This window comes from Salvelinus fontinalis, chromosome 13 (assembly GCF_029448725.1).
Source record: "Salvelinus fontinalis isolate EN_2023a chromosome 13, ASM2944872v1, whole genome shotgun sequence".
Taxonomy (NCBI): domain Eukaryota; kingdom Metazoa; phylum Chordata; class Actinopteri; order Salmoniformes; family Salmonidae; genus Salvelinus; species Salvelinus fontinalis.
In genome coordinates this window covers 50936671-51078641 of record NC_074677.1, presented here as the reverse complement: position 1 = coordinate 51078641, position 141971 = coordinate 50936671, and the positions used below count along the sequence as shown (strand labels likewise).

Below are 141971 nucleotides of genomic sequence, written 5' to 3'. Positions count from 1 at the left end.
GCCAACTGGGTCAGTGTGTCAGCCGCAGCAGGCCCCACCTGGTGCATTTGTCGGAAGGTATGAATATGCATATGAATTAATCAGTGTTTAAGGGACATTCCCGTTAGTGATAACATCAGTTTGCATTTCATTCATTTGACCGGTCAGAGAGAGAGAGATGGCTGGTGGTCGGTCAGGGCAGAGAGGGGCAGGATGAAGATAATTGGTGTTATGGGTGGGGGTCAATGTAACATCACAGCCAAGCGACAGAGAGAGTAAGAAAGACAGGGGTCATCCCTCTCTCTCACTCTTTCTCTCTCAAATGAACCAGAAAGGAAGGGTTAGGAAAAAAGGGGACAGGGGGAAAGAGAGAGCAATAGAAGAGGGGGATTGTGCCAGAGGGGAGGGCGAGGTTAATGGAATTGCAGAAGTGTGTGTGTGTGTGTGTGTGTGTGTGTGTGGGGGGGGGGGGCGGGGTAAATGGCATGTGAATTCAAAATGCCTTTTTAGCCACTGAATCGATGCACAGCCTCTCTCTGTCTGAGAGCCTGTCACAGTAGGGGATGGGGGTAGATGGGTACTTATGACTCGTGGTATAGGGGTGAATGGGTGCAGGGTGAAGAGAAACTGCAGGAAACCGCTGTTAATATTCAAGGAATTAGAAACTAAAATGTCAACAATCGCATAAATGTATTTTAGGCCAGAAACCGATGCACTACTGTAGTTGCCTCGCTTTGCATTACACATCTCAGACAAATTAATGCTGAGTTTGGAATTAATTGGTTTTACAAGATGAGTTTTTACCAATAAACAAACAACGGATGAATCATTTACGATACATCTGTGAGAGTTTATGCAAAGACTATGCACGCTTCTAATCTCTTTCATTGGAATGCAATGAAAATCATATGCAGAGGACATAGGGGAGCCAACTAAAGAGGAATATGTCCTTATTATAGGAATGATTTGAATTTGTTTAAAAGGAAACAACAGCTTTTAATTAGCACAAAAAGACCCCCAACTGAGTGTTTCAAGCAATGACCTCCAACAATCACCAGTCACAAACCAAATCAACATTCTAATTACTGTAGAAAGAACACAGAGGATCCAGTATAGGCTAGGCCTGCTATAATTATGATATAAATAGTCAATACTGTTCAATAATCCAAGGCCCTCAACAACAAAGCTGTTCAAAGGAAACATCTATCAATGTTTAAAAAGTATCCACTTGAAACAATGCACGATCATTTTGTTATTTATCAAGCTATTTAACTGCCAGTGTCGAAGTGGACTCTCACTGCAGTGACAGGAAGATGCAAGCGAGCGAATGTGTGACTGTGTAATTGTGTGTGTGCCCACACGCTGTGGCTGCATTTACACAGACAGCCCAATTCTGATATGTTTTCCACTAATTGGTCTTTTGACCAATAACAGATCTTTTCCCGTCAGATATTTTTCCGAGCTGATCTGATTGGTCAAAATACCAATTAGTGAAAAAGAAAACAAATTGAATTGGGCAGCCTGTGTAAACTGCAGTCTCTGAGTCCGATGTCTCAGATCTACTCCGATTTTGACTGTTGCAATAATAGTGTATTGCGTAAATGTCATTGAGTGAGAGGCGGAGAGCGGTAAAGGGGTAGAGGGAGAGACACAGAGGATCACTCTTACCTCCTCGTGGCAGCTGGCTAATGCAGTATTCAGCAAGCCATCTCCCAAAGCAGAAGGACACTGACACTGCCACCCCGCACTTGCTGTATGGAGACACACACACATTCCTTGTTTCCCTTCTGCGCCAGCAACACATCAGTCAATGTGACTAGTGCTTGGAGTTACAAATGAGCACTCACCACCAGTGACCTTGCATGCGGACACCCTCTTCGCCTCTAGTCACATGATTTCTGGTTTGGCCCTTTCTACCCCCTACGACAGGAACTACTTGGGCTCCATATAGTACATGCTGGTGATGGAATGTTACCTCATCGAGTCCTATGGTGCGCAGAGGTCATCTTTAGTTTTAACAGGAGTTGTCAGAAAGCAAGTTACATTTTGACGGTACATCTGCCATGAAATCAACCTCACTGCATTGACTGACACGGGTAGAGCTGCCTTCTCTACTGTTCCTTATTTAAAAGCTTGGTGGAGGAATGCGAGACGAAGTCTGTATGTGGGGTCTGTTCGCAGGGCTTTCGGGTCTGCCAAGAGTTTGTGTGTATCTGTGTGAAAGGGCTGGTGTATCTGCTCACGTATACATTTCATCCATTCCAGTGTGTGTGTTCTCCACCGAAGGCAGGCTCAGGCCTCTTGGGGCACTTCCAAGGCTGCAGATTGTAATTGATGGAATGGTTTTGATTTAGCGTTCCATCTGTGTCATGCTCAATATATCACAATTTCCTATGCAAATGATCCACTCAAGGATCGTTTTGATTAATGGCACAATGAGTCACATTATAGCCATTGGTTTTCAATGGCTCATTGTGCCTGTTGGCCTGGTACTGGTAAGCAGCCTACTGTCCCCTGCTGGCAGCGTAATAATACTACAGTCCATCTGTCAACTCTCAATATTACAATTGATAATGTATGTCACACATATTTCCTGGATCCTCAAAATGAATACCAAGAAGACCGTTGAATTTAAAAAACATAAAATGGTCATCATACTAAATGCTAAATTGATGTCTGAGACTAGGAACACAGACTACGAGCAGATAGAGAAAAGTCATTTATTTTGCTCCAGACTGAAGTGTTCTTGACCCAAACCAAGCATCACAAGCTATCGTGACATAGGGAATCTCAACGTCATGATATACTTTGAAGAAAGAATTGAAAATGTTGGGCAAAATAGGACGGCAAAACATGAAATGGGTAGTAGCTCATTAAAAAGAGTCAAATGCATAACATTAAAAAAAAGACAACACACGACATCAACAGCCAAACAATAGCATTGTGACAAAAGCTCCCGCCAAAATAATGTTTAGGAGTAACTAATAAAAGATGTGATCAAAACAATTATTTACTACAGTAACTTGCAATAATACTTTACCTGAAGACTAATAAGGAAGAGAACATCCAATCCCCAGAACCAGTCACGCCGCACTTACACACACACACACGCACATGACAACCATTACCACAGCATTATAAAAACACATGACATGTAATAAATACTAAAATAAGCACTGTTTAAATCTGAAATAAGTATCGCTGATTAAAATGACTACATTTGTGTGATATTCAGGTACAAATCAAATCAACAGTCAATATATTCCGGTAAAAAAAGTGATTAGTAAATGATCAGTGTAACTGACATTCAATGATCAAACACCTAAACGTCTACAAAAACACTAACCTCTAAATCAGGGTGACAATATTTACTCACAGTAAAAAATTATTCATTTTTTTCATTTGGCCCTTCGCACAATATAATGAAAAGTTGCCCTGCTCAGAAATGTACATCATAAGCCTTAGGGCACTGTGTATGGGACTATGGTATCAAATCAGAATGTCTATCACCAAGTGTTCCATCTCCCGGTCTTCCCTGTCAGAATCATGATGGTTGTTAATGAAGCACACTTATGCATACAGAACAATGGATGCCGTTATTTGATTCTCAGGTGAACTTCAGCGAACCAGTTAACTATGCAGACAGACACCAACGTCGATAGAAGCCTGATATCTCAAGCCAAAGGAAATGATTCTAAGGGTCCTGTAAATTGGCAGTATGTGACTAGAACCATTGGGTTACAAAGACAGCGTCCCATGGACTGGGACCATCCCGCAAGGTCAAAGTTAATTTGAAGAGCTGTCCAACATTCTTAACCTCAACCACATCATTAAAAACAGCGAGACTTCCAACAGACTCCCAACCACTGCCTCTCCGTTTTGCCACGCGATGAGCACTGTGTATCGATCCATAAGTGCTCTGTTGTAGAGGCCATGACCTCCCTGTGTATATATGGCTTGTGCTCATCCATGGCTCTGCATTTCCCCCTTCAGGACTCTCTCACTCGTTCTACGACAGGGCTCCTCACCTCAGGTACTGACAACATGCAAAACGTCAGCATTATCTCCAACTGCGTGCGCATCGTCACCCTGCTAAAAAAGTGACTGAAAACTTCGTAAGTATGATCTTAAAGCCAACGAAAATGTCTTCCATAACTTACCATACTGATGTAAAGCCTCTGACCGGAATTTACAAAACAATAGTCTAAAGCTTTGTTCCATTCAAGAAATGACACGTTAGTTCATTTCTCGAGAAAAGATATGAGACGGGACAAGCTACTGCAGTGTACTGCAGCTGGTATAAATACATACAAAGTCCTTGCATCATTACGATAATGCAAAATGCCATTCAGCATATTCTTTCAAAGGAAACAGGGACGTGAACCCTTTCGTTTCATCTTAAGTATTGGACTAGTCTCTTAGTTTGTTCATAAATAAGATCTTAGAATTTGGAGATTCTATATGACTTTGGACTTAGAGGGGATATAACAAATCGAATCATCTCTGGTCTTTCAGAGCCAGTATTCCAATCTGTCATAGCTGAATTAATGTGCTTTATTCTCCTAACTCCATTCCTCCCACTCCTCTTGCTCCCCTCCTCGGCTGCTAGCTCTTTTCTAGCTTCGGGGGCAGAGTTTGGTGTGGTGGCTGTGTTTTAAGGTTTGTTGTAGCGGCAGAGGCAGCTGAGGAAGATGATGAGGAGGAGGAAGAGGAGCTCCGTCGAGTCTCCACACCTGTACTTGTCATCTTGAGCTTGCGTCGCTTTGCAAGGGGGGCGTTGTCGACACTCTTCAGAAAGAAGCCCTCCCTCTTCCCCTTGTTGAAGGCCTAATGGAGAGGATGTACATACAATAATATAGCCTACTTATTCTATTACATTGCACATACACCTCCATTATATACTCAGTGGACAGTCTATTAGGTACACCCCATTGTTCACGAAAACGCTTCGCTCCTACAGACAGTGAGTCACGTGGCCGTGGCATGCTATATAAAAATCAGGCAGACAGGCATCAAGGCATTCAGTTACTGATCGATTGAACGTTGGAATGGGCAAAAAGACTGACCTAAGCGACTGAGCGTGGTATGATCATCGATGCCATGTGCGCCAGTTCTAGTATATCAGAAACGGCCGGCCACCTGGGATTTTCACGCACGACAGTGTCTAGGGTTAATCGAGAGACTAACAAAAAACATTGAGTCAGCGGCAGTTCTGTGGGCGAAAACAGCTCGTTGATGAGAGGTGAAAAGAGAATGGCAAGAAGCTAACAGGTGGGCCACAAACAGGCAAATAACGGCCCAGTACAACAGTGGTGTGCCAAACGGCATCTTAGAGCGCACAACTCGTCAGTCCTTGTCATGGATGGGCTATTGCAGTAGACGAGGGAAAAAAAAGCATCTCCAGTGGGCACGCAATCATAAACTTTACAATTGAGTGAAAAAACACATTGCCTGGTCTGACGAATCCGGGTTCTTGTTGCGTCATGCTGATGGCAGAGTCAGGATTTTTACGTAAGCAGCATAAGTCCATGGCTCCATCATGCCTAGTGTCAACAGTACAGGCTGGTGGCGGTGGTGTAACGGTGGGGGGAATGTTTGGTCCCTTGATACCAATTGAGCAATGTTTCAATTCCCCTGAAGAATTCCGGATGTTCTGGAGGCAAAGGGGGCTCAGACCCAGTACTAGATGGGTGTACCTAATAAACTGGCCACTAAGTGTATTTCTCTATTGTCGTTACATTGCACATACCATTTATTATATTAATATATTATAGTCATATTGTGTTGTTAGGCCTGAGACTAAGTCAATATATCCTCCAAAAACCAGCTTCGAGGGAATGATCACTTTTACATGGGTTACCAACACATTCAAATAATGATTGACATACTTGTCATTAAAAATGTTATTTTGATGAATTTATTCATACTATTTCATCCTTCCATGAGTTATAGTTCCAACGCAAATCTAGGGTTGATACCCAAGTTGGCTGGTCGCTCATTCTATCGGTTAGGTTGCCAAGTCCTGAAGTTTCTACTCCACATCTATGGTCGTTCATTCTAAATGTTCCCAACTGGGGCAAACACAGTCACGTCAAACATTGCAGCCAGATTAATCGAACATTTTCTGCATTTGCGCTTCTTTAAGCTGCTTAATAGTGACATTTACTTGGATACATCCATACCAATGAGCTAATGATGCGCGATTTCGCCTGGCATAGAAAAAAAATGGCTCTTTTGCAAGGACACTGTTTAGTGGAGCTAGCCAACTACACAGCTAACACAATGATTCAAACTGTTGGAAAGACAGCAAAATAGCTGCATTTCATTTGACCTGTTTTTCTATTGACATTTCTCTGCATATACAGTACAAGTCAGAAGTTTGGACATCTACTCATTTAAGGAACTATGAAATATCACATTTGGAATCATGGAGTAACCAAAAAAGTGTTAAACAAATCAAAATCTATTTTATATTTGAGATTCTTCAAAGTAGCCACCCTTTGCCTTGATGACAGCTTTGCACACTCTTGGCATTCTCTCAACCAGCTTCATGAGGTAGTCACTTGGAATGCATTTCAATTAACAGGTGTGCCTTGTTAAAAGTCAATTTGTGGAATTTCTTTCCTTCTTAATGTGTTTGAGCCAATCAGTTGTGTTATGACATGGTAGGGGTGGGGTGGGGTGGGTATATAGAAGATAGCTCTATTTGGTAAAAGACCAAGTCCATATTATGGCAAGAACAGCTCAAATAAGCAAAGAGAAACAGTCCATCATTACTTTAAGACATGAAAGTCAGTCAATCTGGAAAAGTTCAAGATCTTTGAACGTTTTTTCAAGTGCAGTCGCAAAAACCATCAAGTGCTATAATGAAACTGGTTCTCATGATGTCCGCCACAGAAAAGGTAGACCCAGAGTTTCCTCTGCTGCAGAGGATACGTTCATTAGAGTTACCAGCCTCAGAAATTGCATCCCAAATAAATGCTTCACAGAGTTCAAGTAACAGACACATCTCAACATCAACTGTACAGAGGAGACTGCGTGAATCAGGACTTCATGGTCGAATTGCTGCAAAAAAAACACTACTGAAGAACACCAATAAGAAAGAAGAGGCTTGGGTCAAGAAACATGAGCAATGGACATTAGACCGGTGGAAATCTGTCCTTTGGTCTGATGAGTCCAAATATGCGATTTTTGGTTCCAACCTCCATGTCTTTGTGAGACACAGAATAGCTGAGCGGAGGATCTCTGCATGTATAGTTCCCACCGTGAAGCATGGAGGAGGAGGTGTTATGGCGCTTTGCTGGTGACACTGTCTGTGATTTATTTAGAATTCAAGGCACACTTAACCAGCATGGGTACCACTGTCATCAAGGCAAAGGGTGGCCACTTTGAAGAATCGCCAATATAAAATATATTTTGATTTGTTAAACACTTTTTTGGTTACTACATGATTCCATATGTGTTATTTCACAGTTTTGATGTCTTCACTATTATTCTACAATGAAGAAAATAGTAAAAATAAAGAAAAACCCTTGAGTGAGTAGGTGTGTCCAAACTTTTGACTGGTACTGTATCTATAAAAACAATATACCAATTCATGATTTCGACTGGCTGAGAGAAGCTGCCTGTCTGTCTGGTCCCTACACATTCATTACTGTGTGGGACAGCTGGAGATCGAATTTCAATATTGAAACATTGCTGCAAAAGTCAGAGACAGATGGCAAGGTTTATACACGTCTCTGCTGTTGAAAATCAATTGCTAGTCTAAAAGAAATGGAAGATAATGTCTAGATTATTTTTTACAGTGGAGATCTAGTTGATAAATTGCCTGGCTGGGCTGATGAGACAGTGGATTGATTGCACAGGGAGATTGAACAGTAGATAGGCATTCCAACATCATAGCCTTAGCCGGTGGTAACTTATGGAACAGCTGGGACACGGTTTTAACCAATCAGCATCCAGGATTAGACCCACCCGTTGTATAAATACTCATATTTTTTTCACTAGATTTTTTTATTGAATACTTTTTTATAAATGTTGCACTGTTTGAGAGAAGAGCTTGCGAGTAAACACTTCATTGTACACTACACAGTACTCTGCAAATGCCAAATTGACTTTGATTTGGTTAGGGAGAGTAGGAACAATTAAATCAAAAAGTTAAAAGGAACACAAGGAATGCAAACTACTTTTTCCGCACTGGATTTTAGTTTCAAAAAAAGAGATTAAGAGTTCCATTACCTTGTAGGTGGCGTTGACATAGGAGCGGACGATGGGGCCACTGGACTCGAGCACATCTGGGGTGCAGAGGGGGGTGGAGGATACGATGGCCCCGCCCTGCAGCCAGCTGTTCTCTCTCAGAGCAGACAGCTTGAGACGCCGCTCTGGATCCACAGTCAGCAGCCCTGAACACAAACAGGGAGGGGGGTTGGTTTAGAAGATTTAGGGAAGGAGAGCAAAAATGAGAGGTGGGACAGGGAGGGGTAAGGAGGGGTAGGGAGGGGCAGAGAAAACAAGACGGTAAGGGAGTGACGGATAAAGGGATTTCATTATTTTTAAATATACAGTCGTATGAAAAAGTTTGGGCACCCCTCTGAGGCTGCATAATAATTTACTCTGTCGTCACAGAAAATGATCACAGTGGCATGCCATTCATTTTCTAATAAAAGCTGAGTACTGGGGTATTGTCCAGAAAAAGATTTTTAGTGTAGCAATATTAAGTTGTATGAAATTAAATCAGATGTGAAAAATAGGCTATGCAAAAATGTGGGCACCCTTGTCATTCTGTTGATTTGAATACCTGTAACTACTTAGCACTGATTAATTGGAACACACAATTGGTTTGGTGAGCTCATTAAGCCTTGAACTTCATAGACAAGTGCATCCAATCATGAGAAAAGGTTAAGGTGGCCAATTGCAAGTCGTTGTTCTCTTTGACTCTCCTCTGAAGAGTGGCAACATGGGGGCCTCAAAACAACTCTCAAAAAACCTGAAAACAAAGATTGTTCAACATTATGGTTTAGAGGAAGGCTACAAAAAGCTATCGCAGAGATTTAAGCTGTCAGTGTCTGCCACTGTGAGGAACATAGTGAGGAAATGGAAGACCACAGGCACAGTTCTTGTTAAGGCCAGAAGTGGCAGGCCAAGTAAAATATCAGCGAGGCAAAGGCGAAGGATGGTGAAAACGGTCAAAAACAGCCCACAGACCACCTCCAAAGACCTACAACATCATCTTGCTGCAGATGGTGTCACTGTGCATCGTTCAACAATTCAGCGCACTTTGCACAAGGAGAAGCTGTATGGGAGAGTGATGCGGAAGAAGCCTTTTCTGCACACACGCCACAAACAGAGTCGCTTGAGGTATGCAAACGCACATTTGGATAAGCCAGCTTCATTTTGGAATAAGGTGCTGTGGACTGATGAAACAAAGATTGAGTTATTTGGTCATAACAAGGGACGTTATGCATGGCGGCAAAAGAACACAGCGTTCCAAGAAAAACACTTGCTACCCACAGTAAAATTTGGTGGGGGTTCCATCATGCTGTAGGGCTGTGTGGCCAGTGCCGGTACTGGGAATCTTGTTAAAGTTGAGGGTCGCATGGATTCCACTCAATATCAGCAGATTCCTGGGAATAATGTTGAAGAATCAGTCACAAAGTTGAAGATACGCCGGCGCTGGATATTTCAACAAGACAACGACCCAAAACACTGCTCAAAATCTACCCGGGCATTTATGCAGAGGAACAAGTACAATGTTCTGGAATGGCCATCCCAGTCCCCAGACCTGAATATCATTGAGAATCTGTGAGATGATTTGAAGCGAGCTGTCCATGCTCGGCAACCATCAAACCTAACTGAACTGGAGATGTTTTGTAAGGAGGAATGGTCCAAAATACCTTCATCCAAAATCCAGACACTCATTAGAGGCTATGGGAAGCGTCTAGAGGCTGTTATTTTAGCAAAAAGAGGCTCTACTAAATATTGATGTGATTTTTCTATTGGGGTACCCAAATGTATGCACCTGTCTAATTTTGTTTTGATGCATATTGCACATTCTGTTAATCCAATAAACCTCATTTCACTATTGAAATATTACTGTGTCCATCAGTTATTTGATAGATCAAAATGAAATTGCTGATCCAAACACCCAATTATTTATAAATGGAAATCATGGAAATTGTCTGGGGTGCCCAAACTTTTTCATACAACTGTATGTATGTATGTATATATATATATATATATATATATATATACACTGCTCAAAAAAATAAAGGGAACACTTAAACAACACAATGTAACTCCAAGTCAATCACACTTCTGTGAAATCAAACTGTCCACTTAGGAAGAAACACTGATTGACAATACATTTCACATGCTGTTGTGCAAATGGAATAGACAAAAGGTGGAAATTATAGGCAATTAGTAAGACACCCCCAAAAAAGGAATGGTTCTGCAGGTGGTGACCACAGACCACTTCTCAGTTCCTATGCTTCCTGGCTGATGTTTTGGTCACTTTTGAATGCTGGCGGTGCTCTCACTCTAGTGGTAGCATGACAGACATGCTACCACTATATATATATGTGCCTTCAGAAAGTATTTAGACTCCTTGACTTTTTCCACATTGTTAGGTTACAACCTTATTCTAAAATGTAATAAATAAATCTACACACAATACCCCCTAATGACAAAGCAAAAACAAGTAGAAATTTTTGCTAATTTATTCTAAATTGAAAACAGAAATATCACATTTACATTAGTATTTCAGACCCTTTACTCAGTACTTTGTTGAAGCACCTTTGGCAGCAATTACAGGCTCAAGTCTTCTTGGGTATGACACTACAAGCTTGGCACACCTGTATATTTGGGGAGTTTCTCCCATTCTTCTCTGCAGATCCTCTCAAGCTCTGTCAGGTTGGATGGGGAGCGTCACTGCACAGCTATTTACAGGTCTCTCCAAAGATGTTCAATCGGGTTCAAGTCCTGGCTCTGGCTGGGGCACTCAAGGACATTCAGAGACTTGTCCCGAAGCCACTCCTGCGTTGTCCCGTTGGAAGGTGAACCTTCACCCCAGTCTGAGGTCCTGAGCAGGTTTTTATCAAGGATCTCTGTACTTTGCTCCATTCGTCTTTGCTTCGATCCTGACTAGTCTCCCAGTCCCTGCCGCTGAAAAACACCCCCAGAGCATGATGCTGCCACCACCACGCTTCACCGTAGGGATGATGCCAGGTTTCCTCCAGATGTGACGCTTGGCATTCAGACCAAAGTGTTGAATCGTGGTTTCATCAGACCAGAGAATCTTGTTTCTCATGGTCAGAGTTCTTATGGTGCCTGAGGAGTGGCTTCCGTCTGGCCACTCTACCATAAAGGCCTGATTGGTGGAGTGCTGCAGAGATGGTTGTCCATCTGGAAGGTTCTCCCATCTCTCTGTCAGTGACCATCAGGTTCTTGTTCACCTCACTGACCAGGCCCTTCTCCCCCAATTGCGCAATTTGGCCAGGCGGCCAGCTCTAGGAAGAGTCTTGGTGGCTCCTAACTTCTTCCATTTAAGAATGATGGAGGCCACTGTTCTTGGGTACCTTCAATGCTGCAGAATTTTTTTGGTAACCTTACCCAGATCTGTGCCTCGTCACAATCCTGTCTAAGAGCTCTACGGACGACTCCTCATTTTTGCTCTGACATGCACTGTCAACTGTGGGACCTTATATAGACAGGTGTGTGCCTTTGCAAATCATGTCCAATCAAGTCCTATCAATTGAATTTACCACAGCTGGACTCCAATCAAGTTGTAGAAACATCTCAAGGATGATTTATGGAAACAGGACACACCTGAGCTCAATTTTGAGTCTCATAGCAAAAGGTCTGAATACTTCTGTAAAAATCTCTGAAACCCTAATTTCGCTTTGTCATTGTGTGTAGATTGCTGAGGATTTTATTAAATTATTTTTTTTTAAATCCATTTTAGAATAAGGATGTAACATAAAATGATGAAAAAGTCAAGGGGTCTGAACACTTTTCTGTATGTAGTGAACAGATGGAATTTTTTTTGAATTGCCTCAATGTCAATGAGTGAATAAGGAGGGATGCACAACACACCTTTCACAAGCTCTTTAGCCTCGTCTGATACACCCTTCCAAGCCTCTCCAGCCAATGAGAAGTCACCCTCTTTAATCTTATGCATGATGTCGGCAGCATAAGATGAGGTCATCCCCGCCCGCTGCTGCTGCTCACTCTGAAAGGGCACCTGTCCTGACAGCATGGTGTACTGCCAGAGAAAAACACAAACATCATCAATAACATAACGATAATTCGTTTTACTAATGACACATTACAGAGTCAGTTAGTAGTGTAAGTACCAGGATGACCCCAAGGCTCCAGAGGTCGCAGGCCTGGTCGTAACCGGTGCTGTGGAAGAGCTCAGGAGCCGCGTACTGCAGTGTAAAGCAGGGAGTCTGCAGGGGTGCGCTGCCCGCAGGGCACAGCCGGGCAAAACCAAAATCTATCACCTTGAGCACCGAGTCCTCCCCCTCGTCTGCAAACAGCACATTCTGCCAGGCGGAGAGAGAGCGAGAGCAGTGAGTGGGTAGTGCAGGAACAACGCCGTCAACAGAAGGTTACATTCATTGGCTGATGTAATGGAGCAACAAATGTCAATTTATTTCACCCTGAACCAACAAAATAAAATAGGCCATGCTTAGTGGTTTTTACAGCATTGCTAAACACCTTGATCTCATTACACTCACTGCCTGCAAAATGTGGTCGGTGTAATATTGCAGCTATTTCAATGTGTGACTTCTTCCTGGCCATATATTTCTATAGATTCTAGAATATATTCAGACTCCCTCTCTGTGAGTCAGTCTGTTGGCCCACCTCTGGTTTGAGGTCTCTATGCACCACTCCAGCCTCGTGCATGAAGCCGACAGCTGACACCAGGCTCCTGAGAAGCTGACTGGCCTCTGCCTCCCCAAACAATTTCTTCCTCTTGATCCTCTCCAGCAGCTCCCCCCCACGCAGCAGCTCCATCACCAGGTATGTATGGAACTGAGAGAGGGAGGAAGAGACAGGGGTGATTGAGAGGGAGATGGGTAAAGAGAGAGAGAGAAGATTAAGGTTATGTCTGTGATGAGAAAATTGTTTATTGCTGCATGATTGCTTAAGGTTCCCAATATATTCCCCAAATGTCAAACATTATTGTGATTCGAGTCCTGCCACCTTGTAAGTAAACACAGCCAATGAGAAGAGAAAGAACACCTGACAGTTTTGTCAGTGCTTGAGTGTGTGTCTGCTGATGGCATTTCTACCATCATTGTGTACCTGATCAGTGTAGACCTCGTGCAGTTTGACAATGTTGGGGTGAGCCTCACACTGCCTGAGGGCAGCGATCTCCCTTTGAGTGTTTACTTCCATTCTAACGAGACAGAGAGTGACACAGGAGACAGAGAGACAGACAGCCAGAAAGACAGACCGACAGAGTTCAAAGGCATTCATGCACTAAAGGTCAACAACACAAACCACCTCAGTGCACCAAACAGGTATGGTAATGCATTGGAATAGAATATATTAAAACACAGCAGCGTGAAGTGTGTAATTCATCATGCTGGTGTAACAATGACACATTGCATTAGTGCGTGACAGTCTCTCAGCCAGCGCCACGCCCGGCTCACCTGCGGCTGATGATCTTGACGGCGTACTCATGGCCGCTCTGGTGGTGTCGACACTTCCTGCACACAGAGAAGCTGCCCTCGCCCAGGGGCGCCCCCTGCAGGCACAGCTCATACAGCTGGAAGAACGTTGAGTCCTGCAGAGGACAAGAGAGAGGGAAGTCAAGTACAAACTACACAGGAAACTGTGAAATGTGTCAAAATGTGCTCCACTGCAGGAAATGTCCAAATCCTAACCTTGCTAAGTGTGAAAATGTTGCACATAGATTTTTTTTTACTAATGAAGCACAGGTTGAGCTCATGTCAAACAGTGTTGTACATAAGACCCTCTCTGGATACATTCCAGAGATAGTGATTTGTCAAACGCCTATTTTCCAGTGGCAATTGACGACACTAACTGACTGAATAGACCCAGAAAAAAACAAAATGTTTTTTTCCCCATTTCGGTTGATGAAAACGAGATGAAATTATCTCTGTGACTAAAATATGACTAGTAAGTGAACTGGAAAAAACATTTTTAAAGAGATTGAGAGCTTTTTAGTGTTATTTGTTTTGTTCAATCAAAAACATGACATTAGCAGAATTGTAAAGGCTTTCTCAATGCAATGTTGCAATTCGGTTATTGGTGGGAAATAAATACCATGCTCAGGTCATTCATGATTCACCTCTCTGCCCGGCAACCGTTATCCAATCTGGCAACACAAATCATTGCTGCAAATAAGGCACACGCCGTGGCTACTCTCCCGGTGGTACAAGCTCCCGGTAGAAAAAGGGGCGATGTTTGGAGCCATCTTGTCAATTCAAACAAGACCGAATGCAACGTTTCCACAGCGTTCGCACCCACAAGTCGACAGGGAATAAAATACTACCAACTTCAAGAGACATCTGATAACTCAGATAACAGATTGACAATCCTAGCTAGATAGGTTGAAGCAATCTGTCAGACCACTACTGATGACAGAACTTACATTACAGTATAGCTACAGTATGTCAAGGGGTGGGATTTTTATCTGCTGCAGAGTAATGTGTTCTTCTGCCAACTTGGCTGTTGGGTAGAGAATCATACGATAGGATGTTGTGCAGAAGAATATGTTGGTAGGACAAGGCTATGTATGTTTGTGCACATGGAAGTCAGTGATTTGTGTTTACTATAGGTTAATGAGGCACAAAAAAAAATGAATAAGAGACTAAAATGAAGGGATTTAGTTGACTAAAATGGCCCACTGTTTATCATTTTGACAATAACTAGACAAAATAATTATTCAAATGACAAAAATGTGACTAAGACAATCAAAATTTTATACAAAATGACTAAGACTAAATAAAAAATAAAAGTGCCAACATTAACACCGATACATTCACTGAACCTCTTGTCTATCCTGAGGCCATGAGAGGGCTAGTTCCATACCGCTAACATAGCACTGCGACGGACAGTGGCTGAGCCTGGCCGGTCTGCTCCCATCTGGCCCTCCATGAAGTCACCCATCACCACGTTCTTGTTGAACAGAATGGAGGGAGCAACGAAGGAGTAGCCCTGAAATGGAAGACAAGAGTCTTGTGTATGTAGGGTGTTTTTCTGTGACAGTGGAAGCACACAATGTGTATTTAACGTACCTGGAACAGGCGGTCAGTGCTTGGTGGGGTGCTGGCTGGAGAATAGACAGGATTCATGCCAGTGAACTCCTCAGCAAAGTTCCCTGTATCCAGCTCGCTCCTGATCTCTGGTTTGAATGGGCTGACTACCTTCTTCTCAGCAAGGTCTGACCAACTGAGACCCTATGAATATAGAGCAATTGGAGGAGAATGGTGAGCAGAGTGTGTGTGTGTGTGTGTGTGTGTGTGTGTGTGTGTGTGAGCATGTTGGGAGAGAGAGAGGGAGATGGGCCTAGAGACAGAGAGCGGCAGGAGAGAAGAGGAGCACCTTGAAGAAGGCATGACTCTTGATGTCCTCGGCCCCTCGTGGCCCCGAGCCTAGTCTCTTGTGGGGGTCTTTAACCAATAGCTTCCTCAGCAGGTCCTGAGCCACGACTCCGATCATAGAGGGGAATGGCGGCTCGCAGCGTAAGATACGCCTGAGAGGAGGGCAGGAGGGGGCGGGCCGAAGAAGAGAAACAGGGAAGAGCAATCACTTTGCCTTCAGTGCCTTCAGAAAGTATTCATAGCCCTTAACTTACTCCATATTTTGTTGTTACAGCCTGATTCAAAATGGATTCAATAACCATCTACACACAATAACGCACAATGACAAAGTGAAAATGAAATGCAGAAACATTAAAAAAATAATTATCCCTTTGCTCTGAGACTCCAAATTGATCTCAGGTACATCTCATTTCCTTTGAACATCTTTAAGATGTCACTACAACTTGATTGGAGTCCACCTGTGGCCAACTCAACTGTTTGGACATGATTTAGAAAGAAACACACCTGTCTATATAAAGTCCCACAGTTGACAGTGTATATCAGAGCAGAAACTATATCATGAAGTCCAAGGAACTGTCCGTAGATCCCCAATTGTGACGAGGCATATCTGGCGAAGGGTTTAAAACCATTTCTAGAGTGTTGAACATTTCCAAGAGCACAGTGATCTCCTTGGAGAACATACGGAACTACCCAGACTCTGCCTACAGCTGACCGTCCGACCAAACTGAGCATCAGGGCAAGAAGGACGTCGGTCAGGGAGGTGACCAAGAACCCAATGACAATTCTGACAGAACTACAGAGTCCCTTGGTTGAGATTGGAGAACTTACCAGGACAACAGTCTCTACAGCACTTCACAAAACTGGGCGTTAAGGGAGAGTTGCCAGACGGAAGCCACTCCTGAGAAAAAAGCCTGACGGCACGCCTGGAGTTTGCAAAAAGGCAAGTGAAAGACAGATCATAAGGCATAAGATTCTGCGGTCTAATGAGACAAAAATGTTACTCTTTGGACAGAATGCAAAGCGCCATGTCTGGAGAAAACTAGGCACAGCTCATCACCCATCTAACACCATCCCTACCGTGAAGCAAGACTGTTAAGGAGAGAAGGAACAATGAAAGAAGTCAAATACAGGCAAGTCCTTGATGAGAGCCTGCTTCAAAGTACAAATGACCTGTAGGAATGCTCAACCGGTGTCGCTCATTCAGCCGAAATAAACTTTCAATCAGTTCTCCCCATTAAGCAACGAGTCGGAGTCAGAGGCCGACTCCATTACCAGCAGTATTAGACTTCAAAATAATCATCCAGCGATCATACACTGTTTACCAGGGGGCAGGGCTACCGAAGTTAAGGCTAATCTGAAGATGGTGCTGGCTAAGGCTAAAACTGGTAAGTGTAGAGAGTACAGGGATATTGTTATCCACGTCAGGACCAACGATGTTAGGATAAAACAGTCAGAGGTCACCAAGCGCAACATAGCTTCAGCGTGTAAATCAGCTAGAAAGATGTGTCAGCATTGAGTAATTGTCTCTGGCCCCCTCCCAGTTAGGGGGAGTGATGAGCTCTACAACACAATCTCACAACTCAATCGCTGGTTGAAAACTGTTTTATGCCCCTCCCAAAAGATAGAATTTGTAGATAATTGGCCCTCTTTCTGGGACTCACCCGCAAACAGGACCAAGCCTGACCTGCTAAGGAGTGACGGACTCCATCCTAGCTGGAGGGGTGCTCTCATCTTATCTACGAACATAGACAGGGATCCAACTCCTCTAGCTCCACAATGAGATCAGGTGCAGGCCAGACAGCAGACTGTTAGCCAGCCTGCCAGCTTAGTGGAGTCTACCACTAGCACAGTCAGTGTAGTCAGCTCAGCAATCCCCATTGAGACCTTGTCTGTGCCTCAATCTAGGTTAGGCAAAACTAAACATGGCGGTGTTCGCCTTAACAATCTCACTGGAATAAAGACCTCCTCCAATCCAGTCATTATTGAAAGAGATTGTGATCTCACATCTCAAAATAGGGCAACTTAAATATTAGATCCCTCACTTCCAAGGCAGTTATAGTCAATGAATTTATCAATGATCATAATCTTGATGTGATTGGCCTGACTGAAACATGGCTTAAGCCTGATGAATTTGCTGTGTTAAATGAGGCCTCTCCTCCTGGTTACACTAGCGACCATATCCCCCACGCATCCCGCAAAGGCAAAGGGGTTGCTAACATTTACGAAACCAAATGTCATTTTTTTTTTTCAATAATTTAAAAAAAAACACTGCGTTTTCATCTTTTGAGCTTCTAGTCATGAAATCTATGCAGCCTACGCAATCACTTTTTATAGCTACTGTTTACAGGCGTCCTAGGCCGTACTATTGTTTGTACAGATAAACGTGGCACCTTCAGGCGTTTAGAAATTGCTCCCAAGGATGAACCAAACTTGTGGAGGTCTACAATTATTTTTCTGCTGATTTCTTTTGATTTTCCCATGATGTCAAGCAAAGAGGCACTGAGTTTGAAGGTAGGCCTTGAAATACATCCACAGGTACACCTACAATTGACTCAAATTATGTCAATTAGCCTATCAGAAGCTTATAAAGCCATGACATAATTTTCTGGAATTTTCCAAGCTGTTTAAAGGCACAGTCAACTTAGTGTATGTAAACTTCTGACCCACTGGAATTGTGATACAAAAAAAAAAAGGTACTAAGTGCATACTGTATATACAAACAAAACATTTATGATATCACATGCAGTGCACTCTATGGCATCTTACATTCAACAATGAATCCTGATCTAGGATAACTTTTAAAACATGAAATTCCCTTTCCATCGATGTTGCGTGTGGACGTCTGAGCTCGTCCAAGTTTGGATTTAGTTTTTTTTTTTTACTCATTAGAAGGCAAGTGACTTTATTTAATTTAAAAAAATTACTTAATTGTGATATATAAGTTAAATAATCTGTCTGTAAACAATTGTTGGGAAAATTACTTGTGTCGTGCACAAAGTAGATGCCCTAACCGACTTGACAAAACATTCGTTTGTTAACAAGAAATTTGTGGAGTGGTTGAAAAACGAGTTTTAATGACTCCAACCTAAGTGTATGTAAACTTCCGACTTCAACTGTACATAACTTTGCAAAAATCAGAAACTTTGTCTAAAAATGAATCCATGCTCTTGTCACTTCTAGATTAGACTACTGCAATGCTCTATTTTCCGGCTACCCGGATAAAGCACTAAATAAACTTCAGCTAGTGCTAAACATGGCTGCTAGAATCTTGACTAAAACCCCCCAAAATGATCATATTACTCCAGTGCTAGCCTCTCTACACTGGCTTCCTGTTAAGGCTAGGGCTGATGTTAGCAGTAAAACCTTGACTTACAAAGCATTACATGGGCTTGCTCATATCCATCTTCCCAATTTGGTCCTGCCGTACATACCTACACATACGCTATGGTCACAAGACGCAGGCCTCCTTATTGTCCCTAGAATTTCTAAGAAAACACCTGGAGGCAGGGCTTTCTTCTATTGAGCTCCATTTTTATGGAATGGCCTACCTATCCATTTGAGAGACGCCGATTCAGTCTCGACCTTTAAGTCTTTATTGAAGACTCATCTCTTCAGTAGGTCCTATGATTGAGTGTAGTCTGGCCCGGGGGTGTGAAGGTGAACGGAAAGGCACTGGAGCAATGAACCACCCTTGTTGTCTCTGCCTGGCCGGTTCCCCTCTCTCCACTGGGATTCTCTGCCTCTAACCTTTTTACGGGGCTGAGTCACTGGCTTACTGGGGGGTCACTTAAGTGGGTTGGTCAACTGGCAGCTTCATTAAATTGTACCCGCAAAACACCAGTTTCAACGTCAACAGTGAAGAGGAGTCTCCGGGATGCTGGCCTTCTAGGCAGAGTTGCAAAGAAAAAGCCATATCTCAGGCTGGCCAATAAAAAGAAAAGATTAAGATGGGCAAAAGAACAGACACTGGACAGAGGAACTCTGCCTAGAAAGCCAGCATCCCGGAGTCGCCTCTTCACTGATGACGTTGAGACTGGTGTTTTGCGGGTACTATTTAATAAAGCTGCCAGTTGAGGACTTGTGAGGCGTCTGTTTCTCAAACTAGACACTCTAATGTACTTGTCCTCTTGCTCAGTTGTGCACCGGGGCCTCCCACTCCTCTTTCTATTCTGGTTTTAGCCAGTTTGCGCTGTTCTGTGAAGGGAGTAGTACACAACATTGTACGAGATCTTCAGTTTCTTGGCAATTTCTCGCATGGAATATCCTTCATTTCTGAGAACAAGAATAGACTGACGAGTTTCAGAAGAAAGGTCTTTGTTTCTGGCCATTCTGAGCATGTAATCAAACCCAAAAATGCTGATGCTGCAGATACTCAACTAGTCTAAAGAAGGCCAGTTTTATTGCTTCTTTAAATCAGGACAACAGTTTTCAGCTATGCTAACATAATTGCAAAAGGGTTCTCCAATGATCAATTAGCCTTTTAAAATGATAAACTTGGATTAGCTAACACAATGTGCCATTGGAACACAGGAGTGATGGTTGCTGATAATGGGCCTCTGTACGCCTATGTAGATATTCCATTAAAAATCTGCCGTTTCCAGCTACAAGTCATTTACAACATTAACAATGTCTACATTGTATTTCTGATCAATTTTATGTCATTTTAAAAATAGGCAAACATTTTTTGCTTTTCTTTAAATAACAAAAGGACATTTCTAAGTGACCCCAAACTTTTGAACAATAGTGTATGTTGAAAACGTTTTTGGGAGATGCGATGGATCATTGGGATCATTCAATATTCCCTTTTGTTGTTCAGTGAAAAGCTCCCATGTGAAGAGTCAACTAATTTAATTAAAGTTCAATTCATAACTAAATTGTTTTCTTTATTTCTATTGGAAGGATTTAATAATTTGCAATTATGTCTACTTATAAGGTAAAAGGTTTATGTTTGGCTCCATATGATATGGTAAATATATTCAATGCAAAAAACATTAATTTGCATATACACTGCTCAAAAAAATAAAGGGAACACTTAAACAACACAATGTAACTCCAAGTCAATCACACTTCTGTGAAATCAAACTGTCCACTTAGGAAGCAACACTGATTGACAATACATTTCACATGCCGTTGTGCAAATGAAATAGACAAAAGGTGGAAATTATAGGCAATTAGCAAGACACCCCCAAAAAAGGAGTGCTTCTGCAGGTGGTGACCACAGACCACTTCTCAGTTCCTATGCTTCCTGGCTGATGTTTTGGTCACTTTTGAATGCTGGCGGTGCTCTCACTCTAGTGGTAGCATGAGACGGAGTCTACAACCCACACAAGTGGCTCAGGTAGTGCAGTTCATCCAGGGTGGCACATCAATGCGAGCTGTGGCAAAAAGGTTGGCTGTGTCTGTAAGCGTAGTGTCCAGAGCATGGAGGCGCTACCAGGAGACAGGCCAGTACATCAGGAGACGTGGAGGGGGCCGTAGGAGGGCAACAACCCAGCAGCAGGACCGCTACCTCCGCCTTTGTGCAAGGAGGTGCACTGCCAGAGCCCTGCAAAATGACCTCCAGCAGGCCACAAATGAGCAGTGTATTTCTGTAAATTCCCATATATTCCCATTAATTTCCAAGGAAAGTCTCCACCTCTGAATATTCTCCAAAATGTGCAACCCTACTTGAATCACATTGAAAATCTGAGGAAAGGCTTGAAGATTGCAGTTTACTGCCGCTCCCAATCTAACAACAGCGCTTGAGAAAATCTGCAAGGAAGAATGGAAGACAATCCCCAAATCCAGATGTGCAAAGCTGATACAGACAAACCCAAGACGTCCTTAAAGCTGTAATTGTCGCCAATGGTGCTTCTACAAAATATTACAGTACCAGTCTAAAGTTTGGACATACCTACTCACTCAAGGGTGTTTATTTTTACTATGTTCTACATTGTAGAATAATAGTGAAGACATAAAAACTATGAACACATATGGAATCATGTAGTAACCAAAAAAGTGTTAAACAAATCAAAATATATTTGAGATTCTTCAAAGTAGCCACCCTTTGCCTTGATGACAGCTTTGCACTCTCTTGGCATTTTCTCAACCAGCTTCATCTGGAATGCTTTCCAACAGTCTTGAAGGAGTTCCCACATATGCTGAGCACTCGTTGGCTGCTTTTCCTTCACTATGCGGTCCAACTCCTCACAATCTATCACAATTGGGTTGAGGTCGGGAGATTGTGGAGGCCAGGTCATCTGATGCAGTACTCCATCACTCTCGTTCTTGGTCAAATAGCCCTTACACAGCCTAGATGCGTGTTGGGTCATTGTCCTATTGAAAAACAAATTATAGTGGGACTAAGTACAAACCAGATGGGAAGGAGAATCACAGTAGAATGCTGTGGTGGACATGCTGGTTAAGTGTGCCTTGAATTAAAAAATTACAGACAGTGTTACCAGCAAAGCACCCTCACACCTCCTCCTTTATGCTTCACGGTGGGAACCACACATGCAGAGATCATCCGCTCACTTAGTCTACGTCTCACAAAGACACGGTGGTTGGAACTAAAAATCTCTAATTTGGACTCATTAGACCAAAGGACAGATTTCCACGGTCTAATGTCCATTGCTCGTGTTTCTTGGCCCAAGTCTCTTCTTCTTATTGGTGTACATTAGTAGTGGTTTCTTTGAAGCAATTCAACCATGAAGGACTGATTCACGCAGTCTCCTCTGAACAGTTGATGTTGAGATGTGTCTGTTACTTGAACTCTGAAGCATTTAATTGGGCTGCAATTTCTGAGGCTGGTAACTCTAATGAACGTATCCTCTGCAGCAGAGGTAACTCTGGGTCTTCCTTTCCTGTGGCAGTCATCATAGCGCTTGATTGGTTTTGCGACTGCACTTGAAGAAACATTCAAAGTTCTTGAAATGTTCTTGATTGACTGACCTTCATGTCTTAAAGTAATGATGGACTGTCGTTTCTCTGTGCTTATTTGAGCTGTTCTTGTCTTAATATGAACTTGGTCTTCTACCAAATACGTCTATCTTCTGTATACCACCCTTACCGTGTCACAACAAATGATTGGCTCAAACGCATTGAGGAAAGAAATTCCACAAATTAACTTTTAACAAGGCACAACTGTTAATTGAAATGCATTCTAGGTGACTACCGCATGAAGCTGGTTGAGAGAATGCCAAGAGTGTTCAAAGCTGTCATCAAGGCAAAGGGTCTACTTAGAAGAATCTGAAATATAAAATACATTTGGTTACTACATGATTCCATATGTGTTATTTCATAGTTTTGATGTCTTCACTAATATTCTACAATGTAGAAAATAGTAAAAGAAAGAAAAACCCTTCAATGAGTAAGTGTGTCAACTTTTGACTGGTACTGTATGTAAATTAGATATTTCTGAATTTCATTTTCAATAAAATGTGCAAAATTGTCTAAACATGCTTTGACTTGGTCATTATGGGGTAGTGTGTGTAGATGGGAGAGAAATCCATTTTGAATTCAGGCTGTAACACTACAAAATGTGGAATAAGGCGTATGAATACTTGCTGAAGGCACTGTGTGAACACAGCCCTCATTACAAGACAACCATTATGGCCATACAGAACATGATTGAAAAGAAACAGCTTACCAGAATGTCTAATTAGGCTGCAGGCTTTATGTTACACATAGGACGCAGCACAACCAATTTATTTGTTATTGTATTCAGACAGCGAGATAAAGAGAGGGAGAAAGAAGCCACCGTTGCAATAGATGTCATTATTTTGATAAGTAGCCAGGGGCCACGGGCAATGATGAAAGAGTTGGATGGAACCATGGTGTGTGTGTGAGAGGAGGGGTGGATGACACACAGCACTCACTTGGACACCTCACTCTGGGAGTTCCTCTCCCCCTCCAGTGTGAATGGGGACGCCCCCGTCAGCAATTCAAACATCAGGATACCCAAACTCCACCAATCTACCGACTGGGGTGGGCAGGAGAAAAGGGTCAAAAGGAAGAATGAAAAAAAAATACATTTGTGTTCTACAGTAATTGATGTCTAATGAACCGCCGTAGCTCATAGCCATGCTCCGAGTGATGGGTTAACTCTTACCTTTCCATGACCAGACTTCCCCCTGATGATCTCTGGAGCCATGTACTCTATGGTGCCACAGAAAGAATACGTCCTTTCCTTCTGTAGTGGGGGGAAATAAAACGCACGTTTCAGTCTGTAGTAACAACAATATATGCATGGATGGATGGTTGGCTGCATACATGCACAGATTGCATTCACACAAATAGAGGCATCAATGAAAAAGGTCTTCCTTTTTGTCGTACCTCCTCCTCCAGGAACTCTTTGCTGAGCCCAAAATCTGTCAGCACCAAATGTCCCTCGCTGTCCAATAGGATGTTCTCCAACTTTATGTCCCGGTACACGATGCCTAGCTGTACACATCATACCGAGCAAGAAGTTACATACACAGGATAACATAACATGAACAGATAAGAGCAAAGTATCCAGCCTAAATTTGATCATGTAAGAGGACCACAGATACAATTAAGGAATGGAATATCAGCAAGGTTACGTAAAAAACAGAAAGGCTCGATAACATACCTTGTGGAGGTGCTCCAGAGCCAGGATAATCTCCCCGATGTAGATACGCACCTCTTCCTCAGAGAAGTGATCCCGCTGGTACAAGTGTGTGAACATCTCCCCTCCGCTCACATAGTCTATACACAGACAGATACAGATAACACTTGAATAGACAAGCAAAACAAAAAAAACACACACACAGGCAGAAACACAGTATACACACACAGAGACACACTTCCAGCACTTCCAAGGTCATAGTCAGAGAGTTCCACGTATGGGTTTGTTTGATCCAGCGCTCACCCAGGATGAGATGGAGCTTGGTCTGGGTCTGGAAGGCGTAGTGCAGTGTGACCAGGAACGGGGACTGGCGGATGTGCTCCAGCACCTGTCTCTCTGTACGCGTGTGCTCCGCTGTCTTCGCCTTCTGAACAATGGCTGCTTTCTTCAGCACCTGAGACGTTATCATCAACAGGTAGGTCAACCCGTCCATGAATTCTACCCACATCAGACAATGTCAACGCTTTGGGTTGTCTTTGGACCAATGTCAAAGACAATACAGAGACTCACCTTCATGGCATACAGCTTCCCTTCATCGTGACCACTGTTCTTTCTGACCAGAAACACTTTCCCATAGGCTAGACAGAGGAAAGGTTGGAAACATTTATCACATTTGATTGGAGCCCCTACCACCCACCACATTTACAACCTTAACTTTTCATTCTAAATGTTCCACAAAAAAATAGACAGCAAAATTGAGTTATCCAGGTCTCCAGTAATACTATGGCGCTATCCCGATTGGTAAAGTGGTCTAAGGCACTGCATCTCAGTAAAAGAGGCGTCACTACAGTCCCTGGTTCAAATCCAGGCTGTATCACATCTGGCCGTGATTGGGGGTCCCAGAGGACGGTGCACAATTTGCCCAGCGTCGTCTGGGTTTGGCCGGGGTAGGCCGTCATTGTAAATAAGAATTTGAGCTTAACTGACTTGCCTAATTAAATAAAGGTTCAATTTAAAAAGTATAAATATATACACTGAGTATAAAAAAAACATTATGAACACCTGCTCTTCCCATGACAGACTGACCAGGTGAATCCAGGTTAAAGCTATGATCCCTTATTGATGTCACTTGTTAAATCCACTTCAATCAGTGTAGAGGAAGGGGAGGAGACAGGTTAAAGAAGGATGTTTAAGCTTTGAGACATGGATTGTGTATGTGAGCCATTCAGACGGTGAATGGGCAAGACAAAAGATTTAAGTGCCTTTGAATGGGGTATGGTTGTAGGTGCAGGCACACCGGTTTGTGTCAAGAACTACAACACAGCTGGGTTTTTCACACTCAACAGTTTCCTGTGTGCATCAAGAATGGTCCACCACCCAAAGGACATCTAGCCAACTTGACACAACTGTGGGAAGCATTAGAGTCAACATGGGCCAGCATCCCTTGTGGAACGCTTTCGGGGGGCTTGGAGTGCAACTCAATATTAGGAAGGCATTTCTAATGTTTGGTATAGTCAGTTTATAAGCAATCGACCCAAGATCGGAGCAGTGAGCCTCACCTCCTGTGCCCAAGACTTTGAGAAGCTCAAAGTTCTCCATGCCCACTCTCTCAGAATGGCCTGTGAGGTTCGCTGGCGGGGGGAGAGTACAGTATTAGTGTTTGCACGCACACAACACACGCTCGCGCAGGCAGGCACACACACATACATACATACACAATCAATCAAGTTTATTTTATATAGCCCTTCGTACATCAGCTAATATCTCAAAGTGGTGTACAGAAACCCAGCCTAAAACACCAAACAGCAAGCAATGCAGGTGTAGAAGCACGGTGGCTGGGAAAAACTCCCTAGAAAGGCCAAAACCTAGGAAGAAACCTAGAGAGGAAACAGGCTATGAGGGGTGGCCAGTCCTCTTCTGGCTGTGCCGGGTGGAGATTATAACAGAACATGGCCAAGATGTTCAAACATATACACACACACACACACACACACACACACACAGGAAACATAGCAGAGCACAGTAAACTCAATATTTTGTGACAACACAACAAACATGATTGACGGTCTGCTTCTATTCATCCATGGCTGTGTTCCCAGGTGTCATGGTTCCCTGAGACACCACCACTCACCAAAATATAGCACATCAATCTGCACCTGAAGACAACTGAACACAGCTTGAACATACACTACTACTTCTGCTATTGCAGTGTCGGTCAAGGTCAGGATGCAATTGTGTCAGGAAACAGATATTGATCCACACAGAATTACAGAAACTCCAAACAATCACTTTTAACTCCAAACAGCTTACATAGAGCCCTAGCACAATAGCTAAATTACAGAAGGCAATATTTACCCAAAGTGTACCACATCTTGAAATCCTTTGGCAGATTCAAATAATCAATTATGAAACAGTGCAGAGCTAGATTGCATGATTAATCAGACTGTCCTACACAACTGAATTGGTATACAGTCAAACAGGAGTGCAAAATCGTGGACATGTTCTTTACAAAGCTAGAATGTTTAATAAAATGACCTTTGAACTTACTCTACTGTTGGACTATCAACTGCTAGAAATGTAAGACAAAATATCCCCAGGAAAGTATTATTAAACTGACTTCGCAACCCAGGTCTGTGTGGTGATCAAGATGTGCCTTCGGTCATAAGCAAACACGTGCACAAGACAGAAGTGCGTGCATGCATCCTAACCAAAGTCTCACGGGTGTTTGTGGTTTTGTGCATGTGCCAGGTGATAGAAATTTAAACTACAGTACTGGTGCTCTAGTCTAAAAAGTTGCATAAACAATACTTTCCTGTGGATATAATCTCCACCCGGGAAACAGCCAGAAGAGGACTGGCCACCCCTCATAGCCTGGTTCCTCTCTAGGTTTCTTCCTAGGTTTTGGCCTTTCTAGGGAGTTTTCCCCAGCCACCGTGCTTCTACACCTGCATTGCTTGCTGTTTGGGGTTTTAGGCTGGGTTTCTGTACAGCACTTCGAGATATTAGCTGATGTAGGAAGGGCTATATAAAATAAACTTGATAAACTTGATTGATACTTTGTCTAAAATGTAGAGCAGCTGAAGGACCAACCTTACAGACAAGCAGTAGAGTAAGTTCAAATGTAATTGCACTAAACATTCTGGCTTGTAAGGGACATTCCACTATTTTGTATTCCTATGTTTCAGACTGTATACCAATTCCATTGTGTAGCACAGTCTGATTAATCAGGCAAAGCGCTAGTTACGTTGATGGTTACTTACCATTGGTAATCTCATGTTTGACAGTGCAGGCTTTTCTCCGGATCCCTGTATCGGAGTCATCGCTGCTACTACTACTATCCGAGCCGTCCCCAGACATATCAAATATTTATTTGGCTACTCTTCAAATTAAATAAACCGATTGAGCAATATTCGTATGTGTGTTCTATAACCTAAGACGCACCAGATGTGATGTATAGTCAGAGAAAAAGAAAAGTTGAGCCTTATACGATTTCATTTGGGGGCTTTTGTATGTATTGTGATCATGGTTGTGTTGTTGTGTTTTCTAAACAATATCATTGCTGGACTAAATCCCCTAGACATCCTGCTGTTCCGCCTAATCTTCAGGCACACATTGATTTCCACTACACGACAATGATGATCGTCTAAGTCAGAAATCACAAAGCAAGGCTTTACTTGTACTGAAGGGCAAATACTATCACCATCTACCAAATATAACTATCACTGTAATAATCAACCAGTTGTCGTCAATCTGTAGCTAGCTAACGAACTGTGCCAATAAAGAGGATGTTGTTGTTTCCTATTACGACAGACAGACTGCTGCTGATCGCTCTATCGCTGACCTGGTTACAATGTAGCCCCGATCTGACCAGACAGCGTTAAGCTGGCTACATAGTAGCCTATCTCTTGCTTGCTAGCTACCTTTTGCAACAATATATTTTGACAAACTGAAACTAGCTAGTCATTTGTAGCAAAGCAGTAAGAAACAATTACAACTAACTTCAGTAATACCACAACGCCAACGCTATGTAAATGCTCGCTAACTTCTCCACCTAGCTAGCTATCTTGTCAGAGATAGCTAGCCTGCCTGCTGACAATCGGTTCATTTTAATTTCATAGCAAGCTTACTGTTGATAGTATGTCGCGAATAGGTTTTTTATCCGGTTTCGTCCGGATAGGATGTGACTCGCGCTTAAGATATGCCCCTTATGTGTCCAATTCATTTGACAACAATGACTGAAAAAATAGCTACCGGTAGGTTAGCTATCTAGCTAGTTGATGTTATGGCTGGGATTCCGTAGTACGGAAGCCGCAATGTTACAGCTTTTATAACTTTTGGAGATACCTGTTAGACCTCTGAAGTTGGTTTCTGCAGCAGGTGACATTTTTGCTGATATTAATGAGGATGATTATTATTATTTTATATTGATGAATTATCAGCTATTATTTTGTATTTTTTATTTAACCTTTATTTAACTAGGCAAGTCAGTTAAAGAACAAATTCTTATTTACGATGACGGCCTACCCCGGCCAAACCCGGAGAACGCTGGGCCAATTGTGGCAGCCCTATGGTACTCCTAATCACGGCCTGGATCATAGTTAATTATAATTACTCAGTAATTTTATCTAGTAGGCCTACACCTAATTATTTCCACTTGTTTAATCTTATTCCATATAATGTTGGTTGTATTTCTGGTTTGCATAATAAACCACATATACTGTATGTGAACAGTACATTTACCCCTTCTCCACATACATTTTTGTCATTTAGCACAGGGTTTCCAGAACACTGTCCCCCCCGGGTGCACGTTTTGGATTTTGCCCCAGCACTACACAGCTGATTAAAATGAAGCTTTGCTTAGTGTAGTGCTAAGGCAAAAACCAAAACACTCTTATCCAGTGTTACATTTGCATACTTTTTAAAAGATATATAGATTATTTCTTATTATTTTGCACTGCTCCCCCTTGAGAATCAAGCCCACAACTCTGGCATTGCAAGTTGCATGCTCTACCAACTGAGCCACATGGGACTTCATGGCCTTCCTGTATGACGACTGCTGGGGCAGCAGTTGGAGTATTATCCCTGCGATTAGCAGAGTTGTGAAGGGTGTCAGGACAGAGGACACAGACTCACAGCTTTCATTGCATTACTGACATCAATCATCATCTTCGTAATCCTATTCCTCCCACTGACGGACACTTAGAGAGGTGAGGAGGGGTTTAGTGAAAGGCAGAGAAAGAATGAAATGGTAAAGAGAAGCTGGTCAACAACAAAAAAATGACAGACAAAATGACAGAACGCCACAAAGCAATTAAAAATGGTAAACTTTAATAGATTCTCTGTCATAATAGTTCTGTAATACAGTGCTGTGTATGTCATTTTGCTACGTGTTAAGTAGCAGAACATTGAGCAGTGTATTGTTCTACAGTCAGCTTTACATTGCAAGTATTCCTCAAAAAAAATATTTTTATTTGTGTCTTTATCAATTTGATATAGCTCTATCCCTCAGTAATTGGAAATATCTTTACATTGTAAGTGTCAACCATGATATTATTGTGGTATTGACTGTTGAACACTGAAATTGTGAAGTAATTGAACATATCCAACTAATTCATGTCATGACCATGTTACCGCTGGTTTTGTATCTTTTTCTATTTAATTATCTTTCAATGAACCACAACCAAATTTTCCATCAAGGTGGATTGTGGACCGGTAGAAATAATAGTACATGTCAATCCCCGGTTCTAAAAAAAGAAATGTGTTCTTTATTTCTCCTTTGGGGAGTACATGGAATTGACTGAACATCAAATAGCTTCATTAATCATGAAAGGATTATGGAGGGCTTGGGGTGACGTTAATGTGTTTAATGTGTATGTGGTGCGCGTGTGTGTGTGTGTGTGCACGCGTGTGTTTGTGGTTAGCGTGGCCATGGGTACCTAAAACTCAGACTGGGACAACTGATACAAAAATATATTTGCCCTCAAGTGACTGAAATAGATTGCAACATTCAAATCACTCATTTGGGGTAAAACATTACAAAAATATATCAGCATTGGAATGGATTGTGATATCAAAGAAATACCAAATGAATTGATCAGTGTCTAGTTAGATTATTTATCACCCAATAAAGTGTCATGTTTGCCCTGTACACCACCCGGTTTGAAACATTTTGATTTCTCCGCATTATTTGGCGGGGGTCTCCCCAGCTTCAGCGTCTTCACTTCCCACCTGGTTCAGCTGAAGAAAAACCAGCACAGGAGTCACGTACTCCATGATCGTCTCCTTCACCCCTTTTTCCAGCAGGTAGCCCTCGGTCTCAATCTCAGTGTTCTCCTGCCCTGCCACCGCCTCCATGGCTGTCTGCAGGTACCGCAGACTTACCAACACTGATGACTGGGGGGAAGGATAGGAGAAGGTAGAAAGGTTATACAGGAGGATGGGCATACTGTATTACTCAACAGCGAGTTACAAGTATAATTGTGGCCACTCACAGGAGTCTGTTCCGGGGACCCTCTGATTGCCACACAACATTATCTCACTTTTAGGTTTTTAGATTGATATATATATCTGCACAGTACCTGGACCAGGAAGATGGACAGCACCGCAGCACCAATAGTGTTCATCAGGCCCATGTAGTAATTGACCAGAGCCTCCCTGCAGCCGCGGATGTAGATGTTGAGCTCCTCGGTCTGATGCTCGTAGTTGTAGTGGGCTGAGTTGTTGGTGAGGCGGTCCTGGATGCAGGGTCTTGGGGAACTGGGGTTGCAGCAGCTGAAAGGGACCCCATCAAACAGGTAACGCCCGTCCACGTTGCTCTTAACACGGCTAAAGAAGAAGAGATGGGGAAGTATGTAGAGAATAAACAGTCTGCATCATGGCTTTGTTTCACCTCAACTGCATAATTTCCTATAACCTTAAGGATTTATTTAAATTATAATCTGACATGGGATTATTCCTTTACCAAAGACTGTCAGACTGCTCTCTAATAGTCTCTGCCAGTACTCACTCCTTCACTTCCTTAGAGCTAAAGTCTAGGTAGCGGTTGCTGATCCACTGGACCTCGAACCAGTCCTTGAAGTCGGTGTTTCCACAGCACTGGAACTCCATCTGCAGGTGGTCAATGGTCTGCTTCTGGAAGCAGCGGCCGGGTGTGTCTGTGTCCTTGTAGAAGCGGATGCCGTTCTTCAGGCCGATCTTCAGGGACCACTCCAGATTCCCCTTCATTGCGTAGCTCATGATCACAGTCGACAGCATGAGGAGTGTGAAAAAGAGGGAGACTCCCCAGTAGGGTTGTAGGAAGGTCTTCCAGCGGGGGAAGCGTCCGGCATCCAGGGCATCCTGGCACATACGGCCAGCAAAGTAGTTGATACCCAGAGAGGCCAGACCCACTATCATCAGGGTGTTGGGCACAGCATGGATCTCTGTGTTATCCATTACCTGTAGGCAGAAGAACCTCGTGCATCAGTGATACTGCAAACTATACAGTATGAACTGATATGTCAGGCTCTCAACCCATTGATCCCATATTTGAGTAATATTGAATGTGTAGAGGTTGGTGATTTATCTCATACTTTAAAGTGGGAAACATAATTATGTATTTGAGGAAATCAATTAGGTCGTTTTTACTTCTATGCCGAATTTGACATAAAAACTATATTTGCTGCAAAAAGGCTGCATTGAGGGAAGCCTTGACTTCCAGGCCTCGCTCTGAGGTGAAAGCCTTGTAGAGGCTACATTGAGGTTCATTTTGTTTCTATTTATGTATTCAACAAGTGCAATAGTTGATAGTATATTATTCCAAATTCTGAAATCTCAAGAGATAGATGGTAAAGTTGTATATGACAAGTAACATTTGATTTCACTCCGCGTTCTGTAGGTCAGTTAATCTTATCCCTATTCTCAGTTTATCACCCGTATGTTCAGACCAGGGACAATTGCCCCCTGTTGATAATGTCCACACCTAACCCCTTATCAAATATAAATACCTCATCACAATTTCACTCATAAGAGCATTATCAAAGGCTCCTGTATTCTGCATGAGATATTATCGTCAACCCTCCAATGCATTTTATTGTGTCATGTCTTGAAGCACTTAAAAATAAATCTTAATTTAAGCTCTAATACACTCGAAGAATGAATTTCCCCCGTTTTCACCCTAATGCTTTTCATGCAGTTTATGACCAGAAGTTCACTAGTATCATTCCATTCTACTGTAGAACTTCACTGAATACAACCCTAAACACCAGAGGACAAATTTGAGAAAGTGAGGCTTCTGGATAAGTAATATGTATTGTACTGCAATAATCATAGTGGTGTTGTGTACAGTGTAAAGCTGTAGAGCATTGTGGTACCTCTGCCCTCCTGCGGAGCTCGGTCTTGAGGAAGCAGCCCAGGGTGAAAGTCAACGCTCCGGCCAGTGTGGCCATCCAGGAGAGCAGCCACAGCCCCTGGGCCAGCTTCATTCTCTTCTCAAAAGGGAACTTCATCTTCATCAGCACCATGGTGTTAGTGGGAGCCCACGGAGGCTCCGAGGGTCACTGTGAGAATTGGATGAGGAATGTGGTGATGAAGGGATCCGAGGGGAAGAAGGAGAGTGCAGCAACAGACTGCTGGAGCGATCTGAGAAAGGCGGCCTTGAGAAAGGATCGGGTCAAAGGTGAAGAAGAGTAAGTCTGGAAAAACTTCAAACGGAACAGGTAGAATTCTGAACTGGAGATGGAGTATTCTGATGAGTGTTTCTCAAAGGAGAGACAGTAAGATAATTCTTGTTGAAGAAAGGTGGTTTTGTTATCCAAAAGTAAATAAGGAATAATACAACCAAATGGTTTGTGAAAAAAATCTGTGGGGAGAAATAAAAGCCACAAAAAACTTAATTGGTATCTTCTGGATTCATTAGTGGAGGTGTGTTAACGTTCACATGCTTGATCCCCCCCAAAAATCTATTAAAGGAAGTCCAGATGCCCCTTCAGTCCTGTTCTTGCACCTGTGTGCCCATGCTTAGGTAGGTGAGACACAATGGATTTGGACAATGTTGGACGTCTAGAGAGTCTTAGCACTAATCCTTCACCTATCCTATTAAACGGCCTTTCCAATTGGAATTCAGGCCTCTGTCTGGTCAGCAAAGGTAGCCTCCCTTGAAGCAGGGGAGGGGACATGGATGAGCTCTGACGAACCAAATTGAAGATGACAGGGCGATTGATATAAGCATGGGCACTGATACGTCGGCCACTCCTATAACTCTTCCTAACCTTTCTGAAATGTTAGCATGAAGCTTATGAGAATGTTTTTTTAAAACGGTGTATGGCCTTGCTCTCAAGCACTGCAGGTGAACATTCATTCGGGATTGATATCGAATTTGATTTTTTTTTTTAAATTGTTATTGTCACACTGGATAGGGGTGTTGTTTTACAGGGTCAGCCATAGTAGTACGGTGCCCCAGGAGCAAATTAGGCCTTGCTCAAGGGCACGTCGACAGATATTTCATCTTGTAGATTGATATAGTCAAATCTCAAGACCCCAAATCCATATCAGACAGATAATGCAAGGCCAGAAAAGGATTACAGTAAGAACTGGAGTGAAAATGATGTACAAGCATCCTGGTAATAAACTCATCGAGGATATACTGTAGTAGGCTACTCTTTAATTGAATTGAGAAGGCAAGAGATCCAGGGAGAGAGAGGGAAACGGAGGATTATCCTTTCTGTAGCTCCTAGAACAGGCTCAGCAGGGTGAGTTTAAACTATAACATGGAAAACCATTGATAGCCTAAAAACCTAAGATCCAGTACATAGAGCACATTGACTTCTCTGTTAACTGGGTTTTTTCTGTGACAGCAACACCCATGTTAAACTGCTATGAAGTGGCTTGCTCTTGACAACTCAGACTGAATCCACCTTGATTCATTGATGTGACACATAAAGGTGGACTGACATGACTTTATGGCAGTATATTAGTGTTAATGAAGCCTTAGAAACAGCATTTGACAAGACAAGCCAACCCTTAAATTAACAGGCCACTAAAATGACCTGAGAAGTGGGTAGAAATACATATACTCGTATACTACTCATATCTCAGTAAAACTGCTGCACGCCGAGGAGAACCAATAAATCAAAGAGTTTCTCCCCTTTGTGATAACTGACTGACTCTCCTCCCCTCAATCTAACACCGTCGCCGACGATCAAACACAACAGTGTAACGTGTTCAACTGAATTATTTATACTCGACTTTGTGTGTCATTATTTGTTTTAACTCATGTTAAATTAGTACATTATAGATGACTATATTTATTGAGAACATTCAGACACATGTGCAGTACACAACACAAGGATAACAAACACAGACAGTAGTAGTTCTACACAGCTCTGTAATATCGTGCATGGTTAATGAAGTTCAACCTAGGGATATAGAACAGGGAGACATATGGTGAAAGCAACAGCTATTTCTAAATAATAAATATGTAATATATACAAACATTATAGAACGTAATCTATATAGTGGAACTCTATCACAAACTACTGGTCCTGCAATACACCATTAAGGATAAAGGTATGGATTGGAGGGGGAGGCAGAAGGAGGCATGGCAGTACAGTCATCACAACACACTGTGCTTTCATTACGTTTTGACACGTGACACACTGACTATGATTTTGGTTCAAAATAGCAATATATATTCCCGACACACCCTCTCTCTATATGCCCCTCCGATCCATCTCAATACACTGAGTGTACAAAACATTATGAACACCTGCTCTTTCCTTGACTGACTAGGTGAATCCAGGTGAAAGCTATGATCCCTTGTTAATGCAACTTGTTAAATCCACTACAATCAGTGTAGATGACGGGGAGGAGACAGGTTAAAGAAGGATTTTAAGCCTTGAGACAATTGAGACATGGATTGTGTATGGGTGCCATTCAGAGGGTGAATGAGCAAGACAAAAGATTTAAGTGTCTTTGAACAGGGTATGGTAGTAGATGCCAGGCGCACCAGTTTGAGTGTGTCAAGAACTGCAACATTAGTGGGTTTTTCACGCTCAACAGTTTCCTGTGTGTATCAAGAATGATCCACCACCCAAAGAACATCCAGCTAACTTGACACAACTGTGGGAAGCATTGGAGGGCCTTGAGGCCGGTACGTGGACCTTATTAAAGAGCAGTGTGCGGGTTTCTTCATTTTTTCTCATTTTAGTCAACTGTTACCATGCACCTGCAAAAAAAGGTTGCTCAGATGTGCGAGTGCCTTCTGAATTTTGAACATTTGGAGTCAACATGGGCCAGCATCCCTGTGGAACGCTTTCACACCTTGTAAAGTCCATGCCCTGACGAATTGAGGCTGTTGTGAGGGCCAAAGGAGGTGAAACTCAATATTAGTATGGTTTCCTAATGTTTTGTACGCTCAGTGTTTTTTATTATGGTCACCAGAGGAAAATCCCCTACAGGACAAAACTGACATTTCATGTGGCATAACATTGCTTATATCATACATCTCTCAACTGACTGTTGCATGCCTGTGGTGACCACAATGAGAAATGGTGATTCAGATTTACATTTTGTCTTGTGGTTTTTGCCATAATATCAATATGGAGACTACAGCATGTACACAAACATCAATATTAAAATATAAAACATACTGTAGTTTGCATGTACATAAACATCAATATTTTCAAGATAAAACATAGTTTTCATGCAAGAAGAATAAATATGTTTCTTTTTTTTTGTTTTCCCCATGGAAGGAGAAAACTATCTAGCAGTTGGAACCATTCACACCAGACCACACAGATCCATCGGCAAAATTCATAAAAACGTATCAAATGGTTCTGTTTTCATTTTATCTCCATCAATTAAAACCTGACTTAAAATATATTGTTTCCCATCCCCAGTGACGGTCCAACGGGCACTATTTATACTGTATGTTATTAAATATTTGACTATACACTGTACAGATTAGACCTGGTATTATTTCTATATCTGCAGGTGAATTAACGTATGAGGATAAACAAAGTCTATCAGCATGTCTTACATCTTACCTAAGGACCTAAATTCTATGAAACACTCCTCTTCTTATCTAACATGCACTGAGGGAAAAACACAAACCATTATAATGAATTATGCACAAGAGGTTCTGAAAGGATCTATTATTATATAATCCAGAGACAAGGGTGGGATTCGGCTGTGGTCTGCTATGATGAGACAGGAGTGAAGCCTAGGACAGGGTTTCCCAGAGTGAGGGAACAGGGAAAATCAAAGCCACATGCTTTTTGTTTGATGTTACCTCTGGAGGACATCAAAGCCAAATCCCTGCATACTGGAAAAAAAGACCTCAGGACATGTCTTTGATTATGAATCGAGAAAAATATCACAAATATTAAAATGTGGAGCTGAGGATCTCCAACTTGGGCCGCTTGCCATTACAGCTCTTAGCAGGCGTTAATTACTTAATATCTTCAAAAAGAGGAAAACACTATGTTTGAAACAGTTTCTTTATCTTACTTGTTTTTAATGATGAATACTCTTTGGGGCCCTGTTATTTACCCCTGAAAACGTTTTAAATCAGATGAAAATTTAAATAATTATAATTAAAAGTATTATTATTCAAGTGGTCAATTCTGTTGCTTTATGTTCAAAATACAACATACTCAAAGGTGAATTATGAATATCAAATGTTATCAAAATCATGCTTACTTCAGTAACCACCAACCCAGTCGACACCTGTCCACATCTGTGTCTCTGTGAAGAGATCAGGTGTCACAGCTGTGTTCTCTCCCCATTTAGCACTTCATCCGGCACCCCTCCAGTCCAGCCCCGCCCCTCCTCCACACTGGGCTGCAGCTGGCAGATGAAGTGGTTGAGCATATTTTGGGCCGACTGCAGGTTGTCCAAACTGCTGCCAGGATCTACCTCCCTGACATCCACACCCATGTCCTCGCTCCTTGTCCTCCAGTTACGGATGATCTCATCTTCTGAGTCGTCCATGGTACCGTCCTCTGGTTGGTGGAGGTCCATCATGGCCTCTGTGCCCTTCAGCTGGCCATGGTGCTCCTCCTGCCTGTTCTTCTGTCTCCTGGAGGAGGGAATCTCATCCAGACTGGCTGACAGGATGCGGATGGGAGAGCCCAGTTTGCGGCTCGCAGTGACCCTGTACCCGTCCTCCTCTGTTGGGCCATAAGCTGAGTTCTTGAAGCTGGTGGTGAGGGTGACATCATCCATGGGGGCTGGTAAGGTCTCAGAGTGAATGGTGACATGGAGATGGGGGATCTGTAGGGAGGGGGGAGGGTGTTGTCTGACAATCTCCTCACCCCCTGACTCACTCTCTGTGTCTCCCTCTCCCTGTCCTGCCCAGCAAATACGCTCCTGTCTCCACGGTTGAAACGCTGTGCCACCATGATGACCTCCCGCTGACCTCAGAACGCATTTTGGAGCCTCATCCCCCATCTCTGACCAATCAGATTCCTCCTCTTCTGGCAATGTTCCCAGCGATAGGTCTTCCCCTTTGGTGGTGACCTTTCCATAATGATGACTATCCATGAATTGGACTGGAGGGGGGGCAACAGGGAGAAGGAATTGATTGACAGAATCATCTGGGTGGAAATGTTTGTCGAGGGCTTCCTGTAGCAAGGATGTTACCTAAGGAATGAAAATAGACGACACAGAACAGAATACGGTTATGTTGCTATGACAATGAATGATGAACAACAGTACATCAAGAAAAAAGCTGAGTCAAGACTAAAAGACAACTCACAGCTTTATAACAATGGGCTTCAGAAAGAATGGGCTATGTAAAACAGCATTTACTAACTACACACAGCTCAAAGCAAAAACAATGGTTTCTATTGGTGGTTTCACTCTGAACTAAAATGGGTTTGATGAATAAACAAAAGGTCAAACTAATGGGAGACGTGGGTGGTGGAAGGAAGGAGACATTCTATACAAAGAGGAACATACACTACATGACCAAAAGTATGTGGACACCTGCTTGTCTAACATCTCATTTCAAAATCATGGACATTAATGTGGAGTTGGTCCCCCGTTTGCTGCTATGACAGCCTCCACTCTTCTGGGAAGGCTTTCCACTAGATGTTGGAACATTGCTGTGGGGACCTGCTTCCATTCAGCCACAAGAGTATTAGTGAGGTTGGGTACTGATGTTCGGGGATTAGGCCTGGCTCGCAGTCGGCGTTCCAATTCATCCCAAAGGTGTTCAATTCGGTTGAGGTCAGGGCTCTGTGCATGCCAGTCAAGTTCTTCCACACCGATCTCGACAAACCATTTCTGTATGAACCTCGCTTTGTGCACGGGGGAATTGTCATGCTAAAACAGGAAAGGGCCTTACCCAAACTGTCGCCACAAAGTTGGAAGCACAGAATCGTCTAGAATGTCATTGTATGCTGTAGCTTTAAGATTTCCCTTTACTGGAATTCAGCACTTCGTCCGGCACCCCTCCAGTCCAGCCCTGCCCCTCCCCCACACTGGGCTGCAGCTGGCAGATGAAGTGGTTGAGCATATTTTGGGCCAACTGCAGGTTGTCCAACTTGCTGCCAGGATCTACCTCCCTGACATCCACACCCATGTCCTCGCTCCTTGTCCTTCAGTTACGGATTATCTCATCTTCTGAGTCGTCCATGGTACCGTCCTCTGGTTGGTGGAGGTCCATCATGGCGTCTGTGCCCTTCAGCTGGTCATGCTGCTCCTCCTGCCTATTCTTCTGTCTCCTGGAGGAGGGAATCTCATCCAGACTGGCTGACAGGATGCGGATGGGAGAGCCTAGTTTGATTAAGATTTACCTTCACTGGAAGTAAGGGGCCTAGATCAAACCATGAAAAACAGCCCCAGACCATTATTCCTTGTCCACCAAACTTTACAGTTGGCACTATATATTGTGGCAGGTAGCGTTCTCCTGGCATCCGCCAAACCCAGATCAGTCCGTTGGACTGCTAGATGGTGAAGCGTGATTCATCATTTCAGAGAACGCGTTTCCACTGCTCCAGAGTCCAATGGCAGCGAATTTTACACCACTTCAGCCGACGCTTGGCATTGAGCATGGTGATCTTAAGCTTGTGTGCGGCTGCTCGGTTATTATGCTGACGTTGCTTACAGAGGCAGTTTGGAACTCGGTAGTGAGTGTTGCAACCGAGGACAGAGGATTTGTATGCACTTCAGCACTCGGCAGTCCCATTCTGTGAGCTTGTGTAACCAACCACTTTGCGGCTGAGTCGTTGTTTCTCCTAGACGTTTCCACTTCACAATAACAGCACTTACAGTTGATCGGGGAAGCTCTAGCAGGGCAGAAATTTGATGAACTGAATTGTTGGAAACGTGGCATCCTATTACAGTGCCACGTTGAAAGTCACTGAACTCTTCAGTAAGGCCGTTCTACTTCCAATGTTTGTCTTTGGAGATTGTATGGCTGTGCGCTCGAATTTCTACACCGGGTGTGGCTGAATTAGTCGAATCCACTCATTTGAAGGGGTGTCCACATACTTTTGTATATATGGTGTAGTTACAATTCGTTAATCCTTTACACTCGTGGGAATTGGCCTATATGGTTAGGGCTAAATTTTAATTTCTTACAGAAGAAATATAAAAAGCATATACATAACCATGGTAGCAATTGAAAGGGAACAGTTTGGAGATAATGGAAAAATTATTAGATGAAAAGTGAGTGCACAACCGTTCATCTGACACGAGACTGAATCCAAAAATTACACTTTTGATTTGAGTGCATTTTACATATGCTTTTCCCCGCATTTGTTGATAATGAAATCTGAAAATACTCCGGATACATTCATCAACATGATAAGACTAATCCTGGAAAATGTGGAGTAGGTGCAACATAAGACAAAGAAATTACAAGGGTTTGAGTGAGAGGACTAACTGGTGTCGCCAAGTGGCCACACCTCACCAAACGGTGCACAGTTCCTAAGCAAATTCAATGTACCTTTATGACTCATAGAAGAGTCTTCAACTATAAGGTGCCTTTTAGAGCTCTCCTAGCTGTGCTTTCAAGGAACTAGAGCAAGCACACTTGTGGTTGTTTCGTTTGGAACACAACTGTTGTTGTTTACGCAATCCAAAATATGACCATTTTTAAATCGCAATCTGGGTCAGGTGGGCATGATTTAAAATCTTCTTCTATTGCCAACATAAGTTATAAAATACTATCTTGCAGTGTTAGGCATCATAAGGGAATTCAGAGAAGCAGATTGTATTTTTGCAGCAGATAGAAAGGAGTCCTGAGTGCATTCAGGTGCGTGTGCCGTGTCAAATCTCTTCAAAATAAACAAAGATAGGCTCATTCTGTTCGGAACAACCCAGGGTATGATGCCATGTCATCTTGTAACTGTACATCATACAGAGTGATCATAAATGTTGTCCTGCAGAAACAGGAAATGTGAATTATTATGGTGATTATAATGAATGGATTTTGTTTCAGGAGTTTATTAATTTGTCGTTGGGGCAAATCAAGTCTGACATTTTAAAGTGGAAATTACAAACGTCAGAAGCCTTTTTAAACTTTGAATGCACTACAAGTTTGCATTTCCTGCTGTGCATGAAAATGATGAGCGACAAAAGAGTGATCAAATTAAGATCCTACATCTGTATATGACATGCGTTTTAGGATTTGGAGATGTGAAGTGCACATTTGGACACATTTGCACATTTGGTGTTTGGCTTGCTTGTTTGACATCAAAGCGGGATTTATTATAATCCACAAAGTCTTATCTTTCAAAATACATCGAGTCATCTTAATTTACAGCATTTCCCTCGCTCAGACAATAAAAAAACGGTAAAAATTGCCCAATTACGGGGCGGTGTGGGGTGGGGTAACTTCTTGTCGCGCAGTGCTCAAGTTCAGATCGGCTGTCAGTCAAAACCCATACAGAGCTCTGACATAATGTAGAGCGTGTTACTGTACAGCCACTACGTTCCAATTTAAGAGCCATTTCCAACCAGTATACGGGTACGAATGTACAGGGATAACATTGTGTAAGTGCATGCCATGCACTACAGCTAATTCTTATTGCAACGCATTCCAAGGTTGGGGCTTGAGGGTCAGGGTATCATAAAGGTCAGGCGGGTTTGATTCAGGGCCTGTACTAGCAGTATTTCTCTGTACTTGGCCACTCTGATCTGGTTTTGCGCACGTTTTAGGTTGTCTTTTTGTCTCGGCTAGATCTGTTCATCAGGAGTTCTCACGTTAATAGTCTCCATGCTGTGGATGGTGGTCTTGGCTGAGGACAGCTGATCTGTCAGGGCTGTGATGCGCTGGTTCAGATGCTCACGCTCCCCGTCCATACTCTGAGCCTGTCAGATAACACATAACATAAAACACACATAAACATGACTAAAAATTGTAATACAATTTTCCAGATACGTAAACAATGTACTTCTATCGACTTCAAAAAGTCAAATGAGCCATCTGCTGGTGCCTCACCACTGAATGAAGCTTCCGCTCCAAGAGATTATTGGTCTGTTGAGTGTAGGAGTAGTTATCCCTAAGTCTGAAATGCGAGAGAGAGAGAGAGAGAGAGAGAGGATTGTCAGAGTTACAGTAATAACACTGTCTAAGCTTGTCAATGTCATGCATATCAACTCAAAATAAATGGCAAATAAAAGAACATTGTAACTGCCACACTAATTTTCCTCCCTGAACCCCCCTTTTAATTCTGAGGTACCCATCCCAATGACTTATAACTCCTCCCCCGACCTTTTGAATTTGTCCAGGAGGCTACTCAGCTCCACACGCGTGTTCTGTAGTTCTGACTCAAGGAGCTGGTGACTGCTCTTAAACTCCGTCCCCATGCACTCCATTCGCACGGCAGTCTGGAGCAAACTGTGGTGCAGATCCTCATTTTGCTCCTGAAGCGTCCTGAAGGGAGTAGGAGAGAGGAGGGCGGAGGGGTTAGTGCTCAGTTAGATCATCATTTGTATCTTAATGAAACATTTATTCATTTGTTAAACAACAATAATATGGAACACGTGACAAAAACTTTTATTTTACATTCCCAATTTTAATTATTCCCCCGATAAGCAACAAGACAGAGATCAAATGAAACATAAAATCAAACTCACATTATTTGATCAACCTCGGATCCTTCCTATATGGGAAGGACAAAACCAAAATTGATTTTTACAGTAGTCAACAACGTGCATTTCATAAATAGAAATGGATTTTGCAGCTTCCAGTTAATAGACATTGATAACCAATAGTGACACGTTGTGTGATAATTTTGATGTGTCATCCATGATTATGTAGGTAGGTGCCTGCATGTTTAATGCCACAATCAATGAAAAGCAAATTAATGCAACATTCTTACATAATTAAGAATGTAAAACACGTGCAACGGTACAAATTGGCTAATAAATATACATTGCACAGTAGATAATGCATGACATAACTAGCAATAGTAATAAACCCAACCCCAGGAGCAGCCATACTTTATGTAGAGAGGCAGTTGAGCCGATGAAGCCTGTCTGCTGCTCGTCCTGATTCGTGGGGCTGGTGGTATTCCTGGAAGACTTGCTGGAATGGGACAATGACTCCAGCTCTGCAGCTGATACACTGACAGGAGAGTTCTCCTTAGAATGGCTTGATGGGCTGTGGTGATCGTCATGGTGATGATGGTGGTGGTGTGTGTCTGCAGGTGAGGAGGGATGGTGGTGAGATACAGAATGGGAAGGTTGGTGGTGATGAGATTCATGGTGGGAAGGTTGGTGGTGATGATGAGGTTCTAGGTTGCTAGGACTGTGATGGGGTTCACAATGGGAGTGTGGATGGTGAGATTCTGAATGAGAGGGGTGGTGGTGATGGTGAGAATCTTGGTGGGAACTATGGTGGTGATGGAGAGATTCTGGATGGGAGCCATGGTGATGGAGATATTCTGGATGGGAGCCGTGGAGATGGAGAGAATCTGGATGGGAGCCATGGTGATGGAGAGATTCTGGATAGGAACCATGGTGATGGAGAGATTCTGGATGGGAGCCATGGTGATCATGAGATTCTGGATGGGAGCTGTGGTGATGGAGAGATTCTGGATGGGAGCCATGTTGGTTGCAAGATTCTGGATGGGAGCCATGGTGATGGAGAGATTCTGGAAGGGAGCCCTGGTGATGGAGAGATTCTGGAAGGGAGCCCTGGTGATGGAGAGTTTCTGGATGGGTGCCGTGGTGATGGAGAGATTCTGGATGGGAGCGGTGGTGATCGTGCGATTCAGGGTGGGACAGATGATGGTGGTGGTGCAATTCTGAATGGGAGCCATGGCGATGGTGAGAATCTGGGTGGAGAGGATGGTGGTGGTGTTCATGGTGATGGGGATGAGTTGGGCTGTGGTGGTCTCCATGGTGATGGGGATGAGTTGGGCTGTGGTGGTCTCCATGGTGATGGGGATGCGTTGGGCTGTGATGGTCTCCATGGTGACGGGGTTTGCTTGGGCTTTGGTGGTCTCCATGGTGATGGGAATGAGTTGGGCTGTGGTGGTCTCCATGGGTATGAGTTTGCGTGTGGCTGTCTCCATGGGGATGGTGATGGGTTGGGCCGTGTTGGTCTCCATGGTAATGGGGATGAGTTGGGCTGTGGTGGTGTCCATGGTGATGGGGATGACTGGGACTGTGGAGGTCTCCGTGGTGATGGAGGTGGCTTGGGCTGTGGTTGTCTCTATGGGGATGAGTTTTGCTGTGGTGGTCTCTATGGGGATGAGTTTGACTGTGGTGGCTTCCATGGTGATGGGTTGGGCTGTGGTGGTCTCCATGGTGGTGAGGATGAGTTGGGCTGTGGTGGTCTCCATGGTGATGGGAATGGCATGGGCTGTGGTGTTCTCCATGAGGAATAGTTTGGCTGTGGTGGTCTTCATGGGGATGGGGATGAGTTGGGCTGTGGTGGTCTCTATGGTGATGGGGGTTTCTTGGGCTGTGGTGTTCTCCATGAGGATGAGTTTGGCTGTGGTTGTCTTCATGGGGATGGGGATGAGTTGGGCTGTGGTGGTCTTCATGGGGATGGGGATGAGTTGGACTGTGGTGGTCTTCATGGTGATGGGTTGGGCTGTGATGTTCTCCATGACAATGGGGATGGCTTGGGTTGTGGTGGTCTCCATGGCGATGGGGATGGCTTGGGCTGTGGAGGTCTCCATGTTGATGGGGGTTTCTTGGGCTGTGGTGTTCTCCATGAGGATGAGTTTGGCTGTGGTGGTCTTCATGGGGATGGGGATGAGTTGGGCTGTGGTGGTCTCCATGGTGATGGGTTGGGCTGTGATGTTCTCCATGACGATGGGGATGGCTTGGGCTGTGGTGGTCTCCATGGTGATGAGATGGACTGTGAAGACCGTGATGGTGATGGTGGTGAAATGGAGAATGGGAGCGATGCTGGTGATGATGGTGGTGTGGTGTTGAATGACAGGAGGGATGTCTTGATGAGGAGAGGCTATTATCTGGGCTAGTGCTGTCATCGGTGTGGCTGCTGGGACTGTGGTGTATGTCTCTTGCAGGCTGATGGTGTTGGTGGTCCTGGTGTTTGCCGAGATGGGAGCGAGAGTGCTTGCTGGAGCGGAACTGCCTGCGGATATGGGAGTGGACACTGAAGGTTGTAGAGCTTGCACTGCCAGGCCGACTACTCTTTTGTCTTTGCCTCTCCTCCCCTCTGTGTTCCATCTTGGGGGACCTCAGGGAGGCTTGTCCGGGGCTGCTGGGCCTGTGCGCAGCTGTGACCCCAAGAGAGGTGAGTCTGTACGGGCTGAACACCTGTCTGGTGATCTCGTTCAAAAAGGCAGAGAACTTCAATTTTTCCTGCACTAAGTTCTTCTTAGCTACCTGCTCTCTTTTCTTCAACTCCTTGTCTACAATGGTATCTGCATCTCCATCCCTGTCCTTACAATGGGACAGTGCCTCCATTGACTTTGCCTTGCGAAATTTGCCAGCCATTCCTGCCCCTTCAGAACTCTCTTGCTTCTTCAGGATGACATTGGCAGGGGTCTGATGAGAGGACATTGCTTTCTTTTTCTTTTTTTCTTTCAGGCTCTTTTCCTGTCTTGGGAGGTGGCCTTCATCATCTATCAAAGGAGATGTGTCATCTTCCTCATCTTCCTCCTCGTCATAGGCCTTCCTCCCCCTGTAGATGTCAGTGCAGGACTGTGAGTACTTGGGCTTCTGCAGTGGATGTTTGTTATCCTTCACGGACTCATTAATACTAGTCTGAGAGGACCAGGTGGAGGAAGTGCCAGAGGATGACGAGGAGGAAGAGGATGATGCTGAGGAAGAGGAGGAAGAGGATGAAGATGATGATGAGGAACCAGAGGAGGAGCTGGATGAGGTGGCTGCAACCTGAGGGTGGGAGGTCACATCTGTAGCATGGTGATGCAGACAGTGATGGTGATGATGAGGATGGTCAGGGGAAGAGGGATGAGATTTCTCATTGTGGTGGTGAGGGTGATTGTTGTGGCCATGGTGATGGTGGTGGACAATGCTGCCCTCTGATGTTGAATGGTTGCTACTGCAAGAGGAGATAACAATGACAGAATTGATCAGTATTTCACTGAGGCAGAGACCATACTCTTAGGCTGAGTTACACACTTTACTATAATGCAGCGTTGGTAAATTAACTAGGACAAGATAATTTGGTCACATCTGCATAATATTGATCAAAATATGTACAATTTCCAAAATTTTAAATACCAAAACAAGAAATTACAGTTCCATCCAGACAAACTTTCAGAACTTAGTTAACTAATAAAGTAATGTAATCAAACATACCCATGATCATTCTGATCTTCTGACCAATCTGTCTTTTGCTGGTGAGGATGAGGATGGTGATGATGATCATGGTTGTGGTGGTGGCGGGAATGGTGTTTGTGGTGATACGTTTTTTGGTCAGCCGGCTTGCCATGCCTGTGGCCCCTGGTCCCCTGCTTAAGCTGCACAGGAGTGAAGTACCTCTCCATCACCTGCTGCTTCCCACTCCACTGCTTCCGTGTGGTAGTCCTGGGTGCAGAACCAATCTGTTCTTTTAGTTGCTGTGCAGTCTGCAACTGTCTTTTAACTATTCCTCTCCCTGTGTAATGGGTGTATTTTCTTGATTATTTCTGATGATTCAAAAATATTTTCTGGACCAGAACTCAACTGTTTGGAAAAATGCCATATAATTATAGCAAAGTTAGGACATTAGTACATGTGAGCTAATTCAAACTGAGCACATTCATAAGTGTGCAATAGTTATGCTGACTTAAAACAGGCCATTTACCACATTATCTTGCATCAAGTACAACTATTTTTATTACTAAACTAATAACATGTTGCGTTATTATTGAAATATTTTAAGAGGTCAACACAAATAGAAAAACATATCAGCAAATACAATCAATCTCAGATCCGTCAAATCAGTCAGACTTACCTAAAAAAATGGTTTGAAAATACTTCGATGTGCCATTAATTCAAGAATCCTTATCAGGATTAATGAACTTGATCTTATTAATGAATTCAGATATTATCCTAAACCACATAAGCAGTGAGTGCCAGCACACACTCTGTCAGAGAACCCACAAGAATGACACAGGCTGAGATGCTCATTGATGTTTTGTACTAGGATTCTGCTGGCACTCTCCATCTGATGAAACCATTTTCCAATTGCGCTGGAGCGTGCATGAAACACGCCACACAGAAACATCAATACATTCTCTGCACCCACCCATTAGCCCCAGGCTATTTCAGAACACATGTAGAAGCTACTTAATAGACAAAACACACAAACTTTTCCTATTTCTGTGATGCATAATAAAGTAAAACATTGGTCAGCTAGTCTATTCAAGTGACATGGTATGGGCAATGTTACATTTTAAAACGCATGTCATTTGTGCAACATGCTTGGGAGATGTAGTTTATATTATATTTAAGAACTCATTGTTTATGTTAAGCTTAACCTGACACCAAATATATCTCTGAATTTGATCAAATAATGTTGCCCTTTAAGTTTTCTATGAATACAATTAAGCTGTGTGGACTTCAGTGTTTAGGAGATTGCCTGGTTATTAATGCCCAGCTTGCTATTGACCTACCTGCACCTATTGTGTCACTGCAATATCCACCATGATATGGACCAATAAAATGTGATTTGATTTGCAATAGTCCATGATAACTAAAAGGAATGACATTGAGAATTCTATTTAATTCCAATGGCATGACACAAGCAACCACAACCCAAGAAACATGATTATTTGTCGTGAATGATCACATCTTAATCCCATATCACTACACCCTGACAGCTATGTACAGAGGTACACATAAAAATTGCTTCTGGGATGTTTGACACCAGTAATATAGACAATAATTTGTCTCCTGTCTCTCTGAGGTTATAGCCATACAATACTAGCGTCTGTAGTTGTCCATCGCCCGCAGCCCCTTTCCCTGAATTGATTATCAATTGTGTGATACAGCACAGCCCTCCACTCGCAATCAATGGCAGCACTGCACTGATGTGACCCTCCAGCAAAGAGAATGGAAGGTCAAAGCAGTGTGGGGCTGAAACCCAGCCCACAGGTTATATAATTCAGAAATCAAGTGTTTTCTCCTTCAATTCTAAAAGGACAATGTTATTTAGGAGACCTAGAACATTGATACTCAATATAAACAAAATTGACATTTTTAAAATCACTGGCCTGGTAAAAATGTTACTTCAAAAAGTATCTTTAAAAGATAAAAATGAATGACTATAATGAACGCATCATGTAGCACAGTTGTTATAACAAACGCATAGATCAAAGGGAGAAAAAAAATCTAACTTAGTTTGAATAATTACTGTATGAAACAAACTGGAAGAGTTACACAGAATAAACTATTTATTATATTCATGATAGCAGAACAATTCTAAAAAGCAACATTACTTCTTACAAAAAAACAAAACAAAGCAAAGAGACGTCTTCAACCATATGATAGACTTGAGTCAGTAACGGACATGGTCAGCCAATAAGAACGCGTTTCCAATTGATATGGAGTAGTGATCAGATAATAAAAGTCTTAATCACTAACGTCTAAACTATCATCTATGAGTGGAATAAAGAAACTAATTACATTTACACAAAAGAAAATAACAGTGATGGAAGAAACCACAATGAGAGGGTGAGCGCAACCTCTAGGGAACAAAATGTGATCGGTTAAAACACACCTGTAATCCAACAATGATTTAGCAAATAATTGTAAATATAAAGGGTGCTCATCAACACAAATGTATGTCCCAGTGACATAATGAAGTTGTAATTTCAAAAAACAAATAACTATCAACATTTCAAAGTGACAGGAACATCCTTGAAGCTAGAATTATTTCTTGAGATACACTGTTGATACCAATCTGACATTTCCAACTGGATTTAAAAAAAAATAAAAATCAACATTTCTGTCTTGTAAATTAATCCTGTTGGTTTCCCATAGGCGGCCTTTTCATGCAAATAAAACCTTAACTCTTCATCGTCTTTGTAAATCAATAATGAATTTAAAAACATTAACGTTCTCCAGTATTGGCAACAAGTCTTTCTAGTCACATGTCAAAGTCTTTGTCGATGACCCATGAGTTTATTCCACCAACAACTCAAATCCTTCTGCCTCTTCAAACTCTGCATTCATCTTTGCCGCAAGGTCATCCAGCTCTGCCAGCTGGTTAGGAAGGAAATTGAAAAGTAGATCAACAAAGGTACAAATGCGTGTAGTGTACGTGCTGGTAAGCGCTGGTTTTCATATCTTGTTAAGTGATAAAGTACACTGTAGTCTACTATAGTTTAGTTATCCATCAATGTTGTCAACAGTGACATCATTTGTCCTCACTTACTTTTATTTGAGGAACCTTCTTCCTCCTCTTCTTCTCCTTTACCACAGCGACACCAGGGATGTTGACATCTGGCTCTGGGTCGGGAGCAGCACTGTTGTCCCCTTCCAGCAGGGTGAAGGAGCTGACTCCACAGAGAGACCTAGAGGCTTCAGGGCCCACCCTGAACTGCTCCACCTTGCGGAGAACCTGAGGTGTCTGAAGCTTCTCAAATCCAAACAGGGTCTCCCGACGCTGAGGAGATGGGGAGTACACGGCGTGGTGACTTTCAAACGAAGGGTCCCCTAGGCTTAGGCGGGTATAGGACCTCCGCACCTTTTGTGACCATGCTGAGTCTTCTGGGTTTGCTGCAGCCTGTGGACAGGGTGGTGAGGGGGCCAAGATCGGGGAGAGCATGGTGGCTTTTAGCGGAGGGACCTGGGCAGGTCCTGGGGTATAGATTTTTGACTTCTTCCGACTGCCTTCAAGCAATCTTTGTTCATTTTCTGTGTGTTCCTCGGAGGGGACCTGAAACAAAATCAATTGTGCACATATGACTGGGCTGATATGAAATAGCAGAAGGACCAAACATTTTAAAACTGTGCAGCTTATTATGGAAACCGATTTGATGTGTTCTTTCAACTCACATTGACTTGTGTTTTCCTGGGTGCAATCTTCCTCACAGTGATGCGGCGTTTTACGGCATCTGTAGGAGCCTGTGGATTACAGTAACATAATTCGACAAAATACTGAAATGACTGCAGATGTTTGCAGGATGCAGTTTGACTATGTCAATTGGTAAATTGAAATGTTAGTAGTTCTGAAGGACTGGTGGTGTTCAGTTCTAGCTGCTGACAAAGGTACTACTCACAGAGTTGGGGACATTTTCATTTGGAGAGCTCAACCGCATTGACCTCCTTCGTGGCTGGCTGGTAGAATCTGGTATAAGACAAAGAATGGTCCAACCATCAACAATTTTACCTCAATGGCAGCTTACAACCGGCAGCTGCACATCTATCACTCCAGAGTTTAATTGCTATATTGTAAATATTTTGCCAATATGGCCTATTTATTGCCTTACCTCCCTTATCCCATCCCATTTTTCTATTGTATATGTTTGTTTATCCCATGCCTAACTCTGCATTGTTGTTTGTGTCGCACTGCTTTGCTTTATCTTGGCCAGGTCGCAGGTGTAAATGAGAACTTGTTCTCAACTAGCCTACCTGGTTAAATAAAGGTTAAATATATATATATATATATTTTTTAAAACAATTGTGTGCAATCTTTGTAGCCAGTAGCAACATGACTTGACTGGTAAAGACCTTTGACTGGTAAAGTTGAAGTGACAGTTGTTTTTAGTCTAATGTCAAGATGAGTCCATGTCCAAAGCCATCTGTTGTGAAGATCCAGCTGTATGCTTTAATATGTAAAGGCATGGGGAAGATAGGCAATAGTTTGTAAGTGCAGCCTGCAATTCAGGGCGTTCCCCTGCCTACCCTTACCACCTGGGGGAGGACCGTCAGGAAGTCCAGAATCCAGTTGCAGAGGGGTGTTCAGTCCCTGGTTCCTGCAGATGTAGTAATGCCCACATGCAGGGACGCCCTGAATTGCAGGCTGCAGTTGTACCCTTCTCAAGATAGACATCAAAATGATGGAAATAGATAGATGATCTTGCATTGATTTGAGATTGGGGCATATAGTTAGCTGTCTAACTAAGTCTAGAAAATAGATAACATTTGACACTCATCTCACCATAGAAATGTTAAAAAAAATAAGTTTGATTTAGTGAACCACACATTTGCTAGCTAAGAAGTTTAGGTATCAAAAAAATATATATATAAAATATTGACTTTGGCCTTACTACTAAAGCCCATAGAAACGCATTGAATAACACATTCATGGCAAAAAGGACAGTATACAGCATATATATACAGTACCAGTCAAAAGTTTGGACACACCTACTAATTCAAGGGTTTTTCTTTATTTTCCCATTGTAGCATAATAGTGAAGACATCAAAACTATTAAATAACACATATGGAATCATGTGTAACCAAACAGGTGTTTAAAAAAAAATCGAAATATATTTTAGATTCTTCAAAGTAGCCACCCTTTGCCTTGACAGCTTTGCACACTCTTGGCATTCGCTCAACCAGATTCACCTGGAATGCTTTTCCAACAGTCTTGAAGGAGTTCCCACATATGCTGAGCACTTGTTGGCTGCTTTTCCTTCACTCTGTGGTCCAAGTCATCCCAAACCATCTCAATTGGGTTGAGGGCAGGTGATTGTGGAGGCCAGGTCATCTGATGCCACACTCCATCACTCTCCTTCTTGGTCAAATAGCCCTTACACAGTCTGGAGGTGTGTTTTGGGTCATTGTCCTGTTGAAAAACAAATGATAGTCCCACAAAGCCCAAACCAGATGGGATAGCGTATCGATGCTGAATGCTGTGGTAGCCATGTTGTTTAAGTGTGCCTTGAATTCTAAATAAATCACAGACAGTGTCACCAGCAAAGCACCCCCACCTCCACCTCCATGCTTCACGGTGGGAACCACACATACGTAGATCATTCATTCACCTACTCTGCGTCTTCCAAAGAAACGGCAGTTGGAACCAAAAACCTCAAATTTTGACTCAACAGACCAAAGGACAGATTTCCACCGGTCTAATGTCCATTGCGCGTGTTTCTTGGCCCAAGCAAGTCTCTTCGGCCATGAAGGCCTGATTCACGCAGTCTCCTCTGAACAGTTGATGTTGAGATGTGTCGGTTACTTGAACTCTGAAGCATCTATTTGGGCTGCAATAACTCTAATGAACTTATCCTCTGCAGCAGAAGTAACTCTGGGTCTTCCTTTCCTGTGGAGGTCCTGATGAGAGCCAGTTTCATCATAGCACTTGATGGTTTCTGCGACTGCACTTGAAGAAACCTTTAAAGTTCTTGACATTTTCCACATTGACTGACCATGTCTTAACGTAATGATGGACTGTCGATTCTCTTTGCTTATTTGAATGGTAGCCTAGTGGTTAGAGCGTTGGACTAGTAACCGAAAGGTTGCAAGATTGAATCCTCGAGCTGACAAGGTAAAAATCTGTTGTTCTGCCCCTGAACAAGGCAGTTAACCCACTGTTCCTAGGCCATCATTGAAAATAAGAATTTGTTCTTAACTGACTTGCCTAGTTACAAAGAAAAGGGGCTTGGTCTTTTACCAAATAGGGCTATGTTCTGTATACCACCCCTACCATGTCACAACACAACTGATTAGCTCATACGCATTAAGGAAATAAATTCCACAAATGAACTTTTAACAAGGCACACCTGTTAATTGAAATGCATTCCACCTCATGAAGCCGGTTGAAAGAATTCCAAGAGTGTGCAGCGCTGTCGTCGAGACAAAGGGTGTGGCTACTTTAAAGAATCCCGAGGAACATTTTCGGATATAGCGGGTGTGAAATAATTTACAAAATAACAAAAAATACTGACCAGCCAAAACGGGTTGTGGTGTCTCGTTGCTCATCCTTGCCGCCTGTCAAGCTTGATTTACCAATATAAAATCAGTAGCTAACAAGCTAGCTTACGAAATGAGAACAAAGACAATTGTATAGTTAACAAATACATATAAAACGCTAACTAGGCACCTAATAACTAATGCAAAACCGATGTAATGCAATATTGCGAGTGGATAACTTGCTAGCTAGCTACTACTACTACTGTAGTGGTTCATTTTGCTTGAAGTCCTACATGTTTCAAAATTGCCCGCCTGGAAGTACCGGAAGTGTTAGATTGCCACTTCCTGTCCGTTGTATACGTCTTTCTCCACAACAATTTACTTAAGTACTGCATAGGTACTACATTAACGATAAATGTGCGATTGCAGCTAAACTATGATAAACTCCAGAATAGTAGGCGGAAACACAGGGCTAGATCAAATAAATAGATTAACACTCCAGTATACACCTTTCAGTTTGTTGCAATCCGACAAATACAAATTTAAAGAAGAAGAAAACCTACGATAAACATTTGCTAGATATTTCACCGGATGTATACGTTTGAAGCATCCGGTTGGCGTTTCCACTCACTACCGAATATGGTGATGACAGGAAGCTCAGTGGGAAAGGATGGCGCGAGATGGATTTGGCCGATATTATGCAAATGTTCTAATTATGCTAATAATACCGTTTTCTATTGTCAAAACAATAATTGTATATTCCCAAAACTAAAACCTGTTACGAACAGAGTGGACTAAGTTTTGTAGATTTTAGCCTGTGCCAAAGTTTTAAAAATTGCGTTGTTTAGGAGTGAAAGGGCGAAGTGAGTTACTACACACGAGCACGTCATAGAATAGGCGAAAATATGCAACTACGTGCTAGAACGCGCAAATATTAATATTATGAACAAAACAAATACAAAAACAGAAATATACAAACAAGAGTACATCAACCTAACAGACAGTATTACATATCGAGGTACATTTTCAATTTGTCAAAAGGTTTTATGGTACGTAACGTTATTGCTTTTTTGTTTTTACACTTACTGATCATTTCTTAATAATGTAGAATTCTATCTTAAACAATGTGAAGAATGGTTTGTTCTCCGCCCACTTCATTAAAAAAATATATTTTACGGTAATATCTGATCGTTGATCAGCTCTCGCCAAAACCAATTTTAACCTGACAACCTCACACTGTTTAGATTCTATATCACTGATAGAGTGAACATTATTCAGTGAGTTAAAAAACATATCTGTGGATTCCCGACAGTACGTAGAGCTATACAATTTTCTGTAAAAATTGCTACAGTATTTAGCGATTCATTTTTGGTCATCTGTAATAACACCATCAATGTTTAATTTATGGATAGTGTTATTTTTAGAGTGAAATTTCTCAAGTCTAAAGAAATAGGATGAATTCTGTTCTCCCTCCTCAATCCATTTTTTCCTAGATCTAGGCTCCTTCTGCTTTTAATATATATATATATATATATATATATATATATATATATATATATATATATATATATATATATATATATATATTATCCAGTTTATTTTGTAACTCAATTAGTTCCATCCTCCTCCTAATCTTGGACCAGCTGTGCCGTGCTCACGTGACATCATTATTCTGCGACTCTACCGGAAGGGACGTGGCAAATGTCAGCATCTGAAAACATTCGCATTTTCTAGATTTAGCTGACCAAGTTGGTAGGGCAGAACATCAGTATTTTTACAACCCCTTCCTTCATACGAAAAAGCATCGAGGAGAAAGCTTGCGTAACAGGTAAGTTTGAGATAACTTATTAAGGCCACCCGAAACACATCTGATGCTAGTGAACTAGCTATATCTATCAATACACGAAAGCAGTGTTTTACACACCCATATGTAATCATCAAACTTAATTTGATCCATGAGTAGATTTGACTGGGATATCAGAACATTGCTTAGATAATACCCATAACTATGATGTCGATGCTGAAGCTTGTTTTGGTGGTCACTTGTGTCTGAATCTGTGTGTACAGTACTACAGACAGACCATGGGTCTGTGCAAGTGTCCTAAGAGGAAGGTGACCAACCTGTTCTGCTTTGAACATCGGGTGAATGTTTGTGAGCATTGCCTGGTCTCCAACCACAACAAGGTCAGTGGATGGACAGCTCTAAATATTCATGTAATGTGAAATGAAATATAGATCATATAGGTCGTTAACAATAAAACGTCACAATATGGTGCAGAGCGTTCGATTTGGCTGCTGGAGGGAAAGGAGACTTCCAACTCCGCTAAAACCATTGAGAATTACGTCCCGTTTTCAAAGGATTGTTGAATAAACTATTTGGTTCATATCACCTCTTGAAGAGCATAGTCAGAACTACACATTTCCGATTATTCAAGTGTAACTATCATCAGAGTAATGCAGCAAGTAACTGCATGCGTTTCATGATCAGTAAACATCAATTATCATGTAATTTCAGATATGTGAGGGTAGCCAATCCGATTGGCATGTAGCTAGCTTGCCCTTGTAATGGAACGGCGAGTCATGATCATTACACATTGGACGAAGGTGTCTTCTGTACCGGGGAATGTTAAGATCCTCAACACTCGTTCTGAACATTACTAAGTATCGCTTGCGGTACAGTTTTGGAAGCGTAAGGAACTTTATCATATCAGCGAGAAATAATGTCAAAAAATATATTTATGTATAACATTGATACAGGGTTAGTGTTCCCACATGGCCATATCTCCATGTTACCGCGCATGTTTACGGAAGATGGTGGGACCACATGTGCTACCTAGCATGCTCCGAACACCTGTGTGTAACGGATGAATGCCACCAGAAACGTGTTGTCACTGAAACATATTGTTGGCTGCAACTCTGATAAGGCCTGTTAAAACAGTGTACAGTATGTGTATATTTTGCATTTGTGAAATTATTTTGATGTGACATGAAAGTAAAGGGCTTTATGTTTCTAGAACCTTATCGCAATTGAGAATCGATTCACTTGTAGATTGAGTTTGTGGCTGCCTGAGCCAGTCCACCTCTGGAAATAACATATACTATCCTTGGACCTTAAGGAGTAACGATAGGCTTCTTAAGAGTATATATTGGGCTAGTAGCTAGCTAGCTAAGCAATCAGCATGTGTCATTTAGCTTGCTTCATCAGAAATTATCCTTTTGGAAAGAGCTTGACATCGGCAAGTCCTCATCCTTTCAGACTTCTGTCATCACCACTATAGATGGCAAGAAAATCAAACAATATTTGGATATAGCTATCTAATTTATCCTCTGAAACTTAGGTTATATTGACGTGATATGTTATTAGCTAGCTAGTTAATTTGACGTGATCCATCAATCAATGTAGCCTATCATGTTTGTCAGCAGCAAAAAAAGTATATTAACTAGGTCTACTTACCACTAGCAATGTTTAGCCAACTGTACGAAGTTTATACTGGTAGCTTGCAAAGTAAACATTATCAGTTAACTGTACATCGGTAAATGCGCCCTTCTGCTGCTTGACAGGCAGAGCCCTCAAAGGATGGGAAATGAACCTAAAAAAAACATTCATACTTGTCAGGTATAGTTCACTTTTATTTTATATCACTCAAATTTCCAATTCATGGTGGCCAATATTGAGAGATCTTGAGGCTACTCTCACATATTTGAAATTGCATGATAAAATTGTTTACTGAAAAGCATGCAGTTACCTGCTGTATAACTCGGATAGAGCTAAATGTGCGCAATTGTTTTGCATGTAATAATCTGACATTTGTAGTTCTGATTATGCTCTTCAAGAGGTGATGATATTATGACCAAAATGTTAAGATTTATTTATCAATCCCTTGAAAATTGCATTGCGTCGGTGTTGGAGGTACGGGCCAGAGGTGCCAGCCGACAGAACCATGTGCAAATCGGCGTACTGAGGGCGGGACTGGTAGCAGTTCTTTGTGGATATATTGTCTCAGATTACCTCCGACATAAGGACAACATTATTGCCAACAGGTAAAGTAAGTCTAGATGAAGTGTGTTAAACATTCTGACTTGTAATGGGACTATTCGGAAATGTTGAGCTTACATGTTAGAGACGAGAATATGTCTTCCACTCTCGATTCTAAAAGGGACTAATTGTAGCTGTGTTTGCCACTAAACTATGAAGTATTTTCTCTCCATTCTGATTACCAGTGTATAGTGCAGTCCTACCTCCAGTGGCTTCAGGATAGTGACTACAGCCCTAATTGTCAACTGTGTAATAACCCACTGATCTCCCAGGATACTGTCAGATTGGTCTGCTATGGTAAGATTGTCAACATCTTGGATTTGTTATCCTTTGTGCTCTTATTGAATTTGGTATAGTCGTGTTCTTTTTTGAGAGGAACTCTCCATATTATTGTTGTTGCTTGATATTACTGCTCTGTGGAATTTGCACAAACCCACCTGGATCATTGCCCTGTCTCTCTATCCAAGATGTATTCCACTGGGCCTGTCTTCATGACCTGGCAGCCCGGTTGCCCCTACACACTGCTCCTGCGGGATACCAGTGCCCCAGCTGTCAAGGTCCAGTGTTTCCCCCCTCCAACCTGGCCAGCCCAATAGCTGACATGCTGAGGGAACAGCTCTCCTTAGTCAACTGGGCAAGAGCTGGACTAGGCCTACCTCTGGTGAGGAATAGGGTTGGGCTGGGTCACACTAGCGGTTAGAGAAATTGAATAGTGATGGTGACAGGGATATACTGGTTGAGATGCTGGGTACCGACATGAAATTGTGTATGATATTAGTGTAAAATATTTTTAAGGCTTAAATTATGTTTTAGGACCCAGAAATCAAGTGTTTCTTTCAGCGAGATGGCAAGTATTCTGTGACAATTCAAATCTAACATGCACATACTCTCTCCACTGCAAGATTGAAGAACCTGTAGAAGCTATTCAAGACAGCACACAGGATGTCACTGATTATGCTGACTGGTCCACATTTGATGGTGAGTCATTGTCTCTGGTCTGTTACTGCCTTGTTGGTCTACAATAACGGGAGACTGTATTGCAGCCAAAGGCATTATGACATAATGCTAAGCTAAATGTTTTTTGTTTTTTTTTTGAATCAGAAAGGTTACTGTAACATTTACCTTCTCCCCCACTGTGCTAGCCTCAGCATTGGAGACCACTGAAGCTTACCCCACCCACTCCTACACCCCCAGCCCGGCCCCTACTCTAGTTCCACCTCCAGTACAGGAAGATCATGGAAATCTCCACAACAACGGGGGGATGGTAGCACAAGAACAACACTCTGGGGTCAACATGATCACTGCAACCACTAGTGACACAATCACCCTACACACAGGTAAAGGACGATGAATGTTACTCTGGTTTGTAGGAACTGTACTAATCCTCAGTTTTATTAACCATACAGTGTTGTCATGCTGTACAGGCTAGTCCAAACCTTAGCCTCAAATCTGATCTTAGTTCCTGTCATTTTTGATAACGCATCTGATATTCTTCACGTAGATGCATGTGTGTAATGTATCCTCGTATTTGGTTATTCATTTGATGTTTATTTTTGCTTCCAGCATCAACCCCAAGGAAAGTCTATGACACACGGGACTCTGGTCCCAGCTCTGGTTACAGCTCTGGACACAGCTCTGTGACACAGATTGACTTTGACGACGACAAGTACCGGCGACGACCAGCACTCAACTGGTTTGCACAGATTCTCAAGTCAGTAATTGAATTGTGTTACTAGTTATTTCAAGTAGGTGCTATTCATTTAGTTATTGCACAGCAAGTACACCTTTCTGAGCAAACTACATTTCATATGGACAACAGTACTTTTTATTTTTATTTAACCATTATTGAACTATTTAGGAGAAGTTTTATTTTTTAGAACCAAATCTCTATTTTTATGTATATGGAATGTTATAGAAGGGTCCAAGACATCTTTTTTGTGATTTCACTTGTTTTCGATATACTTACCCCAAACAGCAATTATTTTCCTTGTTGTGTAATATGGGGGCCAAAGGCTCCAAAAACACCCAAATACATCCTTTTAGAAACATCAAACCTCTTAGTATAGCGATGCAGGTCTTTAGATGCTGTACACATGAAATTGTGTCATTCCGAACTTTATCCGCTACGTTTTATTCCCTTTTGTGCGACTCGAGCTGTTTCCCCTGTCTAGATGTTTCATTCTCCACGTAGCCTGCTGCTACAGGTAGCTGCCAAAATAAAAGAAACGCCAACATAAAGTGGTTTTAATAGGGTGTTGGACCACTAGGAGCCGCCAGAACAGCGTCAATGCACCTTGGCATAGATTCTGGAAGTGTCTGGAACTTCCTGTGTGGAGTCACCCTATGCTTTCAATATACTGTACTTTGTATCGCTCATTTACTTAAGTGTTTATTTGATTTATTTTTGGCAGTTACCTGTAGAATGGACTGAGAGAGTTGCAACAAAACTGAATATAACATTGCAGATAAAGTTCGTAATGACACAATTTCATGTGTACAGCATCTAAAGACCTGCATCGCTATACTGAGAGCTTTGCCATTTCTGAAAGGATGTATTTGGGTGTTTTTGGAGCGTTTGTTCATGGTTTTTCTGGGCCCCCGTATTACACAACGAGTATCAGGAATTGATTTGCTCTTTGGGGTAAGTCTCTCAAAAACAAGTGAAATCACACAAAAAAGATGTCTGGACTCTTCTGAAACAACATTCCATTTACATCAACAGAGATTTGGTTGTAAAAAAACAACTTATCCTTTATCTTACATTTTTATAGATCTTATTTATCAGTTACTCTGTTTCCAAAGGTGGAGTCCCATTTCTCTTAACTCTGAAGATATACATTTATTTGTGTTCTCAGAAACCGGACGGGTTCAAAGAGGACAGGCTTGTCCTGGAAGCAGAGGGTCTTCATGCTCCTTCTGGTTGGAGTGCTGGGATTCTTTACCTTGATTATCATTATGGCTAAACTGGGCCGTGCTTCAGCTGACTCCGACCCCAACTTAGACCCCCTACTAAACCCCAACATCCGAGTGGGCAAAAACTGACCAGCACCCAACTCCATGTCCTGGTGAGTGTTGAACATGGGGCCGATCTAAGTCCATCTAAGATGGTGGGACCAGTAGAGGCAGAGCGGCATCTTCTCTTTCGGAGATGAAAGAAGAGGACAGGATGTTGCGTTTTTGCCCTGGAAATGATAGCAACCTTACACCCTTTTCCCCTCTTTGGGATAGGCAGTTGCAAATTTCCTATTCATCTACTACTAAGAACTAATGGGCTATATAACCTGTGTGTGTGTGAACACATTCTATTATTTACATTGCTTTGAGATGTATGTCAAATTAATATATTTTGACCCACTGTACATTAAAGTAACTGTACAGTGAAATTCTCACTAAGTTCATACTCTGTTTAACTTATACCCAAATAATGTTGTTGACTCATCCTATACTTATATTTGTGGCCAAAGCATAAATTGGAGATTTTTTTATTTTTTATTTTTAAACAAACTCAAACTGAACTCAAACTTGTATCTCCAAACAGGCCGTTTAAAAAATGCTAGCTATTTACTCATAGAGGATGATGTCATCCTGAGGATGAGATGGTCAATCAGCGCTTTATTTGCATTAATATTTTTTAACATAATTACCTTTTTGGGGGGGAAGGAAGGAACTATTTCACTCCTATTGTAATTAGTTATAGGTCATATTTAATATAAATCTGGAAACACTGGACAGTTACTTTAAATGAGATTGCAGTGTTGGTGATGGGAAAACAGAAATACTGTATTCTATGTATGGCACACAAATATGGCTTGTTACAACATCTGCTAAAAACAAAGGTATTTTTGGAGTGGGCATCAATAACAGTTTTTCAAGTTACTTGAGTGAGTGTGAGGTTTGTGTTGAACTGGAAGAATGCTGTGTCTGACATTCACATATTGTTTTTGTATGTTGATTAAATCTTAAAGTATGTAAATATAGACATTGAATGAAATGCGGTGTGTTTTGTGTTGAACTGGAATAAATGTTTCTTACCAATTGTCTCCCAAATTCTGAATGCAATATAAGTTGTAATCTTTGGACAAAGAAAATGTTGAACAGATAGTCTGAGGATATTAAAATTGAGTGGTTGTTAACCCAGGGGACATTGTTCATCTTGGTATAGCATTAAAATAACATAGTGTTCTGAAATCCACAAGTGCCCTGTGCCCCAACCTGGTCCCAGAGTACTTTGTATTATTCTGTATGTAAATCCAAAACACTCCATTTTACTATTATGTTTCATATGGTATGTATTAATTTGTGATGTCCATCACCCATTTCATGACATGTTATGAATTTGCTAAACGTATAATATGTTATGAAATCTAGCTAGGTGGCTAACATTAGCTAGGCCTGGGGTTAGGGTTAGCTAACATGCTAAGTAGTTGTAAAGTTGCTAAAATTCTAAAGTTATCCGTGATGAGATTGGAAATCGCACCCATCCACCACGACCAACCGCCCTACTTCCAATTTTGCCTTAAGTAATGATCTGTCTTACATAACTATACCATACTAAACGTATCATGCTATTTTCAGGGTTGTGGATTTACATTCGCTATGTTACATATAGTCTGAGGCCAGGCCGTGTGCTCAGACACTGTTTCACAGAATGGTCTACTTTTAAAGATCCTTAACTTGCTTCTCTTGAGTTTGAAGTGTTACTAAAGGTGTCTGCGCATTGCTGTGGTTCAAATTTGGTTGTAATATTTGGACAATTCTTTGACCATTTAACTTGCCATTTTACAAAAACAAAATGTGTTAGTGGGTAGGTGTGTTGATAGGACCTCTCTTTTTAAATGTTATGTATTGAAATCACATGTCTACAGTACACAATATCAATTTGCTGTTATCTTTGCACTTTTGTGAAAAACTACACTTTCAAAAATATCTCTCTTGCTGATGCTTACTCTGCAGAAGACAGTTCTGTCAATGTAAGAAGCTGTATTTTTATTTTGGAGCAAAATGTCCTTTTGATAAAGCTGACTTACAACCCCAATTTTGTTTTGCTGTACTATTCACATTTCTCAATTAAATTATGCTCTTTGTAAAGACTTAACTGTTTGAAATGATCTATGAACACACATGTCATATTGTTACTTTTCACATCAGATTTTAAAAGAATTGAATGGTTTGACATAGCTACTTTCTGTCCTCAGATAATGATGACTCTTGCAAGTGTTCTGTTTCTTGAGGGGAAGATGATTACTTTATTGGGATCTCAGAACTGCTCTGTACAAAACATACAAAATATTGTGGAATATAAAGTTACTTGCTTGATGTTTTCCAGTTTCTTGAAATACTTTGCAAAGCAACTTTATTTCTATGTGAGAACTGAAATGGTCTATTAATTCCTTTTAGTAGATGCTTTTATCCAGAGCAACTTACAGTGGTGAGTGCCTACATTTCCATACCTGTTCATACTGCTCCCCTGGTGGGAATCAAACCCGCAACCCAAGTATTGCAGGCACCATGCTCTACCAACTTGAGCCACATCATCACAAACCGCTTGCTATCTCAATGTACTCAATTCTATTGGTCATTGTTTTTCTATTCATGGTGATGGAAAGTCTACAGGTATGAACTTAGATGACCGGCCTATGTACAATACAGTAATGTACATTAAGTGGGTTGTAAGGATGGTCAATTAATTTCCATGTTATTTGATCAAGAAAAATGTTTTGTGTCTTTGCCCATAACTTTGCACCTTTGGATGTAAATGTTTGAGGACAGGTTTTTGTTCCTGCTGGATTCAATTAGAATGACAATCACAGAGAACGGGACAAGGCTACAACTCTTTCAATTCCAACTATTGAATCCTACAAGATACTGTTCTTAATTATTCAACTTTTTTTTGCCAAAGCAGATATGCTGAATATTTTTTTTTGCCCGCACTAAAGACCTCTACATCCGTCCGCTAATACTAGTAAAGGGCCAGTGCACTACTTTTGGTGAAAAAAATATTTTGTTGTATTAATCATGTTCTTTTTTTTTACTACTTCCCGCAGCTATGGTGCCTAATGAAAGTCTACACACCCCTTGCATTCTTCATTGTTTTTTTCCTACTGATCTACAAAACATACTCCACATTTTCAAAGTGAAAGAAAGATTATAGAAAATGTACAAAAAAGTATAAATAAGATATTCTTCACACCCCAGAGTTAATACTTGGTGGAAGCACCTTTGACAACCATTACAGCTGTAAATAATTTTTTATAAGATTCAACCAACTTTGCAGAACTCTTACTGTAACATATCCATTTTGCTCAAGTGCTGTACATTTGGTTGGGAATCATTGAGGGGCAGCAATATTCAAACTGCAGCTAGACCACTCAAGAACGCCCAACACCTCTTGGAAAGCCATTCTGGTGTGTCTTTGGCAGGAAAATGTGTCTAATTGTCCAGCTGAAAAATAAAACTATCCCAGGGATAGGCTTTCAGAAGACTGGCGTTTTTTTAAGGCGTGTTTACATGCGTAGATGGAGTTGTTTGCGGGGCAGCAGACGTCTTTTGTTGCGTTATGTACTGTTTCCACTACTTCCGAATTCATTTTCAACGAGAACACACGGAGCAATGTGCAAGAGGTTGTGGGAAGGTGAGCAGCTTGAACCGTGCTATGGGAGCCACCTGAAAAAGTTCAGCACTGCTCTACTTTATGCAAATTGCACGTGGCTGCCGTTAACCAATCGGGCGAGGAGCAGATGTTTGCTTGAAGATCTTCGGTTCATGAAACATTGTTCCGCCTGTCTTGATTTTGCTTTGCTAAAATACAGAAACAAAATCATAAGGTCAATGGCATGGAGGAAGATTGCAGAGATTGTTGGTGTTGATGGTGGGTGAAAAGAGATTTTCACAACAGTATATGCTTGTGCTGCTAGCTACTGTAGCTATGAAAATGTTTTATTTATTTTTTATTTAACCTTTATTTAACTAGGCAAGTCAGTTAAGAACAAATTCGTATTTACAATGACGGCCTACATTAAGCAACCTAAACCTCAAAACTGTGATCAAAGCCACCGTTTATGTAAATGTGCTGAGTAAGTCAAATTATGAAATCTGCCCACCAAAGGACAGAAATCACCAGTAGCACGCATTATAACATGAGTAAATGATACATTAAGGGCCTCATTGCCAAAATCCCGAAGTATCATTTTAAGCTGATTGGTCACTCTTTAAGGGCCACAAAATGAGCAGCAATGCTCCTCTGGGTGTAAACTCTGTGGACTTGGAAACTAAAAGTGCTCCTGAGTAGAATGGACCCTTTTACTGCGACACAACGTACAGAAAATTGTGTACGGTGCAATAAATGATAGGAGTACACACAAAAAAAACAGTTGACCATTTAGGCTTGAAAAAAACAAAAACATATCTCATATAAATCCTTTTAATGATTATTTTTTTACAGATTAAATTTTACAGAATTTTTCATTTACGAAGTAAACAGAACAGACTCTAATTCTGGAGGTTTCCCAAAATCCGGGACCCAGAAGTACTTAGTTATTCTTGCCTGTTTTACAGCGGTGTGGGCAACTACAGAGTCAGAGCATTTGTTCCAAGACCAATGGAGTGTGATCACTGTAAAGTTTTTGGACATGTTTCAAGTCTTTTCAGAAGGGAGAAGCCAAGATGTTCAAGTTGTGGAAAAGATCATATGTGTTTTAAAAGTGATGAAAATGTGATATGTTGCAATGTGGTGGGAACCATGAAGCCACGTTTTTGGAATGCCCAACAAGGGTGAAAGAGAATGATGTGGCCAAAGTCAGGGCTCTCCAGAGCATTTCATATGCAGCGGCTGTTAAAAGTGTTGAGGGTTCGAATGGTGCTCCTGAAGACTCCTGAAGAGTGGTGGATTGGGCGTCACTGAAGGCTGCAGGGGTTGCCGTTCAACAGCAGGATCCAGATATGTTAAAGTTTAAGAAGGTGGGCTTTGTGGCATTTATAGCTATGGTGATTGATTGAACTGCCAAGGTGGAGAGGACGTCCAGTAAAATAGATATCATTGTGGATGTTGTGGAACGGTTCCTGGGACTGAAAGACTTCTTAGCGGAGTAGTTGCATGGAGTATCGTCACAAGCCGTAACACCCTCTCAGGTCATGGAGTTTGGAAGCAAGGAAGAAGTGTGAGTTTGGTTTTGTCAATGTGTTTTTTTATTGTTTTATTTGGGTGGATAAAGTTAGTTCTCCCTATCACGTATGGGTTTTGTTTTGACCTTGTTTTTTTTTTTTTTAACCCCGTCCAGTTGGTGGTGGTAATACACATTTTGGGGTTGTAGTCTGCCATAAACCCACAGAAGAAGAGGAAGAAGAAGAAGCACAAAGGGCGCAGTACATTAGTCTAGGCAGTTGTCAGTGTGCTGGTAAACTGTTGAAGTTGTGGTTTTGACAAAATATATTCTCATACGGAGTATTTTATTTTTATACTATCTTGTGGACTGTCAATTCTACATTTTCAGTAAAAGAAGGTAATTGAATGTCATCTCACCGGATTAGCCCACCGCTGTCTTCTTGCTTGGTAACTAGCTAGCTAGTAGCTAACGTTAGCATAATATTCGTAATTGAGCTGTCTACAGTTTGTTGGCAGGATACCAGCTTACTTAGATGTGAAATGTCGTTTCAGTAAAAACTATTACGACTTGACAACGAGAAAATCAAAGCCTTGATATTGAACATAATTATAGATAACTAGGACATGGAATTATAAGGCACCTCACGATACGATATATATTCTATAGTTAAATTAGATATGTATTGCGATTCGATTTTGCAAATATTGCACACTATGTGTATGCTGCAGAAGGACAAGTGAGATCCATGAGAAAACGGGTTATCATCAGTCAGGGAATAAAACTGCTGAAAACAAATTGGCTCACTATTTAAAAAGAAGATGGAGAACAACTGTATCGATCCCCACCATCACTACAGCTATTGTTAACGTTACTCACGGAGGTGGCTAGCTAGCTATGTCACAGTGAATTTGCTAGTGGATAACATATATTTTTCGAAAAACTCATCTTGATTTGTGTGTCTCACACAGATGGAAGTAGATGAGTGTGGGGGGTTTCCTCCAGAACCATCGGAGGGGAGCTCACAGAGAGGAAGTGTGGCATCCTCTGTCACCCGCGGTCAGTTCCCTTTTTTTCTTTGTCTGGTGTTTACAATATAACATTTTTGTCTCTCTGTGTGTTTTCTTATTTGGAACATTGGTGTTTAATAGCCCTGTGTATATATCAAACGGATTCATGTAAGCTCATGACATCATCGTGGCTTGCAAGATGTTTCTGTTTTGCATTAGATTATTATGTCAACTGTCCTCCCTGTGTTTGTTCTCCTACAGCTCAAGATGTGCTTGTGTACCTGGTGGGTGACAGTGCGGTACACTTGTGTGTGGAGGGGGTTGCCTGTGTGAGTGTCCAGGAGCTAGGCCGCAGTGTCCGGGAGGCTCTCCACATTCCTGATTCTGCAATGGATGCCTTTGCCTTCTGGCTCAGCTCTCCTCTGCTCGGTAATGACAGCTCTCTCTGTATGCACCTCCCCCTTCCTCCTCCCCTAGCCCCATGATGTTATTTTAATATAAGCAACTTGGCCATTCATTTGACAGTTTCTTGATTTGATCAGGGGGAGAAGGGCAGATATGTATTACAAAGGGATAGGGTTGTCTGAGGCTGGTCTGGTTCATTGTATCATGTATTGGTGGTGATTGAAGAGAGCCCTTGGGCCATAAGAGGAACATTTGACAGTTTGAATGCTTCTCTTTTGAACTACTGTCTTGCTGAACGACTGGCATTGTTTCTAAAATAGGGAAGGGATCACTACAGCGAAATGAGTGTAGGCCAAGTCTACGGCTTGTGGATATGGTGCTATAGATTAGCATGCTTTGTCATGCCAAATTCCTTTCTTTGTTATGCCATGAGAATGCTTTTCATCATCCTTCTCATTAATTAGCATGCTTTGTCATGCCAAATTCCTTTCTTTGTTATGCCATGAGAATGCTTTTCATCATCCTTCTCATTAATTATCACATCGTTGCTTACTCCCTGCCTTTTCCTCCTCTCTCAGAACTGCAGTTAAAGCCGAAGCATCAGCCTTACAAACTGTGCCGCCAGTGGCAGGACCTGCTGTATCGCTTCACTGAGGCCTCAGAGGAGGACATATCTCAAGGTGAGACTGCCTGTGTCTCTGTGTGTAGGGATGAGCTTGTGTGTTTCTGTAATCTTTTCTATTTGTTTCTGTATTTTTGGCAGATGAACATTTTTGTCTCACATCTGTTAGAATTGTTTTTTCATCCCTACTGCTGAATTCATATTGCTTTGTCAACCTGACCTCATGTTGCCACTGACCCAACATCACTAATCCTAAGCCGTACATCTGCCATCATATAAAAATGTTCAGTAATACCCTCCTCATGCCCTCGTGCTGTACTTTCCTTTTTTTTCTCCAGATGAGCCATGCTTGCAGTACAGAAGGAATGTGTTTCATCCCAAGTCTAAAGAGCTGCAGGTACTGCTTGTTCTGTTTTCTCCTTAAACTTAACATGAAGCTGTTGGGGGGGGGGTGTGTGTGTATCAGTCAAGTTGTGTCAAATGGATAGATTATACTTTCCTGGTTGTAGACACATACCCCAGAGCACTCTAGCACCAGCCCTAAGACAAAAGGTTATGTTTGTCCCTCGGGGCCCCCCGCACCTACATGCCCCTGTGTTTGGATCCCCCTATATTCCACATTTCATTGCCACATTTCATCCTCCTATATTCCACATTTCATTGCATGGTATTTCCCTCCAGATTGATGACGAGGGGGTGTTGAGACTACTTTACGACGAGGCACGGGTTAACATCCTCGCTGGCCGCTTCCCCTGTGACCCTGAAACCTGGACGAGTTTGGGAGCACTGTCTTTTGCTATGGAACTGGGAGTAGGTCTGGATGACCAGAAAGCCACTGCTGCTTTAAGGTAAACTATGCCAGGCATCTGAACGTCTGCCTCTTGGTGACGTTGTGTATTATTTGTATTTTTTTCCCCCCTTTTTCTCCCCAATTTCGTGGTATCCAATTGGTAGTAGTAGTTACTGTCTTGTCTCATCGCTGCAACTCCCGTACGGACTCAGGAGAGGCGAAGGTCGAGAGTCATGCGTCCTCCGAAACACAACCCAACCTAGCCGCACTGCTTCTTGACATAACGCACATCCAACCCGGAAGCCAGCCGCACCAATGTGTCGGAGGAAACACTGTACACCTAGCAACCTGGTCAGCGTGCACTGCGTCCGGCCCGCCACAGGAGTCGCTATGGCGCGATGGAACAAGGATATCCCTACCGGCCAAACCCACCCTAAACCGGACGACGCTGGGCCAATTATGCGTCGCCCCATGAGCCTCCCGGTCGCGGCCGGCTGCGGCAGAGCCTGGGCTCGAACCCAGAGTCTCTGGTGGCACAGCTAGCACTGCGATGCAGTGCCTTAGACCACTGCTCCACCCGGGAGGCCGTTGTGTATTATTTTTAAGAGTATAACTCAAAATAATTTCCCCCAATAGCTGGCTGCATACCCAGACTATTGCTTCTCCTCTCCCAACTCCCTCAGAGAGAAGAAGCTGATATCCTTCCTGCCTGCACATGTATCAGGGGGAGGTGGAGGGCTGTTTTCTACCTTGAGGGGAAAAGGGGGCCGTCAGGCAGGGCTGGAGCACAACCTGTTGGAGGAGTATCGTAAGATCAGCACCTTAGGCAGCACCCCCCCAGAGCCCACTCAGCATCTACGCCAGTACCTCAGCACATGCCACTCTCTGCCTTACTATGGGTAAGGAACAGGCAAAACTAATGGCCTCAACTTAACTGCATGGAACACATTCACAGTTTGGATCTCCTTCACGTGTCACTTGCATCATGTTTGTTTCTTGTCTGGCCAGGTGTGCTTTCTTCTCGGGGGAGATTGACAAGCCAGCTCAGGGGATTCTTCATAGAGCAGGACGGAAAGCTGTCAATGTGGGGATTAGTCTGGAGGGGGTGTATGTAATGGACATCAAAGAGAAGGTGAGACCTGAAATGTCAAGCTGTGAATGGCTGTGTCACATCTGTCCGTGATTGATTTGATATATGTGATTGGGAGTCCCAAAGGGGCGGCGCACAATTGGCCCAGCGTCGTCCGGGTTTGGCCGGGGTAGGCCGTCGTTGTAAATAAGAATTTGTTCTTAACTGACTTGCCTTGTTAAATAAATGATAACTCCTCTACATTACTAGCAGAATATGACCTATTTTATTGTGTGTGATTGAGTAAGATGTGTACCTTATCAATGCAAAAAGACTTCACTGAATACCCAACCCTCTACCTTTCTGCCTTGTTTTCTCCGGTGCATTCCTACTCCACGACAGCATGTTCTCCTGGGACTGCGTTTCAGTGAGTTGTCTTGGGACCACAGCTACCCCGAGGGGGAAGGTGACTCGCACATCCTGTGGCTTGAATTCGATGGGGAGGAGGCCGGCACCCCTGTCAACAAGTTACTGAAGATCTATTCAAAACAAGTAATGAAACCTAAACCTACCTTTTAAAATATATATATATATATATATATTCAAAATAAACATTCATTAGGTGGTGGTCATAGATGCCATTGAAGTGACCAGAGTTGCTACTGTTCTTTCTTCCCTCGTTTCTCTAGGCAGAGCTTATGAGCGGCCTTATTGAGTTCTGTGTGGAGCTACAGTCTGCAGCCGAAGGAGGGGCGGCGACGGAAACGGACAGTGATGTCAGTCTATCCCATCAGCCTGCTGGACAGGCAGAGAACAGTGACAGAGGAAGGGGCGGTCGGCGAGGGAAACTGCGCAGGCAGAGCAGTGTGGTGTGCAGTCGGGTTCATACACTGAACACCATCAGCTACGTGGACAACGGTGAGTCTGGGGAGAGGCCATCATCATGCATGTCATTCATTTCCTCAGTATTAACCATCCATATAAGCTTCATTTGTTTATCAGGTTAGGTTGTAAAACTAACTTAAATGTGTTTGTTGTCCTCCGGGCAGGTAAAGAAATCAAACGCTTGAAGCCAAAGAGAGCTGCTTCCTTTTTCACCAGGCAGGCACAGCCACCCACTTACTCATCAGTACAGGTGGAGCAAGGTTGAGCCTCCATCTCTGATCTAGGCACTGCTCTATGCTAACTGGAGACCAAAACTGAACATGCAAGTTGAGATTAAGACTAAAAGATATGTAGGGAGTTAGAGGTTTATCTTCTTGATTGCAAAAATACTATGGACCAAGAATAGGATTTAAGTGTGAATAAATATTTATGGTTAAATGTTGTGTAAATGAAGTTACGTTCTTTAGGTGCTGGAAAGTGACATTGAGTGGCATTGCTTCACTGGTCAAGTTGAACCAGCTACCGATTTGGTAGAATTTGGAGTTTAATATGAAACTGTTGATGTGTAGTGGTGACAGTAGCACCACCTTTTAGATTTTACCCTTGTGATAGGGGACCTTTATTACAGTTCTCCTTCAGATGGAGTTTATGTGCAATGACTATGTACACTATATATACAAAAGTATGTGGACACCCCTTCAAATTAGTGGATTCGGCTATTTCAACCACACCCGTTGCTGACAGGTGTATAAAATCGAGCACACAGACATGTAATCTCCATAGAAAAACATTGGCAGTAGAATGGCCTTACTGAAGAGCTCAGTGACTTTCAATGTGGCAGCGTCATATGATGCCACCTTTCCAACAAGTCAGTTTGTCAAATTTCTACCCTGCTAGAACTGTCCTGGTCAACTCTAAGTGCTGTTATTGTGAAGTGGAAACGCCTAGGAGCAACAACGGTTCAGCCGCGAAGTGGTAGGCCACACAAGCTCACAGAATGGACCGCTGAAGCATGTAGCGTTTAAAAATAACCTGTCATCCGTTGCACCACTCAATACCAAGTTCCAAACTGCCTCTGGAAGCAATGTCAGCACAAGAACTGTTCGGACCTTTGTTAAATGGGTGTCCGTGGCCAATGAGCCTAAGATCACCATGCGCAGTGTTAAGGGTCGGCTGGAGTGGTGTGAAGCTTGCCACCATTGGACTTGGTGGAAATGTGTTCTCTGGAGTGATGAATAACGCTTCACTATCTGGCAGTCCGACAGACGATTCTCAGTTTAGAGGATGCCAGGAGATCGCTACCTTCCCAAATGCATAATGCCAACTGTCAAGTTTGATGGAGGAGGAATAATGGTCTGGGGCTGTTTTTCATGGTTCGGGCTAGGCCCCTTAGTTCCAGTGAAGGGAAATCTTTACACTATAGCATACAATTACATTCTAGACGATTCTGTGCTTCCAACTTTGTGGTGATGACAGTTTGGGGAAGGCCCTTTCCTGTTAAAGCATGACAATGCCCCTGTGCACAAAGTGAGGTTCATACAGAAATGGTTTGTCGAGATCGTTGTGGAAGAACTTGACAGGCCTGAACAGAGCCCTGATCACAACCCCATCGAACACCTTTGGGATGAATTGGAACACCGACTGCGAGCCAGGCCTAATTGGGGCGGCAGGTGGCCTAGTGGTTAGAGCGTTGGGCCGGTAACCGGAAGGTTGCTGGGCCGGTAACCCCGAGCTGACAAGGTAAAAATCTGTCATGCTGCCCCTGAGCAAGGCAGTTAACCCACTGTTCCCCGGGCGCCGAAGTCGTAGGTGTCGATTATGGCAGCCCCCCGCACCTCTGATTGAGGGATTGGGTTAACTGCGGAAGGCACATTTCAGTTGAATGCATTCCCTTCCCTTTCCCTTTAAAAGAAAATTACAAATATATTGCCCAACCTCACTAATGCTCTTGTGGCTGAATGGAAGCAAGTCCCCGCAGCAATGTTCCAACATCTAGTAGAAAGCCTTCCCAGAAGAGTGGAAGCTTTTAAAGCTGCCCATGATTTTGGAATAAGATTTTTGACAAGCAGGTGTCCATATACTTTTGGTCATGTAGTGTATCATTCATTGAAATGTATGCTACGCTCTTGGAAACCAAACAACACGGGGGGGATTGTATTATCTGAATGGAGGGCGATATTGGAGGCTCTGCAACTATCTTGTTCAAACCTCAGTCTTTGTACCAAAACAAACATGTATCTTGTGGTAGTCTTTGCCGCTCTGTGCTAAACACTCAGATTCAGAGTCTCATGGTTATCATGGACTTTATCTGCATCCACCTCCCAGAAATGACAAGGCCTAGCATTCTAGCACTGTTATTGTTTATATTGTACACCATGCAAGGGCAGCTTGACTTGGGAGGGGAGCGACTAAAGGGAATTTTCTGATGTGTAAACCGATATTTATTTTTAGAATTGGTTAAATGTGGGTCTGGGTTAAGGTAAGGGTCCGTTTTAGATTTGGCTAGTCGGTTTGCACATCAGAAAAGTCCATTTAGTCTCACCCACTTAGCTGACCATTCAGTAAGAGGATGTGTTTCCTGATGACAGTTCTTCTGCTGGCCTCTCTTCAGTATGAGAGGAGCGATTCTACTGTATATCTCGGATGCAATTACGTGTTCATAAGCTGAAGAACGTGGTTTCCACTATGCTATAACTGATATTGTCAATTATGCAAACGTGGATGCAAAGACAACAAAATGTTCCGATTCATAATTCCTAAGGCACCCGATCTATGGATGTGGTATTCCTTTTTAAAAAGATTGTAGTGTACTCACTTGCTGTACATGCACAGCATTCAATATCTTAGACATGCACTATTGATACATCAGAAATACTGTAAAGTTTTTACCTTTGGTCATTATTTGTATTCTTAGTATTATTATTGGAGTAATAACTTGGACTAATATTTTTTGACTCTGTTTCTGTCTCTCTGTTTCTGTCTCTCACACTCAAATGAAGCAATAGTCTGGATAAAAAGACCAAGTGCCTTTGTTTCTTTCAGTATTAATTTGGCCATTGAGAGACTTACCTGGTAAACGTGTAGGCTTGTTTGTCAAACATGATCTGCTCTGTTGACTGTGTTTACACAGGCAGCACAATTCTGATATTTTTCCCAATTAGAGGCAAAATGGCTTATCTGATTGGTCAAAAAAAACAATTAATCATAAGCTATCTTGCCTATATTTGGGCAAAATATCAGAATTGGGCTGCCTGTGTAAACGCAGCCGTAGACACTAAAATATATCGAACCCTGTAACTGTTTTCTTTCCTTTGTAAATTATATGTGCACTACCAAACTTAACCGGTGACTGACTAGGTTTAGTTAAACCCACAAAACGTTTTTTTATTCAGCTTTGTACTGTTTTGACAAAACTATAAGATTTGTTATAATTGTGTTTTAAACCTTACTATCAACGTTTTTTTTGTCCATATTTGATCAATAAATTTTTTTGAATATCAGATTCTCCGTTCCTTGACTTTGTGTTCTTTGAGTCATTGCTGCCACCTACTGGCTCGTTTCTCCATCACGGGCTTCTCATCGGGACATGTACGGTAACTTCTCTGTTTGCTTTAGTGGCGAATAGCTGGTTGTCTGTTTAGCCGGCTGTCGGTTACATTTAGCTGTTATTTGTTCTGTCCTGCAATTCATAACAATTTCGCTGGTATTTAGTCTAAATGGACGGGGATATTTGTGCTACCGCTACGGCCACCACACCACCTGACTCCGACCCAACGCGGAAGCGCCGAGTGCACGGTATGTTGAAGCTCTATTATGGGTTGAACGAGGAAGGAAAGACCGTGGATCAAGCAGAGTCGATGAATCCTTGCGATATAAACGGCACGCATTTCGATCCTGAGGTTTATCTCAATAAGGTAAAATCCCATTTCTGTGTCTGGATGCGACACATATAGTTCGCTATTCTTTGACCATAAGACAACAAATGAAATCCAGAGGCAAACGATTGTCTGTACAAGAGCCAATGCCAACTGCTTATCTGGCATTGGTGTCAGTCACCCAGGTAGTACAGTCGCTCAGTGATGTCTGTTAGTTGTCTTGTCTTCAAAACTGACCTTTATGTCATTGGTGGCTGCAGCTTAGGAGAGAATGTTCCCTTGGAGAGCTGATGGACCAGGAGAGCTGCATGGTGAAGCAGATCCGCTCCTTGGACAGTGACATGCAGACATTGGTGTATGAGAACTACAACAAGTTCATCTCTGCCACAGGTAAGCAAATCGGGGACAGTGTAGGCAGTGCATTGGATATCATGTTGTTACATTGGATCATGTTTGCGTCACTCACTGTTCAGTATACATACCATGTAATGAATGAATGCCCTCATCTCCTCCCACTAGACACAATCAGAAAAATGAAGAATGATTTTAAGAAGATGGAGGACGAAATGGACTGTCTCTCTACTAACATGGCTGCTATCACAGAGTTCAGTGCACACATCAGTGGGACTCTTCAGGACCAGCATGCACAGATAACCAAACTGTCAGGTTTGTAATGAAACCTGTGGTGAGACGCCTCCATCGCCTGAAATAAACTAAATAACAAATCGTATTTGTTGGTCAAATACCTATCATTGTCAGATTACTTGTTCAAACTTTTCCTCTCCCTCCCCCCACCCAGGAGTCCACACTCTCCTTCGAAAGCTGCAGTTCCTGTTTGAGCTGCCTGCCAGGCTGAATAAGTGTCTGGAGCTGCAGGCTTATTCCCAGGCGGTGAGCTCCCATCGTCGTGCCCGCTGCGTGCTGCAGCAGTACAGCCACATGCCCTCCTTCAGGGGCATCCAGGATGACTGTAATGCCATCATGGACAAGCTGGCACAGGAGCTTAGGCAGAAGTTCCGGTAGGAGAAGTAGTCACTTGTGGAAAGATTCTGCGTGCAAACCGAGAGAATCTGTCGGGACTGAATGGGATGCTAGGATAACGAGCAGCAGTAGATCCGGTGTTTGGTTTTTCCTCACTGGCGATTTGAACAAGTCATGATTTCACAGGTGTTCGCATCATTTGAATTTCAGAAGGGAAGGGGACATTCGGCCCCTAAATTGCAAAGAGAAAGGGTGGAGATCCTCGTTCCGCTTCCGCTCCTTCTAGCATTTTTTGATCTCTTCTCTTAACATGTATGGACCCAGAACTTAATGGAGAAGCTGACCAATTACCTGAGACTTTAGTTCTGTGTTAACTGAGATTAGTATGGCTGCAAAACAAGGTTCTTTGAATTTTCATTTCTAGTTCATATTCTATAGTAATAATACATTATGCCTCTGCATGGATGCCTTACCTCTGCTAGGTGTTGACTGTGTTTGCAGAGATGGAGGTTCGAGTGCGAAGGACCTTTCAGAGTGTGTGGAGCTTCTGCTGCAGCTGGATGAGCCAGCAGAGGAACTGTGTGACAAGTTCCTGATCCACGCCCAGTCACGACTGGAAGCAAACCTCCGAGGACTGGAGGCGGAGCTAAGACCACCATTGTCCTCTGGACCCACATCAGTGATAGATCCCTCCATTGGCCCTGCCCGCAGACTGTCAGCTGCACCCACAGCTGGATCTCCCGCTGACCCCACCTTTCCAGGCAATCCCTTCCTCTCTCCCAGCTCAAGGACTGATATTCTGGAATTCATAGACAGAGGTTGCAATGAATTCGTCAGCAGCCTTTGCTTGGCCATTGCCTCGTACCAAGAGTTGTTTGTCAACCGTCCGCAAGAGGGTAATCTGGCCTCCAAAAACATCCCCCATATGGCTATTGGCAAGCTGCATGCTTTCGTGGATGCCCTGGCCACCTGCTACTTCTCGCTGGTGGAGAGGAGGATACAGGAGGAGAAATGTGTTGGAGACAACTCTCTTCTGGTCCGGGCTCTGGACCGTTTCCACCGCAGGCTCCAGGCCGTAGCCAAACTGCTGCCTGGGTCTGCTGTGCCCAGCCAGGGGACTGAGATCGTGGTGCGAGCAGCCAGGGAGAGGATCAAGCAGTACCTGGCAGCCCTGCAGAGCTTCTACCTGGACAGCCTGAGAGACGTGAGGCAGGCCCTAGCAGCTCCTCGGCTGGGTGGAAGCTCAGCTGGAGGTGGCTCTCATCTGGCGGGACCAGCCACTGGGAAAGATGCTCCCGCCAGCCTGCCAGAGCTCCTCTCCTCTCTGTCTGCCTCCATTCTTAATCAGATCAAGTCAGTGCTGGCATCAGTGCACCTCTTCACCGCAAAGGACATCACCTTCTCCAATAAGCCTTACTTCAAGGTGAAATTAATACTGATGCTTTTGGGGGTTAGTTGTATCCCTCAGTTTGTGAGTTGCTCTGATAGTATGCCTTATTTTCTGAATTTGGTATGCTATTTATTTCATTGACAACTCTTTTTCACCTCTCTATTTCAGGGGGAGTTTTGCAGCCAGGGTGTGCGTGAGAGCCTTGTGGTTAACTTCATTAAGTTTGTGTGCCAGTCCTCACGTCAGTTCTGTGAGAGTGCGGGAGACAGGGGCGGCTCTACACCCCCTGCCCTCCTACTGCTGCTGTCACGCCTCTGCCTGAACTATGAAACCTCCACCATCACCTATATCCTCACCCTCACAGACGAGCAGTTCCTCGTGCAGGTAAATATGCCAATGAGACTCTGAACACTTCTTCAATGCTGTTGATGGGAATGTAAGAATATCTGTCCAAATAATAGGTCCTCTTTAGTCATGAGAAATGTGTATCACATGCTGTTATATCCTCTTGTTTCTCTCGTTTTCACAGCATCGCTCTCCTGTAACTGCAGTCGCAGCTTTATGTGGAGAGGCCAGAGAGGCAGCACAGAAGCTACTGAACCATTATGTTAAGGTAAAGTGCCTTCAGAAAGTATTCACACCCCTTGACTTTTTCCACGTTTTGTTACATACAATACCGTATAATGTCAAAGTGGAATAATGTTTGACATTTTTACTAATTCATTAAAAATGAAAAGCTGAAATGTGTAGCTCAGTAGAGCATGGCACTTGCAACGCCATGGTTGTGGGTTCGATTCCCACAGGGGACCAGTATGAAAATGTATGCACTCACTACTGTAGGTCGCTCTGGATAAAAGCGTCTGCTAAATGACTAACATGTAAAAATGTTAAGTCAGTAAGTATTCAACCCCTTTATTATGGTAAGCCTAAATAAGTTCAGGAGTAAACATTTTCTTAACAAGTCACATAATAAGCTGCATGGACTCATTCTGTGTGCAATAATAGTGTTTAACATGATTTTTTAATGACTAACTTATCTCTGTGCTCCGCACTTACAAGGTCCCTCAGTCGAGCAGTGAATTTCAAACACAGATTCAACCACAAAGATCAGGGAGGTTTTCCAATGCCTCGCAAAGAAGGGCACCTATTGTTAAAAATAAAAAGCAGACATTGAATATCCCTTTGAGCATGGTGAAGTTATTAATTACACTTTGGATGGTGTATCAATACACCCAGTCACTACAAGCGTGCTTCCTAGCTCAGTTGCCAGAGAGGAAGGAAACCGCACAGGGATTTCAACATGAGGCCAATGGTGACTTTAAAACAGTTAGAGTTTACTGGCTGTGGTAGGAGAACATTGTAGTTACTCAACAATACTAACCTAATTGACATAGTGAAAAGAAGGAGTTCTGTACAGAATAAAACTATTCCAAAACATGCATCCTGTTTTCAACAACATAAAGCAATTAACTTTTTGTCCTGAATACAAAGTTATGTTTTGGGCAAATACATCACATTACTTAGTACCACTCTCCATATTTTCAAGCATGGTGGTGTTGGGTGCATCATGTTATGGGTATGCTTGCAATTGTTCAGAACTGGGGAGGTTTTCAGGATAAAAAAAATAAATGTAATGGAGCTAAGCACATGCAAAATCCTAGACTAAAACCTGGTTCAGTCTGCTTTCCACCAGACACTGGGAGATGAATTCATCTTTCAGCAGGACAATAACCTAAAACACAAGGACAAATCTACACTGGAGTTGCTTACCAAGAAGACAATGAATGTTCCTGAATGGCTGAGTTACAGTTATGATTTAAATCTGCTTAAATCTATGGCAAAACCTGAAAATGGTTGTGTAGCAATGATCAACAACCAATTTGAGGTTGAAGAATTTTGAAAATAATTTGTAAATATTGTACAATCCAGGTGTCAAAGCTCTTAGAGACTTACCCAGAAAGACTCTCAGCTGTAATCGCTGCCAAAGGTGATTCGAACATGTATTGACTCAGGTTGTGAATACTTCTGAAAATACGTTTTGACCTCATTATGGGGTATTGTGTGTAGATGGGTGAGAAAAAAACATATATTTAATCAATTTTGAATTCAGGCAGTAACACAACAAAATGTGGATTAAGTCAAGGGGTAGGAATACTTTCGTAAGTACACATTTTCCCACTTTACCAACAAATTACTATTGCTGCGACTGGCCATTTCAGGCCTATTTCTTCTATTTCAATGCTGACCCCTTCTCTCTTGTTGTGGATAGGTTCAGGGCCTGATCATATCCCAGATGCTGAGAAAGAGTGTGGAGACACGAGACTGGGTCAACACTATCGAGCCACGGAACGTCCGTGCTGTGATGAAAAGAGTGGTGGAGGACACCACCTCTATTGATGTGCAGGTAATGTCCATTATCTATATAAAACCCTTTGGCATGTAGGAAAACTGTAATCACTGTATAAATGTGAGTGGACAAAAGCATCATCAGTGCTAGGAATCTAAACAGCTTTACTCCCTCCCCTGATCTCTCTCCTTGTGGTTCCCTACAGGTGGGTCTTCTCTATGAGGAGGGGGTGAGGAAAGCCCACAGCAGTGACTCCAGCAAAAGGACCTTCTCTGTCTACAGCGGCTCTAGGCAGCAAACCCGCTACGCCCCCAGCTACACACCCAGGTACCAGAACTACAGTCGCCTACCACACAACCCTTTCATAACAACATAATACATTAACACTGCATCACAATGTGTGGATGTTTAGCAGAGGCAGGATCAGTCTAATGTTAGTATGATGGCTATCTTTCCTAATGGCTTATGAACGTTTTTTGTCTCCCTGCAGTGCTGCTATGGATACCAATCTCCTGAGTAATATACAAAAGCTATTTTCTGAGCGGATCGACATCTTCAGTCCTGTGGAGTTTAACAAGGTGGGTAGGGAGGGATCACAGAGCTCTGGTAGCTTAGGGCTTAGAGTAGGGTTCTTCAACCGTTAGCTCGCTGCCCACCTATGAGTAGCTTGCAAAGCAATTCTAAAAGTACAGGCAATTTTTTTTCAGATGATCCATCGCAAACTGTCATAAACATAAAGCTCCCGGCTACTATCCAATCAAAGCAACATTGACATTATCCCATCCCTGTTTAGCGCCTCTTGGCTTTAAAATCCAAATGGAACACAATATCTGCCAATTAATTTGCAGCAATATTGCATTTCTGTCTGTTTGGTGCGCGCATTTGTCTATGCTCACTCCGTAAGTAGCCAGTTAGCGATGTTAGTAATGATAACATTTGAGAAGGTCGTTGACTGCAAAGTAGGCTTACCTGACAGATATCATAATTATTTGTATCAATTGGGTGGCCATTGTTTTTTCAAACTCAGCTATGACATGTTGCAGCAGTAGGCCTAACAGAAACATTGCTAGACTGAGCAATGAAATGCACAATTAAAGGGGAATTACACTCAAATCAAACATTGTTATTTTAATTTTTTCAGACATTAAAATTGGTCTTCGGATGTGATTTGAGAATTGACATGGACTCAGAACATCCATTTTCATTGTTTCTCTATAAATAATTGTAATATGGAGAGTTTATAAAAAATAAATAAAAAAGGGAAGAAAATCCAAAACCAGGGAAAATAAAACAGAACTGAATTCTCGAAAATACAATAGAAAATGTTATGGGGCCCCTTAGAGGTGTTTATTAACCATTATTTTACCAGAAAACAGAAAACACATCTCTTTTACAAGGACCTGGTGAAGAGTTGCAGGGTAGAGGAGAAGAGAAGAATGTGCCTATTTGAAAGCTATAAAAAAAAAAATGAGATTTTTTTTTTTAAAGTAGCTTTCATGCTAGAAATGTTGGAGACCCCTTGCATAGAGAATGTCTCTTACACCCCCCAATTTGACAGTCTTAATCTCCTCTCTCAGGTCTCTGTGTTGACAGGAATCATAAAGATCAGTCTGAAGACGTTCCTGGAGTGTGTCCGCTTGCGTACCTTTGGTCGTTACGGCCTGCAGCAGATCCAGGTTGACTGCAACTACCTGCAGATGTATCTGTGGCGCTTCGTCTCCGATGAAAACCTGGTCCACTTCCTACTTGACGAGATTGTGGGCAGCACTGCCCACCGCTGCCTGGACCCCGCTCCCATGGAGCAGAGCGTGATTGAGGTCATTTGTGAGAGAGGTTAAAGGCCAGAGGTCACATTGGTTGAGGAACTGGTGAATTGTGATGGTGAAATTGAAGAGTGTGTAACAGGTTAAAACCAACAAAATACCTTGAAGTTAACTGAACATTGAAGATTGGACGAAGAGGGCTTTTACTTGATACTCTCGATTCCCATGATGTAAATGTGGGACAGGAGGGGGATTGAGGTTACCGTACTATGAATGTTATTATGAATGATGTTTGGGTGGGATGCATCTATATTAATTTGATTAGTAATTACAAACATTATCATATGGTAATATGAATTTAATTTAAAAAATCGAACTCATAAACGGATATAAAGCAGAGTTGTGCCTCCTGCCTTCAAGGACATGTGATCTCAATTTGCACACTTAATTCTGCAATTTAAATTCAAGGACATGTGATCTCAATTATTTGTATTTCTCTTGTTTTCCCTTTGCACACTTATTCTTGCAATTTAAATTAGAATAATTGTTACAATTAATAATCTCTGTAAAGTATGTTTTATAAAGTGTCAGTATTCTAAGTAATAACTTTGTGTTTCAATTAATTTTGAATCGTGATTGATTAATCATCATACTTTGAATCAATTATGGAAAAAATGTTTGCGTAGGTGTTGCGTGAGTACTTTTTCACGTCATAAGCAAGAGTCCCGTCTCTAGCAACCAATAAGAGCGCTGTAGAGTAAAAAGGTGTACATTAAATTTGACCATTATTTTTCTCGGCCCTATGATATATGTGGTCACCGCCCCAGCGTAAATTTGATTGGTTTAACGCTCCCCTCTCCATGCTCTTCTGATGACCATGGCTTAATCCCATTGGTTTAGAGATGGGTCATGTCAGGGGGGTAGCTTTGGGGCAGTTCTACGCACGCGTTCTTATCGTCGCACTGTACTTGTTGTTTGGCGTGAGTATACATGAGGAATAAAGGTGAGTGATGCTATAAATTATGCGGTGTTGGAAAAAAACATTTTAATATTGTTGGTTTACGTCCAACGCAAAAATGTTCTCTTTTGCTGTGATCTATTAATGCGCGTGGAATTGTTTTTCTGTGATGTAACCTGTCTATGTTGTAGTATCTGTCTACATTGTGTAATTCAACCGAATCATATCCTCGTTACGCTAGAGAATAACTATATTGGCAGAGTTATGTTTTTATTTCTCAACATCAACAATAAAGTACAACATTATAGTAGTCACTATAGTCTATACTAGTCTAGTTCATTCAGAGAATATGAGATAAAGTTCTTTATTGCTGCCTATACACATTTGTCTTGAACGTGCACTCTACCAGTGTCCTCCTTATAACATTTTCACAGGAGACAGATAATGAAGTTCAACAAACAAAAATCCCCACAAGCAGAAAAGGAATTTGGGGGGACTTTGGGTGAGTCGAAGTTTGTTTGCTTTATTAAAAAGAAAACACATTTTGCATTTTCAGTTTAAATAGGCATATTGCAATCCCATCTCCCATTATCTTCTCTACCAACTTCACTTCCTTGGTCTCTCTTCCTCTTCTCCCTTGAAGGTGCCACCTGTATCCCTGTCTTCTTGCCCCTGACGGTACTTTACCTGCTCTGTGTATGTCGCTCCCCCGTGGCCAGCGTGCTCCAGTGGCCCCCTGTCCTGCCCCCCACAGCCCAGCTATGGGACCCCCTGGCCCCTGTTCTCATACTGGGCTGGTTGGCCCTCCAGAGCTTCTTTTACCTGCTGCCTATGGGGAAGGTGAGACGAGCTGTTCATTATGAATACCTTTGAGTTCTGGAGTCCTTGTCACGTTGTCATGTGAGGTTCGGCTGATACACATATCTCTGTCTTACCTGCAGGTGTCTGAGGGGATGGTGCTAAAAGATGGCTCGAGACTCAAGTACCCCATAAACGGTATTGTAGGGTTGGCGGGTGCAGAAATAAAGCTTTGAAGTAGTGTGTTCCAATGTGTACAGTTTCAATTTTAGGCAGGTTTGATTTGAGCTGGGTGTGAGGAATTAACTGGTTATGTTTTCCTTTCATTTACTGCAGGTGTCATTGACCTTGAGCTATGCAGGCCATTAGTCCACAATGATTTATCTTGGTGCAAGCTACTCAGTCCAAACTCAATCTTTTTTTTTTAATGATTCCTTCTCCCAACTAATTATCTATTGTATCTATCCCTCCCACCTGCTCCCTCGCCCTTTCTAGCTCTGTTTCTATTTTTCTCTATTTCGCTCTCCCTCTACAGGTTTTCATGCCCTTTGCATCACAGCTGTGCTGTTGACATTGTCACTATGGCTGGGGATGCCTCTGGGGTATCTCTTTGAGCTGTTGTTGCCCCTGGCAGTGTGTGCTATTGGGGTGTCATTCATCCTCTCCCTCTACCTCTACATATGCTCCTTCTGGGCCCCTCACCATGCCCTCGCCCAGGGGGGAAACACAGGTAAGGGTGGTGCAGGATTAGAGAAGTAACATAAAATATCAAGTAAACAACATACATCAAAATGTATTAGAGGTTTTCCTGTATAGGCTCACGCCTGCTATATGTCACACAGGAAACCCCCTGTATGATTTCTTTATGGGACGAGAGCTGAACCCACGGATTGGAAGCTTTGATCTGAAATATTTTTGTGAGCTGAGACCAGGTCTGATTGGCTGGGTGAGTGGAAATGGAGCAAGGGTGACTAGATTATATGAAGTAAAATATAATTGTGTTGATATATATATAAAAAACTCTGATCGAACATACTCTCTTCCAATTAGGTGGTGATTAACTTCGGGATGCTAATGAAAGAGGTGGAGCTACGGGACTCTGCCTCTCTGGCCATGATACTGGTTAACAGCTTCCAGCTGCTCTACGTGGCGGATGCTCTGTGGAATGAGGTGAGAGGACAGTCCACAGGAATAGCTAGGAAATAACAGTGGTATAGCAGCGGTAACAGAGTGATGCCAATTGAATGTGTTGTGATGTTACACTGCGGATGTATATTGAGCCCTAAAATTCATTTCATTTCTGCAGTGCTGTATGTTTCATTTGACAGTGGAATATATTTTGACTGATGCTTTCTCTGATGTTGCAGGAGGCTGTGCTGACCACCATGGACATAGTGCATGATGGCTTTGGGTTTATGTTGGTCTTTGGGGACCTGGCCTGGGTTCCCTTTACGTACAGCCTGCAAGCTGCCTTCCTGGTCGTGCACCCACAGTCCCTCAGTCTTCTAGGAGCCACAGCTATAGTCACATTGAATGGTAAATCATGTTTCAAGATGTGGGGTGGGGAAGTGTGCATTCTTCACTTAAAGATTTGTTATATTTGTTTGTCCCCTTATTAATGGAATGTATTTTATCTCTTCTTGTCATTAGGTGCTGGGTATTATATCTTCAGAAAATCAAACTCCCAGAAGAACCAATTCAGACGGGACCCTACGCATCCCAGTGTTGCAAGTCAGTATTCAACTTCTTGATTCGATTTCCTGTCATGGCAACTTACACACGTTTTTAGTTTTGAATTAATACACTTTTCTTAAATCAGTTTAACAGTTTTGAGAGGATAGATAGAATTGGGCCATCTCTCTGATGACATCTTTATTACTGGCTGTTTCAAATTTTGTTTTCCATAATGGAACAAAGTGCATAATGAATACAGTGGAAGGTAGGAGGCACCACAGAGTAGAATCTGGCCCCAACAGAAAGAGCAGTCGGAGTGTGAATAATTTGCAGTCTGATCTCTCTCAAATGGGGCGGCACACCACTACCGCCTAGTGGTTAGAGTGTTGGACTAGTAACCGAAAGGTTGGAAGATAGAAATCCCCGAGCTGACAAGGTGAAAAGCTGTCGTTGAACAAGGAAGTTAAACCCACTGTTCCTAGGTAGTCATTGAAAATTCAAATTTGTTCTTAACTGACTTGCCCAGTTAAATAAAGGTAACGCCACGTCCAAAACTAAATAAAAATATATATAATCTTCCCCCGTGCCTGTAGACCTGGAGACTATTGCCACAGCAACTGGGAAGCGCCTTTTGGTGTCTGGCTGGTGGGGCCTCGTACGCCATCCTAACTACCTAGGAGACCTTCTCATGGCCCTGGCATGGTCTCTGCCGTGTGGTAAGTACAGATCAAATAGACCCTCTCTGCATCCAGCCGGCACGTGTCCATAACCAGTGGCTGTACCTGAACAGTGCAACTGACTATACAGTGCCTTCGAAAAGTATTCAGACCCCTTGACTTTTTCCACATTTTGTTACATTGCAGCCTTATTCTAAAATGGATAAAAATATATTATCATTGATCTACATACAATACCCCATAATGACAAAGCAAAAACAGTGTCTTGACATTTTGGTAAATTTTTTACAACTAACAAAACTGATATCTTATTTACATAGGAATTCAGACACTTTACTCAATACTTTGTTGAAGCACCTTTGGCAGCGATTACAGCCTTGAGTCTTCTTGGGTATGACGCTACATGCTTGGCACACCTATATTTAGGGAGTTTCTCCCATTCTTCTCTGCAGATCCTCTCAAGCTCTGTCAGGTTGGATGGGGAGCGTCACTGCACAGCTATTTTCAGGTCTCTCCAGACATGTTCGATCTGGTTCAGGTCCGGCCTCTGGCTGGGTCACTCAAGGACATTCAAAGACTTGTCCCAAAGCCACTCCGGCATTGTCTTGGCTGTGTGCTTAGGGTCGTTGTCCTGTTGGAAGGTGAATCTTCGCCCCCCAGTCTGAGCGCTCTGGAGCAGGTTTTCATCAAGGCTCTCTCTGTACTTTTCTCCATTCAGCTTTGCCTCAATCCTGACTAGTCTTCCAGTCCCTGCCGCTGATAAACATCCCCACAGCATGATACTGCCACCACCATGCTTCACTGTAGGGATGGTGCCAGTTTTCCTCCAGACGTGAAGCTTGTCATTCAGGCCAAAGAGTTCAATCTTGGTTTCATCAGGCCAGAGAATCTTGTTTCTCATGTTTTGAGAGTCTTTATGTGCCTTTTGGCAAACTCCACACGAGGTGTCGTGTGCCTTTGACTGAGGAATGGCTTCCGTCTGGCCACTCATAAATCATAAAGGCATGATTGATAGAGTGCTGCAGAGATGGTTGTCTTTCTGGAAGGTTCTTCAATCTCCACATAGAAACTCTAGAGCTCTGTCAGAGTGACCATTGGGTTCTTGGTTACCTCCTTGACCAATGCACTTCTCCCCCCATTCCTAATTTTTGCCGTGTGGCCAGCTCTAGGAGGTCTTGGTGGTTCCAAACTTTTTCCATTGAAATGATGGAGGCCACTGTGTTCTTGGAGACCTTCAATGCTGCAGAAATGTTTAGGTACCCTTTCCCAGATCTGTGCCTCGACACAATCCTATCTCTGAGCTCTACGGACAAGTCCTTTGACCTCATGGCTTGGTTTTTGCTCTGACATGCACTGTCAACTGTGGGACCTTATAAAGACAGGTGTGTGCCTTTCCAAATCATGTCAAATCAATAGAATTTACCACATGTGGACTCCAAGTTGAAACATCAAGGATGATCAATTGAAACAGGATGCACGTGAGCTCAATTTTTGAGTCTCGTAGCAAAGGGTCTGAATACTTATGTAAATAAGGTATCTGTTTTATATTTTTAATACATTTGCAAAAATGTCTAAACCTGTTTTTGCTTTGTTATTATGGGGCATTGTGTGTAGATTGCTGAGGATTAAAAAAAAATCAATTTTAGAATAAGGCTGTAACGTACCAAAATGTCAAGGGGTCTGAATACTTTCTGAAGGCACTGTATTCTGATCTCATGTACTGTATGTCTTGTTCCAGGATTCAACCATCTTCTACCTTACTTTTATGTTGTGTACTTCACTGTCCTGTTGATTCACCGAGAGGCCCGTGATGAGAGGCACTGCAGGGCCAAGTATGGCCTGGCATGGGACAGCTACTGCAGGCGCGTGCCCTACAGGATCTTCCCCTATATCTACTGAGCTAAGCTCGACCGAAGCAGTCAGGGCAGAGCCGTGGCCCGGGAGCATGCAAGGGATGTACACTGCATATGATAGCCAGCTGTGTTGTATAAAGTGCACTTTCTGAACATCAACAGACTAGACTGAACAAATACTACTGAAATACTGTCTTTTCACTGTCATAATGAATATGTACTTTATACGTGATGACTGTGGAGAAAATGGCACTTCTGACTCTATATAAACTGTCCAGACAAGCTGACAGTTTGGCCCAGCAGCTTTACCAGTTGTTCACAGTAGTGATGTCTTTCTAGTGAGTCTCAAGCATGATCAATCTTGAGCATTAGCTTTCATACTGATCTTTCCATTCTTCCTCAAGATTGGACACTATGGGCTGGTTTCCCAGACACAAATTAAGCCTAGTCCTGGACTAAAAAGCATGCTCAATGGGTAATCTCCATTTAAAGTGCATTTTAGCCCAGGAGTAGGCTTAATCTCTGTCCAGGAAACCAGCCCTACACTTTATTTCAAATGAGTCACATGTCAGTAACTGTGGTGTATTAGCACTGATCTGAAAGATATCCAAATGATCAGGAAAATGTATGCATGTATTGAAATGGTCATGTTGGATGATATTTGGATAGTGACAGAATGTTAGCCTGTTTCTTTAATATTTCAAAACTGAAATTGAAGCCTTAACTTTATTGCATAACTTTGTTGTGAATTTTTACAACAAAAGAAACCCAATAAACAATAGAAATTGCAGTCAGAATAAATGTTAACAAAATTGTATACAAACAAATAATACCAGTCTGGCCCTGAATTTGAATTGAAAATAAGATGGGTAAATATGAGTCTCTTTATTAACTGTTATAGAATACTAAAACATTCTCAATCAACACATCCTTCACTTTTCTTCCGTTCTTCCAGCGTTCTTCAACTCTTCTCCAAAGCACTCATCTCATCCTCCCTCTTCCTGTGCTCTCTCCATAACTCAGCAGCCAGTCTTCTCACCTCCTGGGTATTGTCAGACCCCCAAGCTTAAAAGAACTCACATTTATTCCCAGCCAGGAAATACTTATTTCTCTTATCCCCTTCGGGCAGAGTTGGCCTGGGATAGCACAGTACGGAGTTGTCTCAAAGCTGCCAAGCAATATCCAACATCATTCTGCTTACTTCTCCCAGTCAGAATATGAGCCACAGATTCCACAGCTCTGGCTGGGGTCCTCTCGGTCAAAATAACCCCCTGGACAAAATGGCTGCCTCGCCTCCCTGAAGGGCCCCCCGAAGGGAGCTGAACACCCTGCCTGAGCTCAGAGCCTCAGACACAGTCAGAACCATCTGGCAGAACTCCTGTGTTAGGTCTGACTCGATGTCACCATTGATCAGGCATAGGGCGAAGGTGTTGCCAAACAGAGCATTGACCAAGCCATTGCAACAAGAGGGGTTGGATGGATGGGAAGACCAGGAGCTCAGTGGGATTTTGTCATTGACTGGAGGCACATTAGAGGTTGATTTTGTCCCCTTGACCTTCCTCACCTCCTTTCTGTGTTTACCCTTTCTCTTTCCCTGCTCTTTCACTGATTGACCCACACTCTCAAGTCCTTCCCCAGAATCCTTGACTTCGATATCCGCGATGACCACAATTTGACTTTTAGACTCTTTCTTCACAACTGGATGAACATGCCCCTTCTGTCCTTTATCATCTGTCTTCACTGCTTCTCTTGTACTGCTCCCTTCCTGTCCTGCGGTATCATCTCCTCCTCCAGTAGCTCCATCTGGGCTTTTCCCCCTCCTTGCGCTGCTCCCACTAGGGTTTCCACAGGGGGACCAGAGCACCTACAGCCCCACCCTTCACCAGATTCCTAAACTTCTCCTCCTGGCTGCTCAACAGGTCCCACAGTGCCTCTTCAGAGAAAGCATTGATATTCAGCCCGGAGAGCCTGTCAGAAAGTCCAGCTCCTCACTGTCTTCAAACCCCTTCTCCATGTACTCCAATATTTGCAGCGACCACCTGCACTGCTTCTTCATCCTCGTCTCCTATTTGAGTTTGGTTAAAATGTTTTTAATCTCCTCCACACCCACTTCTCTAGATGACTGAATTTCTGCTAACCTAGAGAGGAGCTCTATAACCTGTGCGCTTTCCTTTGTCTCCTCACTACCTCCCATTTTCTCCTCAACAGCCTTTAAAACACTCTCCATCCCTCCCTCTGTCCCATGTTTCAGCCTAAGCAGAATATCCTGCATCTTCTTCCTCCCCCCACTCTCTGTATCTCCCATGTGTTCAGCTTCTGTAAAACAAATTCCTTATAGAATTCCTCTGAGCACACGGAATGATTTGTAGTGCGTTAGTATTCCAGTCCACAGTTAGGTTCATTGTATCGTGGACAGGTAGAGCAAGAGGGTTTGGATAAGCACAGCCTGCACACTTTGCTTTGTGGCATCTGTATGATCAGCATCTCCATTCTCTTTCCCTGCAGCTGGTGTCAGAAAATCACTGTTATTGGTGATTACTCTGGCAGGAAGTTCGATTCCATCTCTAGTGATAGTATCAGACTCCATGTCAGTCCATTCGGTGCTGATCCCTTGGTCCAATGTCAGTCAGTAATTTCCTCACAGATGGGGGGATTCTCTAAGTATTGGATTCATTATTTTGGGTGGGCAAATGGGTTTCTAATTCTGATTGCATGCGGGTGTAATAATGTTGAGTGAGATGATGAACGTCCAATTTGCCTGGAAGGAAAGATTTTTGCATCCGAGTTCACTCACAGCATTCAATGTGAGAGAGAACTTGGTTCACTGGGGCCGTACCATAAGTATCAGTACATCGTCAGACCCATGCAAATTCCGATATGGTACAGTAATTCTAATTAGCTTGGTGTTTTATCAACCTCAAACTGTCAAAGAATTAAAAGTGTGAGACTTAATTTTGGATTAACTCCTACCCTAAATGGTTTCTGAGTTTGTCGCATATCCGTCGTAAAACGATCGCAAAAGCACGGACATGGAAGATGCATTATGAAATGGGGTGCGTTTCAGTCACAGGCTGTTTCCATTAACTTGTCCAGTGACTTTTTTTGTCGACATTTAGAAAGTTCGCGTAGAAAATAGATACGGTAATTGCCTGCTAGGGTGCGTTTCCATTCAACTATCTTGGGTTGATAAACTGCTGGATGTAATGACGTTACACCTATCTAAAAGTGTTTTTTTCTCGCAAAAACCTAGTTTCGAATGACAAGTGTTTCCATCACCCATTTAGGAAAATGTCCCATTACTAAGTTGGGGCCAGCGTGTATGCCCTCACACCTATATTTCAGGTAGCCCACCTAAACCAGCATGGATAGAATGTGATAATTGACTAATATTTGCCATATTTTAATAGTTTTCATGTGTCAACGATCGCCACGAGTCCACTCTATGGTAAAACGTGCACTCCTGTAGATCTTAAGTAATTGCATGGTAACTTTTCAGCCAACCAGAAAAGGCCAAGCAATTCAGGCATTCTTGAAGGTCAGGATATTTTTTTTGAAAGCATTAGGCATTTTTAATTAAATGTTGAGTTTATAGTGATGACATCACGTGCTCCACGTACCTTCAAATGTAGTCGTCAATAATTACTTTTCGGAAAACACATTTCATCATGTCACAATAAGTTATCGATAAAAATATTATCGATCTTCAGAAAACTATTTGCAGTTTCCATGAGCATTGCAAGGATTTTTTGTTTTTGACATTGCTTTTGTCGAATAAACCTGTGCCAATGGAAACCTGTCTACATAAACATCACAGTATCGTTCAAGATACTTCCCTCAAGTATACTTCCTATACATAAAAAAACACCATGAAAAATGTGTAATACACCAAATCGTAAATTAATTTGTCAGTATTGACTACACCACTAAAACAGGTAATGGTGATATTATTTTATAGCAATACAACTCATGAATCAAACTTACAACTGATATTGTTCCTGTGGATATCAAATAAAAATAGAGTAAGTGGGTAAAGCAGCCCCCCCCTCCACCCATAGGAAAGGGCTATTTAATAATTCAACTTTCAAGTATGCTTATCAGCTGAGCGTAAGGTATTCCATACAAATATAATTGGCATGGACCACATCTACAAACAACTGTCTCTTAGTTATCTATTCTATTTCAATACAGGATGCATTTCAAATTGTTGGGTTTCATGTAGAAAAGTATGCACTCTTTCTCTGACAACTCTTCTGCAACAGTTTACCCCCTCGCCAGCGGTCCAGTTAGAATCCCTTCTCCACCAGCCACTCCTTCAGCTCTGTATCAAAGTGACCTTTGACCCGAAGTGTCATGGTCACCTCATTGACCTGTGTTGGCAGGTCTTTGCCAGTAAGCTGTTGCAGGTACTCCTTAACATCCTTCTCAAGAGCCTGACAGGAGAAAGTAGCACCATTAATTAGGAGGAAACAATTGCATATTGACAGGAAAACATAACATTCAACCCAGGGTTTGCTAGATAAATAAAGCTCTTATACTTCGTCAGTCATCCATACTGATTTGCAATTCCGCCAATGTTACAAAAATGTCTTGACAGAAGAACCATAGAAATTCTGTCTCGCTCACCCAGATATCCCCTTCAACCTTGCGTACTAGGGTTGTCTTGCGGCTGCCATGGGTGAGGTCTGTGTAGACAGGAACATTGTGCATTCGGGAGCGACGGATCATGTATGGCAAAGCAGGAGGCACCTCTATAAAATGTTGGGTTAAAGGGGATGAGGAAAAGATGGAAAAACATTTGAGGTTAACCGTAAATAGCACCTGATAAGTCATGATCAAAGATTAACCTAGTTCCATTACATTACACATAAGAGTCATTGGACAAAGGCGTCTTCTGTATGAGGGGGGTTTTATTAATAAGAGCCCCGACGCTCGGTCTGAACATTAACATGAATCACTAGCGGTATGGTTTTGGAAGCATAAGAACCGTGTCTTTCATATCACCGAAAAATAAACTGTCGGCTGCAACTGGCCATATTTGCACGTTTACAGCGCTTGTTTACGGAAAACAGACGGAAGACAGTTGAATACCTATGCTAATTAGCTATCAATCTCCTATGTCAAGCTTTACCTGATGGAGGAGTCCAGCCAGATGGGGAAGGACCGTCATGTTTAGGGGGAATGGGCACTCGTGAAGGTGGGATCAGTCGTTCCACAAATTTGTATTCTTCTGTAGATTGTAATATCCCAGTATTTGCTTTTCCAACTGAGCTACACAATGTCTGTTTTTGAAGGGGAAGAGACAGGGAGAAATGTATTCCTGCATACCCATGATAACTCTTTAATGAAAAAAAAACAATCCATCCCAATTCCACACATTACGTATTGCTTGACATTGACACGAGCTAGCTAGCATCCTTGGTTTCATGCTAGCTAACGTTTGTTACTTCGATTTGACCAACATTTCGGCCATGTAAATATATTTTTTTATGAATATATTGATATCAAATAGCCAACTCACTCGTAATCGTATCGTAGTCTTTGGAATCCTTGTCGTGTGGTCGTAAAGATTTAAACTTGCCCTAAATCCTCTGCATAACATCGCGGATCTGTGTATGAAGGGGAGCGACATGTTTCTTTAGACCACCACACGTGGGCGGGATCAGAGAATACAACGTCATATGTATGCGCAGTTAAATACGTCCTTTTCATTCATAAACTGTGTTGGAATATTTTTATCTATTTACATTTTTACCCCCTATTCTCCCCAATTTCGTGGTATCCAATTGTTAGTAGTTACTATCTTGTCTCATCGCTACAACTCCCGTACGGGCTCGGGAGAGACGAAGGTCGAAAGCCATGCGTCCTCCGAAACACAACCCAACCAAGCCGCACTGCTTCTAAACACAGCGCGCATCCAACCCGGAAGCCAGCCGCACCAATGTGTCGGAGGAAACACCGTGCACCTGGCGACCTGGTTAGCGCGCACTGCGCCCCGGCCCGCCACAGGAGTCGCTAGTGCGCGATGAGACAAGGATATCCCTACCGGCCAAACCCTCCCTAACCCGGACGACGCTAGGCCAATTGTGCGTCGCCCCACGGACCTCCCGGTGAGCTTGGGCGCGAACCCAGAGTCTCTGGTGGCACAGCTAGCACTGCGTTCGAATAAGCATACTAACAGTACTATTTGTGACGTAAATTGAGTATATAGTATGCTTATTGGTCATAGTATGGATATAGTTAGCATGCCACAAGTTATCGGAGTCCAACGAGAGCAGATATGAATTCCTTGCTTTAACTAATTATGACAAATGTTAAGAAAATGTTGAACAATGTAATAAAGTAAATTACGTTACACGTTATGTTGGCTGACAATTTGTAAGCTACGCTATCCTTAGGAACCGCATAGCATATCATTACAGCAGTATGTACCGGGTATGTTAGCTACCTACAGTAACGTTAGTTGGCTACTAGTACATCGAACTTGCCAGTGTATTTACTTTACGCTATCTAACTAACTACCCAACATTTATTGACTTAATTATTCACGTCATTCATAGGAACAACTGATGAATTTACAAACGCTCAACACCGGTTGGATGTGGTAGGCTGTCATTGTAAATAACAATTTGTTCTTAACTGACTTGCCTAGTTAAATAAAAATACATGTAAAAAAAAATGGGACCTGCATCAGTAAAAGTTGGCAAAAAAAATCCAGCAACACAGTTACAGTCACCAATGCTCTGGATAAACTGCCTAACCAGCTCTGCTAGGGCGATTAAAATGATCAGAGTGAAGTATTATTTTATTTGTGTTTGTAAGTAGCTAGCCAGTTAGCTTGGGTGCTTGACTGCCATTGTGAGGTCAGAATGCTTGTAACAACCCTACTCCTCTGCCAGAGCGTCCAGTGTGCGCTCTGAACACTCGAGAGCGAAACGCTTTGAATTTTGAACTAGCACACTCTGGCACTCCAGGTTGAATTTACAAGTAGGTTGCATAGCAACAGCATCAACTTCCGGTAGACAGGCAAAGCGCTAGTATGCTCAACTGAAAGGATACCGTTCGTTTACAGTATACAAAAATTAACTTGTAGTATGTACTCTTTAATAGTGTACAGTATGTTAGTATGGGTTTTTGAACACAGCTTTAGTCAAGACCATAGAGATAGAGGACTCGTCTTTGTATCTGTGCCACTATAGCGTCTGTGACAGCAATTGAGGCTATCTTCATTTTAAAGTTGTTAATTTTCCTCTTCACGATTGGCTCATCCCTCCTTATGACCCAGTTGGACATGACTCCGTCCTTGTCACCAGGAAGGATCAGCCAATGAAGTTGGAAGTCCCACCCAGTTGACTACAATATAATCTGTCTGTGTTAAAATGGTGGATGCCCTCAATGGTGCTTGCTGCCCGTGCTAATATGGCCTTTTGGTCCAGATGACAGGTGGCACGCTTGCTTACCTGCGACTTTTTGGTGAGATATAAAACACATTTAAACTCTGTGTTGTAACATACACTACATGACCAAAAGTATGTGGACACCTGCTTGTCAAACATCTCATTCCAAAATCATGGACTTTAACATGGAGTTGGTCCCTCCTTTGCTGCTGTAGTAGCCTCCACTCTTCTTGTATCCTGTGCACGTGACAAATACACTTTGATTTGACTAGCCAGAGTCTCTTGATATTTCCTGTCGACTTAAATGTCAACAAGGACAACTTCTTAATAGACGATATTTAAAATATCATGAAACTTGAGTCCCTTTGTTATTAGTACACTGTACAAAGTATGTGGACACCCCTTCAAATTAGTGGATTGAGCTATTTCAGTCACACTGGCAGTAGAATGGCCTTACTGAAGAGCTCAGTGACTTTCAACGTGGCACCGTCATAGGCTGCCACCTTTCCAACAAGTCAGTTCATCAAATTTCTGCCCTGCCAGAGCTGCCACGGTCAACTGTAAGTGCTGTTATTGTGAAGTGGAAACGTCTAGGAGCAACAACGGCTTACCTGGGACCACCGAAGCGCATAGCGCATAAAAATCGCCTGTCATCGTTTGCAACCCTCACTACAGAGTTCCAAACTGCCTCTGGAAGCAAGGTCAGCACAATAACTATTAGTCAGGAGCTTCATGAAATTGGTCTCCATGGCAGAGTAGCCGCACACAAGCCTAAGATCACCATGTGCAATGCCAAGTGTCGGCTGGAGTGGTGTAAAGCTCGCCACCATTGGACTCTGGAGTAGAGGAAACGCGTTCTCTGGAGTGATGAATCACTCTTCACCTTCTGGCAGTCTGACGGACTAATCTGGGTTTGGAGGATGCCAGGAGAACACTACCTGCACCAATGCATAGTGCCAACTGTACAGTTTGGAGGAGGAATAATGGTCTGGGGCTGTTTTTCATGGTTCAACCTAAGCCCCTTAATTCCAGTAAAAGGAAATCTTATGCTACAGCATACAATGACATTCTAGAAGATTCTGTGCTTCCAACTTTGTGGCGACAGTTTGGGGAAGGCCCTTTCCTGTTTCAGCATGACAATGCCCCCCACGAACAAAGCGAGGTCCATACAGAAATGGTTTGTTGAGATCGGTGTGGAAGAACTTGACTGGCCTGCACAGAGGCCTGACCTCAACCCCATCGAACACCTTTGTGATAAATTGGAATGCCGACTGCGAGCCAGGCCTAATCACCCAACATCAGTGCCCAACCTCACTAATGCTCTTGTGGCTGAATGGAAGCAAGTCCCCGCAGCAATGTTCCAACATCTAATTGGAAGTCATCCCAGAAGAGTGGAAGCTGTTAAAGCAGCATGAATGAGATGTTAGACGAGCATGTGTCCACATACTTTTGCTTATGTAGTGTAACTTATTACTTCAATATGATGGTTATTATATCAATATTTGCACATAAAGACATTTCCACCGCCATTTCTAGAATAATACATTTTCCAGACATAAAAAGATCCCATCGTGTCGAACGAACAAATGGTCTGTCGGCATTTATAAAATTGTACCAGCATTTCATGTTTCCATCAGCCCGGTCGCAACTTTTTTCATGCATCACATAAGTCATCTGCGTAAAGTTTTTGGATAGTAAACCGGTTATTGAAAGCTATTCAGCTCTTTATTTTCTTCCCTTCTCCCCAAGGCTCATATTGAGGAATTGGAAGGACTGTCCTGTGATAACCAGGTGGTGTACCCCTGCAGGACAATGCTATGATCAGCCAGTCTGCACTGGAGTTCAGCACACTTGAGGTTACCCCCGGATTGTTGGGATGGAAGTAATCAATAATTAAATCTAGTCCTTAATTGAAACAATAACCAAATGGTCACACCACCTCTGTTTTGGTTCAAAGGTGGGAGATGTGCCTGGAGAAATGTAACCACTCTCAAATTCATTGACAGCTATGGACGCAAGGACTGATTATCTACAGTATGATATAAAAATGATAGTTTTAACCATGTTTTGAGGCTATACAGTGTTTGTTTACAAACTTTGGAATAATAAAAGTTTACATTTTGGGTACTGATGGGGTAGGAGTTAAACTATGCTCATGAAGCACTGCAACCTGATCTCAGAGCATTTCGTATTATTCTGTATGTAAATCCAAGACACTCCATTTAGTATGTTATGTGTTAATTTGTGGATGTTCATCACCCATTTTGTATGATATATATATATTTTTTATTTAATCTTTATTTAACTAGGCAAGTCAGTTAAGAACAAATTATTATTTACAATGACGGCCTACCGGGGAGCACTGTGTTAACTTCCTTGTTCAGGGGCAGAACGACAGATTTTTACCTTGTCAGCTCGAGGATTTGATCCAGCTACGTTTTGGTTACTGGCCCAATACTCTAACCACTTGGCTACCGACGTACGAATTATAAATCTTATTATATGTTACGAATTTGCAAAACGTATTATATGATACAAATTCTAGCTAGATGGCTAACGTTAGCTAGGCTAGGGGTTAGTGTTAAGTTTAGTAGTTAGGTTAAAGGGTTCGGCAACCCATCCACCTCGACAAACCACCCTACTTTCGTTTTTGCCTTTAGTAACCATCGATCTTATGTAACCATACTAAATGTAATACACTGCTCAAAAAAATAAAGGGAACACTTAAACAACACAATGTAACTCCAAGTCAATCACACTTCTGTGAAATCAAACTGTCCACTTAGGAAGCAACACTGATTGACAATAAATTTCACATGCTGTTGTGCAAATGGAATAGACAAAAGGTGGAAATTATAGGCAATTAGCAAGACACCCCCAATAAAGCCGTGATTCTGCAGGTGGTGACCACAGACCACTTCTCAGTTCCTATGCTTCCTGGCTGATGTTTTGGTCACTTTTGAATGCTGGCAATGCTTTCACTCTAGTGGTAGCATGAGACGGAGTCTACAACCCACACAAGTGGCTCAGGTAGTGCAGCTCATCCAGGATGGCACATCAATGCGAGCTGTGGCAAGAAGGTTTGCTGTGTCTGTCAGCGTAGTGTCCAGAGCATGGAGGCGCTACCAGGAGACAGGCCAGTACATCAGAAGACGTGGAGGAGGCCGTAGGAGGGCAACAACCCAGCAGCAGGACCGCTACCTCCGCCTTTGTGCAAGGAGGAGCACTGCCAGAGCCCTGCAAAATGACCTCCAGCAGGCCACAAATGTGCATGTGTCAGCATATGGTCTCACAAGGGCTCTGAGGATCTCATCTCGGTACCTAATGGCAGTCAGACTACCTCTGGCGAGCACATGGAGGGCTGTGCGGCCCCACAAAGAAATGCCACCCCACACCACGACTGACCCACCGCCAAACCGGTCATGCTGGAGGATGTTGCAGGCAGCAGAACGTTCTCCATGGCGTCTCCAGACTCTGTCACGTCTGTCACATGTGCTCAGTGTGAACCTGCTTTCATCTGTGAAGAGCACAGGGCGCCAGTGGCGAATTTGCCAATCTTGTTGTTCTCTGGCAAATGCCAAACGTCCTGCACGGTGTTGGGCTGTAAGCACAACCCCCACCTGTGGACGTCGGGCCCTCATACCACCCTCATGGAGTCTGTTTCTGACCGTTTGAGCAGACACATGCACATTTGTGGCCTGCCGGAGGTCATTTTGCAGGGCTCTAGCAGTGCTCCTCCTTGCACAAAGGCGGAGGTAGCGGTCCTGCTGCTGGGTTGTTGCCCTCCTACGGCCTCCTCCACGTCTCCTGATGTACTGGCCTGTCTCCTGGTAGCGCCTCCATGCTCTGGACACTACGCTGACAGACACAGCAAACCTTCTTGCCACAGCTCGCATTGATGTGCCATCCTGGATGAGCTGTACTACCTGAGCCACTTGTGTGGGTTGTAGACTCCGTCTCATGCTACCACTAGAGTGAAAGCACCGCCAGCATTCAAAAGTGACCAAAACATCAGCCAGGAAGCATAGGAACCGAGAAGTGGTCTGTGGTCACCACCTGCAGAATCACTCCTTTATTGGGGGATGTCTTGCTAATTGCCTATAATTTCCACCTTTTGTCTATTCCATTTGCACAACAATTCCCCAGTGTTTGCTTCCTAAGTGGACAGTTTGATTTCACAGAAGTGTGATTGACTTGGAGTTACATTGTGTTGTTTAAGTGTTCCCTTTATTTTTTTGAGCAGTGTATATCATACTAATTTGAATGTCCCAGATTTATATTTACTATGTTACATCTAGTCTGAGACCAGGCTGGGCGTTTTATAAGTTATATTTTTCCAGAATCAATGGGTATATATCATTCATTTAAAAGTTACCAAAAAAATGATGTAGCAACTAAGAATCTAGCTTTAAACATTCTAGAACATTACCGTAAATATGTGAAATTATTCAGGTCTGAGCCATTTATTTGTGTACCATTATTTCAAGAGATTATTTGGAGGGGCTTACTTTGATTCATCTTTTCCATTTCCTTTTCCTATCCCAGTCCAGGCTCCTTGGCCAGAGCATGGAATGTCAGGTGACATACTCCCAAGGTGGGCTTTTGTGTTTAATGTAAATTAAATTAACTACTAAAATGAATGTGGCATATTCAACATGATTTGCACTTCTGGTAAGTTTGGTTTGAAGACGCCACACTTCTGACCCTTTGTTTGTAACCATTCTCACAGGTGGACAAGCAGGAGAAGAATTAAGACTGGTAGGCTAAAACAAAGATCCAATATAACGGGCGCTTTGTGAATGTGGTACCAAAATTAAGCAAGGAGGGACCAAACGCCAACTCATCAAACTATTTCCCCCAAAGCCTGTCTGCTGTGTCTCACCAGTCGAACATTGACATGACCATTCACACTGTGTGAGCAATGGACTTGGACTAAGTTCTGACATTTGGAATTACATTTGGAATTGGGCTGATATTCACTGTGATTAAATACAATAAAACAGTGAGGACAGAAAGTGGTACTCTGCACCGATTTGATGGTTCTATTACATTGGGAAAATAGAGCAGTTGTATGACAGGATGTTCTTCTGATCGTGGTTAAGAACCAGTGAGGAAATGGACTCTGGCATGAACACAAGGTAGTTCAAATGCACATTCTCAATTTATTTCATGTATTGGACAACGTTTACAAGTCACACTGACAGATGATATGAGAACAGTCTTTGGCCTTATCTCATCCAGTATGCCCTGATCACTCTTATCTGCCAAAGTGATCTTGGATATGACCATGGTTCCATATCCAACAGGGAGGATGGATTATACTTCAGCAGATTCAAAAAACATATCTGACAGTAGGGCATCATCACGTCTTCCTGTGTGATTTCGCCACTGGATCAGATATGACAACAATTCCCCAAGCAGCCAAACCTGAAACAAAAATATTGAGTTATGACTGCACCTCCAACACAAAGGCCATGTTCTTACTCTTAATACTCTCTGTCATGTCTCAAGCTCTGAAATATAGTCATGTAGGATAGCCATGCTTCACCTGTGCAGTTGTGGTGGATCAGGTATTACTACTACAAAACAGGAAAGATGAATATGTTTAGAAATACTGACAGTATTTTGCAGCAGGTACTCACTTGCTGCAAACGCGATTTGTGCGACATTTCCCATAGAGGTGTCCCACCTTGGCGCATCACCTTTCGGGCGGCTAGGAACACATACAGTGGCTTGCGAAAGTATTCACCCCCTTGGCATTTTTCCTATTTTGTTGCCTTACAACCTGAAATGAAAATTTATTTTTCATGGGTTTGTATAATTTGATTTACACAACATGCCTACCACTTTGAAGATGCAAAATATTTGTTATTGTGAAACAAACAAGAAATAAGACCAAAAAACGGAAAGCTTCAGCGTGCATAGCTATTCATCCCCCCAAAGTCAATACTTTGTAGAGCCACCTTTTGGAGCAGCTGCAAGTCTCTTGGGGTATGTCTCTATAAGCTTGGCACATCTAGCCACTGGGATTTTTGTCCATTTTTCAAGGCAATACTGCTCCAGCTCCTTCAAGTTGGATGGGTTCCGCTGATGTACAGCAATCTTTAAGTCATACTACAGATTCTTAATTGGATTGATGTGTGGGCTTTGACTAGGCCATTCCAAGACATTTAAATGTTTCCCCTTAAACCATTCGAGTGTTGCTTTAGCAGTATGCTTAGGGTCATTGTCCTGCTGGAAGGTGAACCTCCGTCCCAGTCTCAAATCTCTGGAAGACTAAAACAGGCTTCCCTCAAGAATCCATCTGTATTTAGCGCCATCCATCATTCCTTCAATTCTTTAAAAAAAAAGGTTTTTTATCCCATTTTCTCCCCATTTTCGTGGTATCCAATCGCTAGTAATTACTATCTTGTCTCATCGCTACAACTCCCGTACGGGCTCGGGAGAGACGAAGGTCGAAAGCCATGCGTCCTCCGAAGCACAACCCAACCAAGCCGCACTGCTTCTTAACACAGCGCGCCTCCAACCTGGAAGCCAGCCGCACCAATGTGTCGGAGGAAACACCGTGTACACCTGGCCCCCTTGGTTAGCACGCACTGCGCCCGGCCCGCCACAGGAGTTGCTGGAGCGCGATGAGACAAGGATATCCCTACCGGCCAAACCCTCCCTAACCCGGACGACGCTATGCCAATTGTGCGTCGCCCCACGGACCTCCCGGTCGCGGCCGGCTGCGACAGAGCCTGGGTGCGAACCCAGAGACTCTGGTGGCGCAGCTAGCACTGCGATGCAGTGCCCTAGACCACTGCGCCACCCGGGAGGCCCATTCCTTCAATTCTGACTAGTTTCCCAGTCCCTGCCGATGAAAAACATCCCCACAGCATGATGCTGCCACCACCATGCTTCACTGTAGGCATGGAGTTCTTAGGGTTATGAGAGGTGTTGGGTTTGCGCCAGACATAGCGTTTTCCTTGATGGCCAAAAAGCTCAATTTTAGTCTCATCTGACCAGAGTACCTTCTTCCATATGTTTGGGGAGTCTCCCACATGCCTTTTGGTGAACACCAAACATGTTTGATTATTTTTTTCTGGCCCCTCTTTCTGGCCACTCCGAGCCCAGCTCTGTGGAGTGTACGGCTTAAAGTGGTCCTATGGACAGATACTCCAATCTCCGCTGTGGAGCTTTGCAGCTCCTTCAGGGTTATCTTTGGTCTCTTTGTTGCCTCTCTGATGAATGCCCTCCTTGCCTGGTCTGTGAGTTTTGGTGGGCGGCCCTCTCTTGGCAGGTTTGTTGTGGTGGCATATTCTTTCCATTTTTTAGTAATGGATTTAATGGTGCTCCATGGAATGTTCAAAGTTTCTGATATTTTTTTTTATAGCTCAACCCTGATCTGTACTTCTCCACAACTTTGTCCCTGACCTGTTTGGAGAGCTCCTTGGTCTTCATAGTGCCGCTTGCTTTGTGATGCCCCTTGCTTAGTGGTGTTGCAGACTCTGGGACCTTTCAGAACAGGTGTATATAAACTGAGATCATGTGACCGATCATGTGACACTTAGATTGCACACAGGTAGACTTAATTTAACAAATTATGTGACTTCCGAAGGTAATTGGTTGCACCAGATCTTATTTAGGGGCCTCATAGCAAAGGGGGTGAATACATATGCTCGCACCACTTTTCTGCTTAGAATTTTTTGAAACAAGTCATTTTTTTGAATTTCACTTCACCAATTTGGATAATTTTGTGTATGTCAATTACATGAAATCAAAATCAATTTAAACTACAGGTTGTAATGCAACAAAATAGGAAAAACGCCAAGGGGGATGAATACTTTTGCAAGGCACTGTATCCAGCTACTAACAGCAAACCTCCACCCGAGAGTATCCGACAACTCCAGCAGCTCCCAAACATTTGACCCGCAGCCGGTGATACTGGGCCCGGTGGTGCGGATACTGGCTCTGGTGTTGACGTTGCCAAAGTCTATGGACGTATCGTTATGCTAGCTTGCTTGATGTGATGATTACTACCAAGCAGCTAACTTGACAAATAACTATAACTGCTCTTTCCTAAAACTTACATTATACCTGCGACAGTTATAACTTAGATATCATTATTCCACGGGCACTGCATGTGTTGTGCTTAAAAATTCAACTGCTGCAACCTCTTGGTTTTGACTAGATCGCACAGCCACAAAATAGCTTATATCATAAAAATGTGTCATTTGGTTAACCCTCCTGTTGTGTTTGTTTCATGTTAATTCATTCTGTGTTCCCGGTCCAAAATGACCGCCCCATTATTGCTGATTATAAATCCATAATAATACATATATTATCACCTAATGTTGTGTTTAGATCTTTTTATCAACTTAAGTTATCATGAACATTACAAGTTTTGAACTTCTATTTGATATTTATGGCCTGTAGGCCTCATTGACCTGACCTCATACAACTCGTTTTGGAGTAAATAAAGCATAATGTATGGATTATTATGACAATAACAAATACTCAGATGAAACATATTGTGCTATTTATCACAGACTACTTTGTGTCAAAGTTTAACAAGGACTCTCTCCTCCTCACCAGTGTCATGATCAAAGATATGACCACGAGCCTCACATACAGTATATCGTTTGGTCATTGTGCTGCCACAGAATGAATTGTGAGCAAGGCCTCAAAGAGAAAAGTGTTTATGTATTATTGAAACTATGTGGCGATTGTTTGTGAGAATGCCAACAGGTGTGATTCCCGTGGGGGAAAGATTCTATTGGGGAAAGGTTCCCGTGGGGGTTGCCATGGAAGCCAAGAAGGGAGTGAGGTGTGTTTGTGTGTGTGCTCAAACACACATGCATGTGGGGGTCTGGGAGAGGAAGTGTGTCCATCTGATGAATGGGAATGTGCCTGAACTCAATTTTATACACTAATTGTAGTCTCACTCATTAATTTATAATGACCTGTCATTTTTGACCAGGAACACTGCAGGTGTACAAAAGTTAAATAAAACACCCAAAATGTTATGAAAATCATCAAAATGTATGTTGTGTGTTCAGATGCCCAGTGTGGACAAAGTCATGGAACCTTATGACAATCAGATTAAATGAACTACAGTTTTCAGAGAGAAAATTTGGAAATCGGTCCAATTCGACCGGAACAAAGCAGGAGGGTTAATAGGCGGGGTTTATTTGTGGCTGTGGTAAATAGTGACGACCAAACCTCTTCGACCAGAGTTTTGAAACGTTTCTCAAACCGGAAATGGATGCAACCGGTAAAACAGACCCATTTTTCTTCAAGTTTTATGGCGAACTACACACCAAAAATGTGTATAGTCACTTCCAAAAGGGGGAAGAAAAAGGTTACAATAATCAACACAAACTACAAAATAATGTAATTAAAAAATAATAATGTGCAGTACCAGTCAAAAGTTTGGACTCGTACTCATTCAAGGGTTTTTCTTTATTTGTACTATTTTCTACATTGTAAAATAATAGTAAAGACATCAAAACTATGAAATAACACATATGAAATCACTTATTAACCAAAAAAGTGTTAAAACAAATCAAAATATATTTTAGATTCCTCAAAGTAGCCACCCTACAGCTTTGCACACTCTTGAATGAGTAGGTGTGTCCAAACTTTTGTCTGGTACTGTATATTCCCGCTCCTTCAGTCATTCGAAACCTCAAATTCCCTGCTCAGGCTCTGGGGCCTGAGAGGGTGGTCGGGTGATTGTGGAGCCCAGGTCATCCGCTGCAACACTCCATCACTCTCCTTCTTGGTCAAATAGCCCTTACACAGCCTGAGGGTGGGTTAGGTCATTGTCCTGTTGAAAAACAAATGATAGTCCCACTAAGAGCAAACCAGATGGGAGGCGTATCGCTGCAGAATGCTGTGGTCGACATGCTGGTTAAGTGTGCATTGAATTCTAAATAAATCACTGACAGTGTCACCAGCAAAGCACCCTCTGTAACGGCTTTCTTCCTGGGATGAAGGAGAGGACCAAAATACAGCGCAGTTAGTGTTCAACATGTTTAATTTAACGAACTGTGAACACTTACAACAATACAAAACAACAAACGTGAAAACCGAGACAGTCCTATCTGGTGCAGAACAAACACAGAGACAGGAAACAACCACCCACAATCCCCAACACAAAACAAGCCACCTATATATGATTCTCAATCAGGGACAACGATTGACAGCTGCCTCTGATTGAGAACCATATTAGGCTGAACACAGAAACAGACAAACTAGACACACAACATAGAATGCCCACCCCAACTCACGCCCTGACCATACTAAACAAATACAAAAACAAGGGAAAAAACATCAGGAACGTGACACCCACACGCCATCACACCTCCTCCTCCATGCTTCACAGTGGGAACCACACATGCGGTGATCATCGGTTCACCCACTCTGCGTCTCACAAAGACACACGGCGGCTGGAACTGCTATGAAAGTCTGTCCTTTGGTCTGATGTGTCAAATTTGAGATTTTTGGTTCCAACCGCAGTGTCTTTTTGAGATGCAGAGTAGGTGAACGGATGATCTCCGCATGTGTGGTTCCCACCGTGAAGCACGGGAGCAGGAGGTGTGGGGGTGCTTTGCTGGTGAGACTGTCAGTCATTTATTTAGAATTCAAGGCACACTTAACCAGCATGGATACCACAAGATTCTGCAGCAGTAGGCCATCCCATCTGGTTTGCGCTTAGTGGGACTATCATTTGTTTTTCAACAGGACAATGACCCAACACACCTCCAGGCTGTGTAAAGGCTATTTGACCAAGAAGGAGAGTGATGGAGTGTTGCATCAGATGACCGGCCTCCACAATTACCCGACCTCAACCCAATTGAGAGGGTTTGGGATGAGCTGGCCCGCAGAGTGAAGGAAAAGCAGCCAACAAGTGCTCAGAATATGTGGATAACTCAGAATAACTCTTTCAAGACTGTTGGAAAAGCATTCTAGGTGAAGCTTGTTGAGTGAATGCCAAAAGTGTGCAAAGCTGTCATCAAGGCAAAGGCTGGCTATTTTTGCTGAATCTAAAATTGAAAAAATATATATATTTGTTTAACACTTTTTTGCTTACTACATGATTCCATATGTGTTTTTGTCATAGTTTTGATGTCTTCACTATTATTCTACACTTTAGAAAATAGCAAAAATAAAGAAAAATCCTTGAATGATTAGGCGTTTCCAAACGTTTTACTGATCAATTTTATGTTATTTTAATGAATAAAAAATGTGTTTTTCTTTCAAAAACAAGGACATTTCTAAGTGACCCTAACCTTTTGAATGGTAGTGTGTATATATATATGAGAAATGCCATGTTGGCCGTGGTACAATATAGTAGTAGCTGAAAAACGACATTGTTTTCCAAGTATACATTTTTTTGAAAGCTGCGAACATGGCAACCCTGAATCTACCTTTCCTTGTGCAGCTTTTTTTAGGTGAGTAATGTGACATCAAAGCAAGTTTTTCTATTTTAATTCCAAAAGTGGACCCTATTTATATTAATGTTATTTTAACTTCAATTTAATACTGTGTATTATTACGATTAGCACTGATTTGTCGATGCGTATTAGAAACCACGTACTATGCGCTTAATTGTGCAGTTTTTACCACCAGGTGTCAGTCAAGTAGCGTCTTCATTGTCATATACTATTGTTCTAGTTCACTATTTCTATAGAAAATCTCCTGTGTGCACATTGGCAGAAAGTGTGTGTGTGTGTGTGTGTGTGTGTGTGTGTGTGTGTGTGTGTGTGTGTGTGTGTGTGTGAGAGTCACATTGTGTGTGTGTGTGAGTCACAATGTGTGTGTGTGTGTGTGTGTGTGTGTGTGTGTGTGTGTGTGTGTGTGTGTGTGTGTGTGTGTGTGTGTGTGTGTGTGTGTGTGTGTGTGTGTGTGTGTGTGTGTGTGTGTGTGTGTGTGTGAGAGTCACAGTGTGTGTGTATGTGTGTGTGTGTGTGAGAGAGTCACAGTGTGTGGGTGTGTGTGTGTGAGAGAGAGAGTCACAGTGTGTGGGTGGGTATTAAGTGTTGATTCTGTAAGTGCTGATAATATGTATTCATCAGTGTCAGGTAGAGTGCAAAGAGAGAGCATTGTCAGGGTTGAGTGCCAGCTAATTATATAGTGGAACTCAGTCCTACTGTGATATTATGCACCAAAATAGGCACCTAACTCTGCTAGAATGGATGACTAAAATGGACACCTAACTCTGCAAGAGTGGATGACATTGGGCAATTGTAAAACCAGAGACCACCCTGAAACAGTTTTAGTTAGCTACTGTTTGAAGGTTTTTCACTGATAATCCACTTTGTCATATGTGTAAATTGTGTATAAAATCTAAGATATCTGTTGTCTTACAGATCTGCTTTTCCTTGATTGAGTAAAATATAAATACATTTTTATTAAAAATATATTTTGCTGTAAATGATGAGGCCATGTGCTTCAGTGCTTTCTAAGATAATTAAATTAAACAAATGTATGTCTCAAGACAGTTTTCTAGACCCAGTCCTTTTTACTTTGTCGTTCTTTTCCTAAATATTTGTTAGCCCTAGGCATAACACTCTGACCTTTAAGAATTATCCCACTGTCCACAAATGTCAATTCAACGTCTATTCGATGTTGGTTCAACGTAATTTCATTTTAATGATGTGGAAACGACGTAGATTCAACCGGTGTGCCCAGTGGGACGTGTAACACAACAGCACATCCCATTTTCCCCTCTTTCTTTCTCCCCCCTTTCTCCTTGATAGCTCAGTCAATAATGACACTTCTATCCACCCCTAGCCCCACCCTGTCCTATCCTCCATCCGTTTCCTTTCAGATTGCAACAGTAACGCTTGCAGATGCCCGTTCCCGTTGCCATGACACCGTGTTTCCCGAAGGTGCTATGTGCTTCAGCGTGAACATCCATGTGTACATTCTTTGTTTGCTTGGGGCTTAAATCCCGTACCACTCTGCTTGCATGGTTCATTTTGTTCTAGTACATTTTTGTCAGAAAGTGTTATAGTATTCTTGAATATTAATCATCATGTGTTTGTGCATCACTCAAAAAATAGAATCTGTAGCATTCTTCACACCAACATGTGGTCCCTATTCCCCAGCTGTTTCAGTGTTATATTTCACAGCTTGACACAGCAGCAAAGAGATGAGACTAAGAGCGAGGGAAGACATGTCTTTACTTGTTTTCAACTATGTTTGTCATGATCTGCGACACATACAACATGTTCATTTATGGATCTGGGATCTCTTCAGAATGCATTTTAGGGTGCAAGTTGGCCATCAAAACAAAGCAGGTGTGTGTGTTTGAGAGAGAGAGAGCAATAGAGTGAGAGAGAAATAGAGAGAGAGAGTAACCTTGGAGAGAGAGAAGGGGGGAGGGTATACATTGTGTTCATTCGCTTATACCTTTTTTGACATATTAGTGTGCATGTAGGCCTTTTACTGTGAGATTTAGTAGAAAATAAGCTCCAGTGTAGAAGTCTTGCTTCTTCAACTGTATGTTGCAGATTTGGCTGCAGATTGGGGAAATCTATTTGTGAGTTAGCCATAGCCTTACCGCTGCCCAAAAAAAGGATGATACGCAGATGTTATGCATAGGCTGTGTTTCTTATTCAGAGAGACAGGCTTGTCTCCAGCCATATGGACTCACTGGGAACATACTACATGACATACGTACATATTCAGTTTACTGAGTCTTGTATCCACCAGTTCAGTCCATTCATCTCACACATGCATGCTCGTAGATTGCATGCAGTCTAAATATAGGCTGTCACGTCATGACAGATCCTCAACTGACACAACCCAAATGGACAGTATTTAATACTCTCGTTTGTCTTTGCAGTCCATGCCCAGTTGTTTAATTATCCCATCCAGACTCCCCTGTCTCGCTCACCCAGCTATCTCCACATCACCCTCTTTTTTCCTAATCCCCAGTATTTCATCACTCTATCCATTTCCCCATCTCTCCTTCCCTTCCAGCTAAGGTATTTTATTATTTCTGGCCAGGTATAATTATCTGAAATCTTCTCTAATGTATAATTCATATCTCTCTCCAATGCCCCTCCATGCTCTCTGACTCTCTACCTTAGCTCGTGGAAATGACTTCCAAATATAGATGATGGGTTCACTTCTAGAAACCCAATAATTTTGTAAAGTATTAATTAGCCTCTTTGTCAACTATACATCAGTGGGCGTTACATACCACCAATTACTTGCACTATTCCCTGCATGCGTGGACACACTATGTCTGAGTCCTAACATTGCTTGATGTCTTGCTTACACTTTATAAGGAGGCGAGTACAGTATAGGCACCAAGTAGACATCCTAGTGCAGAAATGAACAGAGTATTTTTAATTTGTTCTAGATATTATTGTGTGTGTGTGTGTGTGTGTGTGTGTGTGTGTGTGTGTGTGTGTGTGTGTGTGTGTGTGTGTGTGTGTGTGTGTGTGTGTGTGTGTGTGTGTGTGTGTGTGTGTGTGTGTGTGTGTGTGTGTGTGTGTGTGTGCGTGCGTGTGTGTGTGTGTGTGTGTGTGTGTGCATGCATGTGCATATGCCAATCACGTACTTTATGTTTCAAACATATTTATTGTAACCAGTTTCCATGGAAACATCTCCCTGGAGGCAGAGAGAAGGGAGAGAGTGCAGTGACAGAGTTGAGAAAATTATTATTGCAGAGGGGGCAAAAAAGGAAGAGCCATATAATGAATTAAAGATGTGGTATTAGTATCTGAGAAGGGGGGGTGCATTTATGTGAATCCTTACGTACACATGTGTTGTGTATATAATACGACTTGTGTGTGTGATGTAGAGAGATGTTTTGCTGTGTGTCTGAGTTTGATAAGGATACGATTTGATAATCTATTTGCTATATCGTGTATATACCTCTACTTCTACCATTCCATTTAAGTGTTCTATGTGTTTCCATAGTGAATTTATTCTCCAAGCTTTAGCACACACTTAGCAGAGTTTTGAGTAAGAGCATAAGAGTGAGGAAAAGATAGTTTCCTATTGACTCACCCTAACTCAATTTGGTTGCCATGGTGACACCAGAGAATGAGATTCACTCTATGTCAGGTTGTCTGTCTCTACCGCTCCAACTCTCCCTCACCCACTCTGCCCCCAGCCCCTCCAACCCCCATAATTAACACACTCACTTCCTCCACCATACTGGCTCTTTTGTAGATGTACAATCCTGAGCTGTTGTATATTGTATTCTTCTCATGGTGTGTGCCCTGCACTCTATGTTCCCTCCAGTCCATAGCAGATGGAATTTCTTGGGATAGAGACATAACAAAGGTATGGCCTTCAGAATTCAAACCTGTGTAACCTTTAACTACACACAACGTATTGGCTGCTTCCGCTGCACTATACTTTCCCTTTCCCTTCTTCCAATTTTCTCTTGATCACCTGTTACTTACAGCTGAGACAAAATCAAACATTGAATTTCCATCACTTGCATTTTTAACTATGCACACCCAGTGCACCACTACCGGATCACCGAATCAAATTATTAACAAATATACAGTACCAGTCAAAAGTTTGGACACACCTATTCATTCAAAGGTTTTTCTTCATTTTTACTATTGAGATTCTTCAAAGTAGCCACCTTTTGCCTTGATGACAGCTTTGCGCACTCTTGGCATTCTCTCAACCAGATTCATGAGGTAGTCACCTGGAATGCATTTCAATTAACAGGTGTGCCTTGTTAAAAGTTAATTTGTGGAATTTCTTTCCTTCTTAATGCATTTGAGCCAATCAGTTGTGTTGTGACAAGGTAGGTGTGGTATGCAGAAGATAGCCCTATTTCGTAAAAGACCAAGTCCATATTATGGCAAGAACAGCTCAAATAAGCAAAGAGAAACGACAGTCCATCATTACTGTGAGACATGAAGTGACCAAAAAAGTGTTTAACAAATCAAAATATATTTGAGATTCTTCAAAGTAGCCACCCTTTGCCTTGATGACAGCTTAGCACACTCTTGGCATTCTCTCAACCAGCTTCATCTGGAATGCTTTCCCAACAGTCTTGAAGATGTCCCACATATGCTGAGCACTTGTTGGCTGCTTTTCCTTCACTCTGCGGTCCAACTCATCCCAAACCATCTCAATTGGGTTGAGGTCGGGTGATTGTGGAGGACAGGTCATCTGATGCAGCACTCCATCACTCTCCTTCTTGGTCAAATAGCCCTTACACAGCCTGGAGGTGTGTTGGGTCATTGTCCTGTTGAAAAACAAATGATAGTCCCACTAAGCGCAAACCAGATGGGATGGCGTATCGCTGCAAAATGCTGTGGTAGCCATGCTGGTTAAGTGTGCCTTGAATTCTAAATAAATCACTGACAGTCTCATCAGCAAAGCACCTCCATACCCCCACACCTCCTCCTCCATGCTTCACAGTGAGAACTACACATGCAGAAATCATCCGTTCACCTACTCTGTGTCTCACAAAGATATGCCGGTTGGAACCAAAAATCCAAAATGTGGATTCATCAGATCAAAGGACAGATTTCCACCGGTCTAATGTCCATTACTCGTGTTTCTTGGCCCAAGCAAGTCTCTTCTTATTATTGGTGTCCTTTTAGTAGTGGTTTCTTTGCAGCAATTCGGCCATGAAGGCACTACAGAGGGTAGTGCGTACGGCCCAGTACATCACTGGGGCTAAGCTGCCTGCCATCCAGGACCTCTACACCAGGCGGTGTCAGGAAGGCCATACAAATTGTCAAAGACCCCAGCCACCCCAGTCATAGACTGTTCTCTCTACTACCGCATGGCAAGCGGTACCGGAGTGCCAAGTCTAGGACAAAAAAGGCTTCTCAACAGTTTTTACCCCCAAGCCATAAGACTCCTGAGCAGGTAATCACATGGCTACCCGGACTATTTGCATTGTGTGTGTCCCCCAACCCCTCTTTCTACACTGCTGCTACTCTCTGTTTATCATATATGCATAGTCACTTTAATTATACATTCATGCACATACTACCTCAATTAGGCCGACCAACCAGTGCTCCCGCACATTGGCTAACTGGGCTATCTGCATTGTGTCCCGCCACCCACCACCCCCTCTTTTACGCTACTGCTACTCTCTGTTCATCATATTTGCATAGTCACTTTAACCATATCTACATGTACATACTACCTCAATCAGCCTGACTAACCGGTGTCTGTATGTAGCCTCACTACTTTTATAGCCTCGCTACTGTTTTCTAGCCTGTCTTTTTACTGTTGTTTTATTTCTTTACTTACCTATTGTTCACCTAATACCTTTTTTGCACTATTGGTTAGAGCCAGTAAGTAATCATTTCACTGTAAGGTCTACACCTGTTGTATTCGGAGCACATGACAAATAAACTTTGATTTGATTTGATGAAGGCCTGATTCACGCAGTCTCCTCTGAACAGTTGATGTTGAGATGTGTCTGTTACTTGAACTCTGTGAAACAGTTATTTGGGCTGCAATTTCTGAGGCTGGTAACTCTAATGAACTTATCCTCTGCAGTAGAGGTAACTCTGGGTCTTCCTTTCCTGTGGCGGTCCTCATGACAGCCAGTTTCATCATAGCGCTTGGTGGTTTTTGCGACTGCACTTGAAGAAACTTTCAAAGTTCTTGAAACTTTCAGGATTGACTGACCTTTATGTCTCAAAGTCATGATGGACTGTCGTTTCTCTTTTCTTATTTGAGCTGTTCTTGCCATAATATGGACTTGGTCTTTTACCAAATAGGGCTATCTTCTGTATACCACCCCTACCTTGACACAATACAACTGATTAGCTCAAATGCATTAAGAAGGAAAGAAATTCCACAAATTAACTATTAACAATGCACACCTGTTAATTGAAATGCATTCCAGGTGACTACCTCATGAAGCTGGTTGAGAGAATACCAAGAGTGTGCAAAACTGTCATCAAGGCAAAAGGTGGCTATTTTGAAGAATCTCAAATATAAAATCTATTTTGATTTGTATAACACTGTTTTGGTTACTACATGATTCTATGTGTTATTTCATAGTTTTGATGTCTTCACTATTATTCCACAATGTAGAAAATAGTCAAAATAAAAACCCTTGAATGCGTAGGTGTGTCCAAACTTTTGACTGGTACTGTATATAGTAACATAATAGTTGTACCACATAATATTGCAACACATTGCTATTTTATTAGAATATGTGAATTGCTGTTTGTGTACTGTATATCATATTGTATTATAATGAATACAAACTAGCACACCAACAAATATAGCATACAGTGATGAGAGATGTGTAAAAGACAGTATCAAATAGTTATTCTTCAATATACTGTATATTAATTCATTCATTCTGATAAATTGCATTATGACATTCATTAATGGTCAACCTAGCTATATTTCCTCTCCTTTGTGACCCCCCGTTTTGTGCTTTAGCGATTGTCTGTGATTTACTCACATTGTTGTCAGGGTTGAAGTCCTGTTTTGGAGGGAACTGCCATGATGAACAGAACACACTGTATGTCTTGGCACAAGAAACCTAGCTGAACAACATTGACACATTACTCAAATGTGAGTGGCTCCCCTATAATGCAGGGCGCTGTTTTCAGATGCCAACATGAAACCTATCGGACTTGTCGTAAACAATTAATTACTACAATTATGGTCAGTTTATGGTTAACACATGATCACACAGTATTTTTCAAGTTCCAGTATTACCCATTTCTCTAATGATTTTAAACTCACACAGTGTGATCATTATCAATGAGCTACACACAGAGCTATGGTTACATGATGATGAGGGCAGCACCAGCTAAGTCACGTCTTTGAAATGAACCAAGAGTCAAGTGTCTGCCAACATTCACTGTAACACTTGAGTGAGAACAGTTATGTAAGTCCAACCATAGTGTTCTATGTGAGACGGTTTACTGCGCTTGACATAGTCATCACAGCAAACCGATCTATCAACGTCATCTTCAGCAGCCTTGTCTGCTACTTGTGTCACACAGTATTATTCCACAGAGGAAATACGATCCCATGTACAGTCCTCTCTCCTAGGCTATGATCACATTGCTGTTGTTGTGAATTTAAAATGGCTTTTCTTGAATGAGGTTCCCATGATCTAGAATCATGGAGCGCAGAGCTCTTTGGAAAGTCTAGGTGAAATCAGCCCTTCCTGCCTAGAACAGAGCAGACAAACACAGAATACTTAAACACCCAAGTACCAAGTCACCCAGAGCCAAAACATCCCCTTCAATCCTGAATAATTATGTGTTGAAATGCCTGTTTTCCCTGGGTGGGGACTGGGGTCTGGGAGATAGTGCCTTGACTGGGATGGACCTAGACTCAAACACTGCTCCAGGGAGTCCACGATCCTTTACAGAAGCTTATTCCCATCGCATGTAATTTATGAGTTCATACATTTTATATTTGTGAATAACACAATTACTATCACTCTGGTTTGAAATAGTAGCATTGAATGGTGTATTTATCTGATGAATCAACTTTTCCTATCCTCAGAAAATGATCTACCACAACTACTGAATTATCGAAATACCAAATCGGTAGAAGAACTAAATACTTTTTGTGCATTTTGTACTTTCTTTTCTAAAACAGTTTATTGGAATGGAAGGATGTGAATCTGCAACATCTACGTTAGGATTTAGGCAACACAAAGTTCATAAATTCACAGTTGAGTGACTATCACTAAGAATAGCAGAGGCGACCAGAGGCGACCTGACCTAAGAAGTGATGTGGTCAGATCAAGGCAACACGTATACTAGTTGAGATGTGTTCTCTCTTTCCCTTCTTTATTTCATTCCTCCTCCTTTGTGGCTCTTCCATGTCTCCTCCTCTTCTAGATGGATTGCAGTCTTGAGCTCAACAACGTCTCTTTGCCTTATTTTCTCACAATGTCCTCCAAGGTTCGTCCCTCCATCCAAAGATTTGAGGAGAGCAAATCATGGTCTGTGATGATGGCGTAATGGGTGGTGAGAAAGAGGGGTGAGTGACATCACCCGGTCTTGGTCCTGCTCGTTCTCTTTTTCTGTCTTTCAATCTCCTCTTGGTCTTCTATTCTGTGTTTTAGAAACTCACCAAGGCATAGACCATACTGTCAAGGACAGAGAGAGAGGCAGAAGAGAGAACAGGAGGACACCAGTGTTAGAAGGAATGTGACATTGCCAAGCAATAACAACTGACAGCGGTTATTGTGCAGCAAGAAGAGGAGGCTCCCATTCATACAGATCAATGTTCACCAATGAACTGGCTGGACTGATGCGAGATGGCTTTATTAATAGGACCTCACCTGTACAGGTAGTAGAAGAAGGAGAGCAGGTAGAAGCCCAGCTTACACCAAGACTCCTTCTGACAGTAGTTCAGGATGTCAGCATTCATCACACTGACAGGATCATACATGACCTCTGACCCATCTGCTGGCCGATGGAAAAACCTGACGAGAGAGAGCGTTCTTACAACAGATACAACTAAAAAGCCTTGAGATAGAATTCTGGAAGTTGGTTGTGTTGTGTACCTCCAAAGATGGTAGAAGAGCAGGGGGATGTTTAGGCCCAGGGTGACCCACTCTCCAGCACACATGAACATCAGGCAGAACAGCCCATGGATGGAGTATTCTGGCACCACCAGCTAGGAATAATACAGACCGTTAGGGTGCACATGGCCACACAAATGCAAACTCTGTCATTATCATAAACACTTCACGACAAAATGTTTTGAAAAAGCTGCAATTTTCATATGAATGAGAGTGATAGAGTTTAGTTATGATTTTCTTAAAAGAATGCAGGCCTGCAGACCTCCAGGTCTTCCCTCCTTCAATCTCCCCTCATTGGCTCTATAGCTTGCCCATTAACACTGACAGAGGAAATGAGGGTGGGGTGGCAGTATGGAAAGCCAGTTAATTATAGTGTGTGTGCAACCTGGTCTCAGAGCATTTCGTATTATTCTGTACGTAAATCCGAGACACTACCTTTACTATGATATGTTACGTTTCGTATGGTATGTATTCATTTGTGGATTTCCATCACCCATTTCGTACAGTACGTTACGAATTTGCAAAATGTATAATATGTTACTAATTCTAGCTAGGTGGCTAAGTGGCTAACATTAGCTAGCTGGCTAATGTTAGCTAGGCTAGGTGTTAGGGTTAGGGTTAAGGTTGGGAGTTAGGTTAAAGGATTAAGGTTAGGGGATGGGTTAGCTAAAAAGGTTATGGTTATGTGAAGGGTTAGATAAAATGCTAAGTAATTGCAAAGTAGCTCAAAAGTATTAAGTAGTTAAAGTTGCTAAATCGGTGGAATGATATCAAATACATAAAATACATGTGTTTGATGCCATTCCATTAGCTCTGTTCCAGCTATTATTATGAGCCGTGTTCCCCTCAGCAGCCTCAACTGCCGTGATGAGATTCGAACTCGCAATCTTTGGGTTGCTACACATTCTGGTTCCCTAGTGCTAGACGTTTGCGTTATATGTTCACGTTACAAGTTCCCATCTGTCTTATGTAACCATACCTAATGGTGTAAAATACTTAAGTAGTACTATAAAGTATTTTTTTTACTTAAGTTGATGTTTGGGGTATCTGTACTTACTTTTTTTTTTAACCATTTATATCTTTACTTTTACTATACTACATTCCTGAAGAAAATATTGTACTTTTTACTTCATACATTTTCCCTGAAAACCAAAAGTTACATTTTGAATGCTTAGCAAGACAGGAAAATTGTCAAATTCAAGCACATATCAAGAAACACGTGGTCATCCCTACTGCCTCTGGTCTGGTGGACTCACTAAACACAAATGCATATTTTGTAAATAATGTCTGAGTGTGGGAGTGTGCCCCTGGCTGTCCATACATTTTAAAAACAAGAAAATGGTGCCATCTGCTTTGCTTAATATAAGGAATTGTTTTCTATTGAGGTATTTATACTTTCTCAAGTATGAGAATTGGGTACTTTTCCATCACTTACCATACCAAACGCAACATATCATACTAATTTGAGTGTCCCGGATTTACATTATTATGTTACATCTAGTCTATGAGACCAGGCTGGTGTGTGGTATGTGATTGTTGTGAGTTTGAGAGAATGAGCGAGATTGAGGTGGACTACAGGAAAGAGGGGAGATGTGAATCAATCGATCTCAGTCCTCAAAATAGATGCATATATATTTTTTCAAGGTTCTCTGATGCCCTTCTGTCACTCTCATCCTCCACTCCACCACTAGGTGAGCAGTGTGTGTGTGTGTGTGTGTGTGTGTGTGTGTGTGTGTGTGTGTGTGTGTGTGTGTGTGTGTGTGTGTGTGTGTGTGTGTATACGTGGGCTGGGAGCCACTCACTCACCTTCCGCAGCAAGTTGCAGATTCTTTCAATATTCAGAATTCTTTCCCTCTGAAAAGTGAACAGAGAGAAAGGAGAGTCAGATATCTAGCTAATAGTTTTGCCAAACACCCTCACAAAAGTAATAATCACACTTCCCCAGTGTTGGCTCTGTTTGAGAATGTTCTTGTGTACAGTATAGCAAAAATATACTTGGCAAAATAGAAGGTACGTTACATTGAGTAAATGCTTTAGATCAAAAATGATAAATAAACCAATCAAAATAAACAAAAATGTTCTATTTGAATAAGTGTCCATGGTCCATGTGTGCCTGTCTGTCTACGGTGCTCTGCTCTTCACAGCTGAGTGGAAGTGACTGTAGGTGGACACGGACAGAACTGGGTTACACTTCACAGAGCTCCAATCCCTCTCATAAGCCCTGGGGCCTTACCGCTCTGGTAGGGTTGCTCTGATCGATTGGGTTCTTGAAGTCTGTGCGCAGCTCGTCAAACGCAATAACCTAAAAAGACATGTACAGTGTATATGGGTAAACTTTCTGCCATTGGATATATCTAAATGTGTAATTTCACTGTGTTATTCTCATTCAATCCAATCACATACCGTTTAGCTTATTTTTTTTCTCAATATTTCTTATCATCTTCAGTTTTCCATCCCCATACCTCCAATCATCCTTTTGCACCTTTCGCATACTCTGACTCTCTCTTTCTCTCTCTCTGAGATCTCCATCTAAGCATCCCTTTCCACCTCTCAACATTCTACTCTCCCTGTGACATCCATCTTTCCCTTTCAGAGACCAATCTCCATCTCCACATCTGTCTTTTACTCTCAACAATACCTTTATCGATCTATGTCACCCCCCCTTCTCTGTTTCATGCTCTTCTCTGTTGTAAACAGATGCAGTTTCCATGGTGATCCGATGATCCCTTAGCGGGCACCATGGTTACTATAAAAGTGAACAAGCCGTGTCATTGGTTGAGAGCCACACAGAGATGGGGGGGGGGGGGGGGGGGGGACCATGGATGGAGGCAGATGGGGGGAAGGGGTGGAACAAAATGATAATTTGATGAGCATTCTCAATAACATGGTTTGTTGCTGACACATACACACACTCTCTCTCCCCCTTCTCTTCACACACACACACACACACACACAGAGAGACAGACAGACTCTTTCCCTCCCCCATCTCTCTCACAAACACAGACTCACACATTGACTGACTCATATGTAGTGCATTCTCACCCACTAGTCAATTCATTAGTCAATACTTTAGTTATTTCAAGCCAGTCTTTTGTATTGATCTGATAATGCTGTGTTGAATTTCAAATGAACAATGTCTCCGTCTAGGGAGGTAGGCAAACCTAGTCCTGGAGAGACGCAGGCACTTCATGTTTGTTTTATTTAACCAACCTGGAAAACCAGGTGTGTTGAATTTAGGCAATCACTGAACTGATCAGTTAGCTCAGTTGGTCAGGTGTGGTGCCTAGTTGGAACAAAATCCTGTAGTACCTGCGGCTGGGTTACAGGGTTGCCTATCCCTGCCCTAGACAGAAGGCTACAGCTGAGATAGATGGGCTCTGGCTATTGTGCAGTCTGTGTCTGATTCTTTAGACATGTAGAATACTGATTGTGCAGAGGTCTCCAGTGACGCCTGTACAAATTCCATTAATCATTCTGCAGTCAGTAAGCTGGTACACAAATATACAGGTAACTGCCAAAATAAAGGAAACACTTGAGTTAATGTGGGATACAAAGTATAGTGAAAGCAGGTGCTTCCACACAGGTGTGGTTCCTGCTTTCTTTTTAAATGCCCGGTGTATAAAGATGCCCAGTTGCCCATTATTTTGAATACCATGGCTAGAAAAGAGATCTCAGTGACTATAAAAGAGGGAACTCACAGGAACATGTGTGTGTGTGTGTGTGTGTGTGTGTGTGTGTGTGTGTGTGTGTGTGTGTGTGTGTGTGTGTGTGTGTGTGTGTGTGTGTGTGTGTGTGTGTGTGTGTGTGTGTGTCACCAGATCTCAACCCAACACTTACGGGAGTTTCTGGAGCGGAGCCTGAGACAGCGTTTTCCACCACCATCAACACAACACAAAATTATGGAATTTCTTGTGGAAGAATGGTGTTGCATCCCTCCAGTAGTGTTCTAGAATCTATGACATGGCACATTGAAGCTGTTCTGGTGGCCCAATGCTCTACTGAGACACTTTATGACTAGCTTTGACTATTTTATTTTATATTTGTTTATTTATTTAACCTTTTATTTAAATAGTCAAGCCAGTTAAGATTTTTTTTAAATTAACAATGACTGCCTGTCCCGGCCAAACCCAGACAACGCTGGGCCAATTGTGCACCGCCCTACGGTACTCCCAATCATGGCCGGTTGTGATACAGCCAGGAATGGAACCAGGGTCTGTAGTGACTCCTCTAGCACTGAGGTGCAGTGCCTTAGACCGCTGCGCCATTCAGGAGCCCTTCGGGAGACTAGCTCATGTTAATAATAGACTTCCGGTTTTGGGTGTCACACACACACACACAGACTTACAGTACTGATATACACTGCTCAAAAAAATAAAGGGAACACTTAAACAACACAATGTAACTCCAAGTCAATCACACTTCTGTGAAATCAAACTGTCCACTTAGGAAGCAACACTGATTGACAATAAATTTCACATGCTGTTGTGCAAATGGAATAGACAAAAGGTGGAAATTATAGGCAATTAGCAAGACACCCCCCAAAACAGGAGTGATTCTGCAGGTGGTGACCACAGACCACTTCTCAGTTCCTATGCTTCCTGGCTGATGTTTTGGTCACATTTGAATGCTGGCGGTGCTCTCACTCTAGTGGTAGCATGAGACGGAGTCTACAACCCACACAAGTGGCTCAGGTAGTGCAGCTCATCCAGGATGGCACATCAATGCGAGCTGTGGCAAGAAGGTTTGCTGTGTCTGTCAGCGTAGTGTCCAGTGCATGGAGGCGCTACCAGGAGACAGGCCAGTACATCAGGAGACGTGGAGGAGGCCGTAGGAGGGCAACAACCCAGCAGCAGGACCGCTACCTCCGCCTTAGTGCAAGGAGGTGCACTGCCAGAGCCCTGCAAAATGACCTCCAGCAGGCCACAAATGTGCATGTGTCAGCATATGGTCTCACAAGGGGTCTGAGGATCTCATCTCGGTACCTAATGGCAGTCAGGCTACCTCTGGCGAGCACATGGAGGGCTGTGCGGCCCCACAAAGAAATGCCACCCCACACCATGACTGACCCATCGCCAAACCGGTCATGCTGGAGGATGTTGCAGGCAGCAGAACGTTCTCCACGGCGTCTCCAGACTCTGTCACATGTGCTCATGTGCTCAGTGTGAACCTGCTTTCATCTGTGAAGAGCACAGGGCGCCAGTGGCGAATTTGCCAATCTTGGTGTTCTCTGGCAAATGCCAAACGTCCTGCACGGTGTTGGGCTGTAAGCACAACCCCCACCTGTGGACGTCGGGCCCTCATACCACCCTCATGGAGTCTGTTTCTGACCGTTTGAGCAGACATGCACATTTGTGGCCTGCTGGAGGTCATTTTGCAGGGCACTGGCAGTGCACCTCCTTGCACAAAGGCGGAGGTAGCGGTCCTGCTGCTGGGTTGTTGCCCTCCTACGGCCTCCTCCACGTCTCGTGATGTACTGGCCTGTCTCCTGGTAGCGCCTGCATGCTCTGGACACTACGCTGACAGACACAGCAAACCTTTTTGCCACAGTTCGCATTGATGTGCCATCCTGGATGAGCTGCACTGTCACGATCGTCAAAGGGAGAGAGAGTGGACCAAGGCGCAGCGTGTGCAAAATACATCTTCTCTTTATTTTGAAGATGAACACGAAACGAAACACTTATACAAAACAACAAACAACCTTGAAGCTACAAACGAAAGTGCACACACAAGCTACTTACGTTCAACATAGACAATTCCCCACAAACAGCTAAAGCCTATGGTTGCCTTAAATATGGCTCCCAATCAGAGACAACAATAACCAGCTGTCTCTAATTGAGACCCAATTCAGGCAACCATAGACTTTCCTAGATACCTACACTCAACCATAGACACAGCTAGACTTCTATACTAAACATAAACCCAACTACTCTAATAAACCCCCTAAACCTTACAACCACCCTAGACACTACAAAAAACACATACATTCCCCATGTCACACCCTGACCTAACTAAAATAATTAAGAAAACAAAGAATACTAAGGCCAGGGAGTGACATGCACTACCTGAGCCACTTGTGTGGGTTGTAGACTCCGTCTCATGCTACCACTAGAGTGAGAGCGCCGCCAGCATTCAAAAGTAACCAAAACATCAGCCAGGAAGCAGGAACTGAGAAGTGGTCTGTGGTCACCACCTGCAGAATCACTCCTGTTTTGGGGGGTGTCTTGCTAATTGCCTATAATTTCCACCTTTTGTCTATTCCATTTGCACAACAGCATGTGAAATTTATTGTCAATCAGTGTTGCTTCCTAAGTGGACAGTTTGATTTCACAGAAGTGTGAAAGACTTGGAGTTACATTGTGTTGTTTAAGTGTTCCCTTTATTTTTTTGAGCAGTGTATATAACAAAAATAATGAGTCACACATGGGCACATGGACACACATTCACACCAACCAATGGCTACGCTACACTTATTGTATTGTCTCATTCTACTATTAGTCATCACCTGGAATTATATATATTTCTTAGAGTATTTCACCTTGGTTACAGACCAACCAATTCTTTATTTAAGGTATGAGTCACAATGCACACAAGAGAATGTTGCCGAACCACCATCCCCCAGTTTAAAAACATGGTTTAGGTGAGAATCACCATCACCCAGAGTCTAAAAACATGGTTTAGGTGAGAATCACCATCACCCAGAGTCTAAAAACATGGTTTAGGTGAGAATCACCATCACCCAGTCTAAAAACATGGTTTAGGTGAGTGTGTGTGTGAGCTCAACTCACCTGCCAGATGACGAAGAAGATGAGTGCAGCACACAGCACTAAGGTGAGCATGTAGCAGAAGGCCGCGAAGGTGAAAGCCGTGGCTGCACCAGCCAGCCTGACGATGAGATGGGTCGAGAGAGTGGGAACTTTCCCCTCCTCTCTCTATTGCGCACTATCCCTCCTTTCTCTCAGGAGGTTATTGTCTGTTCTTCCTCTCTCCCTCCCCCTGACTCTCTGACTGCCCTCCCTCTAAAGTTGTATTGAGAGCCCTTATTGTCCAAGTGAGGAGCAGAAGTTCTGGAAGAAAGAAATCCTACTCCGCTCTCCAGTCTGCTGTGGTCTTTCTATTTCAGCTTATCTAGGTTACACAGTTGGTCCTTCTTCTTGAGTTCCTCTTCCCTTTTCATGTGTCTGTGCAAAGTCTTTTCACACATAGACTTTGTAAAGCGGTCGACAGGCACATTTGTTCAGGGAGAACAGCTACAGTTGAGCAATGCTCTCTCCTCTGGTCCCAGCCTCCTCTGATTCTGACAGACAGGGATTTTTGTGCACTTAACGTGTCTGTCCCCACTCCCTTTTATAATGTCCACTTTGCCACTGAAGATGGCACATATTTCAAGAACAATGTAATTGTTATTAAACATCTGTAATAGGAAAAATGGTGGTAAATGGTATTAGATATTATTCAAAAGAGATGTTTTTTATTCTATTCTGATATTCCAATGGTTTTAAACAGAGCAGATATGCTGTTAAGGAAGCGATGACTGTTTATACTTTTAGAGTCATATAATAATTTTCCACTCATGTAAAGAGGAAGGATTTTGCTTTTCATCCAATAACAGCAATTCATACATGTACAATTAAACAAATATTCGTACAATGATAGCTATTAGTGATAATTTATAATAACAAAATGAGCAAAGATTATTAGCTTACAATCAAACGATCACTTTAATAATAACAGCTTGAAATGATTTGATAAATGGTGTTGTAATGTGTAGAGTAGAATATAAACAAACTGAAATACGATATCATTGTTAGGCACTCCATGCTGAAGTCTAGAAGAAATAAAGACTGATGAATGATGTATCAGGATAAATATAATCTGTGATGATAACAATGGATATTTCGATTGATCTTAATATTGATCAGAGTGTACCTGTGTCTGGGGGTAGATGCGTCTGTCACTGAATATCTCACTTCTTCCTCTCCACACTTTGTCTCTGTCAATATGGGTTGACACCATGTCAGAATTTTCTGTCTTGCCTTTCTCTATCCATCTCAGTCGCGTCCATGAGATTTCTTCACGCATATGCTTTCCAGTGCATACTTGCAGGGTGAAAAAACTACATTTAGAGAATCAACAATGTCAGATGTTAAGACGTTTTTTGTTATTTTGGTACGATTATTTTTCTCAAGAAAGGGAAAACATCTCCACAGCCCTTGAAGTCGAAGTTATTTAATTATTTCTCTCGTCCGTCCCCCCTCCTCTTTTGCTTCTCTCTCTCCAAAACTCCCCCTTATGCTTTTTCTTTTCTTCCTCTAAAAAAAGAATGGAACGATTTTGAAGAAAGAATCTCCCTCATTTTCTGTTCTCCTCAGTTTCTTCTTCTTCTCTTTCTGACTGTCTGATATAAAGAAATGTTTGTATCTCCCTAGAATATAATGGCCAAGTTCATTCAACAGTCTCTCTCTCTCTAGGTCCCTCTCTCCCTGGCTTTTATCTGTTGCCGTATTCCCTTGTTCCCCAGATATGGACGAGGGGGCAGGGAAAGCTTTGAATCTTTTTTTGTCAGCTTCCCTTGTTTGTCTCTATCTATCCCTCCCTCTGCTCCCTTTCTCGCTCGCTCTCCCTTTGTCTCCTCTCTCTCTCTCTTTCTTTCTCGCTCGCTCTCTCTTTATGTCTCCTTCTCTCTCTTCATCTCTTGCTCTCTCTCACTCTCACTCCTTCTTCCCCTTTGTCATGACACTGGTGTCCTATTCTTCAGTCATTTTGAGAAAGATGAAAAGGCTTTCACTCTTTTCTTGTAATTATGGGATTATTTCTGTTACTTTCTTTCCCTCCCTTCTCTGTTCTCTCCAAGCTACCTCTCTCTTTCTGTGGTCCTGCTGTTTTCACTCTCATCCCTTTCTACCCTGACATTGTCAGTCTCTCTGGCACGCTTCTCTTGAGAGGATTTCCACACTTTTTTAATTCCCACAAATCTTTGGCTTTTGATTTTAAAGTGCCCATGCTGTTTCCCCGTAATCCCCATCCCTGGCCCGTCTTTTGTCACCCACTAAATCCGTCCCAACAGCTAATCTCTGGTAAATCCCCCAGGGTGACCTGAAGACTCATAAACTCTCCTCTGATTGATTAGCCACCTTCTCCTCTGCCTGTCCCCTACTCTACCTCAATGATTACAAATGTGAAAATGTGAAAAAAAATCATACAACAAGGAAATTAAACAAAAACACATTTTGAAAATGAAGTAATGGAATCTTACATAATGTAGAAACAACAACAAAATGAATTTGTTCTTTGTTGGTGTCTTGTGGGGTTTTTCTGTGCACGGTATGTATGTACTGTATGGCTCTTAAATATCAGTCTGACTAATATTATTTGTGTGCATTAATGCCTGTGGATTTTGGATAGCTTGGACTGATATAAAATGTAAAGCTCAAGAGCACCATCTGCTGCATATTTTATATATGAAAATGTAGGTCGTAACAGAATTCCGGTGAGTAGTGTATCCCTAAGGAGGACATTTTGGTCACGTCATAACGTGTTAGAACATTTGTTGTTGTTTTCTTGACAATTGTAAGAAATTGTATTAGATATTGGTAACTTGTTTTAACAACTTCTCAACATTACCTATAAGTTGACACAACATACACACCCCCTCTTTCTCTTGGACATACGCTGGACACATTGGACATATACACGGCACCCACAATTCCCCTCCCCCATGACAATCACACAGACACACCCAACCCATGGTTGGACCTCAGGACAAAGAACTCTCAGGAACCAATGGAACGTGGACACCAGGCCTGATCAGGACTACCCAAGACCCAGATCGACCAATCGGAAGGCCGGACTCGCAGATCTACCTACTTTGCTTGTTGTCTATATAGTACTGTACAATTCTGGAAACTGGCCTCTTTTCCGGACGATTCACTAGGAGTCAGACTGAAAGAGCCTTGCTGCAAGATTTTACTAAGATATCTTTACATGTAATTAAACGGCCTTATTATAAAATATCCACCTCGTCCTATTGTCTCCTCTTGTTCTCCTGTCAACAGTAAACGTTTTACTAACACAATCTTTCTTGTTCATGGAAGACATAAGTCAAGTTTGTTCAGTATGGGTTGGATCAGAAACAGGGATATTGAAAGGTAAAAAATTATGTATAGTTGTGTAGATAAAGACACTGGTCATAACACGGTACAGGAGCTGTTGTTCATGCACACTGTCATTACACACCAGCAGCTCTGTGGTCATGTGTTGAGGATACTGATGTAGACACTGGACGACTCTCTCCCTGTGTCTCTGCAGTGCTCTGATCACGTGTGTGGAGACAGGACTGCTGAGGGTCTGGCAGGAGGGCAATACAGACACAGTGAATGAACAACAACTCCTGTACTGTGCTTCTACATCTGCATTGCTTGCTGTTTGGGGTTTTAGGCTGGGTTTCTGTACAGCACTTTGTGACATCTGCTGGTGTAGAAAAGGCTTTATAAATAACCTTTGATTGATTTTTGCCAGAATACCACTCAGGCTTCCTAGAGGTTGTTACATTGCAGATGGATACTATATACTTATGAATGATTGACGTTGACTGACATTTTCTTGAACATAATATCTATATCTAGGTTGGAATAAATGTCGGGAAGAATGTTTGTCGGATGCGACAGAATCCCTCGCAGTGCAACCAAGTGGCTGCAAGAGGGAAAGAGAACGGCCTGAAGGCCTGGGATCCGGAGAGACCTGGAACACCGGTCTTCACATCCAAGAATGTAAGAGTCTTAACAACTACATTTCAAGGAATTACAGTGGGAATGTCTACATAGTATGTTATGTTTCGGTGTTGATTGCGTTGACACAGCTTCTTTATGCTGCAGGTGCGTAATGACTGGCTGGACCTGCGGGTGCCAGAGTGGGTTCGAGACATGGCCTTCATCGCAGACTCAGACAAGATAGACACCTGCACAGGTCAACACCAGGTCTGTCTGTCTTTCCCTGTACAAGCCCTGTTCTTAGACTGTGTCTGCTGGTCTTCTCAACCAGCCTTGGAGTCTTTCCCTGTACTCAAACGATACATTCGTCAGGAGTTTGACGCATTTTGTTAGATACGCAACCAGGCCAGCGCAGTACATTTTGGCACACTGGGTTTGGCTCAGCTCAGTACATTTTTGGGGGATGAAACTGTCCTTTTAAAGGTTAATTCATATTATACAACGGGTGGTTCTAATCCTGAATGTTGATTGGTTAAAACCGCATTCCAGAAGGTGTCTATTCCACGAGTTACCACCAGCTAAATCAATGAAGTCTATTTACTCTGTTCCATCTGACTGCGCAATCCACTGTCTCATCAGCCAAGCCAAGCAACTTATAAACTTGATCTCCACTATAAAAAGCATCTCCTTTTTGAAGTGATTGTGTTAGCTGTGTTGTTGACTAGCTCCTCTGAACAACAGTGTCCTGAGGAGAGAGCACATTTTCTATGCCAGGCGAAATTGTGCCTCATTAGCTCATTGTTATGGATGTATCCAAATAAATGTTACTAGAAAACAGCTTATGCAAATGCAGCTACTGTTATTATTCTGGCTTCACTGTTTGACATGACTGTAAGTTAGCCGTAGTTGGCTAGCTAGCAAGCAAGGGATAAGAACGTTGCCAGCCAGTATGGAAATGGAACGAACGACAGGGTCACATCCATAGATACAGAACAAAAAGGCTGAACGACTGGTTTGAGTCTCTAGCAAACGACAGAACGAACGACCAGGCGGCTTGGGTAGCAACCCGGGACTCTGTCTTGTGGAAGGATGAAATAGTATGAATAAATTCATCAAAATAATGTTTTTTTTGTATTTTTATTTTTAAAATAAATTTTATCCCATTTTTCTCCCCAATTTTCATGGTATCCAATCGCTAGTAATTACTATCTTGTCTCATCGCTACAACTCCCGTACGGGCTCGGGAGAGACGAAGGTCGAAAGCCATGCGTCCTCCGAAGCACAACCCAACCAAGCCGCACTGCTTCTTAACACAGCGCGCCTCCAACCCGGAAGCCAGCCGCACCAATGTGTCGGAGGAAACACCGTGTACCTGGCCCCCTTGGTTAGCACGCACTGCGCCCGGCCCGCCACAGGAGTCGCTGGAGCGCGATGAGACAAGTATATCCCTGCCGGCCAAACCCTCCCTAACCCGGATGACGCTATGCCAATTGTGCGTCGCCCCACGGACCTCCCGGTCGCGGCCGGCTGCGACAGAGCCTGGGCGCGAACCCAGAGACTCTGGTGGCGCAGCTAGCACTGCGATGCAGTGCCCTAGAACACTGCGCCACCCGGGAGGCCCCAAAATAATGTTTTTAATGAAAATATGTCAGTCATAATTTGAGTATGTTGGTAAACCATTGTATAAAAGTGATAATGCCCAGGACTTTGTCTTGAGCTTAACAACAACCGTGCCAATATATCCTCCAAACACCGTCTTCTCGGGCATTATCACTTAATTGGTCAAGTTCAAGTACCCTGATATATGTTTTGTATCACTGCTACATAAGCAAACCATTCAACATCTTAACTTGACTCGTGTCTCTTTGCCTTATTCATCTATCTAACAACGTAACAAAAGCAACCTATTTTTTACTGATTTAATTGTTTTTTTCCCCGCTGTTAGGTGTGAGTGTATGATCCAGCCTCTCCCCAGAGGCGTCCTGTTCTAGAGGCAGTTTGGGGAGTACCCCCCCACAGCCCTCTCCCTCCCTGCCAGCCAAGACAGTGTTACAGTGGGCAACACGCATGACCAACTCGCCATCTTCCGCAGGTCTGCGGAAAGGGCAATGTGGGAGTCGATGTCTCTTTCCACTTGTTGTAATGATTGTGCAGTTGCTTAGTGACCTGCTTCAGTACTTTTCCATGTCAGCTTCTTTATCTTTTTGTCCATGTATGTACAGTTGAAGTCGGAAGTTTACATACACCTTAGCCAAATACATTTAAACTCAGTTTTTCACAATTCCTGACATTTAATCCTAGTAAAAATGTCCTGTCTTAGGTCAGTTAGGATCCCCACTTTATTTTAAGAATGTGAAATGTCAGAATAATAGTAGAGAGAATGATTTATTTCAGCTTTTATTTCTTTCATCACATTCCCAGTGACCCAAGTTTACATACACTCAATTAGTATTTGGTAGCATTGCCTTTAAATTGTTTAACTTGGGTCAAACGTTTTGGGTAGCCTTCCACAAGCTTCCCACAATATTGTTGGGTGAATTTTGGCCCATTCCTCCTGACAGAGCTGGTGTAACTGAGTCAGGTTTGTAGGCCTCCTTGCTCGCACACGCTTTTTCAGTTCTGCCCACAAGTTTTTTATAGGATTGACGTCAGGGCTTTGAGATGGCCACTCCAATATCTTGACTTTGTTGTCCTTAAGCCATTTTGCCACAACTTTGGAAGTATGCTTGGGGTCATTGTTCATTTGGAAGACCCATTTGCGACCAAGCTTTAACTTCCTGACTGATGTCTTGAGATGTTGCTTCAATATATCCACATCATGTTCCTCCTCATGATGCCATCTATTTTGTGAAGTGCACCAGTCCCTCCTGCAGCAAAGCACCCCCACAACATGATGCTGCCACCCCCGTGCTTCACGGTTGGGATGGTGTTCTTCGGCTTGCAAGCATCCCCCTTTTTCCTCCAATCATAACGATGGTCATTATGGCCAAACAGTTCTATATTTGTTTCATCAGACCAGAGGACATTTCTCCGAAAAGTACAATCTTTGTCCCCATGTGCAGTTGCAAACTGTAGTCTGGCTTTTTTCTGGCGGTTTTGGAGCAGTGGCTTCTTCCTTGCTGAGTGGCTTTTCAGGTTATGTTAATAAAGGACTCGTTTTACTGTGGATATAGATACTTTTGTACCGGTTTCCTCCAGCATCTTCACAAGGTCCTTTGCTGTTTTTCTGGGATTGATTTTGCACTTTTCGCACCAAAGTACGTTCATCTCGTCTCCTTCCTGAGCGGTATGACGGCTGCGGGATCTCATGGTGTTAATACTTGCGTACTATTGTTTGTACAGCTGAAGGTGGTACCTTCAGGCGTTTGGAAATTGCTCCCAAGGATGAACCAGACTTGTGGAGGTCTACAATTTGTTTTCTGAGATCTTGGCTAATTTCTTTTGATTTTCCCATGATGTCAAGCAAAGAGGCACTGAGTTTGAAGGTAGGCCTTGAAATACATCCACAGGTACATCTCCAATTGACTCAAATTATGTCAATAAGCCTATCAGAAGCTTCGAAAGCCATGACATCATTTTCTGGAATTTTCTAAGCTGTTTAAAGGCACAGTCAACTTAGTGTATGTAAACTTCTGACACACTGGAATTGTGATAAAGTGAAATAATCTGTCCGTTAAAAAAAATGTTGGAAACATTGCTTGTGTCATGCACAAAGTAGATGTCCTAACCGACTTGCCAAAACTATAGTTTGTTAACAAGAAATTTGTGGAGTGGTTGAAAAACGAGTTTTAATGTCTCCAACCTTAGTGTATGTAAGCTTCTGACTTCAACTGTATTTGCCTACCTACCTTTGCCTATCTACATTAGAGATGCATTTGCTATATGTGCTATTTGAAGCTTCTGTTTAACTGAATTGTTTTGTCTGGAGTAGCAATTATTATCTTCTGATAGTCCGATTAAGCTTTTTGTGTATGTGAGTGCATGTTGCATGCCTTTGTGTTCTGTGAGATCCTCTCCCCTTGACTACAGTCTCTTTTTTCTCTAACCCCTCCTCCTCCTCTTCTCCTCTCCATTCGCTGCAGGCCTAGAGTGTGTGGGTGTTTTAAAGGGGCTGGCAGGAGGGGTGTGGGGGCTTCAGTCCCACCCTTCTCTCCCTCTGGTGGGTTCTTGTGGTTTGGATCACTTTGAGGGTACACAGCCTGGAGGACCGCTCTCTACGGAACAAGGTACACACACACTTACACTCTCCGCACACTTGAAGCCAGCTACATAATCCATCATTAGTGAAGCCTCCTACACAGTTTTGAATAATTGTGTTCAGTAAAAGTTTGAGGTTCTTTCTCTTCGTCTCCCTTTCAGGTGTATATGAAGTCACGACTCAACTGTGTGCTTCTGTCCAACAGAGATCTCGAGGTAGGGGAGAATTAAGTGCAATGAATCAGCCTATGTTTTAGACTTTGTGAAGTGCAATACTTTGTCATGTTTGACTTTCAAATTGAGACTTGCTAGTTTTTAATGTTGTGATATTACAGAGCTGTTAGAGGGTTTTTATAACATCTGACATGCATATATTTACTTATTTATTACACTATTATACACTATGATAGAGTAGTTCATTTAAATTGACATAACAATAATGTCAAACAACAATGTTAACTGTCATTTGCTGTTAATATTTTTTTTTAAATGTGATTTTCCTGCATTATGCTGCAGTACAGGAGTGAACGGAGATGTGGAGGAAGTAAAAGAAGATGGAGGAGAACTGGATGAGGTGTGGAACACAATGGGGATGATAAAAGAGAAGGCGAAGAAAAGAGCAACAGAAGAATAGGAAGCTGTTGTTGTAGAAGCAGACAAGAGGAAGCTGTTGTTGAAGAAGCAGAGAAGAGGAAGCTGTTGTTGAAGAAGCAGAGAAGAGGAAGCTGTTGTTGAAGAAGCAGAGAAGAGGAAGCTGTTGTTGAAGAAGCAGAGAAGAGGAGGCTGTTGTTGAAGAAGCAGAGAAGAGGAAGCTGTTGTTGAAGAAGCAGAGAAGAGGAGGCTATTGTTGAAGAAGCAGAGAAGAGGAAGCTGTTGTTGAAGAAGCAGAGAAGAGGAAGATGTTGAAGAAGACTAAGAAGAGGCATCAAACACTATTTATTTCTGAAACATATTATACCCTTATATTAAACTAAATATGGCTGATACCGCAGTAGACACGACCACAACCACTGAGATTTCAGAAAAGGAGCTCAAAGAGAGGAAAGAGGAGGTGGAGTAGAAGGAGAATGGCAGTTGGGACGCACCAGCCAACAGCAATGGAACACACACAAATGGTGCAGAGAAGAAGACCAATTGTGCAGATGATTCTGAAGAAACCCCTGAGGGTGAGAAGGAAGAGGAGGATGGAGAGGGACTGGATGCAGCTAAGGATGCAGAATAAGCTGTGATGAGGAGGTTGACCACCCTGTGAAGCGTCCAGCTGATGAGGAGGTTGACCACCCTGTGAAGCGCCCAACTGATGAGGTTGCCCAGCCTGTGAAGCACCCAGCTGATGAGGTTAACCACCCTGTGAAGCGCCCAGCTGATGAGGAGGTTAACCACCCTGTGAAGCGCCCAGCTGATGAGGAGGAACAAGTGGAAAGAAAAAAACAGAAAACGGTGAATCAAAGGAAGCTGAAGTGAAGACATAATGTGCGGAGTATGTACTCCTCCGCATCGCTGTCTACATGGCGTGTTCAACTTCACCTTGAAGAGCTTGTGCTTTATGTATGCTTTAAATAATGGCACCGGGGGGGTGGCTGCCATTTTACGGGCTCCTAACCAACTGTGCTATATTGTTGTTTCTAACTTATTATTTTACTTATTTTGTACATATTGTTGCTGCTACCGTCTTTTTTGACCGAAAACAGCTTCTAGACATCAGAACAGTAATTACTCACCTCGAACTGGACAAAGACTTTTTCTTTAACGAATCCGACGCAGAGGATATACTGCATTCTCGAGACCAGGCCCAAACCCTGTCATTTGCGAGAAGAAAAGACGGAGATAAAGGGGGTGGAGGTCGGGCTTCCTTCTGAGAATTCGTAGGCGAGTGAGTAAACTTCCACTACCATTCGTACTATTGGCCAACGTGCAATCACTGGAAAATAAAGTGGATGATCTACGATTTAAGAATATCCTACCAACGTGACATTAAAAACTGTGCTATCTTATGTTTCACCAAGTCGTGGCTGAACGACGACACAGATACTATAGAGCTGGCTGGGTATTCCGTGCATCGGCAGGACAGAGAAGCTACGTCTGGTAAGACAAGGGGCGGGGAGGTTTGTAAATAACATCTGGTGCACAATTTCTAATATTAAAGAAGTCTCGAGGTACTGCTCGCCTGAGATAGAATACCTCATGATAAGCTGTAAACCACACTATCTACCAAGAAAGTTCTCATCTATATCTATTTATATATATAAATATATATCTATCAAAACGATGCTGGCACTAAGACCGCACTCAACGATCTATATAAGGCCATAAGTAAAGAAAAAAATGCTCATCCAGAAGCGCCGCTCGTAGTGGCCGGGGACTTTAAATGCAGGCAAACTTAAATCCGTTTGACCTAATTTTGACCAGCATGTCACATGTGCAACCAGAGGGATACATAACATACAAAGCTCTCCCTCACCGTCCATTTGGCAAATCTGACCATAATTCTATCCTCCTGATTCCTGCTTACAAGCAAAAACTAAAGCAGGAAGTACCAGTGACTCGCTCAATATGGAAGTGGTCAGATGACACGGATGCTACGCTACAGGACTGTTTTGCTAGCACAGACTGGAACATGTTCCGGGATTCATCCAATGGCATTGAGGAGTATACCGCTTCATCAATAAGTTCATCGACGACATCGTCCCCACAGTGACCGTACGTACATATCCCAACCAGAAGCCATGGATAGCTAAAGGCTAGAGCTGCCGCTTTCAAGGATCGGGACACTAATCCGGACGCTTATAAGAAATCCCGCTACGCCCTCAGAAGAACCAATCAAACAGACAGTGTCAATACAGGACTAAGATTGAATCCTACTACACCGGCTCTGACGCTCGTCGGATGTGGCAGGGCTTGAAAACCATTACAAACTACAAAAGGAAACCCAGCCACGAGCTGCCCTGTGACGCGAGCCTACCAGACGAGCTTACCAGACGAACTAAATGCCTTTTAATACTTACTTCGAGGCAAGCAACACTGAAGCATGCATTAGATCGCCAGCCATTCCGGACGACTGTGTGATCACACTCTCGGTAGCACATGTGAGCAAGACTGCTGATCCTCAACACTGGGGCCCCTCGGGGTGCGCGCTTCGTCCCCTCCTGTACTCCCTGTTCACCCACGACTGCGTGGCCAAACACGACTCCAACACCCTCATTTAAGTTTGCTGATGACACAACTAGAGGTCGACCGATTATGATTTTTCAAAGCCGATACCGATTATTGGAGGACCAAAAAAAGCCGATACCGATTAAATGGCCGATTTTTAATAAAAAAAATGTTTTTTTGTAATAATGACAATTACAACAATACTGAATGAACACTTATTTTAACTTAATATAATACATCAATAAAATTAATTTAGCCTCAAATAAATAATGAAACATGTTCAATTTGGTTTAAATAATGCAAAAACAAAGTGTTGGAGAAGAAAGTAAAAGTGCAATATGTGCCATGTAAAAAAGCTAACGTTTAAGTTCCTTGCTCAGAACATGAGAACATATGAAAGCTGGTGGTTCCTTTTAACATGAGTCTTCAATATTCCCAGGTAAGAAGTTTTAGGTTGTAGTTATTATAGGAATTATAGGACTATTTCTCTCTACGATTTGTATGTCATATACCTTTGCCTATTGGATGTTCTTATAGGCACTTTAGTATTGCCAGTGTAATAGTATAGCTTCCATCCCTCTCCTCGCCCCTACCTGGGCTCGAACCAGGAACACATCGACAACAGCCACCCTCGAAGCAGCGTTACCCCTGCAGAGCAAGGGGAACAACTACCCCAAGTCTCAGAGCGAGTGACGTTTTAAACGCTATTAGCGCACACCCCGCTATCTAGCTAGCCATTTCACATCGGTTACACCAGCCTAATCTCGGGAGTTGATAGGCTTGAAGTCATAAACAGCTCAAGGCTTGAAGCACAGCGACGAGCTGCTGGCAAAACGCACGAAAGTGCTGTTTGAATGAATGCTTACGAGCCTGCTGGTGCCTACCATCGCTCAGTCAGACTGCTCTATCAAATCAATCATAGACTTAATTATAACATAATAACACACAGAAATACGAGCCTTTGGTCATTAAAATGGTCGAATCCGGAAACTATCATTTCGAAAACAAAACGTTTATTCTTTCAGTGAAATACGGAACTGTTCCGTATTTTATCTAACGGATGGCATCCCTAAGTCTAAATATTCCTGTTACATTGTACAACATTCAATGTTATGTCATAATTATGTACAATTCTGGCAAATTAACTACAACCTTTGTTAGGAATAAATGGACTTCGCACAGTTCGCAATGAGCCAGGCGGCCCAAACTGCTGCATATACCCTGACTGCTTGCACGGAACGCAAGAGAAATTACACAATTTCCCTAGTTATAAGAAATTCATGTTAGCAGGCAATATTATCTACATATGCAGGTTTAAAAATATATACTTGTGTATTGATTTTAAAGAAAGGCATTGATGTGTATGGTTAGGTACATTGGTGCAACGACAGCGCTTTTTTCCACAAATGCGCTTGTTAAATCATCATCCGTTTGTCGAAGTAGGCTGTGATTCAATGAGAAATTAACAGGCACCACATCGATTATATGCAACGCAGGACACGCTCGATAAACTAGTAATATCATCAACCATGTGTAGTTAACTAGTGATTATGTTAAGATTGATTGTTTTTTATAAGATAAGTTTAATGCTAGCTAGCAACTTACCTTTGCTTCTTGCTGCCCTCACGTAACAGGTAGTCAGCCTGCCACGCAGGCTCCTCGTGGAGTGCAATGTACTGCAGTGGGTAGAGTGTTGGACTAGTATCCGGAAGGTTGCAAAAACGAATCCCCGAGCTGACAAGGTAAAAATCTGTCGTTCTGCCCCTGAACAAGGCAGTTAACCTACCGTTCCTAGGCCGTCATTGAAAATAAGAATGTGTTCTTAACTGACTTGCCTAGTTAAATAAAGGTGTAAAGAATTATCTGCAAATCGTTGTCCAAAAATACAGATTACCGATTGTTATGAAAACTTTTAATCGGCCCTTCCGATTAATCGGTCGACCTCTAGACACAACAGTGGTAGGCCTGATCACTGACAACAATGAGACAGTCTATAGAGAGGACATCAAAGAACAGGCCCCCATTAACATCGATGGGGCTGTAGCGAAGTGGGTCCAGAGTTTCAAGTTCCCTGGTGTCCAGATCACTAACAAACTACCATGGTCCAAACACACCAAGACAGTCGTGAAGAGGGCACGGCAGCACCTTCTCCTTCTCAGGAGACTGAAAAGCGCCAAGTCTAGGACCAAAAGGCTCCTTTAACAGGTTCTACCCCCAAGCCATAAGACTACTGAACAATTAATCAAATGGCCACCCGGACTATTTACATTGACCACCCCCTCCCTTTGTTTTACACTGCTGCTACTCGCTGTTTATTATTATTATCTATGCATGGTCACTTCACCCCTACCTACATGTACAAAATAACTAAAACTACCCTGTACCCCCCCGCACATTGACTCGGTACCGGTACCCCCTCTATATAGCCTTGTTATTTTTATTATGTTACTTTTTATTTTACTATTTTTACTTTAGTTTATTTAGTAAATATCTTCTTAACTCTTTCATGAACTGCATTGTTGGTTAAGTAAGCATTTCCCTGTTGTATTCGGAGCATGTGACAAATACAATTTTATTTGATTTTGTTTGTCCCCAAGATATTACATTGCACCAGAGTGCTAAAACATAGAGGCCTGTCCTCTCTTTTTATAAACTTATTTATTGGTTTCTTACGCGAAATAAAAAATTAAAACCTTTGTAAATAGAATCCGTGCTATTTTTATCAGTTTTGTTATTTTGTATGAGTTGAGCACATTCTCTACATAGTTAACTGCTGACCAGCTGATTCCGAGGCAGACAGCTCTACCCTTCTCCACATGTTCAGGGTGACATCTCAGACTCAATGAAGACCAAATCTAAGTTTTAAGCAGGGCTAATGGACTATTGTTAGCATTATTAATTTGGTCTTTTTTAAATCCTTTTTGTTTACTGCTGCTAGTAGTTAATCCTTTGCCAGGCTGATCTGTTAACACAATAAAATGTTTGCTCTACTCCTCCAGGGTATCTCTATCGCAAGACACAACCACCACATCTTATCTTTGGAATGCAGGCTCAGTCAGGCCGGAGACATCTCCCTCTCCTGCACCACTAATCAGAATGGAATGTGGCTGTTGGTTTTATAGCCATCATTTAATCAGATGCCAGCCCAAGCTTCAGAGACTCCTCTCAGTTCACTCAGAAAGGGAGAGAGAGTTCGAAGAACCTTACTCTATTGCATAAAACAACCATTTGGGTGCATAAACAGTATTATAACATCATTTTGTAATTTTGATACCATACACAACAGATGGCCTTCATGATAAAACGCCTCCACGCCTCTATGATTAAAGACGCTTGACCCCATTTAGGGGGCTGGCTTCTGCAATGTTAATTACCCCCTCTTAAATCTTAAGGCTTTGGTCATGTTCCGTATGCATTTCACACAAGTTTGTACCATTTGTACCCAAGATACGGTTTGTTTTTTAGTTTTTGTTTTAGGTTATGTTATGTCTGGGTGACTCAGAAATTGTGTCGACAACGGTCTTTATCAACATTCCCACCCTGGTGTTCTTAGTCTCTTCTTGTGCAGTTATATTTCATGATTGCTATTTGGCTGCTTCAACCACTGCTTTGTATATTCTGGTTCTTGATGATTAAATAAATCAGTCTTGTCTTAAAAACAAAAATGTTTCCAAATGACCAGTAGTGGAGAGCTTACGGAAAAGACTGTTCTCTTTATGAGGATCGCAGCAGGTCTAGAGGTCTGCCAAAGCCTGTGTTGTGGTTGTACTGATTGTTTTCCCATTGAGTCTGTACTGGAAATGCTTTAGCCAAAGTCTCCCATTAAAACTATAACCACTGGTGCTGTGTGCATGCCTTGCTGTATCAACTTCATTGAAATGTAGCCAACATTAAACATGTACAAATTGAAATTTTGGCAACAACTATGAAATATATATTAAATGTACAACATCCCAGGGCTATAACAATTTCTCATATGAACTCTGAACGTGTGTGTGAGAGAAAGAATTCAACGTCCCTAATAAACAGACAGGTGGCATCTGGCACCATTGGTTGGCTTACTTGTGTTTTTGTGTCCTCTGCTGTAAGGGACTAGAGGGTACTGATTATGAAAATCACTCAACATGATGGATGACTTTCAAGTTGTGTACTTAGCATGGAGTTGATTTGTGTTTGTCAGTTTGAGTAAATGTCTCTATGTTCATTATTGTGAATTCAGTAACAGTGGTGTGTTTTGTGGAAATTGATGTTTGTAAGCTTAGGGCGGGGCTGGCCCTGGGCATAAGTGACCGGTTTAGGGCTGTTAGGGGGCACCCGACCCCAAAAAAACAATGGCTGCGGATCTGACTTTTCTGGACCTTTCTTCCTGGGGTCTTAAGGTCCCAAATCTTTTGCGCATGTGTGGGATTCTCTACATACACAGTCTGTGCTCTAGAGAACAGGCTACTCTGGTGAATGCTGCTCGTCTAATAAAGTTAGATCAAAGCTGAATCAATGTCTGCAAGATCACATAATGATAGTATTGTACATAACAGAACCCAATATAATAGCATAATGTTACTGTAAGTCAAACACAATATCTTATTAGATTTTAGGACGACTGTGCATACTTCCACAACTCAACAGCACGCCACTGGGGAAAATATGTGCTTTGATTGAAACAAAACACAGCTCAAACATTTGCTCACTCTAACCTGCATAATTCAAAACACTACATAACAAAGAAGATGGGAAGGGAGGGTGACCACAACAATGCGTGTGTAAAGAAACGGGGCGGTTACTGACAGATTCGCAGCCACGGCCGAAAAACAAATAATATACACTAACCAAAAATATAAGTGCAACATGTAAAGTGCTGGTCCTATGTTTCATGAGCTGAAATAAAAGATCCCAGACATTATTTCTCTATAAAAAATTGCACAAATGTGTTTACATCACTGTTAGTGAGCATTTCTCCTTTGCCAAGATAATCCATTCACCTGACAGGTGTGGCATATCAAGAAGCTGATTAAACAGCTTGATCATTACACAGGTGCACATTGTGCTGGGGACAATAAAATGGCACTAAAATGTGCAGTTGTGTTACACAACACAATGCCACAGATGTCTCAAGTTTTGAGGGAGCATGCAATTGGCATTCTGACTGCAGGACTGTCCACCAGAGTTGTTGCCAGATAAATTAATGTTCATTTCTCTACCATAAGCCGCCTCCAAAATCATTTTAGAGAATTTAGCAGTAGCCTCACAACCACAGACCACGTGTGACCACACCAGCCCAGGACCTCCATATCCGGGTTCTTCACCTGTAGGATCATCTGAGACCAGCCACCAGACAGCTGATGAAACTGTGTTTGCACAACTGAAGAATTTCTCCACAAACAGTCAGAAACCATCTCAGGGAAGCTCATCTGCCTGCTCATCGTCCTCACCAGGGTCTTGATCTTTCTGCAGTTCGTAACCGACTTCAATGGGCAAATGCTCACCTTTGATAGGCCACTGGCACGCTGGAGTGTGCACTTCACGGATGAATCCCGGTTTCAACTGTACCGGGCAGGTGGCAGACAGCGTGTATGGCGTTGTGTTGGTGAGAGGTTTGCTGATGTCAATGTTGTGAACAGAGTGCCTCATGGTGGCGGTGGGGTTATGGAATGGGCAGGCATTAGCTACGGACAACGAACACAAATGCATTTTATCGATGGCAATTTGAATGCACAGAGATATTGTGACGAGATCCTGGGGCCCATTGTCATGCCATTAATCCGCCACCATCACCTCATGTTTCAGCATGATAATACACAGCCCCATGTCGCAAGGATCTGTACACAATTCCTGGAAGCTGAAAATGTCCCAGTTCTTCCATGGCCTGAATACACGCCAGACATGTCACCAATTGAACATGTTTGGGATGCTCTGTATCGATGTGTACGACAGCGTGTTACAGTTCAAGCCAATATCCAGCAACTTTGCACAGCCATTGAAGAGGGGTGGGAGAACGTTCCAAAGGGCACAATCAACAGCCTGATCAACTCTATGTGTCGTGCAGCATGAGGGAAATGGTGGTCACACCAGATACTGACTGGTTTTCTGATCCACGCCCATACCTTTTTTTTAAGGTATCTGTGACCAACAGATGCATATCTATATTCCCAGTCATGTGAAATCCATAGATTAGGGCCTAATTTATTTATTTAAATTTACTGATTTTCTTATATAAACTGTTACTCAGTAAAATCTTTGAAATTGTTGCATGTTGTGTTTATATTTATGTTTAGTGTACAGTACCAGTCAAAAGTTTGAACACACCTACTCATTCCAGGGTTTTTCTTTATTTGTACTATTTTCTACATTGTAGAATAATAGTGAAGACATCAAAACTATGAAATAACACATATGGAATCATGTAGTAACCAAATGTATTTTATATTTCAGATTCTTCTAAGTAGACCCTTTGCCTTGATGACAGCTTTGAACACACTTGGCATTCTCTCAACCAGCTTCATGTGGTAGTCACCTAGAATGCATTTCAATTAACAGTTGTGCCTTGTTAAAAGTTAATTTGTGGAATTTCTTTCCTTAATGCGTTTGAGCCAATCAGTTGTTTGTGACAAGGTAGGGGTGGTATACAGAAGATAGCCCTATTTGGTAAAATACCAAGTCCATATTATGGCAAGAACAGCTCAAATAAGCAAAGAGAAACAACATCTTTACTTTAAGAGATGATGTCAGTCAATCCGGAAAGTTTCAAGAATATGCTATGATGAAACTGGCTCTCATGAGGACCGCCACAGGAAAGGAAGACCCAGAGTTTCCTTTGCTGCAGAGGATAAGTTCACCAGAGTTACCAGCCTCAGAAAGGAAAGGTAGACCCAGAGTTACCTCTGCTGCAGAGGATAAGTTCATTAGAGTTACCAGCCTCAGAAAGTGCAGCCCAAATATCTGCTTCAGAGTTCAAGTAACAGACACATCTCAACATCAACTGTTCAGAGGAACCTGCGTGAATCAAGTCTACTTGGTCGAATTTCTACAAAGAAACCACTTCTAAAGGACACCAATAATAAGAAGAGACTTGCGTGGGCCAAGAAACACGAGTGATTGACATTAGACTGGTGGAAATCTGTCCTTTCGTTTGACGAGTCCAAATTTGAGATTTCTGGTTCCAACCGCCGTGTCTTTGTGAGACGCAGAGTAGGTGAACGGATGACCTCTGCATGTGTGCTTCCCACCGTGAAGCACGGAGGAAGAGGTGTGATGGTGTGGGGCTGCTTTGCTGGTGACACTGTTAGTGATTTATTTAGAATTCAATGCACACTTAACCAGCATGGCTACCACAGCATTCTGCAGCGATATGCCATCCAATCTGGTTTGCACTTAGTGGCACTATCATTTGTTTTTCAACAGGACAATGACCCAACACACATCTAGGCTGTGTAAGGGCTATTTGACCAAGAAGGAGAGTGATGGTGCTGCATCAGATGACCTGGCCTCCACAATCACCCGAACCTCAAACCAATTAAAATGGTTTGGGATGAGTTGCACCGCAGATTGAAGGAAAAGCAGCCAACAAGTGCTGAGCATATGTGGGAACTCCTTCCAGACTGTTGGAAAAGCATTCCAGGTGATGCTGTTTGAGAGAATGCCAAGAGTGTGCAAAGCTGTCATCAAGGCAAAGGCTACTTTGAAGATATAAATATAAAATATATTTTGATTTGTTTAACACTTTTTTGGATACTACAAGATTCCAAATGTGTTCTTTCATAGTTTAGATGTCTTCACTACAATGTAGAAAATAGTAAACATAAAGAAAATCCCTGGAATGAATAGGTGTGTCCAAACTTTTGACTGGTACTGTATAGATATATATAATTTCATTGTTGTAATTCGCAGAGTGGGGATCTGAACTTACACTTGAGAGTTAGTCAAATAGAATACACTAGGTGCATTTTCAAAATTTGCAGCAGCAGTTTGTTTCTTGTTATGTCAGTCACTGACTGTCACTCAATTAGCCCATGTCAGATAAACATTTTTAGATTGGTAAATTGGTCTAGCCAGCTATCTAAACCTTGTAGTAATCCTGGCCAAATTACAGACCGTTAGTCACTCACTCAGATATCATATTAACATGGCATGAGTCATGGCAAAACATGTACAATTGCAGGTAATTTGCAGTAAAATTGCTATTCTTTCTCTTTCCACCCCATGGCAAAATTACTAGAATAGAATGAAGTTATTTATAAAATTGCTAAATATTCTCTCCACCACAAAACTGCCTTTAAAACGGCAACATTTTCTCTACGCACCATGGCAAAATGTGTAGAATTGCAGGAATCACCATGATTGCACAATCACATGTGCACCTTTCACTGTGGTTGACAATGTACATTTATTTCACAGCAAATTTCATTGGTGTGTTTAATGCTGTTTTATGTCATCAAATTGACCTTCTGATATTTAAGCATTGTGGTTGTATTGAAGACAGCTCCATGTTTTCTAGTTTCACGGAGAGCAGTGTGTGTCATAGATATACCTGTGCTCGGTTCCTTCTGAGACTGGACTCTCCACACAGACACACCCATTCCTTGAGCTCTAGATAAGATAAGACAAGTCGGGGAAAAAAAACTTTAAAGAAAGATGAGTTCTCTTTATTTGTGAGTTGCAAACTGAAAGTCCCATTGCTGCTCAGTGTTTACTTTTAGCTCAAAAACTACATTCAGGGATAAAGCCCAGTGAAATAACACAGGCTTTTGTAACATGTCAAGTGTCTAATAAAACGTGAATGACGACGTTTGTCACCTGATTGTTGATAGACGGCAATGAGTAAAAATAAGAAAGGGTAAAGAGTTTAGGCGCAAAGGGCACAAAAGGGAAAACATTGTTCCAACTGATGTACAGTACTTGACTATGAGACCTCATAGGGTGGAGGAAGAAATGTTTTACTCTGGCAAAACCTATTGGAGGGGGTCTCATATGAAGAGTTGTACTCAGCGATGGGTTGGATTTGCCCCAAACATGAACACTTTTGTATTCAGGACGTAAAGTTAATTTCTTTGCCACATTTTTTTGCAGCTGTACTTTAGTGCCTTATTGCAAGATGCATGTTTCGGAATATTTGTATTCTGTACAGGCTTCATTCTTTTCACTCTGTCATTTAGTTTAGTATTATGGAGTAACTACAATGTTGATCCATCCTCAGTTTCTTCTATCAAAGCCATTAATAAACTCGGTAACTGTTTTAAAGTCACCATTGGACTTATTTAGTCCATGCATCTTATTATGTGACTTGTTAGGCTTGCCATAACAAAGGGGTTGAATACTAATTGACTCTCAAGACATTTCAGCTTTTTATTATTTTATTAATTTGTAAACATTTCTAAAAACATAATTCCACTCTGACATCATGGGGTATTGTGTGTAGGCCAGTGACACGACATCTTAATTGAATCCATTTTAAATTCAGACTGTAACACTACAGAATGTGGAAAAAGTCAAGGGTTGTGAATACTTTCTGAAGGCACTGTATATTTCATCTCCAATGCTATTGAAAACATAAATACATTTGCACAATGAGCACTTGTTGTGTCTCAAATACATTGTTACAGTTGAGACACATACCATTCCCCACATGGTAGCTTCTTGTCATTGTTGCTAGCTATCTGACCATCCAGAATCACAACACAAGGACTTCTGACCTACTGAAGTGAGTGCATTGTTTTCCTGACATTTTCTATGCTCTTAGAAAGGAAATGATATATATTCTTCACTTGAGATATGTTTTATATCACCACACTGATTAAAACATGTACCCTTTAACCCTGTTTTTAATCAATCATTAACACAATCTTCAAAGGCATTTGTATCATGCCTTTTTTTTATTATTCTGTTTCCCTATGTCAGTGTTTAGAGTCCAGAGTCTTGTGCTTGCTCCTGCACCTCATAATCTCATTGAGTTTCATCTTTCCTTTTCCAGTAATCAAGAGCCAGTGACTGAGTGTGTGTGTGTGTGTGTGTGTGTGTGTGTGTGTGTGTGTGTGTGTGTGTGTATTTTTTTACTACTAACACTGACTTTGCTGATATCTACTTTATTGAGGAAATGTACTTACTATGATTGAGATGTGATTGTCTCAACTAGCTATCTTCAGATGAATGCACTAACTGTAAGTTGTTATGGATAAGAGCATCTGCTAAATGACTCAAATGCATGTGTGTGTGTGTTTGTTTGGTTTTACTATCTTTGTGGGGGCATGAAGTCCTCACAAGGATATTAAAACAAGGAAAATTCGGACAAGTGAGGATATTTCTCAGCTCACCACACGGAAAAAGGCTACTTTAGGCTTAAAGGTTAGGATTTGAGGTTAAGGGTTGGGGAAAATATGATTTTCAATGGGAATCAGTTGGTGGTCCCCACAAGGATAGTAAAACGAACATGTGTGTGTATGAATTTGTTTCACCC

The 141971-nt window shown here is 42.5% G+C and overlaps 10 protein-coding genes, 1 long non-coding RNA gene and 2 pseudogenes across 14 annotated transcripts; 6 read left to right on the top strand and 7 right to left on the bottom strand.

Annotated features, from left to right (window-relative positions):
- Nucleotides 1–2685: 2685 nt before the first annotated feature.
- LOC129868926 (ribosomal protein S6 kinase alpha-4-like) lies at nt 2686–28422 on the bottom strand. The gene is made up of 18 exons (XM_055943270.1): nt 27381–28422; nt 25680–25751; nt 24691–24758; nt 24424–24574; nt 24145–24260; nt 23868–23975; nt 23644–23724; nt 23411–23514; nt 15556–15706; nt 15249–15410; nt 15043–15168; nt 13638–13771; nt 13288–13381; nt 12844–13014; nt 12330–12521; nt 12070–12238; nt 8218–8381; nt 2686–4806 (listed from the first exon to the last, which is right to left on the bottom strand). Exons 1-18 carry the CDS (start codon nt 27475–27477, stop codon nt 4585–4587), a joined length of 2382 nt encoding a protein of 793 aa, XP_055799245.1. The 5' UTR covers nt 27478–28422; the 3' UTR covers nt 2686–4584.
- A 1881-nt stretch (nt 28423–30303) lies between these two features.
- On the bottom strand, nt 30304–32621 carry LOC129867810 (peripherin-2-like). The gene is made up of 4 exons (XM_055941309.1): nt 32472–32621; nt 31127–31557; nt 30699–30945; nt 30304–30513 (listed from the first exon to the last, which is right to left on the bottom strand). Exons 1-4 carry the CDS (start codon nt 32619–32621, stop codon nt 30304–30306), a joined length of 1038 nt encoding a protein of 345 aa, XP_055797284.1.
- A 1766-nt stretch (nt 32622–34387) lies between these two features.
- Nucleotides 34388–42815, bottom strand: LOC129867867 (uncharacterized). Its single transcript, XM_055941345.1, has 5 exons — nt 42682–42815; nt 41822–41983; nt 41549–41615; nt 41311–41418; nt 34388–37740 (listed from the first exon to the last, which is right to left on the bottom strand). The coding sequence occupies exons 1-5, from the start codon at nt 42813–42815 to the stop codon at nt 36862–36864; spliced, it is 1350 nt and encodes a 449-aa protein (XP_055797320.1). The 3' UTR covers nt 34388–36861.
- Nucleotides 42816–47915: 5100 nt separating this feature from the next.
- On the bottom strand, nt 47916–53243 carry cdca5 (cell division cycle associated 5). Of its 4 annotated transcripts, none has more exons than XM_055943269.1 (6): nt 52375–53242; nt 50398–50519; nt 49764–49831; nt 49540–49608; nt 48917–49420; nt 47916–48744 (listed from the first exon to the last, which is right to left on the bottom strand). In XM_055943269.1, the coding sequence occupies exons 3-6, from the start codon at nt 49800–49802 to the stop codon at nt 48664–48666; spliced, it is 693 nt and encodes a 230-aa protein (XP_055799244.1). In that variant the 5' UTR covers nt 49803–49831; nt 50398–50519; nt 52375–53242; the 3' UTR covers nt 47916–48663. The 4 variants fall into 4 exon arrangements, with proteins under 4 accessions (XP_055799244.1, XP_055799243.1, XP_055799239.1 ...); XM_055943268.1 differs by having other exon boundaries at nt 50395–50519; nt 52375–53241; XM_055943264.1 differs by lacking the exon at nt 50398–50519 and having other exon boundaries at nt 52375–53243.
- A 752-nt stretch (nt 53244–53995) lies between these two features.
- LOC129868923 (zinc finger protein-like 1) lies at nt 53996–61470 on the top strand. Its single transcript, XM_055943263.1, has 8 exons — nt 53996–54167; nt 54407–54523; nt 56561–56672; nt 56843–57036; nt 57278–57353; nt 57518–57712; nt 57939–58086; nt 59231–61470. The coding sequence occupies exons 2-8, from the start codon at nt 54422–54424 to the stop codon at nt 59415–59417; spliced, it is 1014 nt and encodes a 337-aa protein (XP_055799238.1). The 5' UTR covers nt 53996–54167; nt 54407–54421; the 3' UTR covers nt 59418–61470.
- A 3215-nt stretch (nt 61471–64685) lies between these two features.
- Nucleotides 64686–72755, top strand: LOC129868920 (FERM domain-containing protein 8-like). The gene is made up of 11 exons (XM_055943260.1): nt 64686–64873; nt 65446–65533; nt 65746–65913; nt 66468–66569; nt 66850–66908; nt 67193–67359; nt 67985–68200; nt 68310–68433; nt 68773–68922; nt 69060–69288; nt 69420–72755. The coding sequence occupies exons 2-11, from the start codon at nt 65446–65448 to the stop codon at nt 69518–69520; spliced, it is 1404 nt and encodes a 467-aa protein (XP_055799235.1). The 5' UTR covers nt 64686–64873; the 3' UTR covers nt 69521–72755.
- A 55-nt stretch (nt 72756–72810) lies between these two features.
- On the top strand, nt 72811–80217 carry LOC129868919 (vacuolar protein sorting-associated protein 51 homolog). The gene is made up of 11 exons (XM_055943259.1): nt 72811–73169; nt 73391–73520; nt 73650–73796; nt 73930–74149; nt 74613–75534; nt 75670–75885; nt 76031–76114; nt 77771–77905; nt 78054–78175; nt 78339–78426; nt 79426–80217. The coding sequence occupies exons 1-11, from the start codon at nt 72972–72974 to the stop codon at nt 79684–79686; spliced, it is 2523 nt and encodes an 840-aa protein (XP_055799234.1). The 5' UTR covers nt 72811–72971; the 3' UTR covers nt 79687–80217.
- A 296-nt stretch (nt 80218–80513) lies between these two features.
- LOC129868921 (delta(14)-sterol reductase TM7SF2-like) lies at nt 80514–86361 on the top strand. Its single transcript, XM_055943261.1, has 11 exons — nt 80514–80614; nt 81004–81071; nt 81213–81409; nt 81511–81565; nt 81903–82097; nt 82210–82313; nt 82418–82537; nt 82735–82903; nt 83018–83098; nt 83635–83757; nt 85457–86361. The coding sequence occupies exons 2-11, from the start codon at nt 81014–81016 to the stop codon at nt 85615–85617; spliced, it is 1263 nt and encodes a 420-aa protein (XP_055799236.1). The 5' UTR covers nt 80514–80614; nt 81004–81013; the 3' UTR covers nt 85618–86361.
- LOC129867866 (uncharacterized) lies at nt 86246–87876 on the bottom strand (annotated as a pseudogene).
- Nucleotides 87877–89504: 1628 nt separating this feature from the next.
- Nucleotides 89505–91491, bottom strand: LOC129868922 (39S ribosomal protein L49, mitochondrial-like). The gene is made up of 4 exons (XM_055943262.1): nt 91090–91491; nt 90700–90850; nt 90195–90319; nt 89505–90001 (listed from the first exon to the last, which is right to left on the bottom strand). Exons 1-4 carry the CDS (start codon nt 91198–91200, stop codon nt 89855–89857), a joined length of 534 nt encoding a protein of 177 aa, XP_055799237.1. The 5' UTR covers nt 91201–91491; the 3' UTR covers nt 89505–89854.
- A 19599-nt stretch (nt 91492–111090) lies between these two features.
- Nucleotides 111091–122475, bottom strand: LOC129868916 (protein cornichon homolog 2). Its single transcript, XM_055943257.1, has 7 exons — nt 121395–122475; nt 120254–120879; nt 115702–115770; nt 115275–115322; nt 113451–113563; nt 113226–113369; nt 111091–113030 (listed from the first exon to the last, which is right to left on the bottom strand). Exons 2-7 carry the CDS (start codon nt 120302–120304, stop codon nt 113003–113005), a joined length of 453 nt encoding a protein of 150 aa, XP_055799232.1. The 5' UTR covers nt 120305–120879; nt 121395–122475; the 3' UTR covers nt 111091–113002.
- A 1318-nt stretch (nt 122476–123793) lies between these two features.
- On the top strand, nt 123794–126630 carry LOC129868917 (WD repeat-containing protein 74-like; annotated as a pseudogene).
- A 1408-nt stretch (nt 126631–128038) lies between these two features.
- Nucleotides 128039–134220, top strand: LOC129868918 (uncharacterized). Its single transcript, XR_008761836.1, has 4 exons — nt 128039–128400; nt 128534–128587; nt 128888–129676; nt 129743–134220. It is a non-coding gene; the product is annotated as an uncharacterized LOC129868918 (long non-coding RNA).
- The last annotated feature ends 7751 nt before the right edge of the window (nt 134221–141971 follow it).

Bases quoted from the DNA above. Each gene is read 5' to 3' on its own strand.
- LOC129868921 (XM_055943261.1), top strand. From the start codon at position 81,014: ATGAAGTTCAACAAACAAAAATCCCCACAAGCAGAAAAGGAATTTGGG. The intron at 81,566-81,902 runs GTATTGTAGGGT...CTCCCTCTACAG, and splicing joins ACTCAAGTACCCCATAAACG to GTTTTCATGCCCTTTGCATC. The intron at 82,904-83,017 runs GTAAATCATGTT...TCTTGTCATTAG, and splicing joins AGCTATAGTCACATTGAATG to GTGCTGGGTATTATATCTTC.
- LOC129868926 (XM_055943270.1), bottom strand. From the start codon at position 27,477: ATGTCTGGGGACGGCTCGGATAGTAGTAGTAGCAGCGATGACTCCGAT. The intron at 24,261-24,423 runs GTGAGCGCTGGA...GTCTGTGTATAG, and splicing joins CAAGCTCCATCTCATCCTGG to ACTATGTGAGCGGAGGGGAG. The intron at 23,725-23,867 runs GTACGACAAAAA...CCCCCACTACAG, and splicing joins AAGAGTTCCTGGAGGAGGAG to AAGGAAAGGACGTATTCTTT.
- LOC129868922 (XM_055943262.1), bottom strand. From the start codon at position 91,200: ATGTCGCTCCCCTTCATACACAGATCCGCGATGTTATGCAGAGGATTT. The intron at 90,320-90,699 runs GTAAAGCTTGAC...AACATTTTATAG, and splicing joins TGGCTGGACTCCTCCATCAG to AGGTGCCTCCTGCTTTGCCA. The intron at 90,002-90,194 runs GTGAGCGAGACA...TTCTCCTGTCAG, and splicing joins AGGTTGAAGGGGATATCTGG to GCTCTTGAGAAGGATGTTAA.
- LOC129867867 (XM_055941345.1), bottom strand. From the start codon at position 42,815: ATGAATCTCATCACCACCAACCTTCCCATTCTGTATCTCACCACCATC. The intron at 41,616-41,821 runs GTCGGGGGAGGA...CTCGCATTTCAG, and splicing joins CTCCTGGACAAATTCAAAAG to ACTTAGGGATAACTACTCCT. The intron at 41,419-41,548 runs GTGAGGCACCAG...GTTATCTGACAG, and splicing joins AGCGGAAGCTTCATTCAGTG to GCTCAGAGTATGGACGGGGA.
- LOC129868920 (XM_055943260.1), top strand. From the start codon at position 65,446: ATGGAAGTAGATGAGTGTGGGGGGTTTCCTCCAGAACCATCGGAGGGG. The intron at 66,570-66,849 runs GTGAGACTGCCT...TTTTTTCTCCAG, and splicing joins AGAGGAGGACATATCTCAAG to ATGAGCCATGCTTGCAGTAC. The intron at 67,360-67,984 runs GTAAACTATGCC...CAACTCCCTCAG, and splicing joins AAAGCCACTGCTGCTTTAAG to AGAGAAGAAGCTGATATCCT.
- LOC129868916 (XM_055943257.1), bottom strand. From the start codon at position 120,304: ATGCTCACCTTAGTGCTGTGTGCTGCACTCATCTTCTTCGTCATCTGG. The intron at 113,564-115,274 runs GTGAGTGAGTGG...TATTATTCCTAG, and splicing joins TCTGCAACTTGCTGCGGAAG to CTGGTGGTGCCAGAATACTC. The intron at 113,370-113,450 runs GTACACAACACA...CTCTCTCGTCAG, and splicing joins CTCTTCTACCATCTTTGGAG to GTTTTTCCATCGGCCAGCAG.
- LOC129867810 (XM_055941309.1), bottom strand. From the start codon at position 32,621: ATGGTGCTGATGAAGATGAAGTTCCCTTTTGAGAAGAGAATGAAGCTG. The intron at 31,558-32,471 runs GTACCACAATGC...TTCTGCCTACAG, and splicing joins AGCTCCGCAGGAGGGCAGAG to GTAATGGATAACACAGAGAT. The intron at 30,514-30,698 runs GTACTGTGCAGA...CCTTCCCCCCAG, and splicing joins TGTCCATCTTCCTGGTCCAG to TCATCAGTGTTGGTAAGTCT.
- LOC129868919 (XM_055943259.1), top strand. From the start codon at position 72,972: ATGGACGGGGATATTTGTGCTACCGCTACGGCCACCACACCACCTGAC. The intron at 75,886-76,030 runs GTAAATATGCCA...TCGTTTTCACAG, and splicing joins ACGAGCAGTTCCTCGTGCAG to CATCGCTCTCCTGTAACTGC. The intron at 76,115-77,770 runs GTAAAGTGCCTT...TGTTGTGGATAG, and splicing joins TACTGAACCATTATGTTAAG to GTTCAGGGCCTGATCATATC.
- cdca5 (XM_055943264.1), bottom strand. From the start codon at position 52,408: ATGAGCAACGAGACACCACAACCCGTTTTGGCTG. The intron at 49,832-52,374 runs GTCAGTATTTTT...GTCTTATACCAG, and splicing joins ACCACAACCCGTTTTGGCTG to ATTCTACCAGCCAGCCACGA. The intron at 48,745-48,916 runs GTAAGTGAGGAC...CTTCCTAACCAG, and splicing joins AGAAGGTTCCTCAAATAAAA to CTGGCAGAGCTGGATGACCT.
- LOC129868923 (XM_055943263.1), top strand. From the start codon at position 54,422: ATGGGTCTGTGCAAGTGTCCTAAGAGGAAGGTGACCAACCTGTTCTGC. The intron at 54,524-56,560 runs GTCAGTGGATGG...TCTGATTACCAG, and splicing joins TGGTCTCCAACCACAACAAG to TGTATAGTGCAGTCCTACCT. The intron at 57,354-57,517 runs GTGAGTCATTGT...CCACTGTGCTAG, and splicing joins TGACTGGTCCACATTTGATG to CCTCAGCATTGGAGACCACT.